This window comes from Erithacus rubecula (assembly GCF_903797595.1).
Source record: "Erithacus rubecula genome assembly, chromosome: 6".
In the NCBI taxonomy this organism is placed as follows: Eukaryota; Metazoa; Chordata; class Aves; order Passeriformes; family Muscicapidae; genus Erithacus; species Erithacus rubecula.
Genome location: NC_136688.1, coordinates 14,108,133 through 14,252,311, shown reverse-complemented (window position 1 = coordinate 14,252,311; position 144,179 = coordinate 14,108,133). Strand labels below are relative to the sequence as shown.

The 144,179-nt window shown below is 37.4% G+C and overlaps 2 protein-coding genes across 4 annotated transcripts; one reads left to right on the top strand and one right to left on the bottom strand.

The window, feature by feature from the left end:
- Positions 1-35,295: 35,295 nt before the first annotated feature.
- On the top strand, positions 35,296-43,640 carry SVIP (small VCP interacting protein). The gene is made up of 4 exons (XM_079310108.1): positions 35,296-35,456; positions 36,366-36,416; positions 38,612-38,725; positions 39,540-43,640. The coding sequence occupies exons 1-4, from the start codon at positions 35,394-35,396 to the stop codon at positions 39,552-39,554; spliced, it is 243 nt and encodes an 80-aa protein (XP_079166234.1). The 5' UTR covers positions 35,296-35,393; the 3' UTR covers positions 39,555-43,640.
- A 711-nt stretch (positions 43,641-44,351) lies between these two features.
- On the bottom strand, positions 44,352-132,264 carry GAS2 (growth arrest specific 2). 3 transcript variants are annotated; one of them, XM_079310099.1, is made up of 8 exons: positions 132,072-132,264; positions 122,601-122,762; positions 114,527-114,651; positions 94,276-94,417; positions 85,977-86,040; positions 81,327-81,471; positions 78,101-78,208; positions 44,352-45,699 (listed from the first exon to the last, which is right to left on the bottom strand). In XM_079310099.1, exons 2-8 carry the CDS (start codon positions 122,740-122,742, stop codon positions 45,481-45,483), a joined length of 945 nt encoding a protein of 314 aa, XP_079166225.1. In that variant the 5' UTR covers positions 122,743-122,762; positions 132,072-132,264; the 3' UTR covers positions 44,352-45,480. The 3 variants fall into 3 exon arrangements, with proteins under 3 accessions (XP_079166225.1, XP_079166227.1, XP_079166226.1); XM_079310101.1 differs by having other exon boundaries at positions 132,022-132,134; XM_079310100.1 differs by lacking the exon at positions 132,072-132,264 and adding an exon at positions 131,627-131,823.
- Between the last annotated feature and the right edge of the window lie 11,915 nt (positions 132,265-144,179).

Here is a 144,179-nt window from a genome sequence, read left to right as displayed (position 1 = left end):
ACCTTCTTCAGATGGACTCTTAACACATTTCCTCCTTTTTCTAAAAAACTAAAATACCCTCAGAACCCAGACTTCCTGCTACAAGCACAACCAGCCATCAGAGATATTAGTGAGCTTTGTCTAAGCTGTATAGTCCAGATGCATGCTAGCAAAGTATGTCAAACTAAATTTACTTAGAGCACAGTAAATTTTATACCTCAACCTTCCAAAGTCATTATGCTTTACCAGAAAAACAACACCATTGCAGAAAATGTGCCACAAAAGCTGTCTCAGGGCTTAGATGGGAAGAGTTCTCAGTTTATTTAAGGAAGGTACAGTCAGCAATTCATGTACACCTGCCACATGATTTGATAGAAGCTGTGGAACAACACCATTAAGACTTCCCAAGATCCAAGCAGAAATATGGCAGTGTGCTATGTATCTATTTACCACAGTTTGCTTTTTCACAGATTATCTTAAAAAATTCACTAGACACAGAAATTGATTAAATGTGTAGTTTTGTACAATGAAATATTTTGATATGCTGCGGAAGAGATGGAGAAAGTTTTTACTAATGCATTTTTTTACATTTGACTTAATAAAGTTTTGTATATCTGATACAGCTTATTTCATTCACATGCATCATCTTGAAGAGAATGCCAATACTGATGCACTACAAAGCGTATGGAAGCTGCATAAGTTTTGTATACATCAGTGTCACGGTCCGCCCAACCTGATCGGGAGTCGTGACTGGTTCTTTTATGGATCTCAGAGCGCAAAAGACACAGCAGGGGACAAAACCAGTTTACTTTTGCAGAAATGAACTTTATTTAGTGCCAACCAAAATGCAATAGTGGGACAGAGAGAGAGAGAGAGAGAGAGAGAGAAAGGGGGGTTGGGATTATAGCTACCAAGACGGGCAGACGAATCCTCGTGGAGCCAGCCAATAGATGTCTGTTGCCGTCTGGGGAGATCTCAGGGGGTCTCCTCTGAGAAAGTCACTTTTATAGTCCTTTCCCAAAGCGAGTGGCTTCTGGCCAAAAGGTGGGAAGATTTATAGACTATTGTATGTGGAGATCGTTACCCTGAGGAACAGGTGGAAACAGGACGCTTCAAGGCACACCAAACCATCTTTGTTGTTATGAACAAACGCAGGGCAGCCCATACTGGACCAGTCCATTGTTCTTCCATCTGTGGGAGCTTTGTTGTAAACGCCCCGTGACCAGTTGTCATGAGAAGTCAGTCCTGGTAGGCATCACCTGCGGAACAGTCACTTGGCGTTCCTCCCATCCCTGGCCAGCGCAGGCCTCAGGCAAGGATCGTTGGGCAGAAACAGACGAGAGGCTCGGACAGACTCTCACAATCAGTAAGGATGCACTTGCAAGAGTGCAAATGAAAATGAGTCCCACTTAGCTCTTCTATCAGGGTTACAAAGCAGCATGTCAGTCAGTCTTAGGTTTTTGGACAGCTTTGAAACCCCAAGAATATGCTTATTCATACAGGGTGTTTTACACATTTATCTAAAAGACAGTTTTTCTTCACTTGGATTCCTAAAATTCTAGTAACAAAATATATGCACCTTCATTGATTTAGACAAATGATACTAAATTTCCCAGAGTATCCATTACAGCTGCATCTTCAAACTCAAATATTTTATTTTCATAAATAACCAATTTCAACATCATTGATAATGCTGTTCCTCCAATTCACCACTTGGTGAATCCTGGTGCTATTGTACAAAACCACGAACAAACAAAACAAACCCACAGTACAAGAAAGATGACATTGTGTTAAATTAAAAATAGTAATGCTGTTTAGCAAAATCAAGCAAAAAAATACAGGTCTGATGAATTACAAAAAGGCACTGGGGCTGAGAACATATCCCACTCTCTTTTCCAGAAATGACAGGCTGGTTCTAATCCCATACTGTTAGAGGCAATGGTAAGGGTTCCCAGCCTCACCTCTGTTGTAGTTGTGCACCCAACACATGTCAGGAGATATCTGGTATTTACAGAGAACTGCCTTAAGTGTCTTACAAATTAGAAAGTTTAAAAGTGCACAGAAGACCAAGGTATATTTTATCCTCATCCATTTACAGAAATATATATACATCACTCTAACTTGCTCTGAGCCTAAGCCTTTCCTCTACAAATGGCCATTAATTGTATTGCAGGGTTTTTCATAAAACAAGATCTGAAAATATTCATATCCCATTCAGATGTGATCAGTTGAACCACCATTTTAGGGAACAGTAACCCTTACTGGTTCATATACTGCTTCCTTAATCATAGATAACAAGCACAGCAAGAAGATGCTTTCATCTAAGAACAGGTTTCTTGTCATTGTCGAGATGGACACAACTGGCACCATCACCAGTCCCTCATTATCTTAAAAACTTATCATGCCTTCTCTCAATGGATTTCTCTCAGGCAGCTCCACAGAGCACTGACTCCTTTCCTCCCTCTCTCTGCAAGTTTCCCTCTGCATGACTGCCTAACCTTGTCTGTCCCTTACCTCTCACAGCACAGCCAGCAGACCTGCCTCAAACTACAGCAGACTCCAACCCCAGCTAACTGATGACCAGCTAACCCACATTTTTATAACACCCATCCTCATTGCACAGGCAAGGCTGTCTCCACTCCTCAATAATCAGTACAGCTCTAATTCATTGAGAAAAATTGCCTTCTGCACTATCCTTGGAAACCATCCTCCCACAGTTTCTAAACATCATTGCAGACATCTCAAAGCAGTTCATGCTGTTGTCATGGGGTTTACATTCCAGACATACTGCTCAGTCTCTTTAAAAAAAAAAAAAAAAATTAAAGCATTTGCCTGTCAATACAGCCTTTTGGTTTCCCACTTAATTTCTTCCTTTCCCATGAGCCAGCTGCTCACTACTTCTGGTGGAGCAACAGTAGCAAATAGACAGACAGCACTCTACAAACAAAATACTTCACTTCCCAATGTATTTGAAACATATTCTGGTTTTGCATTGAAGTTACCTAGGAAGAGAGCACACACACAGAGGTTTTTCTCTATGAGAACTTCCTCTGTGAGTTGATAGGACTAATTAAAGGCTGATTTAATAGTTGGCAGCCTGAGAAACCAATTGGAGAAGCTACTTTGCTCCGTGAATCACACTGGTAACAGTAAGAAAACGTCAGAAAAGTTCTCTTTGATTTCCAGCTGTTATGGGTTATGTTTTGACTAGCTCCTCTCCCTACCCCCCACCATGGAGCTGCCGGCCCCTCCCCCGGGCTGTTTTATCTAGCCGGGTGTTTTTCGGCTTTTGGGGCTTTTTTGCTGCTGCTTTTCGCTGCTCGCTGGCTGCTGCTTTGGCTGCTGCTTCTGCTGCCCCCCTGCCCCCCTCCCCTCAGCTGCTCAGCTGCTTTTCCCCCGGCTGCCTAAACTGCCCCTCTCCCTTCCCCCCCCCCCCCCCAACCCTAAGATTTGCACCGGCTCCAGAGGAAACGGATCTGAACTTCGGACACCACCTCTGGAAGTCTGCCAAAGAAGCTCTGCTGCCCTTCCCGGCGAAGATCTGCCGAGTTCATCTCAATCTGGGTCTGTGCTGGGAAGTGTTTCTTTTGTATTTTGTTAATAAAAAGTTTTTTCCACTTTCCCCTGAAGAAAATTCTTTCCGAGCTTGGTGAAGGAAGGAATTGTAAGGGGGGGAGGGGGCCCTTTGGAGGTCTTTTTCCTAAAATTTGCCCTAAACTTGGACAAATTATTTTGGAGATAAAACAGCCCGGGGGAGGGGCCAACAGCTCCATGGTGGGGGGTAGGGAGAGGAACTAGTCAAAACATAACCCATAACACCAGCTTTTGACTGGGTGGGGGTGGGCTCGGGGAGCCTGCCTTGTTTTTGCTCCTAAACCTATCTCACAACAAAAATTAAGCATATTAAAATTAGCAAACCTAAACTAAATCAAAATAATACAGTAGTGGTTCAGGGCACAGATGACTTGGGTTGCAGCTGTTCTTTTCTGATTTGAATAATGTATATGAATAAACTCCTTGATTGTCATTCCAAAGACTAAAACCTGATGTTACCTGTTCCTCTGAAGAACAAGGTCAGACCAGAAAGTGGTAAGCTTGCAGTAATAGCTGTAGAAAGCCATTCTCACTGAAAGCCACACTGCTGCATAAATGAAATATTTGAGAAGTGTGAATTAAAAAAAAAAAAACCCAATAAAAACCCCCACTTTTTAATATGTATTAAAAATCACAACTTACAATGCAGCCAAAAAAATAATGTGTGTACCATGCAGGGAAAGTATTTGAAATGAAGTGAGCTGAACCTTAACAATTCCTATAGTGCAACACTGTTTCAAAAGGATAGGCAAGATGCAGATTTTAATATTAATAAAACTTTCTTCTGTAACTTTTGCTTATAATTCCCTGGTGAGATAATTTTTACAGAAAGCCTTTTTTGCTAGGAAAAATTGTCTGCATTTCCATAAGTGCATAACAGCCTAGTAATGAAATAGTAAGCAAATAGATGTAACATCAAGAAATCCCAGGATATTATTTATAAAACAGACTATTGTCTGGAAATACTATAATTGCAAAGTTGTGCAACTATAACTACAGCACCTGGAGTTACACTGTTCAGGCATACCTTCACAATCATCAATTTAATATTTAGCCAACCCAAATCCAGCCACATTTTTCCTCATATAGACTGTCTTCTTATAGAAGTAAATATTTTCTGAACATGTCTTCACAGGGTTTTCTTAATTTATCTCTTTCAAGCACAGGCTGTGTTAAAAATACAGGATATTAGATATCCTGAATCCCAATATAACACATGATTCTGACAAGGACAGTAGAATAGAGCAGCATTTTACTATGATAAGGACAGTAGAACAGAACAGTACAGCCTTGGAGAAATAGATAAAGGATGTAACTCCGGCAAACAGAAGCCATGCAAAACACAAGCAAGATGCCAGCTCAGCTCTGACAAGGCTGACAAAGCAGAAGTTATGCAAAACAACAATATTGTGCTTATGCAAAGCAGGGGGTGAGGGACAGACACCTGAAAAGGACATTGAAGACAGACCCCAAAGAGCCCTACGACTTCTAACAAGGGGTGCAACAATGTAAAATAAACTAACATTATCAAGGAAGGATCCCCTGAAAGATCAGCATGCTGCAATAAAAAACACCTGCTTTCTAATACTCAAAATTGTGTTAGAGAGCTTCTATCTGGCCAATTTTGGTATCAATTTGTAGAAATTCACAAAATAAATATTTTTGCAGCATGCTATAATTTCTCATGTATTTAAATAATAATATTAATATTTTTAAGTGCCTTAGATCTTGATTTAAAAGTTAAGAGAATTGGAGAGCTCATGATTCTAGAAGTCTCCATATAAGCTGTTGCTTCTACTTAAAACCTGCCAGTATTTTCTTGGATGTTCCTCTAATAAGAAAATCAGTTGTGGTATTAAGTTTAGAGATTAGTAGGTTTAGGAGCCCACACAATAACACAGACCTTCAGACAGGATTCATTTCAGTATTTTCATTTGATAAAAATTCCTGAGAAAGAAAAGTTTATTAAGAACAGATTTAACTGATATTATTAATTCGTAGAGTTTATTTCACTGTCTTGTCCCATCACCTGTCTGCTTTCCTGTTCTATAGAAAAAAACTGTAATTGCAATTGAATGCACCAACATTTCCAGCCAGCCAATATAAGATAATTCAAATAAAACAGGAATGGTGTCATGTATCTGCAGGTGAGGTTTGGTTAAGCACATGGACTCTTTCAAATGTGATCAGTAAAAAGAGAAAGGAGATGATGCTGGAAAACTCTGTGCTCTTTCTGAGCTGAGCCAAAGAGAGAAATGTGGCACAATCTGTTTGAAAATCTCTATGTGACTCCAGTATCTCTGGGTCAGGATCTGTTTTTGTAGAGGAAAGCAGATTTTGAAAAACTCTCTTTGTGGTTGTAATAATGAATCAATTAATCAAACTGGTGAACAAGAAAAATTGGATGCAACTTTCCCCAGTTCCCTGGAAACCACTGAAGTGAGTTATTACACAATTGAAAACTCTGAACTAAAGAGCTCACATAGGCCAAAAAACTGTCTAATGTAACCTTGAGGTATCCCCTTCTGTAATCTGCAGTTTTACAATATACAAACACAGAGGGAGCCTTTAAACACCAAATGTGACTTGGCCCACTATTAGCTGCAACTGAATTTCTCAGTTGGATAATAAACAATTTGGTGATTACCATTTCTTTTACATGTAGAGGCCATTTGAAACTCCAGAAGAACAAAAAGATGTTTCCAAAAAATACTGGGGCAAAGTAAAAGATTTTTGTATTCTGCAAAAATACAGCACATCAAATACAGGGAAACCTGCAGACCCTGAAAGGGTCATGAATACTTTCACAAGCCTGCAGAAAACAGAAGAGTTACTTGCTGTGATTTGTTGCTGATGGAATCTAGCCTATGTTATTATTTACTTTCAAATTCTCTTGACTTCCAAGGAAGTGCTGTAGCATTTAATTATATATTAATTTGCATGGCTAAGTAGCCCTTAATTTTTCTTTTTTTTTTTTTTAAGACCTAAACAGTAAAACTTGTACTTTAGGTCAGTTTCAAGAAAATATTGGTCAGTTTCTATTATTCCAAGAATAATTAAAGATCCTTGATCACCTCCAACTATGGAGAATTGTGTGGTTAACAAAAATTTTGCAGAGTTGATAATACGCCTATTTTATAATACTTTTCAAAACACATGAAATGTTTTCAGAGAAAGCTTCTCAGCTATCCTGGTTAGCTGAATTCACATAACCCAAGTAGCATTCTCCTGTAGGAAAAGAAATGTGGCTCACATCAACACAACTGAAATGTCTGAATTTTTACATAATGCATGTTTTTATAGAAGCATGCATATGTGTTTATTGTAAAAATATGACACCTAAGGCTTTAAAATCATTACTTTACATGATATTAGTATGATATCACACCAGAGACAGAAAGACAACCTAGGAGCCAGTAGCACAAGACAACATACAAAACATAAGGATGTCATGAATTTGAACGAACTTAAAGTAATGTGTTTGCCACTGTCTCACAGTTATACTACCAAGCTCCAGCATAATCTATTTTCTTGGCTTGGTGAGGGAAATAAGAGCACAGGAATGCATGTCTCTGGTCTGATTCTCTGCTGCATAAAAGCTCTCTGCAAACCAGCTTGAAGAAGTGAGTTTAGCTGGTAACATGCATCAGGAGACACAAGCTGCCACGTTTTATAGAAGGCTTACACACACAAATTTAAGTCATGTAGATTAGCTGTGGCAGTATCTGGGTTTAAGTCTTGTATTGTCCAGAAGCTTGAATGTTCTCTAGTGCCTGTCTTGTCCAGTTGCATCATTAGATATCATGACACCCCACATTGTCCCTGAAAAAACCTCTTAAAATGAGTTATTTAAGTATTAGGCAAAAGAATATCATAAAAAAAAATAAAATCTAAATGAATACACTTGTGTCTGATATCTTATTTAGAGGGCAAAGAAAATAACACTACTCAAAATCCCCCCACTTGGCTTCTGCTGTCTTACAGTGACCTTGGAAAACGTAGGGGGAACAGAGTACATCATACTGTTTTCTGAAGGGAAGGTTACAAACATGAGCTGTTGTGGGATAAAGCAGAGAAAATATCAGACAGCTGGCACTCTAAATTCCCAAACAGCAATCTACTAATAGAGCAAGGTTATATTTCTCTTCTCTACAGCTCATGAGTACCACATGTAATGCATTAATTATTTTTTTTTTCATAATATGCAAACAACTCATCATGCCCAACCAGTCTAGTCTAAACTTAACTAGGAAAAAAAAAAAATATAATGAATTCCACTTTTTAAAAAAATATTTTCAAGCCTTTTCTTGCATACATAAACAGCATCTGTCTATCTGCTTGATAGCTGTTATCATAAAAAGACCATTCAGCTCAGAGCACCTATCCCAAAAGGAAATGTGCAAGCATTTAAAGAAGATCTGTGTTTAGTATGAATATTTCCAATAATTCCTTGGCTTGATATGTCAAATGAGTGCTAGTAGATGTGTTCCATCCTCCAAATTTACAGCTACAAAAACAGAATTGGCCCTTACCCCACATAAGAAAACAAAAAACTATTACTTCTCTGACCTTTGGTAGTGATGCTGTTACAAAACAAATACTGAATTATAGCATCTTGAATATCATTCACAACAAGAGTAATGGGTTTTGCCAAGAGAATGAGTATTACACATTAGTGTGAGGCACTAACATTAAGGAAGTGGAAGGAAATCTAAGGGGAATTCCTGCTCAGCAAAGTTCTGGTTTATCCTTTCTGGATCAAGTTTGACCCTGTGCTTCTGACTTCGTGAAGGTTTTGCTCAAACTGTATATGAAAAACAAGAATATTTCTCCACTGTTTGTACACACTGGACTCATCTCTGTGTTGTAATTATACAGCCTTTCTGAAGCTACAAAATCACAGATCAGTAAGTCCTCCATGATCATCAAATCCAAGCTTCAGCCAAATACTACCATACCCACTAAAGCATATCACAAAGTGCCATATCTTGCCATAACTTGGGGTTTTTTTAACAATTCTAGGGATGGTTCAAGCCTCCAGCAGTCCAAGACTCCACCACTTCCCCAGGGGACTTGTTTCAATGCTTAAACAATGCTTCAAGTGAAGACATTTTTCCTAAGTCCTTATTCATGCACAACATCTGCTTTTAGTCTTCCCTCCAGAGTGACTCTAGGCCGTACAAACTTGTTACATCCCTCCCCAGTCAATTAATAACTAAGTTCAGGCTGACTTCCATCCCGAGTCTGAGGCTGCAATAAAATCTTTCCTCCCAGGGCTAAGAAATTTGCCAATAGATTCAAACCAAATTTAACTACAGCTTCTAAAGAAGCACATAGTTACTTTGGTATACACCACCCCTGCTCCCCACATTAGACCCCAGTTTGTTGGGCACTACAGAACTCAAGCCAGTCTTGACACTGCTGTCTCATTTTCCCCCTCCCTTTAGAGCAGGCAGAGATAGGAACTTTCTTAGCAGAGAAATGAGATTCAAATACCCAAACTGGGTCCACACAAATGTTCCTCCTCAGCTACTACTCAATTACAGAGTCAGTTAAAAATCCATAGGACCTAAATTTTCTATATTTAGAGTCTTCATGCAGGTAAAATTCTGCTTGAAGTATTTCCAAGAGCTACACAGGTTATGACAGTGTCCAACAGGGAGTGTCTGGGTTTCTAAACTCAGCTCTGGCCAGACCAGGCTCTTTGGAATGCACTTCTTTTTCAGTACTCATATTTGCAACATGCTTGCAGATCTGAAAGTATATCTGGTGGAAGAGAGCCAGAGAAAGAGAAGGCAGCGGGGCTGCTGTGTCTTATCTTCTTGTTCCTCTTATTGCAAGCATTAAACCAGTGACAGAATGTATGGCAGAGGAGCTCAGTTCCATCCTTCCTCTCATTGAAGCTGCCACCTACCAGGGGAAATGTTTAAACCTCCAGATACAGGACAGTCTGAGGTCAAAAAGGCAGTGGTTTAAATCTTTTTTACCAAAGCTAAACCATTTCATAGGGATGAATTAAATATTTATTGAGTCAAGAAAAGGATAAATAGAATTCATAGACCACTGTTCTGGGTATCAGATTCTTTGCCAGAGGAACAGCTTTCTATCCTACTGTACTGACTACTTAATTCAAAGGAAGTGTTGAACAGCATAGACAAGGGGATGGATGCCTCCTTATCTCCCAGCTACCCACACAGCCCCTGGGCTTAGAGTCTTCCTAGCTCTATTTGCTACAGCAATCAATATTTAACCCTTCTTCACACAGGCAATCAGGTTAAGGACACTGAAGCTCTTTCTATGAGGCTTTATGGATTCTTCAGTGTATAATATCTGTACATCCAAAAAAGCCAAAAAATGTCAGAGCCAAAGTGAGGCAAGTAAAAAATCCCAGACAAACTGAATGAAAAATTGACATATCTGGCCACAGTGGAAATTAGTAGAGAAGTATCTAGTTATTTGTGTTATCCCAAATTTTAAAAAGTCCTAGGCAAATCTGAAAAGTGATTGGTTATTATCAAATTATTTATAAGCAATGGATGACACAGGCCCTGACATAATTTTTATGAAGTGACATAGAGAAGTACCAGTTTCCTACAAATATCAAGTTAGCTGTGACAAGCATCCATATGATCAATTAGATAAACCTTCTTGCAGTAATAATGAACCATAAGCCATACAGTCACAGCAGGAACAGTCACATTTAAATTCACTAGGCTAATAAAGAAAAAAAAAAAGACAAATTTTTGTTTATGCTATAGCCAAAAGCCACTGTCAATATTTTCCTATCTGAATGCAAAAAAAAGTCTGCTATAATCAACATACACTGGCTTTGTCTGGTCATCCAAGTTACTTCTGGTTAGGTATTGAAATTTGGTAGGTTTGATCCCCAAGGACTTGTTCAGAAAATTGTATTTTGGGAATGATCTCCAGTGATGCATAAAATGAAAATTAAGTTCCACAAGATATGTTTTGCCAGTGGGCAGATTGCTGAAGAAATAGTGGAGTTCCATTAGTTCCTCCTATTCGTATTTGCAACCTGTTTACAAATACTGAGCCAAAAGATAGAAGGTTTTCAATAAATATTGACTTCTTTTTTACTACAAACCCCAGTAGTTTGTTATCCAAACTTATAGTATCTAAATTCTCTAGAAATATATATTTTGGATAGAGAGCACCAGAATTTCTGCCAAACTATCAGCTTTACATGCAGACCAGAAAATGCTCCAGTGTGCTAGAACTCAAATTTTTTCAAGTCAGTTCACAAATTTCCAATAAATATCATTTTCATGCCCCCTTTCTTGAAACTTAGGCAACTAGGACCAAACAATGTACATTCAATAAACTTTAATTAATATGCCTTTTTTCTTGCACTCTATTCCCTGGGTATCAGAAATTCAGCCATGGTGACTAAGGACTCAAATCCATCACAGTGCTCTCGTCCTTGCTGTCATGTGGAACAGATTGCAGTAGATGTGAGGAATAGTGAGGAAAGCAATTTGGAGAGATGCAGGGAAAGGACAGCTCCTCCCACAGGGTTTTCAAGAACAACTTTGACGGTCAACCAGACTATCTGGCCACTCAATTTAAGCATGTGGTAGTTGGCAAGTTATTCACAACAGCATGTCAGAAGAGCTACAATAAGCAGGTTGATACAATTCAGTCATTTTTGGACTGATAGACATTAAAAAAAAATTCAGGCTCTGAGTGATGTCAAGCTGGTAGATGAGAAGGTTGCAATGACCTGGAAATGCGAAATGACACTGCATTCCAGAAAGTCAACTGCATCCTAGACTGCAGATCCAGGGAGATAATCACCTCACTCTGTTCCTCTCTGTGAGACCCCACTTGGAATACTGCATCCAGCCTGGCTCCACAACTTTAGAAGGACACAGACCTCTCGGGAGCGAGTCCAGAGAAGACCACACAGATGCACAGAGGGCTGGAGCACCTCTGCTATGGAGACAAGCTGAGAGAGTTGGGGTTGTTTAGCCTGAAGAAGAGAAGGCTTTGGGATGACTTAATTTCAGCTTTCTTGTACCTAAAGTGAGCATACAAGACAGAGGGGCAGAGAGACATTTTACAAGTATGAGAGTACAAGGGAGAATGGCTTCAAAGCCAAGGAGGGTAGATTTAGATTGCATATTAGGAAGAAATTCTTTACTCAGAGGGTAATGACATACCAGAGCAGGTTGCCCAGACAAATTGTGGGTGCCTCAATCCCTGCAAGTGTTCAAGGCCAGGTTAGATGGGGTTTTGAGCAACCTGATATCTGATATAGTGAAAGGTGCTCCTGCCCACAGCAGACAGCTTGATTTTTTAAGTTCTTGCAATCCATGCCATTCTGTGATTCTGTGATTTAGAGAGAGATTGGATCCTCAGCTCCTACAAAGCTTTGTGGTTGAATTTATCTCAATGATGAGTAAGTGTGAAGGTCTAGCCAAGGATCTAATCTACTACACCAGGCTCATGGCCACTGAACAGTCCAGAAAAGCTTTGAGTGAACACAAAAAGCATTGCCCAGTAATAAAAATAAAATTCATTACTGCCCTTGGAACCTGTTGGTTTAATATGAATTTTGCTTTGACATTATTATAAAATCCCAAAATTGAGAGGACAACGGTGAAATGAATCACTAGTACATAAAAACAACTGAAATAGTGACTTTCATAATATTCCCCACATGCTTCACTTAAAGATTGCCTTTAAGGATTAAATGGCCAACATCTGGTGTTCAGAGGTACATAAGGCCTCCTAGAGCAGAGCACAGAAGAAGAGGAATTCAAAAATCATATCATTGAGAGAAGTGGCAGACAAAGCAATGCTTTAAATCTGTAGAAAGTATTGTTAGTTAGATTTACTATTTGCTCTTCACCCTACAGTTTACCTGTATTTATTTTGCTTGGGTTTTTTAAAGCATCTTCCTGTTTTCAGATATATATTTTTACATACATTATTTTTAATATGCATACACACGTGTGTGTGTCTACATGCATGTAGACTGAGCAAAAACGCAAGCAGGAACTACTTCATTAAGTTATTATGCACCACAGTGAGCAGGGTAATACTGTTTAGTCAGGAGTATAGTATGTTGTCCACTCAAATAGATAGAGAAATAGAAAATACATATAGTTATTTTTACCAATCCAGTCACTACAAGCAAAAAAAAAAAAAAAAATGATAGATTAGATAGAGTTGACAGATTCTTTAATCAGCTTGAATTCAAAAACCCACCTGAACCACAAGTGATGTGGGGCAGGGTAGAAAGTGGACTTGACAGAAAAGATCATGCAGGCCCTGAGCACCAGATAAATTGAGATATTAGTTCATTGCCGTGAATTCCTGTTAGACCAAAGGCTTTAGTGTTTCACACAGGTGCTCCTGCATTGAATCCACTAATGTGTATTTGTAAAACTTTGTCTTCCAGGAATGCAGATAGTTTTGATATAAAACAACAGTCACATTATGGAAAGGATAACAGCTTCCCCAATAATTACATCCATTGTTTGACGACCACATTACAATGGAGAGGGGCTGGGGGGAAAACAACAAAAAGGTCCAATTCTGAGACAAACTTGCCAGACTTCAGCTTCCAGCTGCTGGATTCCACTAGTCTGGTGAACAGTGTTTGGCTGTTCGGTTTTTATTCTTTTTCCTCATGTTTTATTTCTGTCTATTGTTGTCACATTTCACTTCTTTCCTTTCTGTTTTGATCTTAAAATGTCTGATCCTTCTCCCACTACAATTAATTTTCATCTGCCTCCAAAAGCATCAGACCTTTCTTTTTTCCCTTTTTAGAGCATCAGTTATATCACAACATTAAAAGAAGTTACTGAAAATTCAGCACCATATACCACTATCATCATTCTTTCTTGTGCTGTGAAAAGACAAATCACTTTCTTGCTCATATTTTGTACTCACTCACCCATCTGCAGAGCATCTCACCTTGTTCTGTTACAGTGCATCATCTGCTTCTCACATAATGTTACCCCCAGGTCCTTTTAGTTGCTGCCTTCCACTAATCTCTCATTTGAAGTAAGTTCACACTCCTTATTTCTATAAGGCTCACTTTACAGTCAGTGTATTTAAAGTTCATTTCTGTTTCATTGAATGTCTATTTATTATTCTTTCAGCTGCTGATTTATCTAAATGTTTTCTCCACATTGATTTTATGGTTACTGTTGCAAAAATGTTATAGCTGAGTCGTGATAAACTTAACAGGGTGATTCCTTATAATCAATCCTGAGTGCCGGGGACTGCTAACATCCATTGTAGCACTGCTGGGAAAGGCCATTCCATCATGCCCACGTACTTACTTGGGTGGAAGTTTGGAAGGGAGGAGCAAACTTTGACTTGATCTTTGTTGTAAGATAAAGTAATGGCAAGAGAGCTCTCTACTGCACAGTCAACAAAGGTACATAAAAAATAAAGAGAGATTAGACTACCAAAAGTCTTTGGAGCACTGGCAAAGGGTCCATGGAACCTCAACTGCTGCACTGACACTAGCTTTACACAATTAGTAACAACAATCATTTGAATTACCTTTGTTTCCCAAATAACTGCCTAAGATTTCAGGCTAGATGGACACATTTTGTGATGAGATGAAGCCATGAAACGATTCAAGGGGAATGTAAAGATTAGTTTATGCTAATCCTCACTCCAGCTTGCTGGAGAGGGAATGGGTGATATCCCAGACTCAAAATGCAGTAAGCCATCAGACAAGCCAAGAACTATTCTATTTGCCATGTCCCTTTGGTAGAGATGAAGAGTGTTGCTTCACAATAGTTATATTTCAGTTTACAGCTCATAGTCACACAGGTATTTTAAATTTCATTGGGCTACAGAAAACACTATGTGAATATACTGTTTGCTTATCAAGGACTTTGGTCAAACAAGCAGGACCTACACTGTGCTTGAACATAAGTTTGATGAACTGGCTTTTCTCATTTGTATTGTGCTCTTAGTGCAAATAGCAGATAGAGGAGGATTCTTAAAGACGCTCATTAAAAGCCCTGAATTTCTCTGGGTCAGCTGCATGGCTGATATCACTGCCATGCATTATTTACCTGACCCCCTACTAAACAGCTAAGACTTTCAAAGGCACTAAGAATGTACTAAAAAATGGAAAAGCATGTAGAAAGAAAACATATGGACAGTGATAATTTATAAACAAACATTGAATAAAACAACTGTTACTTCCAAGGTGGGAACATTTTCCTCATTGTAAGACAGGAAAGTGGAATGCCATTATGAATTTAGAGATTAAATGCTTCTCATACTCACCAGAGAAACTGATTATCTTGACACATGTTGATACTAAGTTTTTATATTTTACAATCAAAAGTTCAAATAATCAAATTACCAATACTTTACTAAAACTATGGGTTAATGATGGTAGTATTTAGAAAAGATGAGTTTAAGAAGACTTCTAGCGTTCTGATGCACACCAACTCTTCTTTGTGATTTAAGGAACTTGACATGTAAAGATAGAACATCCAAGAATATATTTTCTTCAATATTAAAGGAAATCTCCTGTACCAGAATAATGGAAGAAATAGAATCATTTCATCATCTGCTGAATATGAATTTGTAGTGATTCTTGTCTCAGTGCATAAAACCCTATCAAGCTTTCTCCAGAAGTGAAAGATGAAAGATGTAACAAATGCCTACTCACCAGTGAGGTTAAACTATACTGAAAATGGGATCATGAACCACAGTGCCAAGTTTACCCTCCTTCAAAATTCATTTGAAAAACAATTTTATTTTTTCCCTGCTGTTAACGTACAAAGAAGTACTTCTTTCATAACACACTCCCTCTCATTCCTTCTTAAAACACATATCACTTTTCCCCCCTTTCTTTAGTGAAAAATGCTGTTGTCTGACAATCTCTGAAAACATCTTATATATAATGGAATTCTCTAAATCCAGTTTTGATACTTTGCAATCACAGTAGTTAACACTGGCAAGACTTGTTCATGACACCCCTGCTATTGTCCTTGATCTTGTTGCAGGCTTATGACATATTTACATTTGCCAGATATTTAGCAGGATTCCTTAGACGTGCTCGAAGTTCCTTTTCTATGAAGCAAAGAACATGCCATGACAGATAGCATGAGACACAGCATCAGTCTAGCCACAGATATACAAGACTCACTGAATTTTACCTCAATTTCTTCAAATTGAGCTAATTTCTTCAGGGGTCTATTACAATAATTTCAGCTGTATTATTTCCAGAACCCCAAGTTTTTATATTCATTATTATCTATGTCCACATACTGCATCATCATAAATGCATTTTTACTGTAAAATGCTCTCAAGGACTACATGCTTCCTTCACAACTCCAATGATCATGAATCCAAACACAGATGAAACTCAAAAATCAAGTTCTGCCTTAAAAAAATACCAAAACACCACAAAGAACATGCCCTTAATTAGATCAGTTTTTATTTAAAGTGAGCTCTGAAAATCTGTAGCATTTGGCTATTAGTTTTAGAAAAAAAGTCTGTTGAAAGATTTCCCCTTTCCTGCTTCCAAGCAGACCAGAAAAACACACAATCTGCTTTGTAGTATTTTAGTGCTTCTAGACTCTGATGCATGAAAGTACATTAACATATTGAGGCATGGTACAACTGGTCCTCAAAAAGCATACTTGAACAAATTTACACATTTGTTTAATAAAAGAAAGAATGTAAAAAGAAAGAAAAAAAAATCACCACCAACGGATGGCTTAAAAACGAAACCCCTGATCTTACAAAGTTGCAAGCAGTACCATTTGCAGCCTCAACTATTATGATTGCCCCAAGCTCTTGAAAGCTTTGAATAATTTCAAAGTTTAATGAACTGTTCATTCACCAGCAGAGTTAAAATATTTTCTGGCAGAATTTCTCCTCCTAATGGAAACACTAGACCTAGTCTGTTAAAGGAAGCAAGAACATAGAAAGTGAACTAAACAATATTATGGCTGAGGTAGGAAATCTCCAAAATGATGCTATTTTGACAGCTTTGAAAATGCAATGAACCAGCCAGGGGCTGCATGATTAAATTATGTCTTGCCAAAACTATCACTACTGCAGCAGTAGAAGGCCCTGGGTATATGGTCTCTTAACAAAATTACCAGAACACCTATAACAGTTAATTTGCTTATAGAAGAAGTAGTGGCAGCTGGCCAAAGACAAGGCAGCAGATAACAGCACTTGCAAACCTTCAACTTGCAACTGATTTCATCTCATGACAGCTTAAAATGCCTGAGCTGTGCAGGTCCCACAGCCAAGGCCAAGAATCACAAGGTAAACGTTCTGTGTCATCACCATAAGCCTGGACTAACAGTTCACACACAAAAGATGTTAAAACTGAGCAACCTGATCTAGTGGAAAAGTGCCCCTGGGTGCAGCAGGAGGAGAAAAGTAGAACAGCTTTAGGTCCCTTCCAACCTAAACAATTCTATGACTGTGTTAGATACATGCATCTGAATAACGTCAGACATGTAACGACCACACTTCACTTTTTCCTCTCAAAATAAAATTCCTGCCTTTTTGATTACCAAGTCCAAATCCTCCATCAAAACTTTAAAACTGGATGCATATGTTCCTCCAGAACTAATGCAGTGTCAGGTATAAGAGGGTCCTTCCCACCACAGTTCCTTATCTTTTTCCAGAGAATCACAGAATATCCTGCGTTGGAAGGAACCTGCAAACATGATCTAAGTCCATATCCTGGTCTACAACCCTAGGAATCACATCATGGATGACCACCAGCATGGGATTCACAGAAGAAAGAAAAGATGCAGGCTCACAGGTCTGACATTCTCCCTAATTTTCTGGAAGTGGCAGAATAAGCCTGAGGTGCAAGCTCAGCAGTCTCCAACATTAATGCACATTCATAGACAGCACTTTGGGAAATGCCTCATTGCAGCCTTTATTTAATGAAGGCAGTTTTTGTGGCACAGAGCTGGCTGGTTTCAGAGAATGCTATAGGTATATGTCTGCACTTTGACTGACTGTGTCAGAAAGGCTAACACAGTTTTGAAACTTGCCAATATTTCACAGCCTCTGGAACAGGCAAGCTGTCATATTTCCTTTGGGAGGAAGAAAGGAGGGGATGTACATCCACTGAATAAAAATTGACACAGAGCTGGATCCAGACTCAAATGAGCCAGTCTTTCATGGAATGAGTGCTATAGGTTTTGCCTTACTGATTTTAGCTGAAAAACAGTTCAAGGATTTGACATTCACATTTAAGCATAAGGCTATTTTATAGGACTTATATGTCTAAAAGCAGAAAAAGACTGAAAATCTGAATGAGCACAAGGTGCATAGAGAAAAGCTTGAACATGCAAAAATTAATTCTGCAGGCACACAATACCCAGACCAGCAATGATTGCAAAATTGTATTGTTCAATACAACAGCAACATAATTCAAAAAAACAACTTGCAATGGAGCAAAATACCACAGAGCTTTGTAGTTATTCTTTCTCTGACTTTTGAAAGCAAAACAACAATCAGCAGTTGTCGAGCTGAAGTTTATCAGCATGAGACAGCACCCTGACATAGCTATTTCAGGTGTTATTCAGGTCAACTGAACAACAGCCAAACAAACAACATTGGATTCACAGGAAAAGGTGGGATATATCTACACCATACATAGGCAAAGAAAAGTAATTTCAGCATGTGTTTTAGTGCAGTGTTTGGAAAAGCAAGTCTTCACATTCATTCTAAGACTCACTTTTCTTGTCCAGGAATTGTGGGGTTTGTAGGGATATTCTTGAAGTATGAAAAATAATTCCACAAAGATAACCAAGAAACGAGCTGCTGAGAAGTAACCACATCAAGGTTTACCACAGTCTCTCAAAAACCATATGCTAACTCACACCTCCAGCACTCTTAATTAAACCACATCACCACCAACCTTTTAAACTACACCTCATCAAAGGAGGGCACAAAGTTACATAAGAAAGAGACTATTCCAAAGGTGTCTACTATACAGAGAAGAGAAACAATGTGTTTTTCCTCTTCATATAAAAATAAAGGTTATGATGGAGGGTTGAATAATAGCAAGAAGAGTTACAGAAGAAACTGATTAATCAGGAGAGATGTGCTGCTGGGGCTGTAAATTAAGAAAATCTGCATGGGGCAAAAAAATTTGCTGTAGTGGAATATCACTCACATACCTATATAGCTAATGCCATCAGTCAGCCATGTGTGAGAAGTGACGGCTAATGTGCACCATCCAAAGAACTCCCAAAGATGCCTAGAAGAAAAGAGACTTTTTACGTATTCTTGCCTTTTGCTGGGGGAGAGCAATAGAGGAACACAGTAGAAGGCCAAAATACTCAGTCTGAAATGCTAAGTGCTAAGCAAATGCCTTGCCTCTGGAGTCACAGATGATTTCCATTAAACTGAATAATTCAGCTGTGAAGCAGTGTAGCCTACTTGGTTGACTGCCCCCATGGAGATTCAAGTATGAAATTATAGATACTCTGAAAAGAATGAATCCTTGGCTCAAAGAAGCCTGAAGTACTTAGAATTTTTCAAATTCCTGGTACAATGATACGTGTCTGTAGGTTTGTTCAGCCAGTGTTACAGCTGTAACCTTTAGTATACAGCTCCTGAGCCTTCTTTCAAAACACTGGGGACTTGCATAAAACATTAAGTCCTCTCCTCCTTACAATGGCAGAATTGCCAAGATAATCACAGGACAAGAAAGCAAAGGGCAGTCCAGAAGCAAGACTGTTTGCAGCCCCAGGATTTGAAAGGATGCAGGCATTAAAGTAAAGTAATGGAGGTATTAAGCATTCCTTTTGTTGGATACAGGCCTAAGAAAGAGAAAGGAGATACATATAATCCATTTGTTCTAAATCAATGCATAATATCAAGAGGATTCACATTTGAGTACAATATTTAAATTATCAGGAAGCATATTTTCTTGACAGATATCTTATTGTAAGCCCAGATCTGATTCAACGTGCAGTCACTGGGGCTATTCATATGCTAAAACACTATGATGTGTTGGAAGATTCATTGGAAATAGTATCTGAAATAAGAAATAAAATAGACATTTTTGAGTCAGAAAGACTGCATTACACTCTCAGGAATTACTGGGACTGAAAAGGAAGGGCTGTTACAGGTGGGAAGGCTCCATGGCCTCCAGCTTACACCAAGCCGCTGCAGCTTTTCTGGACAAAAGAAACAACACTCTTTTAATGATAAAAGCATAATAATGGAGGATATGCCTCAGTACAAGAAGTATGCTTATGCTGACTAGAAATCTTAAAATTACTTTTATGTTTTAGAGCCTTATTACATCTGGATGAGGGGATTGTGTACTTTGGAAAACCCGCACCAGAAATGAGGGCCTTGGACACTCATGGGCCTCTTGCCATCACTAGCTCAGCCAGCAACCCATGCACTGCAAGTCCTTTTCAGTGAAAAATTAGTATAGCATCCAGACTGATAAATACTTATAATTGCAAACAATAAACTTATGAGAAACAAATTAATATTAGATTAGCTGCAAGGTTAGTGCAAATCCCTGATGAACACAAAACAACCCCACTAAAATCAACCCCACAGAGCAGGTTACAGAAAACAAGTGTACAAACACTCACACAGTTCACACTGTAAACAGTCACACTGCTCAAAACAAGATATTTAAGATATTTTAGGAAAGATTAATGCACATCTGGCTTGAAAAATGAACTCAAAAATGCAATTCACATATGAGTACAAAATATTTTGCATCCAAAATACTCCAAACCAACAGAAATTAGGCTGAGAAAAAAAACAGTAGCAAAATTAACCTGAACATTCCTAACTTCAATTTATTTATTATTTTACCTTGTAATAATTTTATGGGATTCTTTGTATTTTACATTTACCAGTTAGAATTAAATAGCATACTGATCACTTCTCAGGTTTTCTGGACAAGTATACTCCAATGTTTAAGGACAAGAGGATGCCCTTTTTTCTTAACTTGATCTTCAAAAGCATTTGCTCAGTATTTGCTATGTCAGGGCATCTAAGGTACAAAAGATGATTACATCCTAAAACAAGACACAGTTCAGTCAAAAAAAAAGAAAAAAATAATCTCTAAATTGAAAGAGTTTTCTCTGTCACAGAGGTCACTCACAGCGGTGCAAAGCAACTAGAAGATGTTGCATTTATGGAAGATTACTGTGTTTAATATAGACAAGAATTTCCCCAGATGCCTCCCTGTTGAACACATGGTGATGAAGATGGAAATGGGTAGTGACTTGTAGAAAGCAATAGAGTCATATGCCATGATATTGCCAGGGCACACAGAGGCCCAGGGAAGTGTTCTGCCACAGGCATTTGAGCCCACGATAAAATTCAAGTCAGCCCTCTCATTCCCTCACCATCCATCACACTGTTTAACAATAAAGCACGTCTGTCTAGCTGTAATAAATTATTGTATAATTTTCCCTACCATACTAGACACAGGTGAACTCCCTGAAAAATTATTGTACAACAGCACTGACTGCTTGCTTCCATGGACTAAACTCTGATGATGTACTCATAGACAGAACACAGAATGAACTAGATTGGAAAAGACCTTTCAGATCAGTAAGTCCAACCTATGACCTAACACCACCTCATCAACTAAACCATGGCACTGACTGTGATGCCCAGACTCTTTAAAAAAATGTCCAAGGATGGTGATTCCACCAATCCCCTGGGCAGTTTATTCCAGTGCCCAAACACTCTTCAAGAGAATAATTTTTTCCTGATGTCTAACCTAAATTTCCCCATAGGCATCTGTGTCCTCTGTTTTTGTCAGTTGCTTTGGGTGAAGAGACCAATCCCCATGTGACTACACCTCCTTTCAGGGAGTTGTATTGAGTTATAAGGTCTCCCCTTAGCCTTCTTTGCTCCAAGGTAAATGACTCCAGTTCCCTCAGCCTTTCTTCATAGGGCTTGTGTTCCAGACCCTTCACCAGCCTTGCTGCCCTTCTCTGGACATCCTTATCTCAACAGAAAAATCCCCTGTATCCAATAGATAACCCAAATTCAGTCTAAGAGCACGTGCTAAACTTGGCTCCTAGTCTTCCCATTCTCATGAATACTGAGTTCACCTTGCTAATAAGGTCCAAGGTGCTCCTGGAGTCCTGTAGCTTTATTATGCAAGGAACAAATGAAAGGGAGTAATATTAGATATTGATCCAGGACTATGGCTATAAATAGGTGTCTGGCACAAACTCCAGCTGGAGCTCTGCTCTCCCAAGCATGCCCTCAGCACAAGCTTCCTTCACAAGGCTGTTCTGACCAATGACAATCTGACCTTCCCTCCTCAGTCCAAGAATGACACTGCCTAGGGCTCAAAATTATTTCATTTACTCTGGAACAGTCCCAGAGATATTCCAGGGAACAGTGCGTCCTTACTTGGAGACTATTCTTATCTGTTGGATCTTAGCTTTTCTGGAAGGAAAGAGCAGCTTGGCAGAATCCAGGACAGCTATCCTACTAGTCTGACACAATTATGTTGCAGATGCTGAACACATGCTGATTATTCAACCCTTACTGCTTCTGACTGTTTAATAACAGACAACTTTCACAAAATCATTGTTATTGCCAGTTTAACATCTCAGACTTGATGACAAAAAAGAACTGTAAGGAATTTTTTTTTTTACTCATAGAATAAAAATTATTAAATGGAGGCCCATGGCTACAGGCTGTCATGCAAGCTGAAGTCATTCCATACTCATTATGGCATATGAACATTGTATTCTAGTGTAATCAGTCTTTTTACTGTATAGACCTGCAATTATAAAGTGATTTTGATATCAGAAACGGCATTGCAGTACGTCACTTCAAAATACCTCCCTGAAAACAGGATGCTAAGACTTTGGTTTAGCAGAGGGACAGTAAGTTAGGCATCAAAGCAGACTTTGGCAAGAAGAAAGCCGGTCTCTTATCTGGCAAGATACTTGGCTAACAAAATAAGGATTAAACGTATGCTGAATTCTGCTCTGGAACATGTTCCTAGACATTTTGAATGATGTCTTTTGTCCTAAAGGAAAGTAAGGGGGAGAAAGAGGTAAAGGTAGGATGGATTGTTAAATAGCAAGCATCATGTGTCCCTTCACTAAGCACAGGCCTGTGTCAGATGGTGCAGGGCATAGGTGCCATTCAGCTTCCTCTTTCTAACATTTAAAACACTTTCAACCTCTCAAGACAATTTTCTGCCAACAAGTCTATGATGGGAATGTAAGAGAGGCAGCACTGACATTCAGCATCTGCTCTCAGAATCAATGTTTCTCCTGTGACCCAAAGTCATAATATAAAATAATGCTTTGCTTTCCACCATTCAGCTGAGTTACTGCAAAACAGAAACAACACTCTCCTCTTTCTTGTTATGCACACCAGACATCACATTTTATAATCCCCAGAAGTTATGTATTTTCTCCTGAAAAGGCCAAAAGGACAGCTAATCCTAAAACTGTAAGTACATATGTAATAATCAAAAATATTTTAAGGCAGCTCAGCCAAGCACAAATGGCTGTGATGCCAACAGTAAATCTATTTCTATAAGTTGACTGTGCCTGATAGACCAAGATATAGTCATAGATAGAAAAGGAGTCATAGTTCCTCTCCCAGGAATAAAAATATTAATTTGATATATTTATATTTATGAATATTTGATTTAAATAAATGTATGCATTTCATGTAATCCAACAAAAACCTCAAAATACTTTTTTGTTATGTGTTTAGACACCTGTCAAAGTGTGTGAGAGACTGCCAGGTTACATTTCACCCATCTTTTATATTTAAGCACTTAAATGACTACACCTGCAGCTGGTAGCTTTTCACCTAGCCAAGCATGGTTCAAAGTCAAAGTGTAGCTCCAGATCATGGTCAGTCAAAGCCATGAACATTTTAAACATACAAAAAATAAGAGTAATTTCTTCCCTTCCTATCTCTGTTATGGTTCTACTAAAACAAATGAAACATTTTTCACCTCATTTTAAAATTCGAATCTGCAGAACTGACTCACCTGAAAGACAATGTCACAACTTTTATTATAATAGAACATCTTATGATGGAAACCCTGTTGAAAGGTTATAATAAAATATCACAAAGGTTTAGTCACCCTAAAGAATCTTTTTGTATTGAATTAAAAATCCTGTATCTACAATACCATTCTGGGGAAGAATTCAAAGACCTCCTTTTAAAAATAGATTATTCCTTTAAAATATGCACTTTTCTAAAATAATTTATGTTGAAAATCTTATTGGTCTCTTTCCTGTTAAATGCCACAGGATTCTTCATAATGGAATTAATTACAGAAGAAAAAATACCATTTAGTTTATTCAAGCCCATGCAATAATAAAACCATTTTCTGACCTAGATTAAAAAAGGACAGGACTAGCCTAAAACAAAAACACAACTCCACTGACTTTTTTTCACTCCTTTGTAAATTACACCACTTGTTTAAATAGATTAACATCAGACATAAAATTCAACTCAGACTCACAACTTCTCATTCACACAAGCAACAGTGTCCAATATTTCAAAAGAGTACTCAAGTGAAATACTGAGTATAAAATAAGAGTATTAAAAAACAATGAGCATTTACAAGTAAATGAAAATGCAGCACTGCTTCTGCTACGATTCATATAAAGTCTCCAAAACAATGGTTTCTATATTGAAAAGAATTTAAACTATGCAGTAATCCTAAAAATCAGTATTTAATCAAGAACGAGGAGAGGTAAAATTAATTTGCTCTCAAAACAAGCTCTGCAAATCTATTAATAGTTCCTTAATCCAGAGATTAACAAATTTGATAAATGAGGTTTGTGTTGTAGTTACATCTTCAATGAAAAGAAGAATAAGAGGAGCTCTAAAAAAAGTAAACCCCCAAATATCTTACATGAATTATCATGTAAATCTGCCAGATGCACAGCCATAACAAATTAGTTATACTTCATTCTGGAAAAATCTCAAACCAATTAGTTATAATTGTTCTGAAGAACAGTATGACCCATTGCTATTCCAATGAAAATTTCCAACATATAATATATAATATATAATATATAATATATATTAAACATATTTATTATGTTATCATCTGAACTATAATATATATTTCATAAATATTGAATACATATATATATATATGTCTTTTTCACACAGCCTCATTTGAAAATCATTAATAAGCAAGTCCTATGGAAGGTGTTGAAGTCAGTGAGTTAAGAGTCTCTTTGAATTCTTCAAAGAAAAATCACAGTGTGGAAATTGAATTAAAAATTCTGGATGGATTAAAGCACATTAAGCCACTCACACATAAAATAAAAGTTTAACATACTAGTGTTTTCAGTGAAGGTTCCAGGAACATAGTTTTAGACATAATAGAGCTATAGTAAGAATATTGCTTACATTTTTCAAATAAAACAAGATAAACCATATGCATGGTTTATACATAACCTGGTGTGTTTAGAAACTAAAATTCTAATAATTTAAGGAGTACTGGTCCAAGTTTCTGTCTTAGCTTGTTGACAAAATTCTATATAAGAACATGCTTTGGGGAGAGCTGGTACTTTTTGCCACTGCTTTTTACCATTGCTTTCTTTTTGCTTTTGCTTTGCTTGGCTCACCACCATCATCAACACCCGAAAAGAAAACAGGAGCTGCCCAGCAATATCAGTCCCACTGGGACCTCCAGGAGCAACTTCTGCTTCCATCTGGGACTTTATACCAAAACTTAGTCTGGACTTAATGTCTGTGACTGTGCCTTTTAAGATGGATGTGCTTCTGCAATAAACAACTTTTAACAGCTATCAGCTGCTTTGCTCATTTGAGAAGATAACCCGATGAAGTTGGTGCCCCAGGGCACTGGAGGTGTAACCCCACAGAAGGGATACACATCATATCAACAGACATACTGAGACCTGGGGGAGATCTTAGTGTGTGCAGAAATTTTTAGCTTTTTTTAAGGAGTCAGCATGAGGCAATTATGCTTGCCACTTATCCTTCTACTTTTTACACCTACATAGCTTTTTTCTGAACAGCAGTCATGAAATCTCCCAAGTGCTCTCAATGCTGGCCAGGAGCTGCCAAGGGCTGGCTGGCATCTTAATCCCTGCACAAGTCCAGTGTTTCTCTGAAAAAGCTCATTGTCTGCTGAGTTGTTTTAATGAACAAGAATACATTTGATTCACTGTGAATGGGTATCAGAGGACAATAAAAGCCTGGCAACATGAAATCTTCTCATTGCCATTCTCTTCTAGTATGGGATTAAAACGTTAACATTCTCAGACACTGATGTGCCCTGAAAAATATGATAACAATTTTTAGAAATGCCAGTGAAGAAACATAATTTACTGCAACAAGATTTATTGGCAACACAATACATCAGCAAAATTTTGGAAGTTAACCACATCTTCACTTATTTCTGGATTTTCACTATGGTTAATGGGATGAAACTTACATGGCCTGTGTGATGATTTCTGTTGAATTATTCCTAGAGCCTTCACTAAATATAGTCAGTCACAAGGAAAGCAGAAGTTTTATATAACTTTATTAATTTTTTCTCCAAATTATGCTACTTAAAATCGAAAAATAAAGATATTATATAATTCACTTACTGCTAACCAGCATACCAGAATTGTATTTGTTCTAACAGTGGGTCAAATGTTCTTATTTTTCCATATAACTGGAAATGTAATTGTTATAACTTCCTTTAACTTCATTATCATGTTATTTAATTGATTTTTACCTTCAATTTTCCAATTTCTATTCTCTATTGATTTGACTATGATGTGGCATTTCACTGTAAATGAAATCCTAAGATCATTACTCATGTATTTATCACTAGACATAGTCCATGTGTCTAGGCAAAGTGTGGGTATGTTCTTGTTTCAAGGACACAATTGAGGGAAAGAATTATTGGTATGTTCACAGAATCACAAATTACCACATATTTCTTATACATGTCAGAACATGTACTCATGGTGGCAGACTAAATTATATATCACTAAATGTTTTATCCTTAAGATCTAGTCTGATACTCTACACAAAAAAAAAAAAAAAAAAAGGAAAGAGAAAAGTGGTAGATTTTAGTCAAGTAAGCTGTCAGACATTCCAGCATGTGTTGACTGCAGACATCAATCTGTGATGCTTTCTTTTGGTAGAGAAAGTGTGTATCACTTTTGTCTTTAAGGTCAAGGCTTAACTTTTAAGTCACATTTCCAGGATGAAAGAAAAAGAAATGCAGGTCTGTGTCCTTCCCTTTTTGGGTTTCCCCCCATCCCTGCAACACTGATTTGAAAAATGTGAGTGAATCCAAGTGTTCCCAGATAAGAAAATGAATGAGTTTTTTATAAAAAACTCAGCAATGCAAACAGACACAAACAGTACATTTATATATGAAAATACAAGAGCCTTGTAGACGACTCTGGAAGATGTCCCTGCTCTCACAGCCCACTTTTTCTATGCCACTCTGTTTGGCAAGGGCCAAAGCATTTCTCAAGTCTAAGATGCAATTCTTCAGAGTGACTCATATTAGTGAGTTGTCAACCAATAGAAAAAGAACCTGAGAGTGTTAGAGCAGCAGCAGCATGCCAATTTTGAGCAGGACAAAATTTCAGAAAGAATTTATTTATTATTTAATAGGGTGCTTTATAGCTGCACTAGTCTCTTGGAATCCAGATTTCGTAGCATGGAACAGACTGCAAACACGTGTCAAACTGGTGAAGGCTATTTGACATGCAGAAGAAAGATGTGCAAGAGCTCAATTCCCTTCCACATCCAAGATATGAAAGTGGTGCCCCAGGCAAGGCTAGAGAATATCAGGTGCCTGCAGAAATCAAGCAGAATCCTCAAAGGCCAAGAATCTCTCCCATTCTCATCCAGTTGTGAGAAAAATTCTACTTGTTTTAGTATTCATTTTATAGCAAATATCTCCAAGTCTACCTCTGCCAACATGCTTGAGGGAGGAAGGAGTCTAGTGCACAGAGTGATTTTTCAGACTGTGTAGCAGCACAAAGGCAAGCAGAGTGCAAACTGACCTTGAAAAGCAGTGAAATCTTCCTCTAGGTTTTAACTGCACTTGTACTCAAACAGAAGGTATTTCATGAAGCAAATTTATGCTTAGATATGGTAACTGTAAACAGATGTTCTTTTTGCAGTCCCTGTTACTTTCTAACAAATATTCTGGAATGACAAAAGCATCTTACAAACATGCTCAGCACAGTACCTATAAACATCCTTTGATTTAGTTAGAGGAAGGATCTTCATGAGAATTCAGTTTATCATTATATGCTTTTACAGATTTTATTCAAGGACATGATGCTACTAAGTTTTACACTGAATTTTCCCAGACATTTCACTGCTTCATACATGTGCTCTTTAGCACATAAGGAAAAGGTATAGACAAAAGGCTTGTATTTGGGATGCATATTTGTAGTCACCAACTAGCAACATTCTTAACCTTGTAAAGCTTTCTTGTTTCTGTGGAGCAGTTGTGCCAATGCATGAAGAAAGATGTGAAACGAATAAAAAGGGATTCATGGCTGATGAAGGAAAACTATGAAGATTAGCTGAAAGCTTGTGAAGCAAGTTAATAGCTTTTTAAAAGCTCAGTTTTCATAGGTCTCAACAAAAATTGTACTCTCAGAGACCTTATAGAGCTTGGATTGACATTTGACATTCACAGTAACCTCTATGCCAAAATGTAAAAAGAAATTAGAAGAAATTCATTAAGTGAACAGTGAATATCTGCACGTGTGACCTAGAATTAAGAGCTACATCATATTTTCTCACCTCTGGTTGCAAAGTTTGAGTAATAAATAATTTTTTAAAAAAATCTTTTAAACAAAATCTCAAAAACTTCCAAAGATATTGAGAATTAGTGCATTAAATCTGCCATTAATTATTAATTATTATTAATTTTTTATTATTATTATTATTATTAATCTAACTGCTCCTTACAGACCCCATGTCCCTCCATACATTTTGGGTTGAATCTCATCTAAGTAGAAGGAAAAATTAAAGTTCATTATTGTATCACTGCTTATATTCTACTATGGATATATATAGTAGCTTCTGTCTAAAGTTAGGGATTTAAGAGATAGTTTTACAAAATGTCCAAAACCAGCTACTACCTGGAAATCTTTGTCAAATGTTTCCAGACAGGTACAAATTTAAGGTTCTTGTCAAAAAGGAACTCTTGAAAGTTCCTCTAGCACAACACAAAATACTAAGTCACTAAATTGTGCTCATCCTCTGCAAACATCTCTTTCCTCTTGGCCCACTATCTATTCATTATAATATTAAAGACCCTAACATGGAAGCAGTAAGAAAAGATCCTTATTTTTTTTCTATCATGAATGCCTTTGGAAGTACTATAAGGTACTGAGCATGAAAATTACATTTTAACACTCCATGATCTTCATGGCGGGAATCAAGGTCTTCCTATATAAATAAAATATTATGAATAAAAATAATCATTCATATTGTTTGTTGATTCCTTACAGTCATACAAAGGGCCTGAGACTCCAGTAATCATGCTTTGGATGAAAGACTTTACACAAATGGCAGCTCTTGATCCCTCCAAGAACAAAAGAGCCAGAACAAAGTAGCTGAAGCTCTAAAATGAGTACCATAGCCAACTTCTGCTGGAACCCAGAAATCTGGGAATTTTGAGCTTTCTGTGCTTTCTGACACTGACCTCCAGGAGAGCACTGCATTTAAAGAGAGGCCTTGGAGAAGGCTTCCAAATTTGGGTGATGGAGTTAGAGTCATGGGTGTGTAGTTGGAATAAAAGAGTGTGATTTCACATAGTGAAGGGTTTTGAAATTGAAGGTTTTAGAATGTAGGAATAGACAAGATGGAGGATTTTGTGTGTTGTCTTTTTCTATCTTCTTCCTTTTTCTTCATTATTTCAGGTAGTGGTTTCTGGTTGGATAGTTGCTGCTGCATGGTAGGTCACAGGAGTATGGTTATTGGGTCAAAAGCATAAATAATATAGGTGCTAGTACTTTACTGGACTGTTTCACTCTAAAAGACTTTGTAACTAACTGGATTTGCCTCCATTTTGCTCACTTTTAGCTGGTAGCTAGAAGTGTAGCAGAACTCTGTACTTTAGATAAGATTTAATAAACCAAGCCTAAACACCAGAAAACTCCTTCATATTTTTAATCCTGACTGAGTGAAAGAAGAAAATGAAGACAAGCTGCTAATTAAGTGATGCAGTTACAACATTTACAAACTTCAATCTATTCAGCATACCTGAAGTGCACCAGAATTTGTTGGCTCAATTATGCATATTTTATAGAGTACTGTCATGGTTTGACACTGGTCCCACCAGAGTCACTCACTCATCCTCTCCTGCAACAGCTGGGCAGCAGATAGTGGGGAAAAAGATTATCTCATGAGTGAGAAAATGACTGGGAGACGTATTTCAAGGGCAAAACAGGCTCAATTTAAAGTTCTGAAGTTAATTTGTTATTAAAATAATCAGAGGAGGATAATGAAAAGTAAAATAAGACCTTAAAACACCTTCTCCCCCCCCAGCCCCTCCCTCCTTCCCACTGACAGGTGCAGGGAGACAGGGTGTAGGAGTTTTGGCAGTTCATCACTAAGGTTTTCTTCCACTGCTCTGAGAGAGGAGTCCTTTCCCTGTGAGGTCCTTCCCACTTCACACAGTTCTCCATGAACTTCTCCTGTGTGGCTCCTCTCTCATGAGCAGCCCTACTGCACCTGCTGCAATGTCAATTCTATCCATGGGCGCACAGTCCTCCCAAAACTGCTGTAATGTGGGTTTCCTTTTCTGTGGGGTGCAATCTCCAAGGACAGGATGCTCCAACCTGGAAGCAGGGCCCCCTCTCTCCACCAGGTCTCCCACTGGATCACAGTTCCTCCAGGCATCCACCTGCTGCAGCATGGGCACCTCTCCCATGGGCTGTGGGTGGATCTCTGCATCCCCCATGGATCCCCACAGGCTGTGGGTGGATCTCTGCATCCCCCATGGATCCCCATGGGCTGCAGGGGCACAGCTGCTTCACCATGATCATCACCATGGCTGCAGAGGAATCTCCACTCTGACACCTGGAACATCTCCTACCCCTCCTCTCCACTGACCTTGGTGTTGCCATATTGTTTTCTCACACATTCTCACCTCCTCCTCTTCCTCCTCCTCTTCTCTAACTAGAAGAAAAATGGTGTGACTTTGTTTTGATTTTCTTCTTAAGTATGTCATCACAGAAGTGTTACCAGCCTCTCTCATTGTCCCAGCCTTGGCCAGCAGCATGTCCATCCTCAGAGCAATCAGGGAGTGGCTCTGCTGGACATGGTGGGAGCTTCCACAGTTCCTCACAGGAGCCACCTTTGTGGCCCTGCTGCTACCAACAAACCAGGCAATGCAAAACCAATACAAATACCTAAATGGTTCTTAAGAGGCCAGGACAGAGGTGGAAATGCTCCCTTCCAGCCTGACCTGGTCTGTAACAAACAGGACTCTGGAATTATACTCACCTATATCACAAGTGGCATTTACACAGACACAAGAACTCTTACAGACAGGAATTGACTGTCCCCTTTAATTTACCACTCTGCAAGGATGGCAGCATGTAACCATACAGCCAGAGAAGGAACAGAAAAGTGGGACTGACTGAGTGGAACTGCTGTGGAGGGTGTCAGTCCTGGAGCCTTGCTAATCCAAGCAGACAGACACCAGCCACACATCACTATCCATCAGGGCTGCACTTGTCCATGGAGTCAGTGAAAGCATTTATGAGCTTCAGTTTCTTCCTACTGACACTTAAACTGGTGGCAAATGACTATGTATATAAGTATCCACAGATGCAGTTACTTTCCCAGCAGATGGCCTGGCACTAAGCTATTCCTTTGCTTTTCCTGCTAAGTAGTCTATGTCTTTATTGCTTTAAGAACTGCCTATAGTTAAAGCAAGAACTTCTAATTCCAAAACCACAGTTATAATTGAGTCATGGACATTCTTACAGACACTTGTTTTCTCTTGAATAAAGATTCCTAAAGTTTAAAATTCAAATAGCCACAAGGTATGATAAGTAACTGAACAGTCTCAAGTCAAAATCCAACTATAATTTAATCACAAATGAGTTTTACTTTTTAGATAATGAAATAGGCATGATAACTTTATAAACTATCAGCTAGAAATGGTTTCTCTCTCCAGATTTACATGCACTAGAAATAATACAACTGCCTGTAATATCAAACCAAAACAGTAAACTGAAGGTGTGGTTATAGATTTGGGAAATACAGGATAATTTCGTGTCAATAGTACCACCTGCTGGATACCAAGAAGATAAGAGGTAGAGACAAATCAACTTTTATAAAAGTCAGACTATGGCACAACTCAATACTAGTCTTGCACAAATGTCAGCATAACTAAACTGTTACAAATGAATCAGTAACAATTCACCCTGTCTATTACTATTGAGCCACTATGGGATCCCAAAAAGCTATTAAAGGGCCTCAATCCAAGTGAATGCATTGAAAAGCTTCAGCAAGAAAATTATCAGCCTTGAAACCCCTCAACATCTAGGCCCTCTGACACAGAAAATGGTTACCAATTTTGTCAATTGTTACCAATTTTTCTTTTATTGTTTCTCAATAAACAACTTTGACTACATTATTGCACTGGTTTTGCACAGCCTGTTCTTTGGTAGCAGCAGGGCCACAGAGGTGGCTTCTGTGAGGAGCTGCTGGAAGCTTCCACCATGTCCAGCAGAGCCAGTCCCTGATGGCTCTGAGGATGGACATGCTGCTGGTCAAGGCTGGGACAATGAGAGAGGTTAGTAACACCTCTGTGATGACATCTCTGTGGGGATCCATGGGGGATGCAGAGATCCACCCACAGCCCATGGGATCCACGGGAGATGCAGAGATCCACCCACAGTCCATGGGATCCACGGGGGATGCAGAGATCCACCTGCAGCTTGTGAGGGAGGTCCCACACTAGAGTGGGTGGATCCCTGGAGGATGATGTGATCCAGTGGGAAATTTGGTGTGTCAAGGTCTGGCCTGCCCCGACCCTGGGATGGTGTTGGCAAGGTGGTAAGTAATAAATGGATGGGAATGACAAAAGGGCTAGAAACTGAGCTTTCATATGAGCAGAAATAAAAAGGGCACACAAGATAAAACATAAACCAAACTGCCTGCTCACAGCTACCTCTAAGAAATAAAGTCCTTGCTCCCTAGAAGTCCAATCTTCACAGGTATGTAGCTCCTTTAGAAAACCGAAAAACTGGGGTTGAGCACACACTTCTTTAGGCTATGATGGAATGTTCTAGAAAGCCTCCAGCCAATCACAGAGCATAGTGTAGTCTCAATTTGCACAGCCACACCCAGTCCCAGTTGCCATAATCCTTTTTTTCTCCCTTACTTCTTGCCATAGTTACTGGGTGTTATCTGTCTTGGCTTCTCAATGCCTAGGGTCCAATGCTATTACCTGCTGCTTCCCAACTTGTGTTTTCCAGAATAGATTGCCACACTGGTGGAGAGAAAAATATTTATTTCTAGACTGAAGCAGCTTCTCCTTGGAGATTGCAACCCACAGAAAAGGAAACCCACATTACAGCAGTTTTGGGAGGGCTGTGTGCCCATGAATTGACATCGCAGCAGGTGCAGTAGGGCTGCTCATGAGAGAGGAGCCACACAGGAGAAGTTCATGGAGAACTGTGTGAAGTGGGAGGGACTTCACAGGGAAAGGACTCCTCTCTCAGAGCAGTGGAAGAAAACCTTAGTGATGAACTGCCAAAACTCCTACATCCTACCTCCCTGCACCTGTCAGTGGGAAAGAGGGAGGGGCTGGGGGGGAGAAGGTGTTTTAAGGGCTTATTTCACTTCTTAATATCCTCTTCTGATTATTTTAATAACAAATTAACTTCAGAACTTTAAATTGAGCCTGTTTTGCCCTTGAAATATTTCTCCCAGTCGTTATCTGACTCTTTAACCCTTTATTTTCCTCTCTCTGCTGCCCAGCTGTAGCAGGGGAGGGTGAGCACATGACTCTGGTGGGTGCCTGGTGTTGGGCCAGTTTCATATCACAACAGTTATGTAAGCACATTAAAAGAACAACTCATCTTTTCTGTAATGTATTTTATACCAGGTCATACTTTCTTCAGAAAGCTGTGCTTTTTTCTCCATGAAGAGTTCTGTCCAAACACACTTCAATCTTCCTCTAAATCCTAACAGATTTGCAGCAAAATCTATTTTAGTTACCTTCAGGGATTATCATCTGATAGATCCACACCTGACTGCAAGCAATGGAGAACCCTTTAATTCTAATCTAAAGCCTGACATATACTGAACAATTAATCCATAAAATAATAGCACCTTGATACTAAAAAAAAAAAAAAAAAAAAAAAAAAAAAAAAAAAAAAAAAAAAAAAAAAAATTTACAAAAATGCTTTCACTGCAAAGCAGAAAATTAATTCCTAACACACTGCACCATGCAGCAACAAAGTTGCTCCCAGAACAACACAGCTCTCCTGCACATAGTCTCAGATTCTTCAGTAAGGGCAGCAGGAAAGTCTCTTTTCTCCACCTTCCAATGCACCTCATCAGTCTCTGATTATAACAGTAAGATTTTTGATGGCCAGTTCAGAAAGCCCAGGACAATGCTGAGGCTTGTGTTAAGTTCAGCAACTCATCACTCCCTCTGACGACCTAACAGGCTTGAGAAGTGGGTCTGCATGAGCTCCATAAAGTTCAAGGCCAGATGCAAGGTGCTGCATATGGGTCAGGGCAATCCCAAGCACAAATACAAGCTGGGGAAAAAATGGATTGAGAGGAGTCCTCAGGAGAAGGCCACGGGTGTGAGAAGCTCAACACAACCCAGCTTGTTCAACCTAGAGAAGACCCCAGAGAGACCTTAAAGCCCTTTTCAGTACATACACACAAGAGAACAAGATAGTCAAGAATGTGCAATTTTAAGACGGGCTTAGAAGAGGGATGTGTTTAAAAGGAAAGAGGGTAGATTTAGATTAGGTGTTAAGAGGAACTTCTTCACTGTGACAGTAGTGGGGCAGTGGCAGAGGCTGCCCAGAGAAGCTGTGGGTGCCTCAGCCCAGGCTGGATGGGTCTTGGAGCAACCTGGTCTAGTGGAAAGTGTCCCTGATCATGGTAAAGGGTTTGGAACTAGGTGGTCATTAAGATCCCTTCCAACCCAACCCCTCTCTGATTCTACCCCAGTCACATTACAAATGCAGGGATCAAACACAAAAAACTTAAATTGTTGTTTCACAATAATGTATGACATCACAAGAACATGAAATAACTGTAAGGACAAGAATAAGGATGCAAAAAAGATATATCTTGCTCAGAATTACCGAGGAAGACAAGAAGTGAGGCAGATGTTGCATGATCGTTTATGAAAAATACATTTTATACTCCTCACACAATCCTTGAGGATTGATGTATGCACCAACACTCAAATTCAGAAAATGTTATAAATAACTGGAAGACTGCTTTATTTTCTTTTAATAAAAAATGGAAGAAACAGCAGAAGAGCCAGAAAGAGATACCTTTAAGCATCCGAACCGAGCTAGATCTGCACCGGCCTCGCCGGGCGGGGCACGGGACCGGGAATGTTGGCAGCCGGCGGAGCGTAGCGGGCCCCGAGCCCGGCATCGGCCGGGAAATCGATCGCCCTGTTCTCCCCCTGCCGTCACAGAGCGCCTTCCATTTAACTCGCTGCCGCAGACCTCGCTCCAGCTTCGGCCGCGGCCGGCCCGCCCCAGGCCAGGGCGGGCACTGCCGGCGCTCGGCGGGGCCGGGGCGGGGTCGCCGCCGCTTCCTCCGCGGCGCTTTGGGCGGTCGGGCTCGCCATGGGGCAGTGTTTGCCGTGCATGGGGGGCGCTGTCAAGGACGTGGTGGAGACGCCCGACCCGGTGAGTGTCGGTCCCGGGGGTGGGCCCCCCTCCATTTCCCCGTTGTTTATCGGTGACGCCTGGCGTCGCTGCGGAGAGGGTGAGCGCAGGGGGCGGGCAGGGCGCAACATGGAGGCCAGGCCCCGGGGCTGGTACCATGACCCGGGAGGCTGTGGCTGTACCGGGGAAAGAAGCCAGACCTGCGGCCCCCAGCCCGGGTGGGGAGAAATGTTGGGCCGAGGCCACCGGGCTGCCCGCAGCTTGGGCCTGGCCCAGAGCCTCCTGCTTCTCTGCCCCGCGGGCCACGCGTGGGCGCTTCTGTGGTGTATGGAGACCGGGAGTGGCGTATGGAGACCGGGAGTGGCGTGTGAGACGTGTTAGTGCGTAATTGTGGCCAATACTTTTACATTACCCCCATTTCTACAAGAAATAAGAAAAGCTGGGCTTTTTTCTCCAGTGCATAGTGATGCTCGCTTCTAACACCCTCCGCTGCATGACATTTTTGCTGGGTGAGTAAGAGCCCGTCTCTGCTTTGTACCCCTCATGTGAGGATTTTAAAAGGAAAAAGGAAAGGAGCCCGCTTTGCCTGGGAGAGCAAGCATCCCCCTTTCCAGGTTCTGAAAGGACGTTTCGTACACTGTGTGTCATTTAACCCCAGTCTGGATATTTTCGAGTGAAGGTGCAGAACAGCTGAGTAGCGATTTCTCGTGGGATTCGACTGTATATATGCCAGCAGCTGCTCTTCTGGCATATTAGTCACTAAAAACGCTTTTTGCCGGCTGCCAATGCAGGGGAAGATGATACTAATTGACTTGAAATTGACATTTTGTGGGAGTTAGTATCACAGATTTGAGTTGTACTTAAAAATTAAAACTTTAAAAAGAATGCAAAGACTATATTGAATTTCACTGTCTCTAACATTATATCTAGGAAATAAAAAGAAGACAACTAGCAGAAGCCGCTGAAAAGAGGCAGATGGAGGTAATGCCTTATAAAATGTCATTTACTGAAATTATTTTTAGATAACTGGTTTATGGGGAGAATGGCTGTGACTTTTCTGGTAACACTGGATACCATGTTTGGATTGTGGGAATTGTTGTTAAGTACTTTCCTAATATTATTAATGTTGCACATTTATACATTTTTATATGTATATTAAGAATTTCACAGCTAGGTAGGCACTCCAGGGCCATTACCAAGTAACTAAGATTGTTTGGATGGGAGATATTTTACAGTAGTTTATAAAACAATCTAAGAACTGGAAGAACAAGTTCAACATTATTTTTTCCTTGTTCTAAGACTTGAAAACAAGAGATGGAGAAGTATTCAAACCAGAGTAGTCAAACAATTGTTGCAGTGGCAATTTCAAGTGGCACTGCACTTTTCTTAAAAATGCAGATTGTATGCACTTGCAGGTTCTGTTTCTCAACAAGACAGCAGTTTGAACATGTTCATCAGCTCAGATTCCAGCAGAGATGTACTATTATATTAGTCTTTTGTCTTTTTAAGGTTGCCAAGCTTTAACTGCTTCAATATCTTTAAAGTTGGAAGAGGTAGGATACAAATGTTGTAGCAGAACAGCCAGCCTGTTTGGGTTTTTTTGCTGACATACCTCTAAAAAAGGCTTACAGTATGTACTCTTTATTTACTGTAGATTTTGAATGGTGTGTCTTAGTGACCACAGCTAAACTGTGAAGAGAAAGGATTGTTATTTGTGTGAATGTTTGTGACATTACATATTGAATTAGGAATTGACTGTTAAGCATGGGGACCATGTTAACCTGGTTTGAAGGGAGTTTGGTAAATAATTGGAGCAACAGCTGAGTGATGCGTTGGACTCCTTAAAACCTTTGATTTTGTGTCATTCTATGTACTAAAAGCAGTCCACATGTTATTTTCAATCACAAATGTGTCTCATTCACAAGGAGATTTTAAGCATAACTGTAGGAAATAGTAACTGGCTAAAAAGCTTTCCTGAGAGGAAGAAATGAAGCAATTAGGATGTCCTTGAAGCTTTGTGGGACCCATTATAGAGACAAAGAAAAAAAAATGGAAGTATCACACTCCGTTACTTTCTGTATTCTTGGAAGACAAAGAGATGAAGCATCTACCAGGATTTTTCTTTGAGGTCATTTTAACCTCTGAATGTTGGGTAATGGAGATGTCTTGCAAGCAGCCATATTTAGTTTTGTCCTTGTGAGGGGACAAGAGAGTAGATGAGATGTCCTTCCTTTTCTGCTTAGTGTTTTCCTGTACATGCCTGTTAGCTGCTCATTGTCCCTCCTGACGTCATATGAGCTGTTCTTCCTTTTGGAGTGCTGCAGACAGTTTGGGTACCTGACTCATTTGGAAGACCAGTTTCCTAGGAGGCAGAGAACATGCCTCCTAGTCAAAGTATGTTGGTATTTGGTGATAGGATTTGTCTTAAAACCCACTGAGAATTGAGCTTATTGTCAGGACCTTGAAATTCAGGTGAGAACATTGCTGTTTTGCCTTGGTAGATTTTAGCATCTTTTGTATAACTTCTGCTCTGTTATTATAAGCCTAAACTTAGATAAGAATCGGTTTTTAATTTTTTTTTTTTTCTTTTTCATGGTGTTAATTGTTTGTAAATCTGATACTCCTGCCATCTAGTCTAGATCATCATTAAACAGTTCCCTCATGGATGTGAAGCAGGCAGTTCATGACAGATGTTTCATTTGGTACTCCTGCTACCCATGCACCCTGTAACATTTTGAAGGGTATACTATCATGCAGGTATTTCTCACAGATCACAGTTTAAAAGTTGAACTTCTTCACAGCCTGGGCTAGCACTCCTAACACAGCTCTTTTTCTCCCCTGTTGCTGAGAGTAGAAGTAGACCCTGACACTGAAAAAACTACAGACTAAAAATTTGTGGACTTTTGGGGAGGGAACTGGTTCTGCATCTGAGGATTAACTTCACCTGGATGTAGTAACAAAGTGAAACAAAAACACTCACTTACCTATGGGACTAAGACTTCACAGAATGAGGAAACATCCTGAAAAGGTTACTTTGATATAACCATAGCATTTCTAAGTGCTTCAGTCTTTTAGTGCAAACCACAGTTCATAAAATAGGGTTGCTGACACTTGCAGTTTGGTTTCTCTCCAGAAAAATAGCTAACTTGGATTTACTCAAATGTGTTTTCTCCCAGGCTTCCTCTCGAGGTATTAAGAATGTTTACTCTGTAGAGCAGAAGAAAAAGAAGCAGGAAGAAATAGAAAGAAGAATGGCAGCTTCACGTCCTGGAGAAGAAGGAGGATTGAGAGTAAGTTTAAAAAGAAAGAATATGATTCAACTGTCCATATATTCACTGTGAAAATTCTGTTTTGTCATGTAGAAGGTTGAGTAACTTGAGGAAAAGCCAAGAGGAAGGGAAATGGAATAGAAATGGGAAGCATGTGTCATTACCATGTAGTGTTCTTAATGAGAATTCATCACTAGGACAGAAAGACAGCAGGGATGGCGGAGAGCTGTTTTTTTTCCCCTGCTCTTCTTGCCACTTTTATACATCTATGATGCATCAGTTTTATAGGTCTCTGAGCACTAGGGACCTCATCACTGTTATCCTGTACTCAGCATCCCTTTTCTTTGCCAGCTGAGATTGTATCTCTTCCTTCAGAGCTTATAGAAAACATTTGAACTAAGTAGGGTGATGGGTTTGGGTTTATGTTTGTGTCTCTAATTACAAATGAAACATACTGTGTTAGCATAAATATGGATGAAGTTTACTACTATTGCTATTCTAATGTGAATTTTGCCACAAAGGCCAGGCAGAGAGTTAATGAAGAATTACAGTCTCTCCAAAACAATAGAGTATCTGATCATTGAAACTCAGACTTCATAAACCTTCAGCTTTTGCCCTCATTACTGTATAAGACTCAGGAGGCAGGAGTTTGTGTAAGTTGCCACTGATACACTGCATGTCTATCACTTGCTGGGATAAAAGGTGAATTTAGAATTGAAAGGTGAATGGAGAATTTATTATAGTTTGACAACCTTATGGTGTTTTTGTTGGTTTGGGATTTTTCCTTTCTTTTCCTTATCTTCATACAAACCTGTGGTGTGTTTTGTTTCTTTAGTGGCAGGTTGGATAACACATGACTTCTGAAGAGAAGATGATTGATGTTTACTGCCAATAACTTCTCAGTTTCTGCAGCCAAGTGGCACTTACTCATTATGCGGCTTTTGCTGTTTACATCTGAACACTCAGCAGTACTTTGCCATTGTGGGACAATGGACATGGAAACACTCACAAAGAAACTTAAGAACTAATTCTGAACACTATGGGGTTTTTTTTGCCAATTTTGTTTGTTTTCCATGTTTTATTACTTCCCTGTCAAGATTTCCTGTCAGCTGGAAGTGGCCTCCTTCTGTGTAGTCAGTCAATATGTGTATAGTGTCTGGTTCATTGATTTGAGTCTGTCTGTGTAGGACTGGCCTGAGCAAGCTCAGGTGCCCATGTGTTGGTTTTGATGCTTATTTCAAGCTCTACAATTAAACTTTTCTCCAAGTCCTCATGTAGAAAGTTTTTCATATATACATATATATATGTATTTGAATATGCAGATGAGAGCATTTCTTTTCTGTTTCTTAATGATTCTTGGACTGCTTAGGAACTTAGTGCCTTTTTCAAAAAAAGAAAAGTAGAGTCATGGTGGGTCTTTACAAATGGAATAATTTTGTGACTAGTTATAAGAAAAAATAGAAACCTTTATAAATCCTGTGTTCTTAAATCAAGAATGCTGTTTTATTATGTATGTAATAATTGTTCTCATTTTCTCATTGAATTTCTTTTGAGTCTGTAAGTATAATGAGACTGAAAGTTAAAACATGAAATTAAAAATCCCGTTATTAGTTGTTTTCATTTATTACCACAAGAGGGCAATGCTCCCCTTCTCAGGATTTTGAAAAACAAACAGGAAATTGTTACTACACCATCTCTTTGCCAATTAATTTCCAAAAGTTTCTGTGTTATCTATTTAGGTGCAAATGCATTTTCTTTTCCCAGAGAGCATTATGCACATTATGCATGGGCTCAGTACTGCAATTGCCTCATTTCTGACTTAGTCAAGACTCTAGAGGCTTTTTTTTTCACCCCTTGAACTATGTATTTTGTCTTGCATGTCTCAGTACTGCCCAGTGTTTTCCTGGGAGTGCAGTCTTGACACAGTTTCCTGGCTTAGCCTTCAGAATTGAGTTGAGAAGAGAGAACTTTCAATATTAACATAATGTTTGGACTGAAATAAGCTGTGTGCTTGGCTGAAGACTGCCTTCAGTTTCCTCTGATTGCTGGCAGTTGCTCTCTTCAGTGTATTAACTGCTCAGAATAATTTTTTTAAAGTCTACTGAAATGCATTGAGTTATAAAAAAGTATCTCAGACATTAATTTGAAATGAGAATTTCAATCTAACATCACAGTAGGTGTCTTACAAAACACTTAAGCAGCACTTAGACTTAATAGGTCACTTGGGCTATTTAAAGCTTTAAACATTTTTCTCTTTATTCTCTGTCATACTGCACCCCCAAAACTTCAGGGGGAGCAAATAACCATGTCTCTTCTCATCCAAGTCTCTGCTTACATTAGTGCTAGGAACACTTTCATTTAAAGCCATTAAAAGAACATAGAGAAACCAATCACACTCTTTTGTCTCCATCCTTTATGTAAAAGCCAGAGCTGCCTGTGCTTCTTAAGAGACCTAGTTTTGAATGTTGGATTTATTCTACAGCTAAGGAACCACATCAGGATGTGGGAGTGTGTAGTTCTAGATGATGAATCACCTACAAAGCTGCTTTAAAATATGTTCCTATACCATACAGGTCCATTTGTCTAAATGGCCAGGCTCAACTGTCTGGGAATTATTTGAGTAAATAAAAACACTGTTGGTTTAAGTTTTGTTTCAGTTGAGAGTGAAAGCAGAAACTACTGAAGATTAGTAGTGTACAACTGATAGCTATCTGACATGTACCATTAAACAGCAAGGCTGAGAGCCATGTAAATTAGAGCTGCTCTCTTCTTACAGGTGTCATCCCTGTCTTTTTTACTGCTTAGTGCAGCACTAAGTTAACATGAACTGCAACAGGACTTTTGTCCTTATTTCCCCCAATCCTAAATTTGCTTCACCTCAGAGGCTGTTAAAATGCACATTTTCATGTAGATATCTAGACAGTTGATATTTTGTTTATATCAGTGCAACTCTTTTTTTTTTTTTTTTTTTTTTTTCTGAAAGCATAGTCTTGCACTTCAAGAACTGGCAGGCCAAAGCCCAGTTTTGGTAAACTGGACTGAAAAGCTGACTCTCTGTGACTGTGATAGCATCACCTGTTGCAGTAACAAAGTGAAAACATTTGCCATGGTTCGTTTCAATATGGTTAAAAACCATAGACTCTGCTAGAGACAGAGTGTAGCAGATATCCTGAAATTTGTGATTCATAGAAGCGCCTCTCGACAAGGATGGGCAGCATCACAGTGGGCCCTGAGCAACACAGATTATTTCAGCATGTGGATTTGGCACAGTGACAAGACTAAATACTTGAGACACAGCTCATCAGGCACAAGCACTACCTGCAGTTTTTCCAGAGTCTGGGAAATCCTGTCCAGCCTCATCAACATTTGTGTAGTTCCACTACACAAATGTCAACATGCCACAAGCTAAGAAAGGAGGCAAAGAAGCAGCACTGCATCTTCTTGTCAGGTACTCTGAGGCTGCTGCCAGTAAGACAGTACAATGTGTAGCCCAAATAGAACCAAACCCTCAGCATCTCTAGGAGATGCTTCTGTAACTCTGTGGCCTGGCAAACAGCTCATCTTCCAGATCTGAAGGGAACATGTGTAATGAATCTAGGATTGAATCCAGTAACAAGAAACTTGCTGTACCTTCCCACACATATTGCCTTCTTATTTCACTCATCCCCACCAAAAGTCCTTTAACTAGCTGCCATCGATTTTCGATAAAACAAGGTGGTACAGCAAGGGAAGGAGCAAGTATCCCTGTAATAAAGATGTGAAAAAACCCTATCCTCTATCAGTGATAAAAATAATCCTGCTTGGAAAAACATGTCCAGGTAGTGTATTAATAACATGGTGACAGAATGCACTTCCTATAATGAGCAATAACAGATATCACAGTTACATTTCCAAACTAATTTTGAACGGCTTCCAGCACGAGATGTATTTGACATTATACAGTAATAATGTTTTTTGTAAATAATTTTACAGAATTTATCCATTTTGAGATTAAACACAGTTTATTCACAGGCAGCTCCCATGGGGTTTGTTTTACGGGGCCTTTGAGAAAAGGCCTTGTTGCAGCTCCTATCACTTAAATGTTTTAGCACTTCAGCCTCCTCAACATTCACATTCAGCCAATTTACACAGCAAAATAGCTAAAATCACTGCATCATGGAAAATGACCTAGATCTGTTCTGCCCTATCACTCCAACAAGGGCTGTATGCCTCTGAGCAAGATTCTGCTGCTCAGCATTAGCTTTATAATTTAGCCATAGATTCCTAACAAATTTTCAGTTCCTACATTGCTACAAGACCTAATACGCTATGAAAATGCTATTTATCATGGCACTTACCTCCAACCCCTTCTTCCAGACTAACCGGTTTACTGCACTTTTTGGTTTACTTTATTCATGCTTTCATTTCCTCTTCTGTTATTCACAGTCACACCAATGCAGTCAAAAGCAGTAAGTCCCACCTGCATGTTTTTACATCAGATAGTACTGGCAATACTTTAAAATAAAATCCTATAGTCTCCCATTCTAGAACTGGCAAAGTTGAAGTTTTAAATCAGGAAGTGATACAATGTAATTTTTTAAAAGACTCTGAAACAAAAAAAGACTATTTTGATAGGTAAGCTCCAAGCACACAAAGGGGTTCATACTTAGTTTAAAATCTTGATTTGGATTTACTGTGACTGTTGAAGTTCACTATGAAAATAAACTTATGAATACCTTTTTTATAATTATCTGGTCTGATTTATTTATATGTAAACACCTTCAAATATCTAACAAAACAACCTAATAATAACAACACAAACTTAATTTGGATGGTGGAAATAAAGGTTGAACTTGAAGATCTTGGAAGCCTTTTCAACTTCAATGATTCTGTGAAATCCAACTAATTATGTATAAAGAGCTAGACACTATTTCTAAATAAACATCTCACATTTTCAGGAGTGCCTTTTTTTTCCTTCTCATTTGAAAACAGATCTCTCTGTGCTTATATTAAGATCATGACTTTTTTTTCATCTGTGCTGCACTTTTTATAAAATAATGTTGTGGTCTGTTTTCTGCTCCCTTATGGAGGACATATTACAACTTCTATGACAACTGAGATTTCCTAGGGCTTTTCAAAAGATTTATTGCTTGAATATGTGTTTAATCTCCCTAGAAAGTGTTTCAGGAAGAGAATAAAAGGCTGCAACTTTGGACTTATGTCCTGCTACTTTGTCTGCTGCACCAAGCAATTGTGAATTGCTTGTATTCAGCAGGTAGTTTTAGACGGTGAGGTAGACTTTCTCCACAGAAATGAGATACAATGTGCTGATTTTAATAAGGCATGGAACATGAAAGACTGTCTTAATCCTTTCTAGCCCACAGACATTTTGCTGGTAATTTTAAAGACCGCAGGAGCAGATCATAAGACCATTTAAAATAATTTAACATCAGAAAATAGAGAAAAATATGAGTCAGTACTAAAAATATTTCAAGGATGTTTTTGAATTTTTTCCCTGCAAAGAAAAATTAATTTTCAATAAAATTTGGGTATTTGTGTGTTATTTGTTTGCCCCTTTCTTTGTGCACCTCCTTATTAGGGCAGCATCCAGTCAGTAGCAGCAAAGTGGAGATTAGAGATTACAAATAATAGGAGTTTCAAAATCTAGGAGTATTTAAAAAATTTTATTTCAGTTTTAAATTTATACACTCAGTGAAACAATCCTATAAAAAGATTTTTCTAGGATGTTGCAAGGCACATAAATTACCAAATATAAACAGAAAAGTAGCCAAAATAATGAACTAAGCCCACCGACACCTTTAGCTATATTAGAGATGTGTGAATGATTTCTGAGAATGTAAATCACTCTATTTACAGGGTAATGAATACTTCACATTTAACATGATCAACAACATTAAAAAGAAGGGGAAGGAAAAGCTCATATCCAAGAGCAGTGCCATGATTTGTGACTCCAGAGGGACTTGCATCTTCTGCAGCTCCTCCTGGAATCTGAGGGCTGTGCACGTGTTCCTGCTCCCCTTATGGGCTGCAGAACATCACCCCACTGCTATGACCAACTAGCTCCACTGTCTGGCAGAGAAAGGGGCAATCTTTCCACTTCCCCATGCTTCTATATTGGACAACTTCATGAAAAACAGAAAGGGTCTACACACAGATTGAACACTCAGCATTGTGTTCAGCTTTAAATAGTAAAACAGTGTAAAGGGATTTCTTGGGCTTTTTTTTCCTTTAAGAAATGGCTTTGAGAAGTTGTTAGGCATGCAATTAGCCATTATATTCTAATAATTAAGAAAAGATTGCAAAACATACAAATAGTAAATTTTTATTTCATTTCAAGAGACATTTCCAAATAATCTCCCCAAATACCCATTTTCCACCTGCATATATATATTTCAACTAGCCTAACAGTCAGGAATTCAAAGTAATAAGATTTTCGTACAAATATATTTCATTGTTTATTTTCTTCCATTAACAGGATGCACTCCTTTATGTAGTTCTAAGTATACATTCACATATTAAAGAGTAATAATTTGGCTAAAAATATATGTCTGTTTATTATCTGATTGTAGTAATTAGCCTATCAAGGGTAATTTGCTATAAAAGATACAGTACTAGAAATAAATAGTTCTAAATTCAATGATCTTGAAAATGGGGTGTCATTTCCAGTTGATGTTAAGTTTTCCAAAGTCCTTTTAAAGCATTAACTAAATTCACTACACTTGGGAGAATAATTTGGACCTACATACATGAAGTCCCACTTATATGAGCAGCTTATTTCACTTAATCTCTTTCTTGGTTTTGTAATGGGCAGAAACAACCAGATAATTATCTGGATTCATGTCCCTGAGGTTTGGAGTCTTGCTCTGGATTGGAGAAGTTTTCCCATCTACTCGGGAGATCTGAAGCATTCGGCAGGGATCATGCTTCAGTAAATAACCTGCAAAAGTCTCCCAGCCTCCTCCAACACGAACCATCACATGTTTGTTGTGCAGCATCTGAAATTACACAGGTGGGAAAAAACACAGTCTTGAGAGGCAACCATTCACAAAGAAATCACTTTTTTTTTTTTTTGTAAAAAACTGCTTGTTTAATTGAAAGTCAAAAACATATGATGGCAGTCCACTTTACAATAAAATGAAAAGAAATAGTAGGGTGTTTTTATTTGCATTTTAAAAGTTAATTTAAAAAACAGTAAGAAAATGAGCTGGTGTTTTAAACTGAAGATTTCATATTTTGTTTAAATACATGCTATGCATTTTTCTAGTCCTACAGCATGGGGTCTCTCTGTTCATCATGTGTTTAGTAGAAACATGCCAGGGAACATGAATACATTTAGATTATTTCTTTTAAAATATATTAGTTTAGTAAAGACATCAGTTTATATTGTCTTGAAACTGGCTTTTCTTTATAGGAATACTGAAGGGCAAACAACCAAAACAATTTAATTTTTGCTGAAAATACATTCTATTAAAATAATTTAATGTTGCAATTAAAATAATCCAATGAGATACATTAGAAGTAATTTATCTGAAACTGTCTTGAAATACCTGAATTTTCTGCCTAAATTCAAATAAATTTTTTCTCCAAGTGCCAGTGGACCTTGCCTACCCTTGAGTTCAGTTGGTAATTTTACCCATTTCTCCCCTTTGCTTCTCCATGCAGAACAGTCAAATAAATACCCGGGAGGTATCATAAAGCAGTACACTCTGTATTTTATTGGTTTCTTTTATAACCAACATTATAAATACCACATTGAAAAATGCCTTGATCAGGGTATCTCATGAAATGCTTAACAACATTTAACTGTAGTACCAGAAATTAAAAATTGGTCCTGTAAAAGGCATCTACAAGAGATTCAACACAGTCTAGGGTTTTAAATTTGGATGTATGGCTGTGATGCCCATATGGACATGTCCAAAACCCCCCTGAGAGCTAACAGTATTTGCAGTAGAGACTTACACAGCACATAAACCTTTTGTAACACAGCATAGCCAACAGAACAGAAAACATCCTCAATCAAACAAAATCACACATAATAGAAGGCAAAAAACTAACTTAAAAAAAAACCCTTAACCAAAAAAAACCCCACCTCAGCCTATTGTTTGAATTCTGTGACATAAGGAGACAGATTCATCTGGAGTGAAGAAAGCATGGCCAGCTGTACAACTTACTAAAGTTTGAAAAGGAGGTTACATTTATAATGAATGGAACTCATCATTAGAATAAGCAGCTGCAGATGAAATCTCATTTGACTGTTTTCATTTAAAACATTTTTACACATGGAAATTCCTGCTTCTGCACCTTGGTTTTTATATGAAACACAATGGGAAAAAAATTATGGATACTGAGAAATAAAGTTACTTCTGATCCATCACAAGCAGATGCTCAAGCACTCACATTTTAATGAGTATCTCCTGACTACTGAGTCTGCACTGTTGCTCTGGGTTGTACGAATGTTAGCTGCTAGAGTAGCTGTACACAAATGAGGTTTTTCTCTAGATTTATGGGAGTCAAAATGGAATCAGACTTTTTCTCTCAAGGTCTGTATTTTAGTTTCAAGACTGATTTGAGCTGACAAGGGTATGAGATTTTGAATCATGCCTTTAGTCTGGACAATATATCATGAAAGAAGCAAATGGTTTCTATATAGTTTGAAAATTGAAGTTCAAATGGTGATAGAGCCGTAAGACAGTCTAGAGAATTTTATTTAGCAACTTTCTTCTCTTTGAGTGCCTTAAAAAGCATATGAGAACTGCCCCAAAACCTTTCCACTTTAAAACAACTTAAACCCAACTGGTGTAATACAACATGAGGTGGGGAGGAGTTGACTATGCCTGAAATTTCAGCTTCATTATATTATCACAGGAGTATTCACATTCTAAGAGCAGTTAGTACCTGGATTTTTGATGAAGATGGACATTTAACAAAAAATAGATTTTGTTCAATTTCCCTTACTGACTACTGTGCAAACACACACACTATTTCCTGATGCTTAGGTTAAATGCATATCTTTTGTCCTTCCCTTCCTTGATCTTAATCTTTTGTATTATTATACTGTTTCAAAATTTATTGAGGGCTTTCTTTCTACAGAGTTTTCCTACATCCTAAATGTAGTAAGTGTTTATGCTGGGCTGTGCCACAAATGCACCATTTAACCCCTACAGTCATATTTTGATGTTAGTAACATCAGCATGAATCCAAAGTAATTCTGCTAGTTTCAGAATTGCTTCTGCTTCCCAGAAGTACGGAGGACTTCTTAGCATGGAAAAAAAAAAACAAACCCAAAGCAACAACTTGGTCTACTTTCTAACTGAAAAAGCAGTTTTCTCCCCAAAATATTTCAGCTGAAGATGAAACTTTTGGGATTCCATAATCCATCCAATTCACCTTTTCAACTGCATGAGATCTCTGAGAAGAAAAAAGTTGGATTCTACAATAATAAAGTTTATTTATATAAATTTAAATATATTCATGGCATATATGTATTTTCACACTGCTATCCAGCCAACTAAAACTAAGAAAATCCTTTCTGAAAATAAAATCCAACATATGTTTATGATTGCCATAAATTCCATTATTTCAGTTATGTCTGAAGCAGGGCTGTCATTAAAGCTCTTTTCTCTTGAATCTGTCTTTAAGATCAATCTAGAGTGAACCAAACATATAACAAACCAGAGGATCAGAAAATTGCATTACAGAGGAAGAAATGATAGATTATTTTGGTAGGCATCAAGGCTGTATCCAGAGATAACAAGGGAAACAGCTGATAAAAGTTAGATGACATTAAGCTGTCATTGCATAGGACTTTGGCATCACAGTAAAACACAGTCTAGGCAGTTATGGTTTTCAATACTGTAAGTTTGGTGAGTTTGATGCCTAATAAAGAGATATTAGGCTGTATGAAAAGACAATAAGTTCATCTACACAAGCAGTGTTTTACTGACTTGGAAAAAAAATCTATTCTGTTTTATAGGGACTAAAAACCTGGCCTAATATAGTTACACTTCAGATTATAACGTTCTTACATAATATTTCAGGATGTGAGAGGAAAAAGGAGGAGGAATTACACACTGTGGATCTGATCCAAGTACTACAAAAGCAAACACAAAAACTCTGCCTACTCAAAAGGAACTTGGGCTGGGTTCTGGAAGCTAAATGCACAACCTAAGGCAAATAGAGTTAGTTGGTATGACTTTAGACCAACTTCAGAAACAGTGCAGGCTACATTCTGAGAGAATCCAGACTGTGAAATCCAAAGGTGTTTGGCAAAATAATGCAGAGTCACACTACTGTCTGTGCAAAACAAATTTCACACTCACAAAAGTGAAACATTAATGAGAAAATATCAAATTTTACTGAATATAAGCAACTTAGACTTATTGTTATTGGTAGATGTAGCTTGTTGCTTATATCTTAGGACTTAAGGATACTTCTTTGACAACAACCTCATGAAATGGGCTTCTAGATCAATACATTTCACACTGTCTCCAGAAACACCAGAGGCCAACATTAAGGAAATACCATTGTTTTGAAGACTTATGTGCATTTCTGTATCAGACTGCTGCCACCACTGAGAGGTAAGCACATCCACCCACCCAAATACAAGGCACCCTCAGATATGGTACCTCTACGTGATGATTCTGCTGCAATCTCCACTGATGCTATTTAGGAATCATTTTGCTCCAGCTTGTCCATACCACTTTAGATGATCTACCCTTCTGTCTATGAAAAAAAAAAAATTACTTTCTCAAATCTCAGCATTCACTAACCATCCTTAGTGAAAAAAAAATTGAGAGTAGGATACAAATCTCAGACCAGGAATCAGACTCAGATCTAGGCCTTTAACCTGCTCCAGTAAGTCTCAGGGCCTGTATCTAGAATATTTTATTGTCAAATAATGACAAATTATTCTGCAGGGCACAGCTCATGTGCACATTTCATGGAGTAGGACATGTCTTCCATATAAAAGACTGTAGTCTTTCTCTTCCCAGTTGTGACCAGAAGAACTGATATTTGGGGCTGGCAAAAGGTGAAGTCTTGGAATTTGATTCCATATCTATATGGAAGATAAAAAAAGTATTCTCTTCAGACTTGAGACACTATTGCTTCAGGAAACAGGGACAGCAAAATTAGTCCACAATATCTCCAGAGATTCCAATGCTTGGCAGTTACCCAGGTCTGCTTGAAGGTGGCCACTGAAAATCCTCACATTTATCACAATGTGAAATGATATCCAGTTTGGTGAAGCCCTGAGAAAGATCCTGGAAGACTGGCAGTGTGCAGAAAAGTCTGTCCAGCTGTTTGCCTTCCCAGAGGCTCTAATGACAGGAGTTCAACATCCCTGACCAAAACATGCCAAAGTTCATGCTAATAGTCCATGCTAACAGTCCATTCAAAATAGGGGCAGGCCAAGAAGGGGACACCACTACAGCAGGCGGCAGAAGGCATTTATACAAAACAGGAAGTTTTCTAAATTAATTCAAACAGGGATGTGAATTTTCAGAAAGTTATAGGTAACTGTTGCTACATGAAGTTTTTCTACTTCCCTGAAAACTCAGTGATCTGAAAACACCAGACTGTGTAATAGGCTCCTGATTGTTTGCTTGCATGCCAAATTTACAGATGTTAAAAACATCTTGTTAGCAAAGATTATACAACTTCATCTCTAGAATTCCTCATAAAATTTATAGCAAAATTCTGAAGTATGATCGAATTTAATCATCAGCCAGATTGTATTCAGACACAGTACTATTTAAAAAAGTTTACAGACACTGTAGCATAAATGTTACAAAAGGCAGTACTGCTCTTACACACAGAGAACTCACCTACACACAAGAGGAATCATGGGAGTAATTCCCAACAGAATATGGAAGAATCAGCTTTGAGTGGGAAAGCTAGAATGCTTCTTTCCAACTACACTCTTTCTTGGCTTTCATTCCCCTTTTGTAATTGAATTTGTGTCTTCTTAGTTTTTGTCTAATAATACAATGAAGCTTATTTTAGACTTTTAAGGAGTCACTTATGTGCCTTGAGTGCACGTCGAAGGGATCCAAATTAAACCTCACCTCTACAAATCTGAAAAAGTGCAAATTATGTAGCCAGTTTCAGGTACTAATTATTCATCCACACTGAAGAGATCCATTTGATGTCTATTAATGTATATTTTGGCAGATAACAATTTATTAGTCCTATCCAACTGAAATTATTTTAAAAACAAGTAAGTAAAAATAATCTTTCTCCACTTGAAAACCAGGAAATAGGCACTCCTCATTTTCCCTTGTCATCCCTTATAAAGTCCCATTTTGCCTAGCTCCTCTTTTTATATAGGATTATAAAAAAAATGTTTTGGGTTATGTGTACTAATTTTAAAAGTTTCAAATGATGCAATTTCTGTCATTACAGATTTGTTTAAGGACCAACTCCGACTTTCTGTGTTGTCATTCTGAAACCCCAATAAAGTAGCCTGCACTTCCTCTCTCTTCAGACACCATTATAATGACATGGAAAATAGACAGGTCTCTGGATTAACATTTCCTTCTCATTTTTGGGGAGGTATATGTTGTAAATCACACTAAACGAATCTCACTTAGTTGGAAAAAATGTCATAAAAAAGCTTGGTCTGAAAAAAAGATGTCAAAAGCATATGTTAATCACTTGTCACAATATTTCTAGCTATGCTACAGTTCAATTTTACAATTAATATGCTTTCTGAAGAAAGAATTTTATTTTAATGTTACATCTTGGGCTGTATCAAACACATCAACAGATATCCACTTAATTTATTGCAACAACCTCTGTTTCAGATCAAAAGAACAAGCAGACTTTGTGTATGAAAATACAAATGGCATCTAAATAATCATTCAGATATGTAAATACCCAAAGGGCTATTTAAGCATTGAAGGTATGAAACAGAAAATAGCAGGTGTAATTATCTCCTTATTTTCAAATTTTGAATGTCACTTTACTCTGCAAACAAAATTCAAAGAGGATTGTAGAGATCTCTCTGCAGACAGGACATTGAGGAGGTGAGCCATAGTAAAGATGGCGGTTTTGAGCATACCCTTATCCTTTTGAAGTTAAAAGTAAGTGAGTAAAAAGTAAGGTTTTCTGCAAAACTGCACTGAGTATTAAATGCCATGTAACCCTCCTACACAAAATTTACTACAATAGTAAGAGTACCAAATATAAAAGAAGAAATGGCAGCAGAACAGTATATTACATGTAGTGGAATCTTTAAGACAAACACTGTCTTCTACTTAATTTATGGCAATATCCCTTATCTTTCCAATGACATCATCACCCAGCAAAGAAAAATTTATGGTTAAATTACATATTTTTGTATCATTTTCCATATTCAACTCCAAACTGCTTCAGATACCAGCAGCAGACACACACAGACACTGCTTTTTTTTCAGCAGTAAGAATGAGATAGTATTTTTATTGTGATCTATCATAGATGACCCTGTGCCTTCATAGAAGACTTACTCTTGAAAAAAAGCCATCTCTCTTCATTTAGGACATAATGGGAGACTCATAAAATTTAGTGAGCAACAGACATCTCTAATAGTCACTATTCTAGGACACAAATTTTTAATTATAAGTGTGTTTTCATTAAATTTTCTTCCCTACTCATATTTTTGTCATTTTTCTATTACACAGTTGAGTCTTCAGGATTTGTAAAGTAATAGCAGCTTATAGTATAATTATAAAATAGAATATTAAGTACTATAACTTGTTACTGTAATATTGTATTATACTATTAAATAGATATTACCTACTGTTTCACACTTTAATCTTTGAAATTAAGTAGAGATGGAAATGTTTAAACACATAAAGTGAAGATCTACTCCTTCCTGGAAGTTTACTCAGTAACAGATACATTTTTTACCTAATGAAACCAGTTACACATTTTCAAGAAGTGAGTGATGTAGTTTCTCTGAAGTCAATGGGAAGTCCAATTCCTCAAAATGTATTTTGGGTATGTTTTTCAGAAATCTGGACCAGATCCTTTTGCTAAAATAGTATTTTTTTTCATTTATGAAAAGGCCCCTAAGATAAAGGTTTAAAACCCTCTTACCACTGTATCCTTTGTTAATTAAATCCCCTCCTTTCAAAGCAGATTTCTCGCTCTCCTTTTCATCTCACAGATATTTCTATGAAAAGATGTATAACAATATCACCTGTTTTATTTCCCTAAAACACAGAGCAGAAAGCTCTTGCCATTTACAATAGGAAGTGAATTGCTTCCACCCAACTTTACTTAATTGATTAGTCATTTTGCTTGTGTGTTGATTTCTCCTTTTTCTAAACTGGTATTACTGGCAATTTAGCAACTGCCTCCATTTTCAAAACCACTCCTTTCTGTGAAAAACTTAAACAAACAAGGGTAAGTAAAGCTGAGTTAAAATGAGACTGCCTTTATCTCTTGGGATTCAATTTCTTTTCAAGCCTTTTACCATTTGTAAGTGACTTTGGGTCTCCTTTGAGATTTCTACCTCACAACTTTCCAATTTATTTTTGCAATAATTACTCAAGTTGTTAAACTATCTTATCAGTAAAAAGTCTTGTTCTTTACAGTGCTTATGGAATGCTACCATAGGATGTCAAATTTTCAGTGCAGCTGGTAACACAACTAACTGGGAGTAGAAAACGTATGTGCTGAAGACAGGCACCAAAGTAAGTGGCTAGTGATTCCACTGAGATCAGACTACTATAACTAAAAAACAAACACTTCAAATATTACTGTATCTTGTTGGTATAACCTATACTATGTTAAAACACTGCAAAAGTAATTTATAATTCATACATGATTGCAAATTACTCCTAGCAGGAAGGCAAGTGCAACTTGTAGAACCTTTATTTTTAAAATTTAAAAATTGGGAACAGTGCTCCCAAGGATCTCAACTCTGTGCCTTTCACCCTTACACAGAGCTAAATCCCTCTCCACTCTTACAGTCTGTGCAGAAAGCAAATCTCCACCAAACCTCACAGCAATATGAAATGAAAACAAAATTTGACTTAGATTTAGTTACAGATCAGGAAATTAGCATGTAATCAGGTTAGAAGCCCAATACAATAGGGAAAAAAGTTTGTAAATTGTTCCTGGAGAGCTCCCCTAGAAAAGGTATACAGATGTGGAAAAGTTGAGATGGCTTTCTACTTACATTTGGGTTTAAAAAAGCCTAAAAGAAGCTAGGAAACTCATATTTGACCATGAAAACACAGAGTGTCTAAAAATGAATAGGATGCTGTATTATTAAAGCCCTATATGGTCTAGAAGAAGAAAGCACTTTCAGAAGCCTCCATTTATAGCAGAGAGCAGGTAAATGGCATGTTGGCAGTGGTATCAGGAACAACATATCAGAAAAATCTTTCATTTGATTTATCAGCAGAACATCATACTAGGAGAGCACCACAGCCTCCCAGACGGGGCAACAGCAATTGCTGAAAACAGTACTCTGATAAATCTAACAGTACTCTGATAAATCTAACAGTAAATCTAATAACATACAGGGATATCACTGAAGATCAGCCAATTGTGCATTGTAAGAAGTACAGCAATGGCAGGGTGCTGACACAATAAGTAAGCAGAAAACAGGATGTGGGGATGAATAAAATGGTAAGAAGCAGATGGCCTAGAAGCACCCACTGGAATGTTAGAGACAGCAGTGCTTGAGAGCCAAGGTGTCCTGGAGTGATCCATTACGTTCTTGTATTCCAGATCTATCTGGGCCAAAAAATTTGTTACTGTTTCTTTCAGACCCTGCATCCAGGACCCTTGTGCATGTGGGGTTGTGACTGAGGGTGTTTTGAAAATCCCCTCGCCCAGATGGTTTGCTGCTTTTCACCATGTGATGTTTGCTCGTGGGCTGCTTGGTCTTTGCTCAGGGAAAGGTTTTTTTTTGCTACCCACTCCAGGAGAGAGGATGGGAGAAGAGCACTGATGCTGCTACTGAAAACCTGAACTGAAATGGAATAATGAAGGATAGAGAGGGAAATCTCAGGGTAGCTCACAGTAATTACAACTTAAAACACTGAAAGGACAAACTGGAAGTGGGGCTGTCAATGCTGCTCCATAAATTATGGGATCCAGCACAGCAGTGATTTTTAGCTGATATATACTCTGCTGATAATAACAATTGTTCCATAGTTTCAATGATAAAAATTGCACATGATACCCGATCTCAGGACCTGGGATATTTACAAAAACACATATGGAAAGCAGTGCCGGGGAAACTGAGAATTTTATAGGAATGGGAAAGGACAAAGAAAGATCCACTTGCGTGAATTGAAAGATCTCATGAAACCTGAGACACTGAAGAACAGTAATTTGATTAGTGTAGAAGTCCCAGTTTGAGGGTGAGCATTTCTGCAGTCATTATGTGTATTAAAGATACTTAGGGTCTATGAAATAACATCTTGCTTTCTGTAAAAGAAGTAATCAAGTGAGGAAATAAAAGCTTTTCCTTTTTCACATTGCAAAATCCAAAATCTTTTGTCTATTTGTGCATGGCAAGAGATGAAGTCAATATACATGGTGTAAAACACCAATGCACAGGAGTTCAGCTATTTGTATATCTGAAGCAGCCAGGAATTGGTTTAGAGGATTAAACCACAGCCAGGTAAATCCAGTATGGCACAGACAGCTTTTGACCTCTGAAATTAACAGTTGTGTTAAACATTTCTACAAAGGGAAGGCATTGGGATTGACTGTAGTAAAAATACTACACTTAATTAAACTGCCTATTTCTGTTTTCAGACAATAGCAGACTCATTGAGATAATTATTCCAAGTATTCCTGCCTAACCAACTGAAATCAAGATGCATGTTTGTACTGATAAAAGTAACATGACAGTTTGGACATTTGAAATTCTTCTTGATTTAATTTTCCCTCAAACCTTATATTTAGTTTCTGTCTCATGCCATTTCACAGAATTTGGAAATAGCCTATGTTTCATGTCCAACACTAGATCTTGCTTTACTGTTCATATACATCCTGCATAGGTGAGCACTTTGTGAGCAAGAAATAACACAGATGCAGAAGTAAACACAATTCCTGATCATTAAGACCAAGTGAATTTCTGACAAGTGAAGGCATTTATGTCTCGGACAAAGATAAATAGTGCCAAGGAAAAATATTTTGACATGGAGTCATGCTCAGAATGATATTTGTAGGTAAAGGGACTGTGCATTTCCAGGCACTTTGGCTGATGTCTGGTGCACCTAGTTGAGGTTTGAAGACAATTAAGGTGACACTTTCTTGTTTCTCACTCTCTAGAAAATATGTCTGGGTCAGCCACAAGGAGGACCTGGTCCCTGTCAACTGAAATGTGTGACACTGAGCAGAAATCGAGTTGCTCCTAGCTACACTGCTTCATAAGAAATATTTTATGCAACACTCCACAGAAGCGATGATATGGCAAACAGATGAAATACATAAAAAGAAATCAGAGTTTATGAGAGTAAGTGAAAGCGTCAACTTGCAAATGGTATGCCTGGATGGAGTTATGGAAAACCATATGTACTAAAATCAAATAATGGGGGTAGGGGAAAACTGTTTAAGAAAAAAAATCAAAAACATTAGCATGGGCCTGTTAAAATAAATTCATGAGAGATGTCTTAAAAAGAGGAAAAAAATACTCTTATCTTTAAATAAAAACTCAAACAAACAACTAATTTCCTTAATTTCCAATGACTAATTTTTTTATTAGCATTTGGAGCCCTGAAAGTTTATCTTAAAAAACTCCAAACAGCTAGAGACAATTCTCTCTCACGTTCTAATGTCAACTAGGCTTTTACCCCTGAATAAATGCCTCTAAAATAGTGTATTAGAGCAGTGAGATACTATTCAAATAATTTAGAAGCAGAATTTAACAAGAAATAAAAATGTGAGTTCCATTTATAAACTGTGCACAAATTTAAAACAAAAACCCCACTAAATACAAAAAGGAATTAATTTTACCCAGACTATTCTCCTAAGTTACATTACTTTAAGGATATTGAGTCACTCAGAGTGTACTCATGCAGAATGATCATCTATTTAGATTTTGCCACTGAATTTTCAGCATGCAAATGTGTGTGGGTTGCATGTGAACATGGTCGTGTTATAGGATTGCAGAAGGACATGAAAATATTCCTATGGATCCTGAAGTGCCATCTGTTTTCTAGCTATTTTATGAAGACTCATTCCATCTCTTCTGATTTCCAGCCTCAAAACAGCCAAATAAAAGAAAGTACTTCCTGTAACTAAACAAAAAACTGCAGATCTTAATCTACAGAATTCTTCTCACTGCCTGCCTCTGGAAGCAAGGTGCACGTGGTAAGTGACAGATGTTTTAAGTCCAGCACAGACTGATTTCAGTTATCACATACATCCAAACTATGTGTTTCCTTGTCTGGAATTTTTAAAAAAATTTTATAATTTTTTTTTTACCTTCCAAATTGCTTCAAACAGCTACTTGCAAGTGTATGCAATATCAATGCAGAAGCTGGAGTTAAAAACTTACTTGTTTTTTTATTGTTCATCCCCATCCTCTGGGACACCAGTAAAGCAAACCCTACAATACCTTCCCCATAGCTGTGATCTTTGTAATATTTGTCACAAAAGTGACTGTTGGCCATTTTCCCCAGATCACCATCTTTTGCCTCCTGTTGAAATAAAGAACCTGCCAGTCCTTCAATGGTAAAAGTTATGACCCATAAGCTTTAAAATTATGTTTAAGGTATTCTGATTTACCCAACATTTCAAGTTAGTTGAAGATAGTATGGTAATATCCTCAAATTGACCATTAGCATTTCAGTTTAACATGTGAAGTCCAAAACAACCCCAAAATAAATAAATAAATGGATGTCTAGAGTCATTGCAATTCAATTCAGTAGCTTAGTATAGCCTATTAAAAAACCCAAACAAACAACAATAAAAAATTCAACCCCAATCTAAGCCAATCAGCCAAAAAAAACCCCAAAACCCCACAGAGTCAAAACCATCAAACACATCAGGTCAGGACTGCAGTTATAAGGAAAATCACAAGGAGGCAGGCAAACACCACAATCAATTAAAAGCATGAGAAACAGGGATAAGTGTATTCTAGAGAAATGAAGATCTCAAAAAGGATAGGCAGGACTTCTTGTCCTAATTTTCTTGTGCAATAAAAAATAAATAGAAATTAAAAATTTCCAAATACCTTAAAAAGGAACTGAATGCCATGTATTTTATGTTTGCAGATTTATCTTTGGGAAGAACAGAAAGTATATGACACTGCAGAGGTCTTCTGCACTACTTGTCAGTGCCACGAATACTTTGACTTTGGATGGTTTTCTAACTTCTGTGAATTTATTCAGGATTAGCAGCTGCCTCATTTGGTTTGACACTATCAGGTAAGCAAAAGGAAATTCAATAGTTTTAAAGCAAGGGTCCCAACAAAAGAATACCAGAAATATTTGCATTTTTCTGGACATTCTCAGAATAGTTTTTACACTTTCTGATGCAGAAACTGCCTACATATTTTTGGATGAAAAGTTCAATAATGCCTTTATTATTCAGGCTTTTTACTTCCTCATGGCATTACTTTCAGGAATGGCAAGTGTTGAGGTGTCTGATCCAACCCAGAAGAGAAAACAATTGTAATGACTGTAATACTATTGTACTTCTTTAAATTTTTGAGAGATGTAGGTTTAATTATAAGCTCTAAAGACATATTTTTCACAAGTCCTTCAGCAAGTAAATATAGTGTAATTCTGTACTTCAAGTCTCTAGACTTGGCATAACAAGACTTCTTCCATTTTATCTGTGTACAGACTTGCTGGCTAGTCAAAGGTAGGAACTGTGAATATATGTGGATAAAACATCAACATTAAAAAGTACAGTTCCCAATAACTGAGATAAAACCAGTCAGAGGGTAGCTATGGTTGAAATTAGGAGTTTTTAAGATTTAACATACGTGTAACATAACTCCTCACTGAATGCTTGCAGATGAAATTGGTCTCTGCTCTAAATTATTGAGCTGTCAATAGGTTCCTGAAGATGAAGAACTTATAGTGCACAATTTCAATGTGCACTAGTCACCTTACTGTTACTTCAGCTTATTAAAATAAACATATTAAAATAAAGAAACAAATATTAAACAACACCACCATAATAATGCATGGCAATGATGGTAGTTAGGAAATTTAATTACAGTAAGACATGTAAAACTGGAGGCGTTTCTGCCATGACTACACTGGCCTGTGGAGATCATGTACTAAAATCCAGAAATTATCCAAGAGAAGCAGTAATATGCCTACAATCAGTCTATCCCTGTGTTCAAATATGAATGTTCTCTTAAAAAGCTTTTTAAAGCAATACAATATACTAGCCAGACATAAAGCCATTTGTCCTTGGTTGCTTAGCAATCCTAGAATAGAGATGTAAATAAATTCATCCAGCCTTTATTTCTGACTAATTCAAAATTACATTCTATTGTCTAGTTATCGTAACTATATTTAACAATATGGTCCTTTAGAAGGAAACTATTATTTACACTATCCTCTACAAAAAGACTCATTAAAATGTGGCTATATTGAGGATATTGCTTACAAGAATCTCTTCTAATAACATCAGCAATTAATAAATAAAATTGAGATAAATTTATTGTTTTTAAGGATGGGTTATACTTCAGTGATTAAATCTATCTACTTTTCTTCCATCTTTCCTCTGCAGGATGTTTATTTCCTATACTTTCCATAACCTAACCCACAATCTTCATGGAATTCTGCTCCCTGCATCACAGGTGAGAGAAAATTAAAACCTCCTAAAGAACAGAAGCACAAAGGAATGAGCAGGGAAACAGAGAGGAGTGCAGCTTCATTCAACTAGATGTCCTTTTCTTGTTTTGAAAAATGCCCTCCTAGATTTATCACCCTGTATGTTCATAAGCCTGTAGGTGGACATGGTAAGATTAAAAACATGAGCTGACCAACCCTTAAGATTAAAGGTAATAATGTGTATATGTCTGTATCTGCTCCATTATTTGTTGTATATCTCATGAACAGACAGAATTAACAATTGATACTTAACATTACAGTAATTTTACTGAATATCAGTACATTATACACTAATTCTGGCAGTTATTTTTTTACTAATTCCAGGTTTATCTTGCCAATGGCAGGAGGTTGGAACTAGATTATCTTTAAGGTCCCTTCCAACCAAAGCCAACCTATTATTCCATATGGCTTTTTTAACTTGTAGAGCAGTTATCTTTGAAAAATGCATCACTCATATATTTTATTCCACTCTTTTTCACACTATCTGCTCAGAACAGTCCTGCTAGCAAGTCTCTGCTATCATTGTACTTTGGCCTCACTCTAATGTCAATTCACAAAAACCAATTTGATCCTTATGTCTTTTAACAATACTGTGTTCTCACTGTGGCAAATTTCCAGCTCGATTTGCCTTTACGTATAGGGTACATTATAAATGGAAGCAATCTTTATAGTGTCATGTAAATTGAAGGAAATACCTAAGAAAGCCAAGGTCTCAAGAAGTGAGGACACTGCCAACCAACTCTATCCTGCAGTATCACTGCTTCCATGGACCTATTACTGGAAAAGGAGCAGGTATAGCTTTCATGGGAAAATTATTTCAGAGAAGAGTATTTTGTTTACTAGCACCTTTAACAGAGATAAAGGGCTTTTAATAAAAATATCAGTGAGCTGTCAATATTCAGATGATAATCCTTCAAGCAATACCAATTATATTAACGAGAATTGTCAGAACTGTAAGGTACTTCAGTATACTTATGCAAAGCACAGATAATCCGTGATTCTGGTTGGTGCCAACAGAGTGCCTGACTCCTTCTGTTTTATGACTCCTAGTTATGCTAGAAACCTTAGTCCATGTGCTTTTAGATAAAATCTAATAGACAAAGAATAAAAAAAAATCTCAAGATATATTTTCCAGTCTTATATATGAACAGTTAAAGGCAACACCAAAATGGTGAAAACAGTCACACAGTAGGAGACAAAAATCTGGAAACTGTCTCCTACCTCCATTCCCTGGTTTTTAAACCAACAAAGCTACATGCATAAGCAAGAAAATCACATTTGGAAAGTATCTAGAGGCAGATTGTTTTATTAGATCTTGCTTGAATTTAGACTAGACGTTATTCTTTTAAATGAACAGACATGAAATGGATTTATTGAACTCCATGGGTTTCATTAAAATGCCTTCTAATTTACACTGGAGTAATGAGGGTAGAAAAAGGGTGGCATAATTTCAATAATGTTTATCCTTAGCCTTAATTTCCTTTAAATAGTACAAAGAATTCTCTCAAAGTTTTCAAAATTATGTCAGTCTGAGTCTATGGGGCATGATGTCACAAAGTTGGAATGAAATTATATCACTGCAAATCTATGAAACCAGCATTGTCAGTAATGAACCAAAGCTATGCTAATGTGTTAAAAAATTGTGAAAATTATCTGAATGGAATGAAAAACTTTAAATAAAATTAAGATAGTGCAGATAATCAACTATTTATCCAAGACTGCAGTCATTGGTTTTGACTATAGATCCAAAAACATGTATAGATTTGGCTGCAGAGTCAAATCTAGTTCAATGCCATCTGTAGTATTTTACATACTTCAAATCTACCATATCTCAAGTGACTTGACTAACATGGAAGTCTTGGGCCAAATTTGACCAGAGTATAAGTAATACTGTGAATTACATACCAAGTGTATCAACAGGAGAAGAGTACAAATGGCTGGAAAATTTAAACTAGCATGCTAAGTGAAAAAATACACTCTTGCTGTGAAAAGCAGGATCCAGAACTGGTCACTCTCCCAGCTTCTAAATATAGCCATTCAAACATAAGTCAGCGGTGAATTAGTTGCACTTAAGAGGATAGCATGAGCAGAAGTTAACATATCACAACATGGTTGCATGATATTTCACTGACACCAAATTTTCTTGCTACACCTTTTTCTTTTCTTTCTGGGCCCAGATTAGCACTTGCCATCATCTTGAAGCAAATTTCTAATATACTTGAACTTAAAATGGGTTTGCTCTGTAATTGCACTGCCATAGAGAAATTAAGGATCTGCATTTCAGTTTAAAAAATGTATAAATTTTACACAATGAAGTTAACTATTTAATTTCATACACATCACTACTTCACCACAGTCATTACATCCATTTTTTGAACCTCCTTACCAGCATTATGTGTTTATCCTTACACTATTACTCCATTAAATATTGAATATACTAAACATACACATTAGAAGTATTTTATTTCTCAGCCACATTAATAAATCTTACTAAATGCCCTAAACAGTACACATATAAATCACTTCTGAACTTTTTTTTTATTCAGGCTTTTCTTCTAAATGGCCTAGCACAAAATAAATTTCAGCTTAAATCAGTTTCATCTAGTTTGATGTGTTAATGATGAATTATTAACAGCTTTGATCCAAGACAAGATATTTTATATGGACACGAAACTGCCAGAATTTACCAATTTGGTAAATGTGAGCAATAAAAGACAAAATACTGATCTTGTTCTCCACAGCCCTACTTTGACAGCACATCTGATTCTAACTTTGTTCATAATCCTCACTTTTCCATGAGACAGATCCAGGAAAAAATCATGGAAATACTATCACTTTTGTTCTGTGGAATTCCAAGTTTATCTTTGGAATGCTTTCCGGGAGTTTACTGTACTTTCATGACACTTCTGAGTGGCTCAGCAAGTGCCAAGCCCTGAAACCCATTTAAAGTGCAGTGAATGCTACCCAAAAAATTGCATTTCCTTGGCAAGAAATTTTAAAGATAAAAAGTGGATGGGGTTAAAAGGAGAAGCAATCAGACTTAAAGAATGCACAGATTTTTCATGTTGTTCTATTTTTCTGTGGGGTATTTAATAATTTTATGACTCTGGTAACTCTCTTGACACAGAAATGAATTGTTTAAGTTAGTATTAGTAATTCAGTTTAGTTTTGATAGCTGCTAGCTGTAACCTGACAGCACTTCAATTCAGTCACATGGAAATTTCCTGTTGTATATATTCTAGTATGCTGGATCTCTTTGCACTCATCAGTTTTATATCTTTTTGCAAATACCAGGAGAAAGATCGTTCTAGGTTCTGGCAAAGATCTTGGAAAGGGAGAATGTGCTAGTTGCCAAAAAGACACTGATTACTCTAACAGAGTAGCCCAGAGTTTCTATCCCTTCCCTTTTGATACATAAACTTGTTTCTGATTTAGAACTGATTCCTGGCAGAGGTGTTTTCCTCAATGCTCATTTGTGTATAGCTAGGCTCTATATTGACTCTCTTGTCTTAGAGAACACAAATCACTTTTCAGTTACTCAGAAGCATGAAAAAACTTTTAAGCTTTAGTCCTGTATTTCAGGACAGGAAGGCAGAGCAAGCACACATAATCAGAAAAGCAGCACTTTATGGCATGTATGCTTTTAAATCATGATTGCAATAGCAAGAATTATGTAAAACTCATTTAAAAAAGTGTAACAAAAGGAAGAGCTATGTTTAGACAAATCTAGTATGTAAGCATCAAGTATGCAAATATCCTTGCATACTTCAATACTTCATCCTTAGATTTCACTTCCTTCAGAGATGTACTTCTTACTTATTGCCAGCATAATAGATTTTCCTTTGATAATATTCCAATGGAGTGATAGACAATTTATAGAATAGTTCTAAGATTACTTCACACTATGAAAACATTATTTTGAGGTGGTTTGGGGAGTTTAGAGTTTGGAGGTTTTTTTGGGGTGTGTTTGTTTGGCTCGGGCTTTTAGGTTTGTTTTTTTTTTGTCGGGTTTGGTTTTTGGTGATTTTGGGGTTTATTTTTCTGTTAAGGTGATCAGGTGATGCTTCAGTCAAGCCTGAAGAAGCAATGGAAACATTCTTGATTGAAATGCCTTCTCAAATATTTTCTCTCATTCATTGCTGCTACATCTGATCTATGGGGTAGACAGTGCTTCCTATGTTCTACACCTGTATGGTGTGCTCTGGCCATATCTTCATCCAAGGGAAGGCAAAGCTTTTCTTTAACCTTACCTCTACTCCTATTTTCAGGTTATCACAGAAGAGGCACCACAACAATTCCAGCTGCATACTCCATCTGAACATTTAAGAAACCCTGTGTGCTCAAAATTGTATCTACTTCATATTCCAAACATAGGAACTACTAGGAACAAGGAACCACTGTTGCAGTTTCTAAAAATTTCAGTTGACTGTTTACAGGTCTGTTAAATGTTTCAATCTTTATTCTATTTTAATTGAGGAACCTGTTTCCCAGCTGGCACTGAGGGAAGTAATTTCTACAGAATCTTTGTGCACTGATCTTTGTCTTCACATTGTCTCTCCCTATATGCAGTTTAATGCTTTTGATTACAGTGCATATGTTCTGCAAAACAGTTTGACTAGATTAAAAATTAGCATGCAGACATAAATATTTCAAACTCATGGCCAAAGCAGAGAAGGTAAAATCAACATTTCCTTCTTGCATTCACCATACTTGAAGGGTATAGTTCTCTCTTTTAATTCACCTGAATGTCTAAAAATTACCCAGTTAACATATTAACTCTCCTTGATGTATTTTGAGTTGACATCACCTAAATTTTTAGCCAAAGGACTATGGTTTTACAGACAGTAGTGTGGCACATGCGCATTTGTACACACCCATGTGTAACTGTGTACACACATACATTCACATAAAATACATGAAATACCCTGTGCCCACGTAAGATGGTGTATAAAGCAGACAAGAGTGCCTAAATGCAGACATATGTGTTAAATTGGTATATCATAACTTCATAACACTTTTTCCACTTCTGTATTATGAATAAAGGAAAATGAATGTATGTTCAAGACAAAGCTCCTTCAGACTGGAGAGTCTATTAAGTTAATGTTAGCTTTTGTTCCAAAAAGACCCTGCTTTTTAAACAGTTTTTGTTATTATGTTAATCTTGAAAGTCACAACTAATTGTTAGGGCAAGACTTTTAGTTCTAATTGCATCATGGATAGCCCCAAGCAGTAGCTCTAAACAAGAGATAAAGCTACAGAGATCTTTCCCTTTGACAAGGCTTGCTAATGCTAAGCACCAGTGCTGAGAAATTCTTTCCACATAACTTTCTTCTCAAAGTATCTCCTAAGCAGTTATCACGAATTTCGATCAGTTAAAGAAACATGAATGCGAAGATCATACTGTAAAATGTAATTATGTCTATTTTCACATCAACATAATTTTTCATCATCAAGATACTCTTAGTTTTTTAATTGGTCTCTACTTCAGTATTAGCAAAAAGGGGATATTACGTAAAAATTCCTGAAGTATTAAATGTCAATAGGTTTACATTCACTAGAATCTGCAAAAAATTACTTAATGGCTTGAAGCCAAATACATCCAGAGTCTTGGCTTTAAAAAATACTAATGGATGGACCTTTTAGATATACATATATACACATTGCCAGACCTGAATCAAACACTTGATCTCCATATTTCCTACAGCAAAATTGCATGCCACAGACATCATGGTATGCAGCATAAAGCTTTGAGGTTTAAGGCATCTCCTCTGGCTCAAACCTCAGGCCAGTTTTTGGACTAAATGGGAACAACAGTAGAGGACAGACAGAGTTAGAGAAGCACCATTACAAGCCTAGTCAGTATGTTACAGACATACTGGTTTTCACCAGTCTGAAAGAAGGGATGTGGATGCCTTGCACATTTTATAAAAAAAAAGCTTTTGTCCTACTATTCCATGTACACTGAGATACTCCTGAAGCACTGGTTGCTTACTTGTCCTCATTAGCTTTTTTGTACTGATGGCATTTCCTGAAGCACTGAGAACCAGCTTTACTTCTCAGAGATTTAATTTTTTTGGTGCTGTTTGCAAGGGACTCGATTGGTCAAGACAAATTAGCTACATTATACCTGAATCTGTAATAAAATAATACACAATTATCAATATATGCAGACCAGGGTCTCATGGGCTCCTTCAGAATCTGGGTTTATGTCCAGAATTGCCTTAAGTTCATAGCATCTTTTGCAAACATTGTATTAAATTCAAACAAAAACAAAACAGAAAATAAACAAACAAATAAATAAATAACTCACATCATTCTAGCAAAGACTAAAGAGAAGGAGGGAGACTTGGGAAAAATATATACTTTAAGCATTAAATTTCCCTGATATCATTCTTTGGCTTGCCAATATTTTGAGAAACAGGTGGAGAGGAGAGAGTGAAACAGAAACAGAGTTCTCTGTATCCTTATGAAATGCTAAATTTTCCTTCTTTCTCTTGCCTGTTAGTAAATCATGAGGAAATTGTTAGGTAAAACAAATTTGCACCACTGAAATTTCTGAAAACCTGAAGTTTTTGCAGCCTACCATTTTACTTGATTTATGTGAGTTGGGTTTGAAGGCTCTGCACAGAATTCTGAATACTACTGTGGTTCTACACCTTATACACAACAGAAATACATTTAGAAGAAAATTTTAAATGATAATCAAAAAGTATCTAAAATATATTTTAAATACAGGAATTTTGACTGGGAAACATTTCTGGTTAGGAATTTTTAAACCCTATCATTCAATTTATCATTCAAAACAATATTCAAGTAGTGTCTTCAACTACAGTGTCTGAAAATAAGTGAGCTATATTAGTTTAACTGGGCTAGCTAATAGGTTAACTAATGGAAACCTGTTTCTGATATGGAAAGCAAAACCTGAGCTGCAAAAAGAATAACTGCTTCAAAAAAAAACTTTTTAACTGTTCCCTTGATGAAAACCAGGAGATATTTTAGAACCTGAAGCAATCCAGTTTAGTTGAGCTCAAATATCTTCTAGGGAAAGTAAAATGATAAAACAAAATGGTATCGAATGGTTAGATATCTGTTTCAGTTTTAAAAAAATCTAACAGAAACTCATTTTGTGACTTAGCTGGGTCATCTTTAAGTGATCTATTGATGTGCCCCATGTAAAATCATGCCAGTACAACAGGGTCAGGAAGCCACCAGGAAGTCAAAAGGCCCTGGGTACACCTGTCTTTGAATCTCACTTCCACACCAGAACCATTTGCACCAGCACATGTCCATTGTTATTCTAATGGAAAGATTCAAAATTGTGTCTGGGTTCCAGATCAAAATTCAGAGTGTAGAGATCAAGTATTCCTTGAGATCTTAATTCAAAAAGAAAAGTAAAAATTCAAAATTCAGAAAAAGGAAGGGTTTAAGATGGGGGGTTGCAGGGGCAGAACACAGAGACCAAAGGCAGTCTAACACATGAAAAACTTTGACACAGAGGCAGAAACCCACTTCCTTCATATTTAAAAAGTCTTTCAGATTATTGAAATGAATCAGGAAATTATCATGGTTATGAGTTAGCCAAATTGTTATAAACATGTCTCCTTATGAATAAATAATTACTCTTAAATACAATAAAGTTCATGATAAGCTAACGTGGTAGTATGTTAAAGATTATATGAGACCAGCAAGAGTGTCAAAGGCAGTAAACACAGCAGAGGAAACGGCAATTTTCTTATTGTGTTGTGACAAGACAGGACAAGGGGTAATGTTTCTAAACTGATGGGAGAGTTGATTTAGATTAGCTATAAGGAAGAAGTGTTTTACAGTGAGGGTGTTGAGGCCATGGCACAGGTTTCCTAGAGAGGTTGTGGATATCCCATCCCTGGAAACACTCCAGGCCAGACTGGAAGGATGAGCAACCTGGTCTAGTTGAAGATAAAGCTGCTCATAGGAGGGGGTTGGACTGGATGACCTCTAAGGTTGCCTTCCAAACCAAACCACTCTACGATGCTATGTATGATAAACCTTAATACATACTTAAAAATTACTTAATGTCTTTTCAGTATTACTTACAAAAGCTATCACAACCTATTAAATAACATAAATGGCATGTTTTGGGTAACAGTCCTGGCTCCCTTCTGAATTTTAAAAGCTTCAGACAGAGTTGCATCTAGTTGGTTAGAGAAGAGGTGTATTCTTAGGACTGCAAAACCTAAAATATCTAGTAAAATATCTAATAAATTCCATAGCATATATTAATCTAAATAGAGTGTTTACAACAACTAAAGCACTTCAGCATCTGTTGCCATGATTGAAATACCATCTTAATAAAATTAAGACAATTTTAGTGTCCTGGGATGTGGAATTTGGGGGCTAAGCTTGAGTTGTATTTTAAACCCTAAGGTAAATCCATTTCTGATGAATTGAAAGCAAGGCATGATAGCACACCACAAAGCAATCAGTATCAAGTGATGCTGATTTACGACTTGATGAGCAATCTATAGCTGATCTTCACTTTAGTAGTTGCTGGTTTTTGGTAAATACACTTAAGATAACAAATGACTCTGGGATCTCCCAAGTTTAATCTCCTAACTTAATCTTTGGCAAAGAAAATGTTTTCTGCATTTAAAACTTCCTTATAGGAACATATTCTTATTTTGTTCTGAGTTTCAAGAATCAGTGACAACAAAAAGAGTAAAAGAAATGCTCCTAAACTTCCATTAACACATGCAAAACAATGTTTAAGTGTCAGGGCAGTTTTACATCTGTTAGATTTCAATGATATTTGTAAAACGAACTGTTAAAAAAATAGTATTAAAAGTCATAAAAATTTGGGGATTTGCCATTTTAAAAAATCAAAATAGAGGGGAAAGTTTGTTTTCATGTACAGCTAACCCTCAATGAAATAATTAATTACTAGAAGACAACCACAAAAAAAAACATTTCTGGAATTATGTTAAACTACATTGTTTTCAGAGGGGATAAATAGTTGCAACTGCATATTCAATTTTAACTTCAAATTCCATGTTAGGATGGAAGTTTTATCCCTTGGCTTATGTGGGCTACCACAGACTTCAGGGTATTTTTAACTGTTTGAACCCATCTCTAAGTTGGTACTTTATAGCATTCATGTGATAATTAATAAACTTTTAATCAAGGCAAAAATGCAGTAATTACAATTTTCTTAACTGTTCTTAGCTTTTTTTTTCTGTTGCTAAAGGAGAGAAACTACACAGCAAACTTCAGTGAAAATTCATTATTTGATGCACAAAGCGTGCAAGTGGTCTTGGACTCAAACTTCTAATACCAAGAAGAAAATAAACAAAACCAAAGAAAATAAAGTCAGGATCAAATGGTGACCTTTGTTGGGCATTTGTGGTATCTGCTGATGGATTTGCCAGGGAAGCACAATTCTGGTGCCATGTGAACTGACACAGTCGCTCGATCTGATTATTTCCATTTGTGATTGCAGGTGTTTTGGTTTAATAATTTAAATTTTTTTGGCGAATGTAGTAATCTATGTGGTGGGTTTAGTGTTGACTAAATTGTTAGTGCACTTACTAGAATTATTTACTTATTTTTTATTGTGAGATAGGATTAGGAGGAAGGCAAAGTAGGCTTAAATTTTACTGGGTATAAAGAAAAACTTTATTAATATAACTAAAAGAATAATAATAACCATAATACAACTTTTAGAATACTTTTCTTCCCCCTCTACACTCTTTTTTCTTTTGTTGAAAATGTATAGGAATAATTTAGTAGTTTAATACTTCTAGAATAGTTTTTCTTCAGTTCACCTAGTGAGAGGAGATTCTTTTGTCACGTTATGGAGACTTCTTTGCAAGAAAACAGATTTTTTGTGGCTTTGTGTTACAGCAAATCAGCTGTTTGGGAGAATGGAAATTTGATTATTGTGTAAAAGTCTGTCTCTTTGATTTACAGCTTTTCTCACAATTGTTTTTGAGGGCTAATTTTTTAGTTAATTGGGAACACTTTTAAGGATGAGTTGTTTAGAAGCAAAGGTTTTCATCTTTTAGTTTTGAGATAATCTTCATTTTTGGGAACAGAGATTTTCTTCTTTCTTGGGGGAAAAGGGTCTTCATTACTCTTTTTTTTTTTTTGTCTGTTCAAACTTTTTATGTGATCATTGCTACTTCAACATCTGCTTCTTTAGCATGGATGCTTTTGCTTATGTCTACAATGTAAACAATACTTCATCCCCTTCTGCTTTTTTATGATATATAGGGGTATTTAATATATCATAGTCTATTACTATGGCTTACAAGAGAATTTCAGCTTAAACCTAAGGCATCTCTTAACTTCTCTTCCCATTTGGGACTTCACTTTTTAAAAATTGACTTTGATGTCTTCATGTTGTTTTTCCCTTCATCTTTTTCTCTCACTTGAGACAGAATTGTGTAGTGAAAAAGTTGATATTTTGCTTGAGGTTTGCAGATAGTCATATTGCTATAAATGTGATTCGTGCTAATTAAACTGTATCTCTGTTAGCAAAATTGCTGCTTTATATCAATAGAAAAATTGTATTCAATTGTTATAAAGCAAAAAGGATAAAGGAAATGGTTAAACAAAGCAAATGGAATCATCCTCCAGATGTTCAATGGGAGTAAAGGATATTAAGGATGTAGGTCTGATAATAGCACTAGAAATAAAACTTTTGACCTTGAATTGGGCCAAATTGGGATGATTCCAGGCATTGGACACTTGGACGAGACTTGTTACAGGAACATAGCTTAATTATATAACCCTAAGCTTAGTGCACCTGCTACCTGCAGGTTCAAACAGCAAACACTGAGGAAGACCTAGAGCCTTCATCAGAAACAAGACCCTGAAAGGAGAAGAGACCCCCAACCACTGGTGCAGCATGGGCAACACAACACAGTGGTGTAGATTTTAGGAACAGAAACAAGGAGGAGCTTTCTAGAACATTCTGTATTAGTAAACAGTATATAAGTGAGATTTTAGATTGGCTGATTTGGTACAGTGTGGGAGGAGGGGCCCCACCTCTACCCCCAGCTGGGGAATCCCCTGGTCAGTTTTGCTTATGCTTTATTTGAACCAAGCCTCAATTGTGCTAAATTATTCACTGCCAAATTTTGTATCTACTAAAATTTATGTATTTAATATTTTATTGTATTCATTTATATACAATTGCTGCTATTATTAATATATTGCTGCTAAATTTAATTCTGTTGTTTGATTAATTGGAAAAATCTAACAAATCCATTTATAACAATATTATCCCTGCTGGGTGGCAGCTGGAGTTGTTCATGGTGGGGAGTTTGTTGATGGTTGCATTGAGGGGGTGTGTTAGAATTTTTAAAGGGCTTTGCCAGAACAGAGGTGGCTGCTCTGTTTGCACAGTTGTATGTTGGCTTTGCTGTGTCCAGTCCCACGGGGCTGATGCCTCCCCTCTGTCTGCCTGGCAGCTGCAGGTCACAGCAGAGGATGCCTGGGCAGGGTTTAATGCTGGCAGAATGTCAAAAGCACTGGGCTGGCCCAGCCTCCCTCCCTGCCCAGCCACCAGGCAGCAGGAGGGGGTGCTTCTCTCTTCAAAGACTGGAAAACAAGAGAGGGTTTTTTTGGGCTTGTTCATTCTCAACATGTGTGCTCATAGAAGCATGTTCAGCTTTTTTAGTGGTTTAACAGGTTGTCTGTTTTCAAAACGAAATATTGGTTGGTTTTTGCCTGACATGGAGGAAGCTCTTAGCAGTTCTCAGAAAAATCATTTTTGTGGGTGGCTGTTTTCTTTTTCACTAAATGTTAGATGTGCAAAACTAGCACAAGGAGGTGACCAGCTGAAGAAGCAGAAACAGTAACTAATACACACTAGTCTAGGATCTTACAGGTACCTGAGCAGAACTACTAAAACCTGTATTTTATTCTGTTCATGTATTTTTAAATCCTATATACCATTCTTATTAAGTCATGGCCAGCCCAGTTCTATGCAGAAACATCATTCCTGAGTCAAGATATAAAGCCCAACTGGAACTTCTCATGTAGGCTAAGATTTGTCTAAGGGTATTACACTAAATCTAAGGAGTATGGCAATAGATAATCAATGCACTTTCATGCCTAAATCCTAAAGGTCCAATTACAATACCTTATAAACAGTGCAGAAGTTTTGGTTAACTGAGGACACCACATCAGCCACATTTATTCTTTTTTCCAGATGGCAGCATGAGTCATGTTTGCAGTATAAAACTGTACTGTACACAAGGTATATCATTAAGCACTTTTGTATATTAAAAGAAAGCATTTTTGTATATCAAAAGGTGGGTTTTTTCCTTTTAAATTAGCATTGTGTAGTAATTATCTAAACCTAAAGAGAAGAATATTAACTTAAACTCATCCGAGAAATATTTTAGCATTATTCTATAAAAGACATGTACTTACCTTGACTCTGTTAAATATAATTCCTATTAGTGTCATACCTAGTCAACTCACCAAAGAAAAAGTTTAAAGAAGAAATGTAAGGCTCAGGGCTATCCTTTAAGAGCAACACTACAAACAGCAGCATCTCCATTTCTAAAGCATCAGGTTTACTAAACTGCAAGCTGCTGTCTCATCATTAATGTAGAATATATTATTGTCTAGTAAATAGCAAATGGATTATTACAAAATGATTCATGTTTTTAACAGAAGCACAAAAAAATAATGGAGAGAAAGGAAATACTTTCCCCCATTAATATTTTCAGTATAAACTTATGGAACCGAATCCTTAGTTCTCAACAATACACTATAAAGGCCTTTTTGTTTTGAAAATTTTTGGCTGTAGATTAATGGTGGACTTGATTAGCAGTCTATATGTGCTCTTATTTGCCCTAGTTTATTCCTACCAGAGAGGAAAGTCAGGCACCTGGGGAATGTCTTGCTTTGCCATCTTTAACCCTTGCTAAGGAAATCAGCTGAATTTTAGGGTCTGGTTTTAGACATAAAGCTTCAGAACACTCTACCCTGGCCTCCTCCTGAGGAGAATTCTCTTTCTACTGATGTCAGGTAATATAATATTGTTATAATTTCAGTTCTAGAAGCCTAAATTATAAATACTATGGCAGAAAGTTAGCATAGCTGTGTCAGTCACTTCAAGAACTAGAACATTACAGTTCTTGAAGATACACTACATCCTAAAAAAGCACAATATGATTTGCTAAAAATTTTTCTCATCTCCAAGTGGAGTTCTCATTGTGCATTAATGTATAGAGGAACACACTGGGAATTAAAGAAGGCACATTATTTGATTGTCCACAGAAGGAGGTCAACTGAGACAAACAAATCTAAGCTAGTGAGAAAAACTGCAGAACTACTGCACAGTTCCACTGAATCTGAATATTGCATCAAAGATACATTCTGTAAAAAAAAAAACCAAACAAACCAACACACCAAATCTAATAAGAACTTCATTGGGTGAAAGTAAAAAGGCATAATGCCAACAGTTTTCCATTAAATTAGGAGCTAATAATTTGACTTCTTTAGTAAAGAAGTTTCTGATTAATCCTCTCAAAATTCTAGACACTAAATCAACACTAATTGCTGCACAAATGCAGTACGTTGGTGAAAAAAGGTAGAAATTTAAATCAAGAGGGGTAGAAATTTTTTTTAAATTTCTTATGCTTTATGGGCTTGGATAACCCTCAGTGAAAGTCAGTCAATTATTTAACTGTAAATGTCAGTTCAAAGGACCAGATAGTGGAGCTGTAGTTTCTTTTTTATTGAGTGCAAAAACAAGGTACAAAATGAAGAGAGAGATGTCCATGGGCTTCTGGCCCCATGGAGACATCTAGGCCTAAGGAAGAAAAGCTGAAGAAAGGAGGGGAAAAATAAAAAATAAAGGGAGAGGCAGGAGGCAAAGGGTAACTAAAAGAACAAGTAAGCTGCAACCTGAGCTGAAGCAGGGCAGGGTTCTGCCTAATGTCAACAGGTTAGTGATGGAGTATAGAACAAAACAGATTTCCTAGCAGTTTCATAGGCAGCACTCAGCTCCAGCCATCCCACTGACACATCCAGTATCACTGTTTGTCCAAGAGTTTTTGAGTCTTTTGGATTTTACTGGTCATTTAAGTACCTTTTTTTTTCTAAACAATATATGAAACCTGAGAAGGCTGAGAACAATTCCATTTTCAGTAGCACAAGTAAGACTGAAATGTCATTTACTCTGTGACTGTAAAGCTGTTGGAGAGGAATTGGCACAGAGGAACTGGTCCAGCTGAAAGGTCTCCAAAATCACCTTGTATCTGGGCATAAACTAGGGCTGGACTTCAGATGTGCCTTTCCCTTTTGCAGTTTCAAGCTGAGAATTACAGCAGTTGTCTACAAACACAGGACTGAGATTAGTAAAGCCCAAAGAGACCAATGACCATTGCTGCCCTGAGGCCCAAGATGTGTTTTCAGAATTCACTCACAAGATCCCAGGCATTGCACTGCATCTCCTTTGGAGTTAGGTTAATTAAAACTCCTGATCTGCCCATGATTTTGACATTTTTAACACTCTGAAAGTTATTTCTTATCAATAAAGTTTAGGAAAGGATTTTCACTTTTGCAGATTTTAAGTGAAAACACCTGGGAAAAGCAGAACAACTGTGAAAATCTTTGGAATAAGGAAGACAAAAAAGATATGAAAATTATGCTGAAGGAAAAACAAAAGACAGATAAACACTATGAGAAAGCTGTGAGTAGAACTCATGCATTTGAATTGAAAAGGCAGAACAAAGCATTTGAGTCTTGAGATCTGTATAATCAATCTGTTTTCCATTTCTCCATATTTCTAGTTTGTATAGGGTATATGATACATCATCACTGCCTGGGTGGTTTGGAGTAAAATGTGCTGCTATATTTATACAAAAATAAATTTTTATCACCGGGAAGAGGCAGTAGTGCATACTGGACTGTCTGTAGAGCAATTTATTTATTTATTTATTTATTTATTTATTTATTTATTTATTTATATTTATATGTAAGCATACATATTATGCATATATTGTGTTAGTGAATCTGAAAATAAAGTTTCTACACAGGTGCTGTAGCAGGCAAATAACACCTTTCCTTTCCTGGGATTTAGAAGAAAAAAGTATTAAATAAACATTTTATTGTTACTATACCAAAATAATGTTACATTTTATTAATTATTAAGAATACAAGGTCAATCATTTAAGAGCAATGATATACTTATCCACTGGTCTGCAAGATAGAGAACACTGATATTTCACAGGAAAAATCAGAAGCTTTAAACCCAGAACCCATTATGTCATCTAATGTGATTCCAGTTGCATAAAGATAATTTCCCAACAATTTGAATGTCATCATGGGTATGGACCAAAACTACAGATCTTTCTGAGAGAAGCTGGTTAGATTGTGGGAAATGCTCATGCTAATGCATATACAATACAACATGAGGTAATTTGAAAACAGAATTCTTGGCACTGAAACTGTTAGCAAAATACTTTTTGTAAAGGTGTGACTGACATTTCTTACTATAAAAATCTCTCTTAATAACTATTTTTCTACCTTTTGCAAGAAGCAAGCACTTCAAATTCTGTGACTCTCTTGTCCAATTTATGAACCAAACATTTGTACAACTTTCCATGATTTGTTATTCTTTATTTTTTAAAAACAGGCTTATTCATTCACTTCCATTCTGAAAGATTAAGGCATAATGGTAGCATGGTAGGAGTGAAAATTAAATGATTAATTGTATGTTGCACACATATAGCAATCCCACTAATTGTAAAACAATGTTTCAGTTTTAAATAAGCTAGTCATTTATTTCAACTTATTAATATAATCCATTACTATAAACCATGTATCCATCTTTTCTGTGCAAGTGGAATTTAGAATCATTGCTATTTGGAAGGAAGGAAAAGGAATCTACCATCAGATACATTGTTATTGAAAATAATTTTTTAGTATCTAAGCTATCACAGCATTATGCTAATTATATCCATTTTATGCATTATAGAATCACTTCATGCATAAAAAACTGCTTTTGGCACCTGCAATTTTATCAGATTTAAGTATCTTAATGTTTTCATGAAGTTTCATAATTTCCCTTAATTCACAGATTTAAAACTCCCACTAAGAATTTAGATATTTTCCCATGTAAAAAAAAAACCCTCTAATTTTAATGGGATCATTACCCCATGTGTGCTTTCTGCTACACATTCCAAAGGGTTTTCTTTCCTTAGAATTACTTTAAATTGACACATGTAATTTGTTTCTTTGATTTTTTTGCATGAAATCTATGCTCTGCCATGTTTTATTTTGCTTTGCTGTTCCTTGTTATTTCATATATGGATATAAATTAATAAAAAGAGGAACTTGGGAACACTTTCTCTTCTGGTTTGTACATTGGTTTGGATTTTTTTCCTAACAGAACTTGTGGAATTAGAAAAAAAAATTTCAAATATTATATTATTAAATAATGTCGGAAAAAATAATCTTAACCATCAATTGATTGGAGTTGACTCCTACCACATGGTATACTTATAGCATCACTGAAATGACAGAGGTTTTAAATTCTGTAGAGATTGCTGGGAAAAGCTAATAGGCTGATCAGCAGTGGATATACTAAGCCATCTTAAAAGAATGAAACTGTTGATCTCAATTCAGCTGGAACACATTGGGTTATAAACAAATGGCATGTATTTGGCTGTGTCATGCTGTGTAAAGAGCATACAGCATAGAGGAACTACCCCAGTGGCATCAAATAGGGTCCCAAATACCAATAAAATTAATAATTAGCTACACATCTTAAGTGTGCTTTTTCACAAGTATCCAAAGGATTCCAAAGGAAGGCTAACAAATCTAGTTATGTACAGAAGAACATGTAGAGTGAAAAGTAAAAACTTACTGTGATCCAGTGAAGTGTTCCAAAGGGAAGTTCAAAACAAGCAAAACCAAAAGACAACTGACTTTTAAAACCTAGGAACATGAACTTGTTCCCAGTGAAATGCATTACAAGCTTCCATTGATATATTTGTAGGAATAATCTTTAATATTGCTGTTTAATACCTAATCTATATTACTGTTATTTTTTTGCACAATTCAACTTGGAATGCAGTAGTGTGATATGAAAAGGGTGATTTTTGTTTGCAAACTTGGAATGAAATCTGGCTTAGACTAGATTGCATCATAAAGAAGTCAGGAAAAGGGAATTTGATACTCACCATTCTGGCAGAACTCAAGTTTCTCAAAAATAAAAGATTAAAAATTCTTCTATACTGTTTTTAAAATGAAAATCAAAAGGAAGAAACTGTAAATATTAAACTGTGCCAGATTACTGAGGTAGTCTTTGGTTAATAATGACTACCTTCTTCAAAGTGGTTTGAAACTAGTAATGAAGATATTACCTAAATATACTGCAGAATTAAAATAAAAAAAGTATCACTAGCTAAAAATCAGAAAAGCTATTAATCCTTTATAATAGGATGTTAAATCTCGAACTACCTGTGAGATTTAACAAATCCCTTATTTCTTCTTCTTTTTGACCTATTACTGAATTAATTAGAAGTTCTCAATACTTACTCAGCACAGTACTTACATATGTTCCAAATTTCACACTCCTGAGAAAACCCAAACCCTTATCTGGCTTCATTGACTCCACTTTAAGTTATGTTAAGCAGAAGTTTATGACTGCATAACCACTCTGGTATTTTGTTGAACAAGGAACTTGACTTCTGCAGATAAGAAGGAATCCCTCTGACTTCTGTTTACAAGTTTTATCAATTTTTTTTTTCAGTTTTATCAGGTCACAGTTACGTGCCTTTAGCAAAATAGGGATAACAGTCATTTGAGAGCAAGACCTATCATTTTGTTAGTCTTGGCTCAAGAACAGCGCACGTGGAGAAGATGGAAAGAAGCATAGTATGAATCAAATTTTTAACATGCAACTATAGAATAACAAGATTAGCATATTTTCAATTATAATTACCACAGATATATATAGAGGGACCAGAAGAATTAGGCTTTGAAAGTATAAATGTGCTAAATTCAGCCCTACAATAATGCTAGCAAATATTGATACTGATTAACTTTGTGCCATGGGAGTTAATACTCTACATACAAAGTCTGAAATACAACTCTGGGTTTGGAAATATCTGTTAATGAAATGAAGTACTACGGATTTTAATAGTTTGCTCATGCTGCATTAGCAATATACCCTAGTCATGACTTGGCAATTCAATGATCATGAAGCCTTTGATCTGTTTCCTGGCCTGTTAAACAGTATCAGTCAAAAGACAGTGAGAGAAAGGTTGTTTTAATCTAGTGGATATTCTTTCAAGCTAAACTGAGAGGTCACCAGGTCCATTTCTGAAGACTTTTCTCTTGGTTGCAACCAATTAAAGAGAGAATAAATTCAATGTCCTAAAGTCAGAAGGATATTTATCACATATTAATAATTCCTTGGGTCAGTTAACACACTGTGGGTTATTTATTCTCCAACTGTGTAATAAAAATGAGTCAGCGCTGGTTAAACAGAAAATATTTTTTCCTGTTAATCAGTGATACAATGTTCAAAGTGGAAGGTAGCAGTAAAGTAAAAACAAAGTAAAATTTAAAAAGTGAAGATAAAATCTTTACCCTAATAAAAAGGATCTTCTCTCCAACTCTGTATCTTCCCTGTGAAAGACGCTCCACGCAGAACTTATTAGGGCATTTACAAGGTGGATCTTCAGAAATGTGTTTAACCTATAAAATAAAAAGTTATTGATAGGAACTGTTTAAAATAGCATGTCATAATGTATCATTTAATATAAATCTTAATTGGTGATATATTTCTTAGTTTTTCTTAACTCCAGAAAGTACCCTGTGGTGCTTCCAATTGCAATGATTTAGTAGCTGAGTTAAAAATGTCACATAGTTGAGCATCAAATTTGCACTCTATCTGAAGTCAAGCAGTTTGTTACATGGAGTTTAGCACCAAACTTTTATAATTGTACTCTCAGTATTTTATGACGAAATCAGCTCAAAGTGCTAATACAGCTAACAGGCAAAACAAAGACGTCATAAGATGCATCCTGCCCTCTAAATAAATATAAATATGGAGGTGTCTTTCTTACCAGTAAGAGACCCTGCCTCTTTAAAATTGTGCACTAACACCTTAGGAAAAAAACATGCAGAAAATACTGTGACATGATTAAAAATTCATGTCATGTCACTCTCCAGTAGTTTCAACTTCCCTTTCATGATGTTCTTGTTAGGGCTAGTTCAAGCAAAGTTAATTTAAAGGGACCTGAAGTACACTATCATTGCCAAACCTAGCTACATAGCCCCAAAAATAAGGGCTGAGAAAGAACAGATGAAAAAACACTTTCCTGCTTGTTATTAGCTGCATCAGCTTGACTTTAGCCTCTTTGGTCTGGCATGTGCTACCAAAGACAGTGATGTTTAGTAAAAGTATACTTTTTTATTTCAACAATGGCAAACTAGCAAAGGCATCAATATCAAAAGAGCAGATCTGACTGTGAAACTCTTACTTGACATTCACATTGCACTTCTATATAGGAGCAGCAAGACTAAGTGCAGCATTTTCACACACTGTGGTTTTCTTGGACGAAGTATGTACCTAGTATGTCAACATCAAACAATGCAAAATGCCAGAGGAACTTGCAGATGTTTGTCCACTTCAAACAATATTGCAAAGACATTTTTATATCCAGTTTGTAAATCAAGGCCTGTAAAAATGGTCTGAGGCCCAGGAAAGGATATTTTCAGAATAGCTAACAAATTAAAGTCTTAAATTGTTTCAAAAAAATTAAAAAAGCCTGGCCAAAGCTGTAGCATTCTAACAAAGTGTTTTGTTTATCATGAATAGATAAAGCTTCTGAAGTACAAATGTTTCTCAGATCTGCTTTACGGATTAAGTTACAGTATGTTAATAAACAAAAAAGAATGTATAAGGTTTTGAAACTAGCCCTGTTGAGTGATTTAAATGCTTTCCAATTATTTCTGAAATGGTTCAATGCCTTTATCTGAAAAACTTTATTACCTTATGGAGGGTTTTTTTCTTAAGACTTTTTTTTAATCAGGGCATAATATTTTTATGAAAAAAATAATTAAAATAACACTTAACAGAGGAACTCTAAATGTACTTTAAACACAAAAAGTGTTTCTCAGGTATCAGATGAGTTGTCCTCACTTTGAATGAATTACATTTGGAATTTTAAGATCTGTTACTCAAGTAATTTTTATCAACATGGATGAGAGCCTCCATTTCTGGTGAATAAACTATTTAGATTGTCAATGTACAGCAGGAATAATTTACATAAAATTGGTGGTTGATGACTTCAATCCAAGTGCAGGTGCTGGGGATGAAAAAAAATGTATTCCTGTATTTCTTGGAATGTGGTACCAAGACTGGAATTGTGCTTAGGGAGCTTTTTGGCAGTGGCCCTCTGAATACTGCTCAATAATCAGGGATTCCTGACATAATATCCTATGGCATTTATCACTGTGATAGCTGAAAATGAGCAGTAGGAACTTAATGCTTTGTCTACCAGAGTTCATATAAGGAACCAAAAACCTAAAGTAGCTGGGCCTAGACAAGTTCAAGGTGGTTTTGAAGCGTGTAAGCAAAACAGAACCATCTTCAGCTTGTGGGGAATGAAGGCCAACAGATCTATTCTGGTGTAAAACAGAGAATAATCAGATCTTCACTGCTGATCCTGCTATTGAGGGTTCCATTGCCTTACTGTCCCAAAGGACATAGAAGTATTGAGTGGAATTTGGAAATCAAATAAGGAAGCAGAGGGAGGAATTATATTATATTTTATTTTGTGTCTGGACTATATGAGCAACTGGTGCTATTTTATGGTGTGAGTGTCTGGGGCAGTGCAGGTCAGGAATCTAGTTGGATGAATTCCATTCTGTTTCTATCCGTACTGCTTTCTAAATTAAAGGAGGTGGTTAGAGAAAACCTACATACTCTGCTCAATTTCTATGTGCAGTTTACCAGCCTCCTTCTACACGTAACTGTTCTTTCGCAATTCTGTTGAAACACGAGTGCTTTTGCAAAGTTAAGGCAGAAATGCAAACCAGAAAATTTTAAATGTAATTATATGCATCAAATAAAAGGGCTTTAATAAAAGGAACGAACATTACATTCCATCTGCTCTTTGTAACAGGAAAGTGGCACATGGATTTTCAAGAAGGGCTTTGTAACTCCCAGGTGGCACATCTACCTTGCAATGTAGTAGTTACTATGGTAACTGGTTCTTTTTACAGGCCAGATTTGTACTTTTCCAGTTTAACCTCTTCATGGTCTCAAAATGTGTCCTTTTCATCTGATTTCAGCTATTTCAAATGAACAACTGTAGGTTTGCACCAGAAACACGAATACTCAATATGCTGCAACAAGTTTAATAAAATTCAAAGCAAGATTCTAACAATGAGGAAAACAATGGTTTTTTTACTATGTGAGAATCATGCAGAACAGCTTAAAAATTAGGCTGAAATATCTCAGAATGTTTGTTAACATTCAGTACAAGTCAGTCTGAGCCAAACCTTGTCCTGACTCAGTCCTTCCTCAGACAAAGCACCAAGTGGGAGTCGGTGAATAAGGAGTAAAAGAATAATAGGAAGGGAATGTGGCCCTAAGCACAAAGCTAGGCTAAGCTGCAGAGCTCCTACACAGTGTGACTTTTTTTTTTCCAAGCTTCAGACATAAATAATTGTGGTCAAAAAACAAATTACTCTATAAGTTAACAGATGTTAAAAATAGTGAGATGTTAAACTCAGCTTGTGTGTTGTGCAAGTAAATGCATATCAGAACCAATAAGATAGGAAGATGCTTCTTTCCACAACTTACAGCATCATCCAACAATTTTCCTGTGCTCTTTTTCCCAGGAGACTTGGTGGGTGATGGTGAAGGAGATGGAAGGGGAGCTGAAAGTGTTTCCTCTTGTTCAATCTCTTTTTCCAGTTTTATTAATCCAGGAGGTTCCACACCAAACCTTTTGGAAACATACAAATAATAAATTATTAGTCCATATAAAGTATTATGTATTTTAAAATAAAACATTGGAAAAAATTTCTACTTTGTGTGCAATAACAGAATGATGCACACAGTAATAAGCATGTATAAAATGCATCAACCATTACTGCCATAATTTCAAATTAATGGAAAAAAATAATTTAGATGCAGTCTCTCAGTCAATCAAATTTACAGGAAGTACAGGTACTTTTTCAGCTTCTCTGTGTGATACCACAGATGTTGGTGAATAATTTATGAACAGCACTAGACCAAAAATTGCAATAACATGCAGGACAGAGTCAAGCACTTTTTAAAATTTTTGTTGTTGTTGTTCCAAACAGCATTTTTTCAAATTACTTGACAACTTATACTTTGTGTTAGAATTTTTCAAAGAAATCCAAATTAAAAGTGATTAAGGGTTTTCCTGGTCTCAGCTATTGTACTGAATTTATAGATAAGTAAACTGAGACATGGCCACTATTCTTCATAACTGGTTACTGATTTTACTAATTGATTTCTGACAGCCAGTCATGAGATCTCAGTTTACAATGGCAACACACTTGTAGCTCCAGCTAGAACAAAATACATGCAGCTTCAGTATCGATAAACTCAAAACAGTACTTGAAGAGAAAGGTCCTTTTGAAAGATCTCTTAAAAGCTTTATGCAAGTGATTGAGTCAGTATCTCACAGCAAGCAGCAGAGCATGGACAGAAGTCAGAAGTCTAAAAGGGCATCCCATTTTCCTAACTACTGATAATCCTCTTCTGGTTTTTTTGTTATTTTGTTTTTGTTTTTTTTTAATCTGCCAACACTGAAGAAACCCCAGAAAAACACCCAGAGTTGCTTTTTCAGAGAATGACTTCACCTTGGAGAAGTTATCATGCCAGGTAGACTTCTCATAACAAACTACTTGCACAAATGAAATAATATTTTCTTCTGTTGCAGAAAAGTCCATAATTCAGATGCAGAACTAAATACTGATTTACCTAGATAAAGGTCTGGACACTAAAATATTGAGCAGTGGCAAATATATGTAATGAAAATGTAAGATAAATACCTTAATGATCTTAGAAGTGTACAAAGAAAAAATATAAGTGCATATACTAGCTTTTGCATTTTTCTTGTAATATTTAATTTAGTCATACTACTGCCTTGTAAATTAATAGAAAGTAAACTAAGAACCAAATCTGTGCTTGTATTGGCTTCTAACTGGCGCAGCCTGCCTAATGGAAAGTCAGCCAACATTGAAGCAAGCACTTATATACAATCTATTTACTTCCTGTCTGTCTGCAGATGCTGACAGGCTGCAAATAATTTAACTCCCACTGGGCTCTAAGCCTATTCCTGCATACAGCCTTACTCATCAAATAAAACTCTTCCACTGTAAGAAATCTTGCTTATTTGCTTCTATGACTTTTCATAGTTTCTACATTATGTGTTTTGTGACAGATTTTTAAAGTTTCCTGTATTTCCAGTATTCTAAATTCCTTTGATGAAGAGTTGAAAAACAAAATCAACAAACACACACACACACACACACACACACACACACACACACACACACACACTTTTTTTTCCCACATGCAGTATGAACCTGAAGCAAAGCTGCTGGAAAGCTGAAATTGTAAAAACCACATCTTTTCTGAGAGGGGTAGAGGTGCAAATTCTGGGAAGGTATGCTGAGCATTTCCTTTTCTGCTCCTGTTTAGCCTGGCTTCTCACAACTACCCGTGAGGCAGCATTGGACTGTAACATGATCTCTGTTAGACTTCTTAGAGCACCACTTTCCATTTTTATCAAGGTAAAATTGAATACAATAGTAGAAAGACCTTGAAATTGCTCAACAGTAAGTCCAAAAGACTAGTGAGGGTTGTTTAACCCCACAGAGTTTAACAGTAACCCAAGAACTTCATTCTTCATGCAGGAAAAATAATTTAGCTGTTTTCCATTGTAAAATCTCTGACCTTCAAATACTTAGGGAGCATGTTGGACCTATGCAACCCACTGCATTGTCAGTGGTCAATTCCACCCTGTAGGAGATTTCTCTCATAAATCTCACTGCATTGATATAACATCTGCCAGTGACAGAAGATCTCATTTTAACTACTGAAGCTTTGCAGACAATCTCAGAACTTTGTTTTCATAAAGAAATTAAATTCAAGGCAATTTATCATTATCATTATTAAATTATCATTTATTACTGTATTTTTATTAATATCTTTGAACTGGCACTCTTTGAGCCAAGTGGTTACACCAGTTTCCCACTCACTGTGCATCCATGCAAGTCCATCCATGAAGACCTGTCCCTAATCTGTCCCTAATTTATCTAAGAGGACATTATGAAATAACATGATAAAAGTATTACTAAAGCAAAGGTAAATTATCACCTGTCTCCCCTATCTGTTGAATACAAGTTCAAGTTCAGCAGAACAGAGCTCAGTTTAATGCCTCCTCAAACAATCCTCATTCTTCCTCATTTTTGCCTCAATCACAAGTCTATTTGCATTAAATAAAAAAACTTAGGTTTTAGTTACAGGAGTTACAGACCCTGAAGACTAGCAGTAATCTAGCTGGGCAGAGTGTGCCAAAAGCTGAGTCCTTGAAGGACCCGAGTCCTTCATGCCACTTTGAACATTTCTTTCTGCTCCTAAATTTCCTCAGTGTCTCCTACTTTTTTTGTTCTTTAAAAAAGGACTGAGGCACTTTTTCAAAGATCTCTGCAGCTCCTGTTCTGGAAAGCAGATCCCTAAGACTGCCAACAGACCCAGTTTCTTTACAAAGCACACATCTGACTTCTCTCTTGTTTAAAGCAGCACAGCAATGTCACTTCAACGTGCTCTTTCCTATACTTAATGAAGGCCAGTATCAATTCTCCTTTCCCATACAGTTCTAGTTTTCCCAGCTCAGGCAAAATGGTCATCATATATTTGGCTTTCAATTGGATTAACCTGACATCCCACTTCAGTTTTTGTGTAACTTGGAAGCACACAAGATTATAAATGGGGGTTTGTTTATATTTGAAGAGATACTAGAGCAGGAAAAAGTTGACAGACATGTTATCTGACTCCTAAGCTATAAATAAAATTAAAATAAAGGAACATAAAAAAGAGAAACACAATAAATAAAATAATAATGAATGATATATGGCAATATTTATGTATTACAAATAAAAAATAAAATACAAATATTTTAAGGGTAAAGGGATGGATATGCATAATAAATGAAAACATGACTTATTTACTTGTTCAGTACTTCTTTTCATGTCTGGAACAGAAAGCATCTGAGACATGGAAGATTAAGACAAATATAAAGGATAAGAGTCTATTTTCACCCTCTTGTAAATCTATTGAGACATCAAATCTCACTGCAAAATGACTCAGCCAACTTTAGCAGAATCCAACAGTCCCTAACCACAAACATGAATGATCTGAGGGAGTTGGATACTATAAAGCAACCAACTGGGGCAGATACCCTGAGAGTTATGCCCCAGGCATAGGGTCTTTGGGTACTGGTAGGTCTATCTCCAAGCTGTATTGAAAGCAGGGTTTGTTTGCTCAGGTAAATTAGGATTCATTAAAATTTATTTCATCATGCACCTGCAGATCAAAATGCTTTCTTCTTTGTGGGAAACTAAAACAATCTGCCATTTGAGCCCAAGAAATCACTATTTTTTGATCATGACTGTTCCTATGCAAGCTTCCATTGACAATAATGGCTTTTCTGAAACTTGTTTTCCATATAAGTTCATTCACAAAATACAAATATACATGATGCAATTTTAATACAGCCAATACTAGTTCTTAAACTAGCAATAAATAGGTGTCTCCTTCACTTTCATTGCTACTACAGGAATTCTGAAATTAATGAAACTATGTGAACAGCAAGGTTCTCCAATTTGACACACACAGATGAACATAACTGCAGTTTGCATGCAAGACTGGGCAGCAGTGCTGCTGCTCATGTATTTTTTAGTAAGTGTTATGCACTAGGCTGGTTAAATCTGCATCTGCAAAAAGGGGGGAAAAATCACATTCTAGTCACTGTAATTTTGCTTGTTCAGCAAAAGTCTTTGTCTTGGTGTCAAAGACAACATGACAATGTACTGGAAGTCCAGCACAGCTAGAATCATCTTGGTCAGATTTAGGTCATGTGAAGATCAACTTATTACCAGGAAACTTAATTAAATTGCAGTTGTTATAGAGAGATCTGACTTCAGAAGGAGAAATGGCACAAAGCTTTATAGGAAAAAAAAATCTCAAACCCTTCCTCTGCTAATACAAGGATAGCCAAAAGCATTTTATTGAGGTACAGAAATTTTGCAATATTTGTTAACACCTGCCCTCAAGAATGACATCAAGACAAACATTCTATTTGAACCTAATGAGCAGAAAAGTTAGCTTGAGATGTGCTGATTTAATATGTCTGTCAAGAGCCCCTGCTGTCAATAGCAAATATTTAATTGGTCATCAAATATTTTCACCTACCTTGCTGCAATTCTTCCAAGTTCCAGCAAACAAAGGCACACTTCTCTTGGCTGCTTATGGAGGACTAGAAAAGCAAAATGAAGATGGAAAATATTGATAAATAAAAGCTATTTTAAAGATCTTAGTAATGGAATGGAACCTAATCATCAACATCTGTAATTCTTGACTCCAGTAATAGTTTGTTTTCTTTTGCTTACAGTAGAGTTTTACTGGAATAAAAAGGATGGGACTGATGACTGGTTCTCAGAATTCAGACAGTTCAGAAGTTCCATTTAGTTATCTAAATCACTGAATAATTATCTGGGATAATTGGTAATCTGCAAGCAGTTAATAACTATTGAAAAATAATCAAGAGATCTGGCACAACATTTTAATTAGTAGAAAGTAAAAAATAACATTAGAGTGATCCTTTTCTTTCTTAAAACTAAGAGAATTAATATCCTAATTTCTGAGGCCTTCCATCAGAGGACTGTACATGATCACAGTACTGTAACAAACCATGCAAAACTCTTTGCTCAGGGGAGTACCCTGGATGCTCTCACCTGAACCTGACTGTTTATTATTGAACTTGGTGTTTCATGTGCTTATCCCATCCTCAACAGAGCAAAACTGTGACTATCAGTCCAAATGAGACACTGAAATTGCAACAATTAAGTCTCACTTCACACTCTGTTCTTATCCATTCTCTGTATTTTCTTAAGTGGTATCTTCATACTTTGCGGCATTTCTATAAATGATAATAAGCAACATGGCTACATACCTCTTTTCCATTGCAACCAAACTGATTTAAAATAAACCTGCCATATATATATATATATATATATATGTGTGTGTGTGTGTGTGTGTGTGTGTGTGTGTGTGTGCGTGTGTGTATAAACACTAATCATTCAGTGTGGTTCTACTCTCATCCCTACTCAAAGGAATCTATTAGTAAGAACCTCAGTTACCCTTGCTTACAGGGGCAAGTTATAACAATTATGAAATACCACCAACACCATTATGAAATACTTCATATTATGAAATAAACTAACACATTCTTCCCCCCACAATTCAGAATAGGTAATGTTCTGTAAAGAAGTCCAGCAAAGCATATAAAGAAAATCCAAAATCAATAAATGAAGAAAGGTCTGTGGCCGTTTGCATAATTAACTTCCCAAAACCTTCAAGAGAAGAAAAACATAAGGAAAAATAATTAGGAGTACACTGTATTCTATACTTCAGAAATATCTACTAGAGCAAAGCCCTCGTGGGTAAAAATCAGGTTTTAAAAATTTCCACCACAGTAAAAATTTGCACCTTGCACTTCAGATTGAATTGAGACCAAAAAGTAATTGTGTGATTATTTGTATAATTCAGAAAAAAAATGAACAGCATCAAAATAAATCTGTTTTTAATGAGTTAAGGTCAAGACATCAGCTATAAAAACTTTCTGTAATCTAAAGACTCACCTAACTCAAATGCATGAAGAAAAAATACCATTCCTGAAAAAGATATTTTAATGTCCAGTTAAAGTCTGAAAGCAATTACTTTGCTCTATGCATGTATGACACCCAAAAGAGGAAGCCACAGACTTGAACATCTCTAGGTAACTAAGGCCCTGAGGCAGACCTCCAGCTTCTGTGACTTCAACTTGCATTTCCCCTGACATGAATAAGTGTAAGTGGTGTGAGCTGAATGCTCATCCCAATATCTTTGCCTAGTGCCTGTGTGGGCCTTTGAGAGATATGAATCTGTCCTCTAATCTGATCCAAATATACTTCCAGAAGTGAAACTGCAGAGCATGAAAACTAAACAGGCGCTGCACTAGGAAAAATATATTTATTCTTCAGCCATCTGTTACTGAGAATATAACTGAAGACATTCGTCCTTCCTACAAACAGTAATTACATTAAATATTTATCTTTACTAGTAATCAGTATTTTTAAAGTGTTACATTCATGACCCTGAAAGTGTATTCTGCTATTCTGGTTTTAAGCTTATGACAGCCCCAAAATGAAACTTGATTTAAAGAAGTAAGGCATCCCCCAATATATAAATGGAATAAATTTGGTTTAGAATAGTCAAAAAGAGTCAATTGCAATTCATAAATGTGCACATATGGATGACTTTGGAATGGAGGAAAAAGAGAGGTTCAGCCACTACTATTTGCAAAAAGATCCATAAACATAGCTAGGAGAAAATTTTATTAAAAAAGTAAAAAAATTATCTACCCAAACAGATTTCACAGACTTTTAGCAAGCCTGACTCAACATAATATATTTCATGCATTTCACACTGAACAATGTGGCACAGTGAAATCATTGTTAGATGATGAAGATGTGTGCAGGCAATATCCACCACAAAAACAAACACCAGGTCATCTCATAAGACAGTGCTTCTAACAAGAAAATATTAGCATTCCTGAGGACTATACAGCACATGTATTTGGGGACTTCCAAGACCAATAAATGTTATTTTCTGCAGATCTCCTTCTTAAAATTAATGGAAATATCCATCTTTTCAAAGAATCTTACTGATGGCATTTGATTGACAAGAATGCAATAGAAGGATAAAGAAATAGTACAAATAAATCTGGGTTATTTTAGGTGTCCTGCCTTTTTGCTTTTCATCTCATCTCTTTAAATGCTTCTTATTTGCTTTCCTCATTGCCTCTCATTGCCTTCATCTTTGCATGCTACCCCCCAGCCCCTCCTTGTTAACAATAATTTCTTTTCAGTTCCTGGTAGTTTTTATCCTTGCTGCTCTCTGGCAATAACATTTCCTCACACTGCTCCCATCTTGTTGCTGTCCCATTCTCTTTCTACAGGTATTCCTCTTTTGTTCACTCAGCCTTTGTGCTTCTTCCATGTACTTCCATTTCTTTCCTACATGCTGTTCACCACACTTTTCCTGCACCAGTCCCTTCCCCAAGCTCCTCAACAGTGCCTGGATGCTACCAGGAGAAGCAGAGGAGGAAGAGCCTCTGCTTTCAGCACTTTTAGAACCTGACTGTGAGGAGACAGAACCCACAATGCACATGGAGTCCATGTGTTTATTGAACACATTTAAACTGAAAGTTCACAATAACATTCAGGTTTTTTGTTTTGTTTGTGATTTTGTGGGGTTTTTTTTTAATTAGCAGAATATCCAATCACAATACAGAAATAAACTTTTCTCAACTTCCTGACAAGTTTCAAATCTTGGCTCCTAACACTTTAATAAGCCATTTTTAAAGAAGTCAGTCTTCCTTCTAACATACACCTTTTTTTTTTAGAAAAAGATTAAGATATCAGGCATAGCTGAACCATAAAAAGTAAAAATTATTTATGTTTCTAAATCATTCCTTAACCAATTATAAGCAAAGAGTTTTACCAAGTGATATAGTATTTATTATCACAGGCTTCCAATTGCCATCAGAACTCACACTACTTTAGGGAAAGTTTTCCAAAAGGTTGGTCCTGTGATCTTTCCTATTGTCTCTTACTTTTTCCTTTAATTTTTATTCTGATCCTACAGAACGCTTTTTGTTCTTAAAAAAAATTGCCTTGTCAACACACTGTTAACTTCTCCCAAACTTACCCTTGCTTCTGCATCAGAGTTATGCCACGACACAATTGTGCTTCCCCCACACTCCCTGCACCATTTCAGCTCAATCACTGATGGAAGACCCAAAACAATTAAGGTGTCCAGCATACTAGACCTAAGGATAGTAAAGAATTCATCTAGAAGGAATATAAAGATCATCTAAACAGTAACAATTTACTGAAATTCATTAGTTTAATATGAAAATCTAGTGGTAACAGCACAAAGTTCAGGATGCTTCTATAGTCCTCAAAATGAGGTATATTCAGTAATGTTATGAGTAGTTTAGTAAAGAGTTGTGAAAGATGGGATAAAATCTTATTCTGATGCAACTTCATGTAAATTTTAACACAGTGTTACAATATGTAGATGTGTCAGTATAAAAGAACAGAAAAAACTTGCATCTTAAAATCAGATAAACTACAGTAATAATTAAAAAATATTTTTCTCCATGTCTAAAATATTTTTAAGCAAGCAACATTTGAGTATTTTTTTAAGATAAGCTTTAGACCAACAGTGTTAGAAGAGAAATCAGAAGTGTTTGCGTTTCAGTTTACTATTCCCACTAAAATACTAAATGCTTTTATTTAGGAAACCTGTCCATGGAACTCTAATCAATCAGTTGCATCAAAAGAAGTCCATGTCACATATTGTGTGCACAGGTGCATAGAATATACAAGCACAAAACATTAACCATCAGCAGCATCCAACAACTCCCAAAACTAACAACATATCAGCATGCTGGCACACTCAGTGGCAAACCCTTTTCTTGCTGGGCAGATTTTACCATGGAAGAGATGCAGAATATTCATTGGTTCCAAATCCTATAATCATCCAACAACACTCCATTACCACGAAGAGTTCAGAACTTAGGCTCACTTAACTATGTTCACTTAACTTATGTTCACTTAACTAAAGCAATCACAGAAAATCTTACCATTCTTATTTGTCCAAGAGCTGTCTTTGAGTATTATCTCAAAATAAAAAATTATCTCAAATATCTCCACCTCGAATGCTTCCATATATAAAATTACCATAACTGTGGGGATCTGTTGCCCTTAAATCTATGCAGGGAAATTTACAAAGTATACTTAGGGGAACAGAGGAGTTAAAGGCAGCATTAATATCCTTACATGCAAGGAGTTAACACATAATGTTCAGAGTCCTACATAGTCTGATACATCTAAGATGACCATTCAATGACACTGTACCTCAAGATTTGCATAGATGATCAAAATTTGGATTGTGGATCATAATTTTTAGTAGTAACAAAACTAATTCTTTCTCCTTTAAATACGCTAACTTTAAAAATAAAAAAATACGACCAGCATGCTAGATTTGGCAACAATTGCAGGGAGCACACATGGTGTCCCTCTATTTTGCAGTGTTCAAGATTATCCCTACGTACTGTGTTGCTATAATTGTAACAGATGGTCGTGTATGAGCTGCAGCTTATTCATGAGATACCCCAGCCTCCTTTTCTTTGCAAAGGCAATAACTCGGAGACTTTCTTGCCATGTCTCTGCACTTAGAGATAAACTGCTACCAATCAGCTCTGGCTGTGTTAAAAACCTTAACAGGAAACTGTGTTTCCAATTTGTTTGCATTTTAACCTATGTTAAAGCATGATAACATCCAGCAAGACAAATTACATCATATTATAGACTACTAACAAAATAAGAGTACAATTCTTCAAACTTTCGAGCTCTCTAATTATCTCCTCCAATTATAAAGTAACTAATGATTAGACAGCATAATCATATCTACTAGTATATCAAGTACCTCTAGTTTTCATTCTATTTACTTTTCCTTCTATTTATTTTGAAGACTTCGATCTTGTTTCCTTGTTTAGCTCAGCTAAACAATAGCCCAAATCCAACAAAGCAATTGAAACTGTGCTTAACTTTAACTAATTACATACATTGCTAAATTGTCCACAAATGAAGGACAAGACCAAAATTATATGAACAGCTCTGTCCACCTGTTTGTCTAGACCAACCCTGAAGTGTTAACCCTTTGCAGACAGAAGCCTCTAAGAACACTCAACATTCCCATTAACATCACTTACCTGCATGCTCATTAGGCATGGGCTGCCCCATCTGCTCTAGTCTCTGGGACAGCTCCAATTCCAGTGAGGAATGCCTTTGTATCACTTCAGTCTCAGTCCTAGAGAGTTCTGAGCACTGGATGCATTTGTGTGCAATTACACTTGCATTATTTCAAAGACTTTCTCAGAACTCATAACAATGAGATAGTTTTTTCAAGTAATGAGAAATAATAGCCATTAATAATCTCTTAGCTAGCAAAGATTTCATTTTGCTGATCTCTAATATATTTGGTACTTTATTTTTTTTTTTATAATCAGTACTGCCATAAATCCATTGTTCGAGTATTTCAATGCACTAAATTTTTAAAATCACTCTTATAATTTTAGAATACATATTTGCCAAAAAAAGAATGTTTTATATGATACAGTAGCATGATGAAAATATCACTATGTGCCTTTAATTAAATAACATGGTATTTGCTATAAAGCAACATACCATAAAGCAGGTAGAATAAGAGTAAAAAAATTAGGATAAAAATCCACTCCATTTAGAACACTGATACAATAAGGTTCTCCAACACAGACAGAAAAAAGCTGCTTTATCACTAACAATTTACACACCAATTTACTGATTTTATTAGCCCTGGGAAAAACCAGAAGAAAATATGGAAAACTGTTACCTCTGCAACCATAATTTCAGCACAAATAATCATTAAAAATGCAGAATTCAATGAGACAGTGCAAATACAGATGTCATTCACACACATCTCTCATTACTTTGAAAAGAACCTTTGATATTACTTACCTTTGTTGAATTTTTGCTTCCTATGCATTGGTGAAGTGATTTGTGGGAGAGAGAGGAACATAAAAGCTTTAGATTGGCAACTGTTAAGATTGATCATTATTTTTAATGCATCAGGAAAATCTCAAAAGAAAGTAAAACTTTGAGCTCACGTTTGAACTGAGCGAGAATTATATCTACTGGCTTTATCCATTTTTCTTAATGGCATGATTACCACACCCTCAATTTCATAAAAATGGGTCAAAATACTATCAAGTCCTAATCCCATTTCAAACACCATAAATCTTTTGTACTAGTACCTTACACAATAAGGGAAGAAAAAAAACAGGACCTAGTTTTTAATCCATGAAGAAAATCAGTCACTAATCAAACAAAATAGAGCACAGGTTTGTGCAGTCAGTCATATTTCACTTCAGTTTTCTGAGAGGGGGAAGTCCCCTGGAACACGAACTCTGTGTTTTACTATGGCAGGCAAGGCACTGTGTATGTGTGAAAATTAACTGATCAGCAAATGTCAGTATTCCAGTTATGTCAATTCCATCTCCAAACAAGATCTGGTTTCTTAAAAATGCACAGTAAATTTGTGGAGCAATGGCAAATGGCTGGGCTTACCACAGCAATACAAACTTCAAATACCTTGAGGCATTTTGTTAACCAGAGGTTCTTCTGCCTATCTCAGGCACGGGAGGTATGTATCTTCTGGTGTTTACAAGCTTCTTGGTCCTAGATAAATGTCCACCTTCTTCACCATCTCAAATAATTGAAACTACAATTATTGTTCATTGTTCACGTGTTTTAACATATCAAATAAGAATTTAATCTTAAAGATTTAATTAACATAATCGAGTCAATACATATATTCATCTTACTAGTTGCCACCTTTGAGATAATAATCTGCCCTCTGCTAAGCATTTCCTCCCAGATATATAAAATAATGCAATTAAAAATCCTCAGAATAAAAGAACAGACAAATGAAAAACCAAAACTATCAGAAATATTTGTGCTATACTACAGAAGTATAACAAGACTGTAAAAGAATGGGAATAGATCAGTCACGACTCGTAAGAGCTTCAACAGGGCAAAGGCTTTCTGAGCAACAGAACAAAGAAGCTTCTTCATTCAGCACAGTGTGTTCATTTGTCTTCCACAGAAACTGATCTGTCATCATGGCTGCTTTACACTTTTATCTGACTTCATATAACAAACACTAGACTCGTAATTTCATGAGATTTGGCCGAAAAACTCTGACGTTGAGATTCAAAAGTTTTCCTTTGAAGAGACAAGAGTTAAAACAATGAAGAATATGCAGTATTAAAACAGTGATTTCCTAAGCAGTACAATTCTTTCCATGAAACACCCTGAAGCAGTAGTATGGGATAAGTTTTGTCCAGAACCACACAAGGGAACCAGCTGGAAAAATGGTCAGCATAGGAAATAGAAAAGTTTTGGATCTTTTTGCCTCCTGTGCAATTCATTACATCTTTACAAATAGCCAAATGTCTGCAGACAGAACAGGGCATGCACTTGTATCGTACTCCCCCAAACAGAAAACTTATAAACTTATAAAAAACTATCTTATGCAGTGAACTAAGGAACAGCATTCCATTCTCAGAAAAGTATGTGTAGGGTGAAAAATCATTTGTGTGCAAGAAAACATAGCAAGATTTTCCTCTCATTTAAGTTCCTCTTAAAATTGACTTAAATGAATATTAAGTGATGTGTACCTTATTTGTTCAGTCTACAGACAAATGGCAGAATTAACACAGTCAAACACAGGTCAGATCTAGAGCCAGGACCTATTAAAAGCCTTTCTGTCTTTCAAGGCTAAACACAAAGGAAAAGTTATTTTAAATTACCAACTACTACATAAAGAATAAAGAAATACATACCCAAACCTTCTGATTCAAACAGGCAGGTATCATCCACACCTACATCTCTGCACCAGGATAAGAAATTTGCTGTGTTGTCCCGTGCAAAAAAAGATCCTGAAGGAGCATTGGCTTTGCATGGAATTTTCCTAACTGGTAAGGTCTGAAAAACAGGAATTCTTTATATAACTAAATGTACATGTTAGCACAATACGTAAGTATTACAAAATCACTGTGCAAGTTTTGCATAGATGGGTAACTTCCACCAATTTATTTCCTTGGCCACTAATGAATTCCAAGCAAAGAAGCATGAGAAGTAAATTTCACAGCGTGAAGTTCCCAACCAAAAAGTTTTTCCAAAATTCCACTCAATGAAGTTGAGAGCTGAACCAACATTAACTACTTAGGATTATTAATAACTACAGGCTTTGGATTTAGTGTTTGGTCCAGTTCACTGAACTAAAAAAAAAAAAAACCAAAAAAACTATAAAGACAGACTTTAAACTAGGAACTGAACTTTCTCACAATTAAGGGTGAATTACTTTCACTTCTATGTTAGGAGGTAATCATATTGCAAAGGAATAGGTCTTGAGGCCCAAAGAATACAAACACTTCAGCAAGCTCACTGTCTTCTGTTTAACAACACACAGAAGTCTCAGTGCAAACACAGGAGTGTAAATTCTGAAGTTACAAAGCCAAGGTCTATAGAGACAGGCTCTCACTGTACCAAAGTAGCTCCATTTACATGATTTCAATATCAGACTGGATGCTACTAATACAACATCATTATTTGTACCAAACAGAGCAATTACCACAGCAATCCTGCTGCCCGCATTGGTACATTTACTGAGACACATAAAAAACAAATCCTTAGCATTTAATTCTCACTTAAGGTTTCTTTTCCTCAAATAAAAAATAGCTGTAATACATGGCCAAGTGAAGACAGAAAATGCAACATTGTTGCTATGTAACTTTATGAATCTCTAAATTATGGAGGAATTCAGACCTTACGTTGATTGAAAGCACTGTTTTTCCAATGCTGATTTATGAAAATGTTTACTTCTATTCTGAAGTCAGTAGTTACTCAATCAAAAGTGAGACAAGAGGTAAAAAACTGAAAATACTCATTCTCATTCCTACCTTAATATTTCTGGAAATGGGGAAAAAAGACACAGAAGTAGGCTTCCCCTTAACAGCTTCTAGCAACATAATAATACCAGTGTTGAACAGCTTAGAAGGAGCAATGTAATGGCAGAATATGTCTACATGCACAGAGCTACTCACTGCTGTCTACCGAATAAGCCAAATAAACTAAAAATAGAACAACTGCAGGCATAAACACCATAGTACTTATCAATGTGACAGTGGGGACTAATGGATTGTCTTAGATATATAAGTATGTCTCACAGATTTATGCATTTAAATCTATTCCTCAAATCTCCATCTAGCTTTCATTCCCCCATGATTCTTATCCAATTACACAATTTTCTTGTTTTGGAAAAATTAACTTACGGTTCAAACTATTTTGCAAGGAGATGTTAATACTTTTCTGTAATTTATGTAAAACACTGATCAATTTGCATGGTATTTTAAACAAAAATCCAGGTAAACCTTATGTCACAGATACCATACCACTTCCTGGACCATCCTGGAACAAGGAGGGGAAAGCAAGAAGAAGGCAGGGAAGTAGAAACAGCTATTCTCTAATCCAGAATAAATAAAAACACTATAAAACATGAGTTCTTTCAAGGGGCTCTAGAAATGGAACAATATTACATATCAGAACACAATGAAGTTTTAAAACATTATTTCTGCCCCCTTTCTATTCTTCTGGACGGAAAAAAAAAGAAAAAAGTGGAAAAAATGCTCAGTTCCTCACAGGTCAGTGATTTATTTTTTCTTAAAAAAAAAAAAAAAAAAAAAAAGAGTTCGTAAAAAGCTGTCAGCACTAGACAGTTTTTAGGCTGGCACTCTTTTCACATCACACTAATTAATTTCTTCAAAGAAACAATGAGCATTTCTTCTGAGGCAAATACTTATCCTGTAAAGACTGTTTCTCCCACTGAATTTTCTCTCATTGTCTTAGTCTTTAGGAAGAAGTAAGGCAGCATTTGTCTGTCTCTGTTTCTCCCTATACCCTTTCCCAGGAGATTTTAGCTAGATAAACTAGAGATTTTAACCAGACAAATCTAATAGTCTTAAAAGTACTCACTTCTTTTAAAAGGAGTCACACAAGCCTCTGGCAGCCTGTTGGAAGAAAGTCAGCTAATTCAGGCTGCAGAGGAAACCTGTTGAAACAGAACTTCTGTTTCATGATTTTTCATTAAAATCTTACACAAAACATTGCAGAAACTAAAGAAGTCCCTTCTTCAAATTATTTCTAAGAGAAGGTTCAACTCAATCTCACCTCTTTCAGTGAAAAAGAGAAACAAGCAATGTGGGCAAAGATATTGGACTGGAACACAGAAAAATGGGAAATAGGCAGAGAGCAGCAAGACCTGGGCTGCTCTATGAGGGAAAACAATCCAGGACCAAAGGCTGACCCTGGCCCAGGCAGTGGTGCAGCCCCAGAGCTCCAAATAAAGCACACAAGCTTTAGACAATTGCTATGTGAGAGGGGGAAGAGCCACGTCATGTCCAGTGCCCAGGGAAGGAAAGTCAGAAACAGCAGAAGACAAGGCTGGAAAGGGCTGGAAACAGACACTAACTGAGGCCCTGGCCATGAAAACCAGCAAGCAGGCAGCCAGGCTGGAGATGGTCTGCTCATAACACAGCTCTGGCAAGAAAAAGGGCTGAGGTAAAAGGGAGGTTTTGGGCATGGACAGAGAGTGCAGGTCAGGGTCCTGGGGAGGCTGGTCACAATTACTAAGGTATTTTGATTCCCTCAAGTCTTGACAACTAATCTGTGGTTTTTAGCATTTCAGTGAAACCAGAAACACCTCTGCTTGGACCAGGTTATCTGAAGTGATACATGGATGTTGAATCAACTGAGTTAGTAGTCAACATAAGAGGACCAAATAAACTCTATCTGACATTACAATACTCTTTGTAATTTTTTATTTATTATGTCAAATTAAAAGCACAAATTCTGGATGATCTGTTATGGATGAACAGCACTGTGACAGGAACAAGGTGCCAAGAAGCCAGCTCCATTTTTCCTGGCATTTGCAGACTTGTGCATAAAAACTTCAGAGAGAATGGAAAGGAGATAAGGGTACAGCTACTTTATGTGTAAGAGCAGATCTGCAGTGTCAAATCATGTTATCTCTCAGTTCCCTCTTCAGTTCCCATTTCTGGATTTTGCCACAGTGTCCATGTGTTACTTTGCTCTCAGGCTTGCCTTTGCAGAAAACTAGTGCATCTCCTCCAAGAAAAAAAACCCCGTTTCTGATGCCAGGAACAGCTCAGGAGGGCTGGTGACATCATACTGGGTTTGTTTGTTTCCACATAACTCTCCAGCTCTAGACAATTCTGTACCTTTAAACTGCTTTGTGCTGACACAATCATAATAAATAGCCTATGTTATTTCAAGTCTTGCTAAGGATGTTGAACACTTTCTGGAAGTCTGTAATAAACCACTTGGATTACCTTAGAACTACTGAACAACAAAATAACCTAAACAACAAAAAAACCAACAAACAAAAAACCAAACCAAACCACACAAAAAAAAATTTCTTGTGGGCATGACTGGTGGCTGCCATCTGGCAATCAGTGGAGATTTGGGCTCAGTGTGGGCACAACCCATCTGCTCTCCTTGGCCCTGAGCCCAGAAAGCCTCCAGCACTGGTCCTGGAGACCAAGACCTGTTGTGTGGCACAGAGCCTTCAGCAGTACAAAAGCAGACAGAAGTGAGGAGATAGCCAAGGGAACCTGCACAGCCTCTCTTTTAGGGAGCCATTGGGAAGGCACTGCAATACCTGGCAGGAATGCAGAAAATCTCTAGTGACCCTTGGGTACTAGGCCCCCAGCACTAACAACACATTAATAAATCTGGTTCTAAATATTTTGTATCTTTCAATTTATGTGTATTGTAGTGACTGAATGCAGAATTTCTTCATGAGGCACAATTCAGAACAGATGGTTTATGAGTCAGTAATCACCTGAAATTTCATACACATGACCATCCATACATTACAATTCTATGTCTTGACAACTAAGACTTTTAAACACATCATTTAACCTAGCTTCACTATGAAGCTTAGACATTCATGGAACTTGCAACATTCCTTCACAATTATAAGGATTACAGTGTCTTTTGAAAACACATTTTCGGTAGTAAGTGCTGCACAGCAAATAGTAAGAGTCTAGGTACAGAACATCATGCTTAAGTAGGCAAAATTGTGATAATAACAGATGTCCTAAACAGCTCAGAAGTGACCAACAACCACATGTAAAAACAAGACATTGTTGCAAACAACAACTACACAATTTAACGACCAAAAAGACCACAAAAGCTTCAAGTCATTTTCTGGAGCAAATACTACACAGACAAATATCCCTGACATCACATGATCTCACTAAAATATACTGAAATTTTGTCCCATTTCCCACAATATTAGGCTCTTGCTGAAGAAAAAAGCAAAACACCCCACCCTCTTTTCTATTCAGTAATAGCCCTGCCAGGTTTATCACACAAATCATAGGGAAATATTCATATTTTCTAATCACCTACTAAATTTCCCTACCACCTCTTAAACAGAAGTCTATTTTTTTAATATTTCCAAAACTGTCACTTTACTGCTCAAACCATAACACATGAAAGCTTTTATTTAAGAAAGGTTTCATGCACAAATATTTTTTACTGAGTTGAATAAATTGCCTGATTATTTCAAAAGTGCTTTCTAACAGATCATTCTGAAATAATTAGGTTTCCACATGGCAAAACTGACTTTTGTTGACATAGTATAGTATAACCACAGTTGCTTTGAAGCAGCAGTGGCTGCAATTACTCCTATTAAGTATCAGGAAAACAATTCCCCAGTCACACTCCTTTTACAATCTTGTCTTGTTGACATGTATGCATGTGGTTTAATACAGGATGTGAAAGTGAGAGTGAAACATATGATGCAATCCTGGAAAAATGCTGTCAGGTTCACTTCTAAATCCAAAAGGGACTCTCTTACATCGGTGCTCTGAAATCACATGGGAAAATGTATTTTTTGTACTGCTTTTCCAAAATGAGTTCATGAGCACATGCAAAAAACCTCACTTATTTATGGCAGACTTAGACTTGAGTCGTATTTTGAAGATTGCTCATCATATTTCCTTCTTTGAAAAGAAGATTTCAGGACATTTTGAACTGTCACTTTTATTTTTATTCAAAAATAAAAAGGTGAGCAATTTGTCTGCTATGATGGAGGGTTACAGTTAGCTAGGTACTGTTAGGAAAAATTTGCTTTTATCTCCTTATGACCTACATTAACCAAAATGGGGGGTGCATGGGGGAAATTATGCTATGCAGCAACTAACTGCAGTGGTGACTTTCTAGGCCATTTAGTGTTATGTGAGCATAAATTCATATTGAAATGTGATCATATCAGCTATATAAAACATGTATCTATTTCAAAAATTTCTATAATTTGCTTTTTAACTTAGCTCTGTGGCCAGTACCAATCCTTTTCCTCTTCCAATTCTTTCCTCATTTTGCTCAAGTGTTCTTAAACAACTGGACTAATAGTCAAAAAAATGTGCTAAATGCATACATAGAATTTAAAATTAAGCATTTCCCACTGGAGAAAAAAAAAAAATCTAAGAAAATAAATATAAATTCTCAGCCTTCCTAAAGCTGCAAATAGAAGTTAAACCCCAAGAAAAATTTAGAATACAAAAACTCAACAAGGAAGTTTTGAAGGCTTAGGAGACTCCAAAAAAAAAGTCAAACTTTTCCACAGACATAGAGCTAAGAACAACTTCCAAATTAATGAACAGTAACACTGAACTTACAACAAAGAAAGCACCCCATAGAATTCACTTAATGAGTAGCAAAACATTGCCCTTCAGTGAAATACAGTCGTTACATTGTCATACCATGTCATTTTAATTGATTAGGAGATTGGATTTCAAGTTTACAAATCATGTGTTGACCAGATTTTTACCCTATATAATAACTGCAGAAATCATCAAAAGCCAAAAATCACTCATTATTAACTTCCTAGATTCTAAGAAAGCATTTGTCAATACTTTGGTATCCCTAACAGATTTACAATATGCCAATAAAATAATTAACATCATAAAGCCTTTATAGAAATATACAGACTAAAACACTGAAATAAATGTGGGACTAAATAAATGCTTAAACCATATTATTAAGTGTCAAAGTAGAACACATTCTCCCATGCGGAATTTCCTGTAGCTTCTTAAAAGTAAGCATATATAAAAAATAAATTTAATTTAACAATATAATTTTAAAAGTTAAGCATTTTTTCATCTCTTTTTTCTCCTATGTCTTCTGTCCAAGACACGGCTCACTCATCACACAGCAAGATTGACATTCTAAAAAAGACAGTGTTACTAGTAATAAAAAACTAGTTTCACAGAAACAATGCAGCTTTTGCTTCCAGTAGTGTGGCAGAAAGCCAAGCAATACAAGAGACTATTCAATCCACTGTGCCACTGTGACACCCAGAAGTAAATAATGTTGGAAAGCAGCAAGGCAAAAGCTTCATTCACCAGCTTAAGCACATGTCATTATTTCACTAATAAGTAATTTAAATGTAGTCCAAGGACACGTGCATTTCAACACAGGGAGGCAAAATCCCAATGTCTGTCACAGCTAGAAGTTCATCCCTCAGAGGCCAAATGTTGGGAAACACACAGAGATCTACAACCAGGAATCCTGCACTAGAGAGCACAATTCATCAGAGCAGAGAGCTGACCTAAACAGATGTCAGATGCTGTTCCTTCCCATTCAATTTCTATAATTGAGGGTGGGATTAGGTCACTATAATACAGAGACTTGGGAAGGTCTATAAATTGGCTTTTAAAACTTCTACACATCTATGCCTGTAAAATATCCATGACTCCAAGTTCACTTTTATCAACATTCTTTCAAAATCCTGAAGAAATAACTTGCAAACTCCAGGCACGTATGCACCAAATATTAAAAGCTATTAATCCTACCCTCTGAAAATGCTAGCAGGCCAAATGGAAATACCAATCGTGGTTTGGTTTTTTATTATGCAATAATAGCATTAAATAGAGTGACTACAATTAGAGTGCATTCAAGAGAGACACTTCAATTAATTTTTTTAAAGTGTATTAAGATTTTATAAACAGAGACAATAAGAGAGAGACATTAGTGTAAGTGAAGGCAAAGACCTCCCTACAGTACCTATGGAAACAAGGATTCACAGAATCACAGAAAAACTAGGTTGGAAGAGACCTCCAAGATCACCAAATCCAACCCACACCCTAACACCTCAATTAGACCATGGCACCGAGTGCCACATCCTGTCTTATTTTAAAACACATCCACGGATGGTGACCCCACCACCTCCCCAAGCAAAGCATTCCAGTACTTTATTATTCTTTCTGTAAAAAAATTCTTCCTGACATCCAATCTTTATCTGCCCTGGCACAGCTTGAGACTGTGTCCTCTCATTCTGTCAACTGCTGCCTGGTAAAGAGACCAACCCCCACCTGACTACAAAACCTTTCAGGGAGGGTGATAAGGTCACCCCTGAGTCTCCTTTTCTCCAGGCTAACAACCCAGCTCCCTCAGCTCCAGCTGTTTCACCAGCCTTGTTGCTCTGCTCTGGATGCACTCAAGTGATTCAATGTCCTTCCTGAACTGAGGGGCCCAGAATGGACACAGCACTCCAGGTGTGGCCTCACCAGTGCTGAGTACAGGGGAACAACGACCTCCTGTCCTGCTGGCCACACTATTCCTGGTACAGGCCAGGATGCCATTGGCCTTCTTGGCCACCAGGGCACACTGCTGGCTCATGTTCAGTCAGCTGTTGACCAGCACCCCCAGGTCCCTTTTCCACCTGGACACTGTCCAGCCACACTGTCCCCAGCCTATAACATTCCAGAGGGTTATTGTGGCCAAAATGCAGGACTCAGAACATGGACGTATTAAAGTCATCCTACTGGATTCCACCCATCCATCCAACCATTCCAGGTCTCTCTGCAGAGCCCTCCTACCTTCCAGCAGATCAACACATGCTCCCCCTTAGCATCGTCCACAAATTTACTCATGAAGGACTCAATGCCCTCCTCCATGTCATCAGTAAGAATACTGAACAGGACTGGCCCCAGCACAGAGCCCTGAGGGACACCACTGGTGACTGGCCACCAGCTGGGTGCACTGTTCACCACCACTCTCTGGGCCTGCCCATACAGCCAGTTCTTAACCCAGCAGAAAGTGCTCCTGTCCAAGCCATGAGCTGCCAACTTTTCCAGGAGTTTGCTGTGGGAGACAGTGTCAAAGGCCTTGCTGAAATCCAAATAAACAACACCCACAGCCTTTCCCACATCCATCAGGTGGGTCACCTGGTTATAAAAGGAGATTGGGTTGGTCAAATATGACTTACCCTTCCTAAACCCACGCTGGCTGGGTCTGATACTCTGGCCATCCTCTAAGTGCTGTGCAATGGCACTCAGTTTAAACTGTTCCATAACCTTACTTGGCACTACCTTCAGTAGTTCATTCACTTTCAATAAATGGTCGGTATTTTTTCCTTAGATCATTGGGTTTCAGAATTAACATTTAGATGGGGAATTTTTAAACTTGCATTTTATAATAGGCTTCTTCAATAATGTTTGATTTTAACAGAATGGGGTATTTATCACAGTTGTTCTCTCAGAGGGCAATTACACCTTATCCTCAGTAGATGATCCTGAGTTCTTCCCCAACACAACCTCAGAACTCAGAGTTGAACTAGCAAAGAGTAGAAGAAGACAAAAGAATCCTAGTTTCTTAATTTCCCTCATTTTCATTATAATTAAACGAGAAAAAAATTGGGAGGTTATTAACAATAACAACTGCTATTAACAGGAGAATTGCATTTGTTTGTGCTATTGCCACCTAGTACGGCTTGTGAATAAACATGCCAATAAGCAGCAATTATTCCATGAGAAAATATTTCCATGAGATATTGGTGAAATCTGTCTGGATTTTCATGGGATATATTTTGAAAAGCATCTTATTAATCCCATGATTATATTTTATCAAACATCATGTTCTTAAAGGGGGCATGATTCTCTCAAAATAAAGTATAAAAACCACTAAATTTTAGCAAAAGCAACTAATTTTAGTAACAGCAATTTCAAAATCTCTTTACCCCTTAATTATTCCAGAAAAACTGAAGTTAAGGACAATGCTTAAAAAAATTCTAACTAAACATTTGAAGTTCATCAAAACATGTTACACATTGGCTCTTGTGAGTTACACAGGCTCTGTTGGTTGGTTGGTTTTGGGGTTTTTGTTACTAATGTCTGTACATGACTGAAAACTGTAGTAAGTACAAATGTGTGTAATCAAGTAGAACCCTCAAAAAAGGATGCACCTGTACAGACCCATTCCATGTGTGAATGGTATCAGGGGGCATTGTAAAAGAAGCTTGCCAGTAGTGTGAACAAGTAAATGATCTCCTTTCACTGGTGGCCGAGCTTAGGGAGGAAGCTGGAAGACTAAGGAGTATTAGGGAAAGTGAAAGGGAAATAGACTGGTGGAGCTCCACCCTCCCATCCTTGAGGGAGGCCCACCGGGGGTCAGAAGATTCCCAAACCTCCCATTGTCAGGCAATAGGAGGACACTTGGTCAATGAAGGGGAGTGGAAGTGGGTCCCTGTTTGGGGAGGCCATAGTAAAAATTCCTCCTGACCCCCATCCCCTAGCCAGGTGCCACTTCAGAATAGGTAGAAGACCCTCGATTTAGAGAGTCAGCCAGATGATTTAGAAGAAAATGATCTTACCAGTGAACCTCCCAATTATGTTTCACCTGTGAGACAGATTACCACCCCTAACATCAAAAAGAAAAGAAGGGTAGTCTTGGTGGGTGGTTGCACTTGAGGGGAACAGAGGGCCCCATATGTCAACAGGACCCCTTCCACAGGGAGGTGTCCTGCCTCCCTGGGGCCCAGATAAGGGACATCACTAAAAGACTTCCTGGGCTGATTTAGCCCTGTGATTATTACCTGGCTGTGATGAGATTAGAAAGAGGAGTGTTAGGGCAATTAAAAGGGGCTTTAGGGTACTGGGTTAAATGGTTAATATGGCAGGGCACAGGTAGTCTTTTCCTCAGTCCCTTTGGTGACTGAGAAAAACAGTGAAAGGAATGGGAGCGCTCACATTATTAACAAGTGGCTCAAGGGTTGGTGTCATTGGCAGAATTTCGGTATCTTTGAAAATGGAGAAACTTCTGTGGCACCTGGCCTGCTGGAACTGCATGGGCTCCATCTTTCTGTTGAGGGCAGAAGAATATTAGATTATGAACTGGCAAACTTACTGAGAGGTCTTTAAACTAGGCTTGAAGGGGGAAGGGGATGCAACTGGGCTCTCTGAAAGCAGGCCCAAGGGTAGTAAACCTGAGTTAGTGGTGAAATCAGTAGCCCAGCTGAGGTGCATATATACTAATGCATGCAGCACAGGTAACAAGAGGAGCAGGAAGCCATGGTGCAACATCAAAGCTATGATGTGATGCCATCACAGAAACCTGGTGGGATGATCACATAGCTGGAGCACTGCACTGGATGGCTACAAGCTCTTCAGAAGAGACAGGAAAGGGAGAAGTGGTGGAGGAGAGGCACTTTACATTAGGGAGGCTTTTGATGCCCTGGGCATTGAAACTAATTATGATGGAGTTGAATGCCTATGGGTAAGAATTAAGGGGAAGGCCAACAAGGATGACATCCTACTGAGAGTCTTTTATCATCCACCCAATCAGGAAGAAGAGGTGGACAACTTATTCTTTAAGCAGCTTGAGAATGTTTCAGGATCACCAGCCCTTGTTCTTGTAGGTGACTTTAACCTGCCAGACTTAATGGCAGTACTTAATTCAAGTACTTAACTACTGGGAACTTAATACAGCAGAAAAAAGGCAGTCCAGGAAGTTTTTGGAGTATGTGGAGGGTCACATTTTGTCTCAGCTGGTGAGTGAGCACTCTAGGGGAGAGACTATGTTAGACCACTTGCACATATATAGAGATGGGCTGGTGGGAGATGTGGTGGTTGGAGACCACTTGATCGTTTCAGTGATCACAAAACCATAGAATTCTCGATATTTGGTGACATCAGGAGGAACATCAATAAGACTTTCACAATGGATTTCCAGAGGGCAGGCTTTGGCCTATTTAAGAGACTTATTCAAAGAGTTTCTTGGGAAGCAGCCCTTAAAAACAAAGGAGTCCAGGAAAGGTGGGTATGCTTCAAAACAGAGATCTTGAGGCAAGCATCCAGCCTGGATGGGCAAGGAGGTTTTGAAGGAACTTGGGAATAAAAAGTGGATGTATCATCTTTGGAATGAGGGTCGGGTCTCTCAGGAAGTATTTAAGGGGGCTGCTAGGGCATGTAGGAAAAAAATTAGAGTGGCCAAAGCTTAGTTCAAATTAATTTGGCAACTTTTGTGAAGGATAATAAAAAATGTTTCTACAAATATATTCATGGTAAAAGGAAGGGTAAGACCAGTCTTTGTGCTCTATTGGATGAGGGAGGGAACTTAGTAATTGCAGATGAGGAGAAAGCAGAAATGCTTAACATCTTCTTTGCCTCAGTCTTTTGTGGGAAGACAGTTTGTCCTCAGGACAGCTGTCCTCCTGGGATGGTAGATAGTGTCAGGGAGCAGAATGGTCCCCTTATTATTCAGGAGGAGGCAGTCAGAGAACTGCTGAGCCACTTGGATGTTCATAAATCTATGGGCCCAGATGGGATCCATCCCAGGGTGATGAGGGAGCTGACAGGTGAGCTTGCAAAGCCTGTCTCCATCATTTACCAGCAGTCCTGGCTCACTGGTGAGTTCCAGATGACTGGAAGCTGGCCCAATCACAAAAAAATAGGAAGGAGAATCCTGGTACTTATAGGCCAGTTAGCTTGACCTCAGTATCAGCTACAGTTTAAACTGAGTGCCATTGCACAGCACTTAGAGGATGGCCAGGGTATCAGACCCAGCCAGCGTGGGTTTAGGAAGGGTAAGTCATATTTGACCAACCCAATCTCCTTTTATGACCAGGTGACCTGCCTGGTGGATGTGGGAAAGGCTGTGGGTGTTGTTTATTTGGATTTCAGCAAGGCCTTTGACACTGTCTCCCACAGCAAACTCCTGGAAAAGTTGGCAGCTCATGGCTTGGACAGGAGCACTTTCTGCTGGGTTAAGAACTGGCTGTATGGGCAGGCCCAGAGAGTGGTGGTGAACAGTGCACCCAGCTGGTGGCCAGTCACCAGTGGTGTCCCTCAGGGCTCTGTGCTGGGGCCAGTCCTGTTCAGTATTCTTACTGATGACATGGAGGAGGGCATTGAGTCCTTCATGAGTAAATTTGTGGACGATGCTAAGGGGGAGCATGTGTTGATCTGCTGGAAGGTAGGAGGGCTCTGCAGAGAGACCTGGAATGGTTGGATGGATGGGTGGAATCCAGTAGGATGACTTTAATACGTCCATGTTCTGAGTCCTGCATTTTGGCCACAATAACCCTCTGGAATGTTATAGGCTGGGGACAGTGTGGCTGGACAGTGTCCAGGTGGAAAAGGGACCTGGGGGTGCTGGTCAGCAGCTGACTGAACATGAGCCAGCAGTGTGCCCTGGTGGCCAAGAAGGCCAATGGCATCCTGGCCTGTACCAGGAATAGTGTGGCCAGCAGGAGCAGGGAGGTCGTTGTTCCCCTGTACTCAGCACTGGTGAGGCCACACCTGGAGTGCTGTGTCCATTCTGGGCCCCTCAGTTCAGGAAGGACATTGAATCACTTGAGTGCATCCAGAGCAGAGCAACAAGGCTGGTGAGGGGCTTGGAACAGAAACCCTGTGAGGAACAGCTGAGGGAGCTGGGGTTGTTTAGCCTGGAGAAAAGGAGACTCAGGGGTGACCTTATCACCCTCCCTGAAAGGTTTTTGTAGTCAGGTGGGGGTTGGTCTCTTTTACCAGGCAGCAGCTGACAGAATGAGAGGACACAGTCTCAAGCTGTGCCAGGGCAGATAAAGATTGGATGTCAGGAAGAATTTTTTTACAGAAAGAATAATAAAGTACTGGAATGCTTTGCTTGGGGAGGTGGTGGGGTCACCATCCGTGGATGTGTTTTAAAATAAGACAGGATGTGGCACTCGGTGCCATGGTCTAATTAAGGTGTGGGTTGGATTTGGTGATCTTGGAGGTCTCTTCCAACCTAGTTATACTGTGATACAGGTCCTAATATTTCATATAGAAAAAGGTTTCCATAATTTCACTGACACTGTGGTCAAATAACATATTACTTTCATCTGTGAAATTATATTGAATAGGCTTTTACTATCAGTCTAAAGAACAAATGGAAGAAGCTATTAAAAAAGCTATTAAAAAAAATAATGTTGGACCTACAGCTGTATTACTATTATACCTCCTCTTCCTCTTTCACATGGTTTTCTTCCAATGATCAATCTTATATTTTGTGACCTTCTGAAGTGCAAGACAAGGTGACAGTTTCCCAGCCCTTTCTGTAAGATTAGCTCCAAAAAGTGCTTTACCTCCCATGAGACAAGTGTCAAAGAAGGCTGTGAAGTAACTAGACAGTCTAAACAAGTACAGAACTTTTTGAGATGCTTTATCTGTTTGCTTTTTGAATTTCCAGATGTTTAACAAAGAAAACTTTTATGCAGATGCTGAAAACATTCAGGAAGAATTTAGCATGTACCTTACTGCATCTAAATCTAATGCTCCAAAGTCATGGATATTAAGTTTTCATTAAAAAATTGCATCTTTGTCTTTATGATAAAGAATCTGAATTTCTGTACATTTTCCAATTAGAAACCACAAGGAAATTTCTAGAACCCAGGGAATTATAAACAGGTGCAGAACTTAAAAGCTTTCATGATTTGAAAAACATGGTGGAGTGTTTGTCTATACAACCAAATTTCTAAATCATCTATAAATCAGCCTCAAGTTAAGAGCAAAGCTCTACAGCATACTTGAAGCATTTGGGACTGATTTACATAAGCACAAATTGGAATATTTATTTAAATAAACAAACATAATTATAGCTATAAATTTATGTCTATGCCTCAAAAGGACTTTTGTTTTCTTCTGCATTGCTATCATCACTTACATTCACCAGTCGCTCTGTTTCAGAAATTTTGGCTTATATTTAAATTCAAGACTCACTTTTGGTAATTGCATCAAATTCTGTAGTTCTTCTTTATTCATTACTCCCATAGAACTACTACCATTAACTCAGACCTAAGAATTTCACAGTAAACTGAAGACAGTTGGTCTAAATTACGTTGTTTTCTCAAGTTATGAGGTAATTTCCATGCAAGTCTGTTACATTTCTGTTCCAGACTATTCCTAGTAGTCTAAATAAAAAGCCAAATAGAAAGATTTGCAACAAAGATGTCTACAGTTTGTTTCAAGTACTTAACAAAATAAGTAATAGGAATGTTACAATGCATTTCACATAAGATGTAAAATCCAGCAAATCTAAAAATGGCTGTTTATAAATTTGTCAGAAAACATGCCATCTCTATTTTTAATGCATGGATTGAAGTAATGGCAAAAATATTATGAAAACATCCAGGTTTAATATAAATTTTATGAAGTGCTCTAAGTATTAGCAATCCATATGAAGTGAATGTTACTTAAAAATCTATGGAAGAAAACTTTGTGTTTTCTTCATAAATTATATTATTAGAAATCAAAATTTGATCCTCAAAACCTGATTTGCAGTCTGAATTGTGCTTTCCAATGCTGGAGCTTCCAAGTAGTTAAATATTTGAATATGCCCTGACAATTAGCTTGCGATACAAAATCTGTTTTTTTCTGCAACAGGAGCAGAGAGAGCTGGAGAATCCCTGCCTCAGGTTCACTGAAAAGAGCAAGGCCAGTTCACATATATTGTGCTTCAGCCAAACAAGGGAACAAACCTTGCCTTCCCAAGGGTAAGAACTATCAATGAGAAGAAAAATCCAGGACACATGATGTCTTGGTGCTCCCTCCAGGATTGTACAGCTCTGCTTCCAACACAGTGTATAGCTTGAAATGCATTTAACACCTTTGTAAGCACTTCTTCAATGCACTCACCCAGAACATGCCAAGCAGACAAATACATAATATTCTGGAATTGCTCAGAAATCTGCTTTCATAGTGTTGTGGGCAACAGCACCCTATCCTACCATGCAATCCTCCTGCAAGCATAAACTTTAGTTGTAGGAGTATTTGTTGAGGCATAGAAGGTTTTTGCATGTGACCTGTTGCAGACAAATCCTATAGTATTTGCAAGAAACCTGGCAGCAACCCAAGCAAAGAGAAAGTTATTGACATGTCTGAGAAACAGAGTTCTCTAACAAGCAGCTTTACAGTCCTGTGGAAATTATTCCTTCTAAATGAATTAGCACTTGTGAATTGTTTTGCAAGATCATTATTGTCCTCTCACATCCACATCAGTCTGCCACTAGAAAGAGTAATACGCAAAAAGGCAATGCTGTAGTTTTTTTAATCCTTCCAAGTAACTGAGGGCCATATCTAAAATGTATATGATTAGAAATTTGCTCCATGAGCTTTTATTGCAAAATAAAAGTACAGAAAGTACAAATGTGTAGAAAAGCAAATTGCTGCTCCAGACCACAAAGGATCTATTCATAACCTAACAATTTATGCAGCCCTATTAATGAAATTCTCAACTGGAGAGTTAGATTTATAACTTACAGAGGGCACCTCAATATGGCTTTGATGCAGCTGATGTCTCTTTACACTGGGCAGACAGGTTCAAGGCACCAAGTTTACAGAATACCATACATTCACTCCAGCTACAGGACACAGAAAATCTTGAGAAACTGAAGCCTACAGCATAATTAAAACCATCACGTTGATTAAATCAGACTTTCAGCTTGGTCATCTGGAGTCTATGAGCAAGATCCAGATTCCAGATCTAATTCTGAATATTTGGTACTGATTCTTTTAATTGTAACTCTTAAAATGCATAACATGACTCTCAAAGATAATTCACCTTCAATCTGCTTCACCAAGACATTGTTTTAAGTGGAGTGTTTGTAAATGTATCAGCAGCTTCAAGCATGGTGGGCAGCTGTGCCCTGCTTACAAAAATGGTAACAACAATTAACACAATTTATTCATGTTTATTTAAAAATCTTTATTAATGGTCTTACTGAACTAAGCCAAACCAAATCAAATATGGGCTCTGTGTATATTGCACATGTCCTGATGCTCTGGATTTGTTTGTACAGCTGTACAATTCTCCAATCTGCCAGGAAAGGTAAAATACTGACAGGAAACTGTGGGGAAGAAATGCAGATCAGGAGAAAATTACAAAATGGCATCATGCAATATTAATTACTTTTATGGAATAACTGCTGCTATAATAAGAAGTCTGTAGTTTCAAGACAGTACTCCACTGGCAGCATCACAGTTAGTTTCAACAATTCACTACCATACAAATCTTGAACATTCATTAAGATTTATAAAATGACAAGGAGATGACTGGTATCAATGTACATTAGAAGATTTAAGACCCTAAAAATCTCCAGAAAGAGGAAAACATTACTTCTTAGAAAATGTTTTATATAGTCACACTGCCCTCCCTGTTTAAAAATTCCATTTCCATCTAAAACTTAAAAATCTTGTCTGTTTGTAACAAAGGATCAGATACAACATCAATACTTTCAGAACAAGCAGGTTTTGAAGCATGGTCTGGCTGCTTAACAGTGAAGAACATTGTCTTCTGGGACTTGCAAAAGAATCCTAGAACCTAACATCTTCTCAAAGGAACAATTTTAAAATGCTTCCTATTCAGAAACTGAAGTGCTTTTAATATCTTATTACTGAATGATTAACCAAAGTAGCTAGAGTCATGGGAGACACAGAGTACCTATTATGATATCCAAAGGTGCTTACTATGGCATTAAGCTCACAATAGCAACATGCAGAGACAGCATAAAGGGCACCAGAAGCTGTCAAACTCCTGTACTCTAGCTCCCACATCATTCTCCTGAAAAACAAATACCAAAGTGGAGTGTGACCCAGGTAGCATTTTCAGATGCAGGGATTCAGTCCTAAAAAAGCTTTATACAGAAACAAAAATTACAAATATAATCTAAACTAATTTCTTTGAAGTTTGACTCTAGTAATAGATTTCCCTTTGTCCACTGGCACAACCAGCAGGTTATTCATCCCCAAGAAACAGTAACACACAGAACCTATGAGTGATTCTTATGCTTTCTCAAGTTCTAATAACTTTCAGCTATAATAACTTCCTCATCTCTGAGGAAGGATGTATTCAGCCTTCCAAGAGATCTCTGTTCCAATACCATATTCAGTATTTACTTGAAGCCAGGTTAATTTGAACACTTCTTGACAAAGATTTTTCAGCTTGTATGTAAACAAGGACTCCCTTTGGCTGGTTTGGCTTCCACCAGCTTCATTCAATATCCCATGGTATTTGTATAGAAACTGACCATTTTTCACACCATGCCTGATTTTGCAAGTTCCATCATATGTGCCTCTTTCCACACTCAAGCATCCTAACCTATGCAGTCACTCATAAAAAGCAACTTCATTATCTCCTTCATGCATAAAGAGTTACGCCTTTTTTTGCCTGCCTCTGACTCTCCAGGAAAGAAAACTACTTTTGCATCACACACCATTTAATCTCCTTTACAGACTATTAAATCTCTATCCCCAAGTCACATTACCAGTAGTTTCCTATGTATTTCGAAAATTTCCCCAGTATCCCCAAGTGTTTCCACATGACACAAAAAGAAGTGTTGATATCAACATGATGATCTTCCTTCCAGATTTGGAAAACAATAGTTTGGGAACGTTTTGGACCTCTGTTTTCCCAATTTACTCCACACTCAAAATAGCTGATGCTGACCTAGGGGATTCCTGAAATCTGAAGGAAGTTCAATGCTCACTAATAAGACAGGGAATGATACAGTTTTAGTTTACAAATTACAAAACTGACATTGACTTGAAACATACTGCACAAGCATCAGAAGCAATAGGATTTAACCTCTGCTATTTTGTAGAGTATTGCAATGTGAATTTAGGGAATTATGGTAAAAATCTGATGAATCAGTGAATGCAATATTAGCTTTTAATGCCTTCTTAAATCTACTGCTATAGTTGCTAAACTGGCCAGACAGCCCCGAAGAGCTGCATAAGGACTTCATCAGAGCAGGATCATCTTCCTTTAAGACAAAACTATACCCATGAATCCACAGGAACAAGTTCACATACAAGGAGAAACTTTGCTTATGAAAACAGACCAGATCTTCAAGCTTGTGGAAGGCCTCAGTCAGATTACACACACTCCCTCCATTAACCATATCTTTATCCTGCCTTCCTCACTCAGATGCAAGCTGGCATAGCAAGCAAGGTGATCCTTCTGGCTCATTTTATATCAGCTGCATCTACCTAAAACAATTAGAAGTTACATATATGGATAGAAAAGTTTTGTTATCTGTTTTGATAGAGGCTGAACTCAATAGAAATCAGTGGCTTCACCCAGCTGCCAATGAAGTCATCAGGGCACCTCAGTGAAAGAACATGTTTCTGTTTTCCTGTGCAGAGCAAAGGCCAAATGGCTTCAAAATTTCACATATATTATTAATAAAATACATTAAAATTTTTTCAGGGGAGGATGGTGGAATTCGTTCTATGCTAAATTTTATACAGCATTATCTCCTCATAAATGTTTTTGGTATCCCAAAGTCAGATTTTTCACCATGAAGACTAGTCCTATTGCCTAAGAGTGCTATACAAGGAGTTAAAATCTGAAAGGATTAATGAACTGCTCCCTAATAGTATACAGTGATACAAATCTATTCTGCCACTTCTTTGAATTCTTACTGTACTAAGTATGAAATAACATACATTGAGAAAGTAACAGTGAAGTAGATTTTTTCCCTTTAAATGTATTGTCAGTTGTACCAGCCTGACAAATAAAGACCAACAAATGTAAATAATGACCACATATGGGACTGCAAATGTCTAATTTGCTTAGAACACAAAAAACAGTACAAGTAACCCTTCCTTCTGCCTACTTAGTTCCTAGGCTCAGACAAAAAGACTGCCCTATCTGTTTTTTCACTTGAAAACTACCATGACACTAAGGTGAAGACAAGTCAGACCATATTATAAAGAGGAATTCCAAAGTCACCCAATACTTCTACTAACAAAGACCTGATTATAATTTGAACTAGGAAATGTGAGAATTTATTCTACAACAACGATTATGAACTTGGAACCAAGAAAAAGAACTTACACAGGTACAACTGACAGGAGACTGTCACTTCTCAGACCAGCTGATAAAATTTATACCATGCCCTAATTTCTGCTACAGACAAGTTATGAAACACCAAGAAGAGAAAATGCATTATGTGATTTCTGTTCTTGGCCTCTTTTCTTACCCACTCTTCATTTGCCTGTTTTAGCTTTCAAGGAAGGTGTATCTGAATGCAACCAGAATAATAAGAACAGTTTCACATTGAATGTGTAAATGTGTCAACCATCTAATTCTACTTTTCTAAGAAATAAACTTCCTGCACTCCTGAATGTTTCCCAGTAAGATTGTCCCATGAGAATAGTTTAAATTGAAGCAAGGTTGTGTTCAAACAAGTGTATCCAAAACTCCTAAGTATCTCCTAAGTTTCACATTTTCCATGTCATTCCTACAACTCTTTATTGAAACCCCTTCCAGTACAGCAATAGGATCTTTAAACTCAAGGCACCAAAACCAACTATAGAGTTTTATTATTGATCTCCTTAGAGCTGTTTTTGGAGGAAAAGACACCTCCACACAGACACTCAATACTCCCCTTGAAAATAAATACAAGGATCATATTTTCACTATTACCTACCACATCACACTGCTAGATACTGTTTATTCTTATTCTCCACATATTACAAGTACTTTTTTGAGTAACTGCTTTGCATAGATACTTCAATAAATGCCAATTAAGCATTATTTCCCCCAATTTCATATTGTAATTTTTCTTGAAAGAACAATTACCTCCCCACCCTGACCACCCCTCCACATATAAAAATCTCTTAACTGTCCAAAAAAAAAATCTCAGTACCAAAATGGTCAGATACATCAGATACCATATGAAATGTTAGAGTGTTGACAAACACTTACTTTGCCAGGCTTGTTTGCATCAAAGCTGTTTTCCTTAAATTTCTCCTGCAGGGTCTCAGCTAACCGGCAAAGCAAGGCACCATTATCCAATTTCTCCATAAAGGTATCTGCTGTTATTTCTCTACCTGAACAGCAAAAAGAAATTTAACAGGGCAGAAAGCATGCAATGATATAGACTGCATTTGTGTAAAAAGAGATATCAAAAGAAATCCAGACAATATTTTGAAATAAGCTTTAATTCAAAAACTTGCATTACTTTGAATATTTTGTGAATAACCTTAATACTACTTTACTGGTAGACATACAAAAAATTATGAAAAAAACTCCATACTTTCTTTGGGAAGGTATGTGATATTTGAAAAATAGTTCTAGCATATCCAACTCCACATATTTCATTGTACTTATGAAGATCTGATGCTTCAACACAATGTTTTAAACAAGAGAGTACTGCAGGCAAATGGTTTACATCAGTGTGTATGTGTAGTTATAGCATGAATTGCTAAGAGTTTGTTTTGTAACAGACATAGAAAACCATGTCAAAAAGGAAAGGGTGGTGTGTTTTCAGAAGACAAATCCTGATCCTGCAAGAAGTAGACAAGACAGTGACTGCAATGCTCCTATGAAAGCTCTTTTTCAGAAGTAAAGTTAGGTACATAACAAAGTGAAATTTCATGCTATATATCTACTTGCCACACAGATTAATATTTTCACTAAAAGAACAAAGCTCAAATACTCTGCTTTCAAAATACATCAATTTTTATATCACACTATATGACACAGCACTTCAGCTGCATCCTAGAGCAGGCCAGACAACCTTACATAACAGTGTAATTACATCCCTTGGAAGAGACTGCATGCTGACCCCAGATGAGAAGGGAGTTATTTACCATCCTAGACTAAACTTCCAGGATTTTAACATAATTTTAAGTAAAAATATTCCAATTTCTTATTGGATGTTTCTCATTTTCACATTTCGACTGAAAAATTTGCCTTTACTTTGGAAACTATGTTGACAAGCAGCTGTATTTTTCAGCACTTTTAACTTCCACTCATATCAAGAGAACATCAAGGAATAATTCTTATTCTTCCAATTAAGACAGGATTTTTTTCCCCCAGTATTTACATATGCCATTTAGGACATAAAGCTATTAACTCATTTTTCATAGGTTGTTACACAGCATGTATTAGCAACAATAGTCTAATGTGCAAAACAAAAAAGAAGAAGAAGAAAAAAAATTTTTTAAAAGTGAGTCTGCTTCCTCATCCCATCCAGGTCCACTCCCGCTTCCATGAGATGTCTTGAAACTGAAAATATTAATCTGTTTAGAAGAGTTTCACTGCAATTTTTTGTCAAACCAGATAAGAAAAAAAAAAATATTTCCTGTATCTTTTTGCTAAGAAGGGGAAAATAACATTTAAAAGTAACAAAAATTAAGTATATAAATTAGTTCTGAACTTCTTGCTGACGCATTGTGACCTGATACTCCATGTCACAAAACTGAAGATAGCAGCATTATAAAGCAGTATGACCTTAAAAATGTTATAGGAAAGCTGATTTCTCTAGGCCCTTGTCTAAAAACTTTGAGACACTTTAGCATCTTTTGGGCAAAACCCAAAATGTGTGTCTTTTCAGTTTGGTAAGTTAAGATAAAAAAGATAGATTGTTGCAGTAAACCATCTTCACATAGAGCAGACTTCTATTTTTCATTGAAGCTAAACTTGCTTTTTCTAACACACATTTACTTCAGAAATATCTTTCAACATGAAGATTTTAATTTTTTATTTCCACTTAATTCTATTTGCTATGTAGCCGACTTTATAGCTCCTGTATACATAAATGACTTCTCCAGGCTAAAGAGCAGTGGCAGCACTGCAGACATGTAGAATTAGCTTATGCCTAACTGATAATATTTTTGCCATATCTCCAGATAAAATGAAGCCATGACTGAAACTATAATAGCCCAGACATTAAAAAACCTGAACAGCTCAGCATCTCAAAAGACTTTGCCAAGATTCTAGCCTACATATTCTTCCATTTGCTCCATCAGCATTTTTATAAAATGCTCTAAAGCCACTAGAAATCTAAATTTTAAAAATAACTATGCTACAGGAAATACAGGAGTATTACTTTTTATAATATACACCTCCTTTTCTAAAAAAAAAATTATTTCAAGTATCTTTAACAGACTAAAATATTTTAATTTGCAACACATAATTTTTCACAAAGGCAAACAAAACACCCCCCACATATATTCTATGTATCTCTTCTGCCCTATGATTTATAGATGCATAATTTCATAATAATATAATGTTATAGAACCCTTAAAACTTATTTAAGGATTTTTTTTTTTTTACAAAGATATAGAAAAATGCTCTTCTTCTGCTATTTAACAATATATTTATATTATTTTAAGTACCGAATTGCATTAGCAGTTTGGTCACTGCATATTTTACACTAAACTGGATCATTTGAGTTCCATTCACCTTTATGAAACCTCAAAGAATGAGTTTTGCATTGAACATCTGTCTCCAATGAAAAGTATATTAGGTGTCAGCTTTCAATTCACTGTATTTTATGGCTTCATAAGGTGGCACTTCTTTGCTAAAACAGACACATTGACATATTTAACAGTAGAAAGGCATTGATTCAAGTAAAGCTAATGTTCATAACCTGTATTTGTATGGAAAAAAAATCAAAATCCATTGAAAATGCACAACTCCCCCTATAATTGCAAGAAAGCAGTTGCAATGTTTTTATAGAATGGCAATAACATTAGGTATAATAAGAAAAACAACACTGAAAGTATGAGAAGAAAACCCAGAAATACGAAAGCTTTCAGGAACCTCTCAAGTATTGCCTAACTTCTCTTTTACCACAATCACCAGATTCCCCTTTAAAAGTCAAACAGTTGCACCTGAACACCTACCACTTGCAAACTGTGCACAACTGTCTGTAAGGTCACCCAGTTCCAGGGGACCTCATAAAACCAGGCTAGAGGTCCACGAAAAAATAATAGGAGAGAGTTCATGCCTTGCGTGTGTGCCCAAAAGGTTGAATACACAGCTTTCCTTACAGGTCTCAGAAAACCAGAGCCCTCAGAAGAAGAGAGGGACTGAAAGACCCAAGTACCCAAATCTAGTTGACTCCTCTATTACACTTGATGTAATAACTACAGTGCAGGACTGACTACAACTTGTTTATGGAGTTATCTTAATTGTACATTTTGTGTAGTAACACAAAACTAGTAGTTTACAAATAGAAATATTTCACTCAAGTGAATCTCTGAAACATCTACAATACTGAGGCACTACTGAAACAATGGCTACTGACCTCTCAATTCACATGGCATGTAAACCAAAGAAAACAAAATTTGATAAAAAAAATAAAGAAAACTAAGGTCAATGACTATACATATACAAAATTGGTTCTTTTCTGGCAAGGTTACTCTGTTCCCTACAATAGCTGACAGTAGGAGAAATAATTTTAAAACCATTGAAACATTATTACTTACTTGAAAAGGGACATATAAAAAATTCCAAAAGACATGCTGATGATAAAACTATAAAGCAGCTCAACTAAGTAAGAAACTGTATCAGTGCCAGCAGAATTACTGGAGGTATCAGTACTGTGGAATACCTTGATACTCATTTGATACTCATACATTTAAAATTATTTCCCACTGGCTCAATCTAAACAAACTGATGTTGAAAATACATATTGTGTTACAGAATGCTTAAGTAACAAGGTGAGCAAGAACACTAAGCTGACACAGATTTAACTCAGAATCAAAGAAAAACAGTTTTCTTGCAGAAGACTTACCATTCTCCAACCTCAAGCTTTACACCTTCTCCAACAAATTTTTAACATCTAGCTTTGTCTTCAACATGATGCCTCTCCTAACATCCTCACCTCTGTTCCTTTTCTCCAAGCCTCCTTCACTTTTGCACCCAAGCAACTTTTACATTATCAATATTATACAGCATCAAACAATATTCAGTGTTTGCATGTCCAATTCCTCAGCATCTTGCATTCCCTGGCCCCTCAGCTATAAGATTCTGTCCTATTAAGAAGAGGCCTCAGGACTGGAACCTTGGAGCCCAGCTTATGCCAGAGATGTAGTCAGTCCCACATGCTAAATGAAGCTGGATGGGATAAAAAGACAATATAGCCCCCTGAAGCTTGTAAATAAACTCTGGGAATGGGGAAAAAGATTAGAGGTCCACAAAACTGCCAAAGATGAAACAGGGAAACCATCTCTCTGTGCCTGTCCTAAACAACAGCCTGGTGAGGAGGCCCACTCCTCTTGATGTCAGCTATTTCACTTTTGCAGACATACACAAAGAAACAAGACAATACTAGAGACTAAAGCAGACAAGCAAACCCTTCAAATTGCCATTTTGCCTCTGCTAGAAGAGTTCTGTGGCCCAGGTGTGCTGACTCCCATAAGCAGCTTACTCAGGGTGAAATAGAACTTCGCAGTATCCACAAGAACATTCTACAAAGTTAAGCATATACAAAATTTGGAGTTTATCAGCAATGAAAGCATTCCCAAATGTTTCATCAGCTGCATACCTAATAGAAACAAGGCTAAGAGATCATTATGACTAGCAAGTCAGGTTAACACATCTCATGACTGCCCCTCTTGACTGAGACACCAAAACTCATCAGAGAGAAGAAGGACAGGAGACACAACATTTATGGCTACAATCTTCCTTTCCAGCAGACAAACCACAACACTGGCATGTCCCATTTTGAAAATGCTCTAATGTACAATATTGTATGAGTTAATCCTATCTGACACATGGATTTCATCTGCAATGTCCTTTTTCCACCCCCCAGAGTACAGACAGCTAAAATCTATTCAGCAATGGAGCTGTAATGACAAACTGTCCTCTCAGAATCTCTGAGCTTCTCTGACACAGTTTCAGAAGTAATTAGCAATGTGCACACAAAAGTACTATCAATTACTAAACAAAAACCCCCACAACAATGTCCATGCTAAATTAAATATCCAAAGTCTCAGGATTAAAAATTCTTTCAATATTATTTTCCAGCTGCACCATGTATCTCACTTTTCCAATTTATCAACTGGGTAAGGTCAAATTCTAGCTATGCCTACTTTCTGTTTGATATTCCATATATCATATTCATTGATATTATAAAGTGCAATATCCCAATAATGTTTTCTAGTTTGATTTGAACCCACATCAGACTATGCTGCTGCAAAACCATCACCATTTACATGTCCAGTAACATTTGTCTCAGTTTGAAAGACAGGTGCCTGCTAGGGAAGGCAGGAACCTCCCTTGGATTGGAGAATGGAAACCCCTTCCTCCAAATCAGTATAATTTTAAAATTAAGGGGCTCTCAGGGAAAGATATGAGGACAGGAATACCAGTTCTTTACTAGTATGTATAACAAGGCAAACAAAAGCAATAACAACTATGGAATCTGCAAAAAACAGACCAGGGAGCCCGTGACAGCCGAGACAGGGAAGGATGGAGGAGAGGCAGTGGGTCCCAGTGCCCCTGCAGGACTCTGAGAGCACTAAGCTGGAACAGCAGGAATGACCAAAAGGTCCTGGGCTGGTGGAGGAGATGTATCAGAGAATTCAGTAATTGGGCTCCGAGCCAGCCCCGCTGCCCCAGCCCCTCCAGCACTGCTCAGGGTTTCTCTGTGCTGCAGCCCTGTACCACCTGCCCTGCTGGGACTCTCTTTGTCTCTCTAAAAAAATGTCCTAAAACACCATCACTTGGTCAAACTGCTTCAAAGAGTTTCAGCCATATACTTGCCTAAAATACTACTTTCTTTTAAAAATCTGTATTTCTTTGAAAATATTATGTGTCCTTGTTGAGTGCTAGTACAGATGAATGACAAAAATATAAGTGATACAAAACATGAACCAAAATGGCAAAAGTTTAATGAAATGCATAATTTCCTTTATAAATTGAGAAATTTTACTGCATGAAAACTGCCATAAGGCCACTTACAGTGAAGCCACACAAGATACAGACAGAGCAAGCTAAGATGTGGATACACACAGTATTATCTGCTCCATGTTACTTACTCATCCATGCATATAAAGATCGACTATATATCACACATCCCTTCTCTATTTAAAGTTTATCCAAATTGTGCAGTAATTAAACAAAATCTGAATTCTGAGTTAACATACACTTACGAATAATAATTATTTGAATTCACTTTATTTTGAATGTGAATTTTAACTTAATTGAATTGTTAATTTTACTAACAATGTCTACACAGGAATTCAAAGCAGTCTGGCAAATCACTATAATTTCAATTCAACAAGCTCTGAGAAATGGAAAGCCTGGTGCAAGAAGGTGTGGGGGAATGCATTAAGCAAATGAACTGCATATGCTGCTTAATTAAAAGAAGGTTGTGCCCATTTAGATCTGCAGTGCAGAACTTGGTGTCCATACGAAAAATCAGATATTTAATTACAGTTGGCATTTCAGAACCTCCTGCTGGTTGCTACTTTCTTGTTCAAAGAGTGACCTCATTCCTAAACTTATCACTGAGACAACACTGTTACAAACTGCAAACAAGCTTCTATTTGTTTTAGAGTGGATCACTAAAACTTCATTGTTTAAAACGTTTAAACAATATATTGAATCCTTAATGGAATGTGCGGCTTCCAATTCAAAAAACAGTCACTTGGATTACTACCTTGTGGCAATTGGAAAGAAAAGTTCTGAATTTTGTTCTGGTTTTGCATAGACGATTTAATATTCAAAATAAATTAATTCAAACAGAAGTACCACACAAATATGTAATTTAAAACACCTGCCACTTTTGCAGCTGTGGATTCATAACTGAAAAATGGGTATTGTCTACCTGCAAAATATTGTGTTCTATTGACATGGTGTTTATTGACCCCCTCTGTCATAACATAAGTGATATTTCCTTCTCTTTCTCTTAAAAAAAGATTAAATAAAGCAATATAGAATGATGGAAGACACTGGATATACTCTGTTACTGTATGGTACCACTGAGATGGTTTAACTACAGCATTTACCATGACAAGACACTGCCCATGCCTCACCAGAACAGATTTTCAGAATTTTTTTTTTTTAATTAAATAAATCCCCCAAAACCATATACACCAAATTTAAAACTTCTCATCCAAATTTTCCTCCAAAATCCCATCAAATAAAGTTTTGTGTAACATTAGCTTCTGAATATTTTTCTTCTCTTTATTTAATGAGAGGAATTACTGGCATGCCTCCCTTAGGATGAGGTATTGTGTAAGCATCTATTTCTTTGGTAGTATCCTCTGTATTTACAGAGATCACACAAAAGCCATTTTCCCCTGAGTGTTCATAGCAAACAATATATTATTTCCCAGCTCAAAGTTTCTAAATTCCACCTTCTTGAATAATTCGTACATCTCAAGGTATTGGCTCTCTCCTTGCTGCCAGGGACAATCTCACTTGCTCTTTTTCATGTGTACCTGATCTTTTATTTCTTTAATTTTGGCTTGCATCCCCTTCTGACAGCAACAAGCTTTGTCTTCACACAGCTGATGTACAGCTGCAACCAGTAAATCCCCAGGTCCCAGCTATGCTAGGTCAAACCCCTCTATGCACAGCTACTACAAGTCCTAGCATGCAGTGCCTTGGGCAGCAATTATTAGACTGCTTGGTCAGAGAAGGACTATCTAATGGCTCCTTCTGTTCAAGAAAGTCAGTACACCATATTCTGTAGGATACTATCAATAAAAATGGAAGACATAAGTGGAGGCAGCAATTAGCACCATCAAGTTAATGGTATAAGTACAGAAAATACATGCAAAAACAAAATAATTAAAAGGAAATATGAAAGAAAACTAAACATGGAATGCGTAACGTTCAGTTATGCTATTCACAGAAACACACTGGAAGCAAATTACTCATTAGCTTTTCTAACACTAATATTTGCTAATATTTGTGCTATATGGTGGTAGCAATCACAACTTCAATTTTGAAGAGCAAAGAAATCTGAAATCCCAGCTAACAGTATAAGGAGTTCTCATACTGCCCAGTATCTGCCTTCCATCTCATTGTACCTTACCTAGTAGGTTTGTGAGCCACAGGGCCAAATCCTCCTTCATGGGCAGCAGGTTGGCCTCATGTCTACTTGCAAGCCACTGACTGTACTGATGCATATCAGAGAGGCCAGGCCCACGTGCCTTGGGGCTCAAGGCAGTGCACATTGCTTATCTGCTTGTTGTACCTGTGCAATGACATAAAAAGAAAAAAAAAATAAAGTTCTTCATCATGCCAAATAGAGTCTCACATGCTCCATTTTTAGAATCGTAGGAAATAATCCTGTCCAGGATATAATCCCCATCTCTGGAAGTGTCCAAGGCCAGGTTGGACAGCTCTTTGAGCAACCTGGTCTAGTGGAAGGTGTCTCTGCCATGGTAGGGGAAGGGGTTGGAATGAGGTGTCTTTAAGGTCTCTCCCATTCTGTGATTCAAAAATGACAACAGTAATTATGAGTCCGAGAAATCAGATATAAGACAAACAGATGTGGACCTAACACACAGTTGCAAACACCAAAGACTAAAACTTTGTTAATTTTTTTTTTTTTTTTGCAAGTGATTAAATCATACAGATAAATGTTAACTTCATCTGTATTCACCAGGCTACACGTTGCCAATGCAACAAAACACACTGCAAGGAATTAGTAAAATAAAATGAAAATAAACACTTAATACAAAGCTAACAATTCACTATGGTGTCTGACCCAATACCCATTCAGATGAACTGGAGAGCTTCAGAGATTTTTGGATCATGTCCAGGAAAAACACAGCAACAAACAAATTACATTCCTACATAAACTTATTAGCAATTAATAAATGGTGCAACCAAATGGAAACAATCCATTCTACAGCTTCAAAATTATTAAAGAAAAAAACTACACCAAAATATATAGACTGAATAGATTTATTTCTTCAGAAAGCAGCAGAACAGCTAGTGTTGGTCACTCAAACTTGTCAATTCCCAAATTCTCCTCTGTTTCAGTAATGACTTACTGAAACTTTAGTTTCAGGTGAGACAACTAACCTTTAACACATGATGTATTAATGTTGTCAATCACAGGAACCACTGTTGTTAGAACCACTGAACCCATATATCTGTATCTGAAGGGCTAGTAGCCTACAACAACCAGCAGACACAAAGTCTTGTTTAGATGACACTAGACAGACATTAAGTGAATGTGAGACCATCAGGAATAGTCCTTTGCCTATTGTCAACTGGCTGATCCACACTAATTGTAGTAAGACATGTCAAGGGGCTTCAATTTATGATAATCTGCAAATTCTTTCTGTCCTTTGCATACCTTTCATATCAGGTAAGAGATACTTGCCACTTAAAAACAGCAGCAGAAAAACAGAACAATTTTTTTTGCTATCCATTATGGCCTGAATAACAAAAATACTGAAAACAATTTCTTTGTCAAAAAAAGAAAATATTTACTAAATATAAAAAAATGCCTTTCCATAAAATTGTACTGTAACTGACTTTTACAAATGTATGTAATGGTACTTGGGATATTTTAATACTTAAATTAAAATACTCCAGCATTTTTACCATACACTGTGTAACTAAACTTCATGTTTGCAAAAAGTTCTGTGTAAGCTCTTGTTGACAGTACCTCACACCTGAGGTTTAGCTTGCCCTTGAGTTAGGCACATCTTTCACTACAAATAGACTTCTTACTGAAATTAGATAAATTTTCAGTTGGGGAGAAGCAAAAATATGCATAAAGATGTATTCTCTTACACAAACACATTTCTGCATTATGAGTAGATTTCATTATGAGTAGATTTTTCTAAAAAAACAAACAAACAAACAAACATTACGTATCAAAGTTTCTTTGAAAGCAGAAAAGTTTAAAGCAGACTAAAGTACATAACTTATGGACAGCTCTGTTGTGAAACTGACTTTGTAAAAATGTCAGCTTGGATTTATGGCTTCCTGGTTAATTAAATTCAAATCATACCTGCAAGGCTGCAAGGGAGAGGAGGGAGAGGACTTGGATTGTGAGCTCTGCAAAAATCAATCTGGAATGTCACTCTCAAAATAGATTGATTCAGACTAGAAGCTACCAATAGCTAAGGAATTTCAATGACAGTATATTTAAAGTGTATTTAAAGGACACTCAGAACCACATGAATTAGCCTTTCAAATCACTGCTTCATTTTGGATGGAAACAGAGGCAAGACAGGTAACTAAAACCATTTGTCTTCAAAGATTATGGGAAAGATCAAGTATCTATCACATACTTGCTTTCCAGAAAGAGCAAATAATTTTGACCACTTTCTGGAGTCTAATCTCCACTGATACAGTGAGGAGAGTCAGAACTGAAATTAGTTTTGTTCTCTTGAATTGCCTCTGCAATGATAGTGGTAAAATTCAGTTTAAAAAAAAAAAAAAAAAAAAAAAAAAAAAAAAAAAAAAAAAAAAGAGATCTTATTCCTGAGTGCATGTATCTAAAATTTTAGGAATATCCTGCAATTTATTTCTCTTTACTTACAAATTGGAAAAATACAACAGGAAAGCAGAACTACTTTACTAAAGGAACCAGTTAGACCCTGCACTTCTTCACTGGGAGTAATTTCACAGTTCATACATGCTTTGTGGAGGGAGTTAGACTGGATGACACTTGGAGGTCCCTTCCAACCAAATTTATTGCTATTTGATATTTCATGGGCACACAGAGCGATATTAATCATGAAACCCTACACAGGGTCCGCCAGGCTAGAAGGGTAAAAACTGGCACATACACTGAGCTGGGTTGTGTCAAGAAGAAAACAACAGGCTATAGCCTTTTCTTTCACCCTACTTCATCACTTCCAAGACCATGTATAAGAATTTCCCTATGGGAACCTGGGGCTAACTAATCACCAACATTATGATATGCCTGACAGTCAGCCAGATACAATACAGGCTGCTGACACTGGTGGGGCTGAAGTAATTCTGTGGTCTCAAAGCTACATTTTAGACAAGACAAAACAGAAGGAAGGCTTCTTTAACAGCTACATGGAAGCAGTCTTGGTTTCCACATCAATCTGTGGAAGAAGCACTGCAGAGAAGAGAACTGGGGGAGTAGGGATGTTATTTCAGTTTGCCCCTAAAATACAGCATTGTCTTTAAATACATTTCCTACTGACCTAACTCAGCAATCAGGCGGCTGTGTAAAGTCCCAAGAAACTTTTGGGAATCATTCAAGGAAGAAAAGTGGGAAAACAAAGATTTTGGAAGATGCAAGGGTGCTTCAGTTTCTTAGTAACTGTGGTAGTAAGAAGAAGAAAGAGAGACAAGAAGGGTATTCTGAGTTTAAGGTAGTTTTCATAAGACACATTCTCAGAATGAGAAACTAGAAAGATAACAAAAGCCAGACAAACAGGTGACAAAAGTCTCTAGAAGATGAAAATTATTCATGCATTTCTATACTTGGACTAGGTCTGCTTGAAATAGTAGCTCTGAATTAAAATAATGCCTGTACTAATTTGTGAAGTGGGCATGCAAAGTGAGGACTGGGGAATAATAAAGTTAATACTGCTGAAGAGCCTGAAGAATCACAGCTAAATTACATACAAGTCAACCTTACCTCTGTGTAAGTTTTCTTTGATTTCATTTTCAAAAAACCCTCAAATTTTTCCCTTCCCTACTACTTTTCTGGAAAACTGCCCTAAATTTCAGTAAAATCCTCAAAATTCCTACCTTGGACATTAAAACTGCGCTTTTAAGGAGCAGAGTATCTCCTGTCACAGACTCTACAAGGGATACTGGAGATCAGTTATCAAACTGCAAGCATCAGAAACTTTCAAGCTCTGAATTATTCTTTATGCAAATACTGACTGCTGCTGAACCTGTTAAATTCAACTTAAGCCTTCACAATACTTCAGTACCAAAGCACCCAAATTTCAATAAAAAGTTCATCCACTTCACCAATTGTACTAGCACATACATATTGGAACTTCATCACAGAGTAGCTGGCATCCATGAAGAAGGCAAAATGAGATAGTTATGTGAAGGTGACAGCAACTGAGAACTGAGCTCCTTCAAGATTTGTTTGAAGATTCTTCGGTGGTGAAGGCCAGGCCCTTGTTTCATCACTCAGATACCTTCAAATCTTTTGCATAAAATGTCTTAATATATTATTTTTTAGTGAACTGAAGAAAAGTTTGTTGACAATTTATCAGTGAGGAACGTGGTCAGAGGAATTGACTAACTTGCATCAGAGGTAGACAGCAGCTTTCAAGGATACATCACCACAGCTGAGGCAAGCCTCTGACTCCAACAACTATTCATCCTTTCCTTTTGGCAGACAAAGTATGAACAAAGTAGCCAAAAAATACTGAGTTTCCTAATCTCACTACTTTCTAACAGTAACATCAAGTCATCATATAAACAGCCGTTTAAAACTAGCCAACACAAACATGTCAAATATTTTACAGAATGTTACACTTCTCTATAAACTGTTGAGGCTGACGTGATATGCAGAAGCATTTTCAAAACTTACCGCTAAATGCTTTAAAGGAACTGCTTCCCCTACTATTCAGAATGTAGACAAGGAACAGTCTTTGACTACGTTTCATCCTGTTTTGTTACAGTTCATATGAATGTGGTACAATACTTTTTTCGACCTCTCTAAATAAGAGGATGGCATCTCAAATTCTTAGCCTTATTGTCTAGAAGAAGAATTCAGTGTGGGATGGTTTACAGTACACCCAGAAATGTGTATCAGATTCAACACACTAAAAGGTCCTATTTCTCTCTGCTTGCTCCTACTGAACAGTGAAGTTCTTATTTTGCTCTACAGTAGTGCATTCAGTTATCTCTGTATTGCAGTTCACTGCTTGTATTTGGCCAGCAGTGTAATCTTACACTATCTGATGTTTGTTATCAGATCATCAGGTGAAAGCAATGAGAATCAAACAAGTGATTATCTGTGTTTCTACTGGCTTTTGTTGGGGTTAATGGGTAGGAAAAAATGAATCATGATACACTAGTCAAAACACACAGGGGGCAAAGACTATTTAATCTAGAAAGTAAAACTGGATGCACAGTGAAGCATGCACATTTGCAGATCCCCAGATTCAATTCCCTTTCCTATTCCAACCACGCTCCTTACCTGTAAAATTGTGATAGTTTTCTTCAATGAAGTATAAAAAGGGAGGAAAAGATATTCTGTTTAGGAAAAATGTATATAATAAAAGCTTGCATGTATGCATAGATATACATACAAAGAAAATACATGTGCTCCACCCTGCTACCTAATCATATTTACTCCAAATCACCAATTCAGTTCCAGCATACAAAATATACTGAGCAGCTGTTGGCCATGCAGTGCCCTTTACACCATATGAGTTTCACTGTCACTTCAACCTGGTTCCCAATTACACCATGCATTAATTCTCAAACAAAAAGGGTCTTGAACCATTCTTTCAGCTTACTCCTACAGAGAGTCTTTCCAGGTCAGGAATAAAGAAGTCTTGCTGAGTCACTTGCTCTTTATGACTTGACTTAAGAATTAGCACAGAAGTCAAGTATCCAGTGAAACAAGCATTTTTCTTTGTATTCAGCTAGAAAAAAATAAAAATAGGTTAAAAGTGTCTATGGAGGGAAAGAATCATAAAGCAAATGCAGAACTCCCTACAGTGATGAGTCAAATCACCTCTGACACAAAGGTCCTACATGATGTGCCCTTTGCACCTCAACAGTTTGGCACTGTGCAGATACCAAGTTTGGCCACTGAGGCACCACTGCCTAGCATGCAAGTGCATGGCTCTGTGCAGGTGGCAGCCAAGCCAGAGTCAGCCAGAACTGAAGATCTGCACATATGCCAGTTCAGTGGCCTAGCTGCTCTACACAGCTGGAACAACTGGAACAGAAGATGGCATAACTCTGCCTCAGACCCTGGGTTCAAAGACTCTTTCATACATCTCCACAGGACTAAATATGCAGACTTTAAGCCTCTACAATGAGATCTGTTATAATATAACTGAGGAAGCATATTAGCCACCAATTTTAGAAGAAACTAAACCTCATAACAAAACTGTGCAACTGCTTTACTGTCTGTGATAGAGAAAACAGACAGCAATTTAGACAAGATCAGCAAGTTTTTCTCTGAAAGAACTGGAACTTGAACACTAGACTGTACATTGGCTTTGACAGAGGGGTATCAGCTACAAATGCAGACAATCTCCTGCTGTCTTAGAGAGAAGGTAATGCTATTGGAAAGCAGCCAGCCTGGAAGGAGAGGAGACAGAGGATCAAAAGTCAGAACAGAGCTCATGAATGTATCTGGCAAGGGTCTCTGCTGGATCTCCCTGCTAGTTCTAATCACCTCAAGCAGATGGAAAAGAACAGAACTTTTGAAACTACTAGAGTTTAAGTGGACTGTGTGAAGCATTCACTAACTGTAAAAGCAAGTTGAGTACAAAAACGGCGTTAAGAGTCAATGTTCATAAACAGATTAAGTTGCAGAATAAGATGCATAATTCTGCAAGTAGAAATGAAGCTGCCCACAATTTGGGACCCATATTACAATCACCACCTTGACATCATCAAGTACCAGTTTTATAGACATGACACAACCAAGGATAAATACATTAGCATTTTAAAACTTCAGTTTTCCTGTCTCAGTGTTGACATATTTTTCAGATTCAGAGAGAATACCACCAGTTCACAGACTAAAGGCTGCTCTTGCTTTTCCACCCCCACACCCATATATATACATATGTGAATACACACATATATGCAGAAAGAAGGAAAAAAATATATATGAATGCCTTCCTTTGAGAGCCACAAAAATAATGAAAAACTTCTGAATTTTTAAAGTGAGGAAACTGTTCCCTATGGTGAGATCTGCTAGACAGTGGAATGACTTTCCCAAATGAAACTGTGAAAGCTCACTTTCTTGAAATCCTAAAAATGGACTAAAAGAACCAGTAAGGAAAAAAACCAGACTTGTCACTCACTGTTACATGTTACTTAGTCAATCTTTACTACCTTCAATTTCCAGTTTACTACAGAAGAGTAATCACTCTCATTTTGTCCATTTACATAGGTAAAAACAAACACAATAATTTTTAAAGTCATTCTGCTACTACCTTGCATATTTCCTCTTGAAGAACTACTTGCAGAGCTTTCTGTTCTGTAAGAAGCAGGTCATTCTTGTCTGCATTATCACACACGTACCTTACATGTAATCTTAACTTCGCTCACTACTATAAACAAGCAGATAAAACATAAGCTGACAAATGCAGCAAGCATATCTTTATAAGAAAATTTAATTTTTCTAGGTATTTTATTATCCTTTTAAACTATACCACAAACAATTTAGCCCAAAGTTTCTGGAGTTTTCCCAGATTAACTTGGAGCATACTGTACATTAGGAGCAGGGGGAGGGGCACTGAAGGGGAACCACCATCTGAAACTCATTAATCAATTAGAATTTTTCATGGCTTACATCAAAATGGGATCTACACTGATAGAGTAAGTTTTAATCATAAGAAGCCTTTGTCCTTTATGTTATGAATATACATTACAAATGTGTGCAGTACTTTGAGTGGAGGATGGAGAACCTGGCACAACAGCTTATCAATACTTTATACCTGTAAGGCCCTTGTTTGAGGCCAGAGCAGAACAAAGTTAACTGCACTTAAAAATCTGTTCTAATCATTGGAAACCTAGATATTTTCAGGACTATGCCTAGTAGAAACAATTTTATTGCCTTCATAATGTCTCCCTTACCAAAAGAAAAGCAGAAAGTCTTTCTCACACAGACAAAACCAAAACTTTCAGAATATTCACTATCTACTAGCTCATAAAATTACAAATTCTGAAAACTGAGCCTGATTCCTAACACTGTCCAAAACCTTTGAAATTGACTCCTCTTTGTCTGGTTCTTACTATATATTTTTCTGCTTGTCTATGCAAAATAGCCATTAAAAATTAGTACAAAAGAAGTTTCAACCTTCACCAGTTAGAAAAAGAAATACATATTTAAACTGACATATCACATATCACAAGAAGTAGAAGTATCCCTTGCTGCAAGGACTCTATGCAGACAGTACTATAAGCAGACTTCCAATCATCAGCTTTGCTTTTAATTAAGATGTTAATTTCTAAATTTAGTCCTGAAATCAGTGTTAAGATTAGCTGAGAGGTGTAAAGTGGAGTTGAAGAGGTACTGTGGATAGTAAGTGTCCCAATTTAAATAAGACTGTAGGTAAAATAAATAAAGTGACCAAATAAAGGATAAAGTAAGCAGCAGCTAGAACTTCAGGGTAGTATTGACTCTTCAGCACTTCAACACCTTCATATAGGTTTGACCATGGTTCCAACAAGGGCAGTATAATCCTGATCAGACAGCCTACGGCACCATACAATATGAATTTAGGAATGCCCTATTTAGAAACTTCCCAATAAATCACAATCCACGTCACAATACCCTCATAAAACTGTTACACTTGGCACAGCATCTGCTTCTCAATGAAACAAAAAATACATAATTTAATGTACATGGAAAACCAATAATACTTTGTTCATTTTTCATTGCAAAGTAATGTCAGAAGTATGCTGGAACCGCACTGGGGAGCCTGCCATGCATGCGTCCTGGTGTCCCAGGAGCTCTGCTAGAAGCGTGCAGAGACAGCAGGCTCAGATGACACCACTGCACCAGGATGCACACAGCAATCCTAGATAAGGACAGCAACCTTCACTCCTCACACGTAGAGCGCTAGTCAAGAAACAGACCCTTCTTAAAAGCGAAACTCCGTCCTCGGAGATTTGAATCTGGAGCCTGAAGAGGAAAGCAAGAGCCCTGGCAGGCGGCTTTTGGCACAAGAGGGGTCTCGCCTCTGTCCCGGGGGCGGCGAGCAGGGACCGGCCCGCGCTGCTGCGGAGCGCGGCCTCACATGCGGATGCTGCATTCCCGCGGGCGCCGCGGACACAAATCCGCCCTCCTCCTCCCGCACTACGGGCGCCCCAGGGCTGCCTAGAGAAGCCACAAAGATCAACCAGAGGTTGGGGCCAGGGGTGAGAGCACAGTAAGAGCCACCCCCCGTCCCTTCTTACCCGCCCCGCTTCCAGCCGCCGCGGAGTCCGACGCGTTCGTCCTCCTCGGGGCCCCTCCGTAGTCAGGCTGAACTAATGGCTTTGCCATGAGTGCTGGAAGTGCTGCTCCCAGGTCTGCCCCTCGGGGGCAGGACCAAGCAAACCCGCCGCGGCCCCCGGGCCCTCCGCGCGATTCCCAGAGCAGCCCGCCAGCGGCCGCAGCCTCCCCGCGCTGGGCTCGGGAGAACCACGGGTGGACCTCCGCCGCACGCCCACGCACACCCCCATTCTGCCACCGCCATGCTTTCAAACTCCCACGGCCAGAGAGCGGGAGGGGAAAAAACCCCACACCAAAACCCACAAACCCCACAGACGGCGGCAGCACCCACCCCCGTCGTGCTGAGCCCCCGACGAACTCCCGCAGGCGCCCCAGGACAGGGGTGAGGAAGGAAACAAAAGCACCTACTCCCCACCGAAGAACCGCCGGGCAAAGATCACCTTCCCGCTTCGCTCCGGCCCCTTTCTCTTTAAACTCGAGAGCAGCCGGCGAGACACACAAAACGCCTTCAATTTAAAGGAGCCCGCGTGGCGAGCTCCGCCGCACGGCCGACAGCGAGCCCCGCTGCTGGGCCGGGCAGGGCAGGGCAGGGCTCCCACCTTGGCCGGGGCGGGCAGGAAAGCAGACAGAGCTCCCACCTTGTCTGGGAGGAGGAAGCAGGCAGGGCTCTCACCTTGGCTGGGGCGGGTAGGAAGGTAGACAGGAGAGCTCCCACCTTGGCTGAGGCGGGTAGGGAGGCAGGGCTTCCACCTTGGCTGGGAGGGGGAGGCAGGCAGGGCTCCCACTCTGGCTGGGGCGGGTAGGGAGGCAGGACTCCCACCCTGGCTGGGGCAGACGGGCAGGGTTCCCACCCTGGCTGGGGGAAGCAGGCAGGCAGGGCTCCCACCTTGGCAGGGAGGGGGAAGCAGGCAGGGCTCCCACCTTGGCTGGGAGCAGGCGGGCAGGGCTCCCACCTTGGCTGGGGGCAGCCGGCAGGGCTCCCACCCTGGCCCGGGCAGGGATCCCGGGTCGCACTCGCCGCCCTCTTGGGCGCGGCTGGGCACGCTGGCAGCAGTCGTGTTGCCTCTCCTCATACTTCTGTCCGCTCAGCTCGATGCTCTTTGGGAAACCCGGTTTTGATTTTTGTTTGTTTATTTTGTTTCCGTTTGGTTTTGGTGGGGTTTGGCTTGTTTTTACACTTCCCCTCTTTTCCCCCGTTTTCTTTTCTTTTTTTCCTCTCTGACACCGATTTCCTATACTTCAGCAGTCCGCGTTGACTGAATGGAAGTTTAATACTTAGTTTTTTCAGAGGGACGGCAAACACAGTTCACACTGATTTACCCTTGAAATGCTGAGAGATTATATTACAGCCCTTGGCAGCGAGTTGATTCTTGGTTCCATTTCTCTTTTATTATTGCTCCTCGTTCCAAGACTCATGGTTGTAGAAATGGAAAGAAAAGAATAAAAGAAAATATTACATCCAAGATAAAACTCTTTAGTTTGACTATTATCCCTGGCGTTTTTTTAACACTTAGACACATCTTTTAATTATCACTTTTTTTTTTTTTTTCCTAACCTGGATAAAGTAATATTTTGTCGAACTTTCTTCTCTCCAAAACCATTTCATGCCACCTTGTACATCTTGAATAAAAAAGTATGCATTCATAAACTGATCATTCATATCATACATTTTAAAGAGTGATGGATAGAGGTTTGTTCTTGTTATCTGTGCTTCATTTGCAAAGTTAACTTTTAGCACACTGTTATTTCAGACATTTCATTCTCACCTTATGTCATTTTTTGTCCTACTTCAACATTTTGTTAAAAGTCATGGATAACCTTCTCCAACTGTTGTTTGTTCACTTATTCCTTGCACAGCAAAGCCCCTTTTGTGAATTCAATAGCGGGAAACAGATGTTCAGACTTCTGCTTCTCTTAATGCATGAATGTAGATTGTCTTGTTGAGTTTCTTAATGGTATCATGCTATCACTTTCAATAAGTGTTCCAGATGAACAGTGCATTTATTCTTCTCTTTCAGTATCGTGTCACTTAATTAAATTGTTCTAGCCAAAACACATTATGTATAATTATACTGAAAGAGTTATTTTAACTTGATTGCTGAAACACTCATCAAACTGACCATTATTTTTTTATTTACATTAATTTCTTTGTACACTAATCTGCTGGGAAACCTGATTTGTGTAATTAATGCTGGGCTGTTTCTCAAAAATTGCACTATAAGTAAATTCCTATTCTCTGAGTAGCAGATATTCATTCCAATTAAATGCACTCGTTATTTATTGTATTCCTATACTATTATTATGCTTTTCTGATGGGCTATTAACTGCTGTGCTGTTACTTAAATGAGAGCAATTCATCAGCATGCTGATATAGTTAACTATGAGGAGTTCTAGCCATGTACTGTGTGAGTAACAGCACAGAATTAAATTACTTACTAGTTTTGATCCAGTTAGCAAAATTTTAATGCTTCTGGGCATAACTGTTTTCATTGGCTCTTCCATTTATTTTTTTTCCTCAGAAAAAAAAAAGGAAAAAAAAAGCTTTCAAAAATATATCCTAAAAATGCACTGGGTTGGAACTGATGGTGAGCAGATGAGCTGATTCCTGCATGCATTTGATTATCATATGATATTTTTGCCTGACCTTAAGAAAGATTTTATTTGTTACTTAAGAAGAAGCAGCAATTTAAATCCAATTTATATCAACTCAACATAAAAATCATCTCGGGACAAGAAGATAAATTCATTAAAATGTCCCTTGTAGTTAAAATTCCTGCCAATTTCTAGCAAAGTTGAAAAACATTATCCCAAGCAACAGCTACTAGAAGATTCTCATGGCTCATGTTCTCTAGAAGTCACAAGATTCCTAAGTTTAGGTAGGAGCAGTTCTGTACAAGGAGTTAAGCTGAGACTTTTCCAGATGCCATGTAATAAATCTTTGAGCATTTGCATAGGTACCAGTGGAAAGGACTAGAAAAGCTGTTCTAAGATTTTGAATCTGAAGTTGGTTGTGTGCTCCTTTATGTGGTGAGTTTCTGTTAAAGGATAATCCAGTAACATGAAAGTATTCATATATAAAATTTATCTATGTGTCTTTTTCTATTGATGATTGGTAGCAGACAAGGAATATGTAATATCCAGTACAAGAGTTAAGAAAAACAACAAAAAAATGACAGATCAAATCTTACTCAAGCAAAAGGAATGGAAACACAGTGCTAACTATGCACCTGAAATGTCCATGCTATGAAAGTTTCAGTAGCAACATCACAATTACGAACAAACTAAGATTCACACTTCTTCCACCCTTTAGCATTATAATTCAGCTTTCAGATTTGACATAGTAACTTTGGAGCCCCAATAGAAGCACATTTTCTACATAAGGTTATTTCAATAACAGCCTTGCTTAACTTTGAAGAGGAAATACACATAACTTTCCTAGTGAAATGCTATCATTCTCATTACTCCACCACATAATCAATCTTAGGTCCTCACACTTTCAATTTCCTGTGTCCACATGTTCTGATAATATTTTTGACAGTCTACTTCCAAATCAATGAGAGGATGAATGGGCACATGAATAAACAATTATTTGAAGACAGACATAGGAAAGGAGAGGGAGGACTTAGTGTGACTGGGGAAGATAAAGCATATTTGCAAGTCATATATGCATGTAGAAATCTGAACAATATTAATACCACAACAAAATGGTTCTATACCTTGTCATCTGATAATATTCCTTTCCTATTGTTAAAATTAATTCTCATAATAGATGTATGTATGTGCCTGAGATGCAACAAATTCTATCTAAAGATGTCATAATCTTTCTAAGATTTAGGACAAAAATTCATGATTAAAGATTCTGAAATATTTACTTGGTTGCACATTGTAAACCTTGATGCATAGGTATTTGGAGACTAAATTCTGTAGCACAAGGTCAGCAAGGATGACCACAATGGCCCATCTTATCTGTGTAATTCCTCAGCCCTTTTCTAAAAACTCTTATAAGCACCACCTGATGTCTTATGAGTGCCATTATCAGGATTTTCTTATGAAGGTACTTTGCAGGTCATTTACAAACAGGAGAGAAAAATTACCTAGATCAAAGGTTTCTCAATGCCCAGGAAGCGGCAGCAGCAGTCACTGAATGGGATGAGGAAAAGAGACCAAGAGAAAGACAATATATAGTGGAGGATGAAGTTCTCAGCAGGGAGAGATACAGGTGTCTGTCTTGTCATATGTGCTGATCCCAATTTCTTGATAATTTTCCAAATTTCCCAAACACTTCTTCCACATGTAAGTTTGGAATGCAGAAATAGATTTGCTTTGTTTTCTTTCAGTACATGCCACAGAAGTTAAAACTCAAAAAAATAGAGTCAGCAGTGAGTAAAATTGCTGGTACTTGAATCAGTTTGTTAGAATATGAGCAGCCACAATGAGTGCAGAACATGTTTCATAAATCATCCACTATTGCCCCAATATTATTGTACTTACTTTGCCAAAAGTTCCAATTTTAATAAAGGGGGAGTAGTCAATATCTTTGCAGGCCTGAGATCAATAAATACAACTTTATGGAACTTGCTAAGATATATTGCACTAACTGGTGTCAGATACACCTTATTTTATTTTTATTTCCTAAAACAGTGGGAATATAATGTATAAATCTCAGCTAAAATATGTTCTTTGTGTGGCAATTTTAAGAATAGTGGAAAAAATTAAATGGGTGAAATTTAAAATTGTTTCAGTTATGCATAATTTACTATTCTTATTACCATGAAAGTAAGACAAGCTGAAAGTTAATTCCATCCTCTTATAATTCCGTTTAACACACAGAGTGACTTCACAGTCAACTGAACTTCTATCAAACCTGCAGTGGAACACTCATGTTAAAGCTCCATGAACAAACTTCAATCAACTCCTTTACCATAAAAGTACTTTGTTTTGTCCTTCCATCTTGTAAACTTATTAGGCAAGAACTGCACTTTATATCCATATAATTATATATAACTAAAAATTACAATTTTCATGAAACTTTGGTTTTAATCTTAAATATGAAACTAAGTGCAGTAAGCAAGAGAAGCCAATTTTTCTCATTGCAGTCCAAATACAAGTTATCCATTTCCTCTGCATCCTACTTACTACAACATACTTGCTTCTAATCTTTTGGACTAATCTTCATTAGTGTCACAGAAAACACCTGGATGACATATGACTCAATAGCACATATTTCTATCCTCACAAAGATGGATTGATGTACTGCCCACCAGCACATATAGACTGCTCAGAAGATCCAGGTCTATAGTATGTGCTCATAATTCTGATTGATATAGAAATGGTAGTATTTGACTGGGTGCCATGACTGTTCATCCATGGATACAGAGCACATATGCACAACTGCACAATAATTACCAGGCTAAATGTGTTCTGTTTGGCCAAGCACAATGATCTGTCCCTAAACAAACAGTGCCTTAAACATAAATGAAGCAGACAGTTATTATTAATTTTATCTTAAATAATTCTTCTTAAAACCCCAGTTACTACATTGATAAAGATGATTTAAATCCCTATGTATATTGGATAGGCCTCATAGCACCTTCCTTTCTTGGACTGAAATCAATGATACCTTCACATACAGAACTCAAAACTTTTCCATCTATAGCTCATACTATGCTCTCTTCCTCACAAGACAATGTAGAAATTGAAAGTGATTGAGACATACAGCAATTTAACCTAACTGAGATATCTGACAGAACTGATATTTTAAAAGTGACCCAGGTTTTGTGGTTGGTCTCTACTTGGAATGGACAAAACATTAAAATAGATTGCCATCTGAGGTCACATAGAAACAGCAGATTTTAACTGCTGACAGGACAAGAAGAGCAGTGGGAAAAAGAGGATCTAAACAGCTATCACTGCCACATTGTCTTCTTGTAAGTGTTTTGGAATAATTTTATCAGCTTCTTTTATAGTAGCTGAATCAAAACTAATAAACTAAAATGAAATTAATAAACTAATTTTCATAGGAATTAACAGATGAATGCTGTGCTTGGGAGGCAATTTACAGAGTTCTGACGCACACATTGCAGTTCCTTGAAACTTGCAACATTTCTAGACCAAGAATAGCAAAAGACCAATCAAAAAATTATTTTAAACGGAGAATGTTCTAACAGAGTAATAATGCCTGCCCACCTACTTCCACCATGGCTGGTCAAATTGCTGCTTTCCTTCTTTTCCTTTTTGCTTTGGATGTCTTCCTTCTCTTGGCATAGATCTAGGTTTGCTTTTAATCATTAAGATTAATTGCTTCAATTTTCCTTCCTTTTAACTTATTCCCTTTGTTATTGGGCTTTATGAAAATAGTTTGTTAAGTTTTGTTTTTAGTTAAACATGTCCCAATTCTATCCCTTACAGTGAAACTCCCATTAACAAAATCACATGAGGCTTTTTTTTTTTTTTTTTTTGAGCCTAGTTTGTAAGAACAAAATTATCAGCAGTTATTCCAAATCTGAGAGAACTGCAGGTAACTATAGATGTAGTTTTAAATCTCTTCTTACCAAGAAGTAATATGGACTCAATTCAAAGTCTTCCTAGCTCCATCATAACCTCACTGATATTTTCCCAGACCACTTCTGCCTATACTTTTTGGAGACATAGTATTTTACTAAATGGGGAAACATGTATTTCAGTAGAAGCACTGATCTGATACCTCTAGATGAAAATGATAAGGCTGATCCCAAAGGAATTATGTGGCATACAGAGGTATTTTTTGTGAGACAAATATATCTTTCTTCCCTACTGATTACCTAATGGAAACAGTTCCATCAAACTACACCACCCTAGTCACTGGAACAATTTCTGCAGTTCAGTTTAGGATCCTGTTTCTATATCAAAGCCCCACAAATCAGAAGATACTTTGGCTATCTCACAAGTTCAGTTCTATTTTTCTCCCATTACTACGTCTGTGAAGCAAAAATTCTACCCTATTCAAAGTGATGCACAGCCACAAAACATGTAATTTGTAATAAACCTGCCATTGTAACAAGGAAATTAAAAATTCATTGCCTGACTAGCAATGTAAAGGAAGAGAGACAGGATGATCTCTACAGGTGAAAATTACGTTCACACTTGGGCTTCTGCAAGCCTGAGTTTCTTCTCATGCTGCCTTCACAGTTCTTCCAATCTTTTCCCTGGTGCTTCTGACACAGCTGTGGAGCATTTATCCCTTAACCCTGCACTTTCTCCATCAACAATTCAAATTAAGTTTCCTCAGAATCTATTGTTGAGATGCTACCTCTATTGCTATTTTTTTCCAGGACTTTTTTCCAACTCACTGTTTGAACAGGCAATCTTATACTAGAAGGAATGCTTCAGGTCCAGCATTCCTTTTCATTCTTCTATTACAGTGTCATCATCAAAGCATTCCTAATGGAAAGAACACCATTCCCTCTGCACTGTACTATGTTGCCAAGTGAAACAAGGTGAATGCCAACTCATTTAATATGTTATTCCTGTCTTGTGGGGTTGGGAGATTCAGTTCCTTTTCTGAGCTCTGCAAATATATCTGTTCTATGAGTTTTTCTAAATAACTTTTTATTTTAGTTTTCCCATCTGTAAAATAGACATTCATAAAACATAGTCTCATAAAGTAATCTGATGCCAGCGGACATCAAAAATTATATAAAGATAGCCTTGATTTATTAAGTTGATTTATAGAAGCACCCTGCACTTATTTCCCTTCCCTGTCTTTCCTTCTTCCTTATCCTGCAAGCCACATATCTGGTAAAATGCTAATAGATAAGGGAAGTAAGGTAGTTTGGGAGTAATCCTGGCTCTGGTAACCACTTGCTGTCATACCAAAACAAGAAATCTGTGTGTGATCTCAAAATATTTAAGTTATTAAGGGAAAGTTATTTAATCTTCCAGATGCTTCAGAGTTACAATCCATAACATGATTATTGAGTATATCTCATGAGCATTGTGAGGTAACATTAAACATTTTGATGTCACAGACTGAGGATTCAACAAATTACAAATGCTACTTTTTTAGTGTATTACCTCTTTTACAAGCATTCCTATTGTGAAGAGGTTATTCAATAGCAGAATCATCTCTGTGACTTCATGTAAGGACAGTTTTCATTCCAGAGAAAATTCCCACTTCACAGTGTTACAATATGAAACATGATAAGGGAATAGCTAATTGCTAACAGAAGACTATTGTTTATATTTTCAAGATGTTACTTCAGCACCTGCAATCCACAGATCATCCTTTTCCAGTTTATCCTTTCCTTCATTGGGAATGGCTCTTTATTCTGTTAACCATATCAACATCAAAATAAGGAGTTTGATTTTTTCAACAATATATACATTTAGTTTTCCTCTTGCGAGAGCCTGATGCATCTCTTTTTATGCTACAGCCAAATGCCTTGGGCATGTTTTCCTAATTGAGGTTGTCTGAAGCTGTTCTGCTTTTCTGCTGCCTGTCATAGGCTGAATTACAAGCAATGATGGGACTGGTTACACAGCTTCCCACATTAATGACATACTTTGCTGAAATGCATTGAGAAACTTTTAGTAAGATCAAATTGCAGAACAACTTTAAAATCAAATGCCCCAAGCCAACAATGAGGAGACAAAGATACAGAAAGCTATTTATTTAACCTTGTGAACACTATAGCCATGCTTACAAATAAGATCTGTCATAATTTCATTATTAAAACCTACTCTGTGTGATCTTTAAATTAAGGACATTTCTATTTCTTCATCTGCCACAATTCAATGCAAAGAGCCTACAAAATAATTCAACAAACATAGAAAATACCACTTGCACAAAATACTGTAGGTGTGACAAGTGAGAAGAAATAGGAACCAAGTTGATCAAACAACTAAGATTAAATATTTAGAATGGTTATTTGAATGATATGACAGTATGAGATGCTAGTAATTCCATATGGAATTTGCTACCAAATATGGTACTGTGCATTTGTGGCCCTCAGGCTTCATACAACAACAACAACAAAGGGAAAAACAGTAATCTAAAATCCTGCAGTCTTGATACACATAAGTGCTAGGGTCTAAATCCATCATAAGGACCTCTATTTCCATCCTCATAGCTATGGATGGGAAATTTTCATCTGTAGGAAAAGAAGTATGGTAAACAAAATTATGCAGGGATCTATCATGGCATAACTGGTGATACACATCTGCTGTAATATACATGAAATGTTCCTGGAGAGAGATAAAAATTATAATGTTATTAGGCTAATTGTAATTTTGTCACTCTGATAATAAAAACTAGATTGTTGACCTAATAATGAATAGGTAGCCTAAATAGAATATATAATGATATTTTATATCCTGTGAATAATCTAAGTTCACTATCTGCTTCTCCATGAGATCCTATAGAAGCAAATCAGAAGAAATGCTGTGAGACTGGAATGTCATTAGTTAATGACTCAAAAAAACAGCCATTTGCAAAAGCAACAGGTGTTTTGCAGAGGATGCACAAAGTAACTCCCCAGGTGCAGAGAAGGTGCACAGACTGGGAGCTACAAGCTGGGTTTTGTGCCAAATTAGAGAAGAGGCCAATAAGAAGCAGATCCTTCAAGGTGGGATAGTGCTTTTCATCATGCCAATCTCCCTTACATAATTTGCTCAGGTGTGAAAACTTCCCTCTGGAAGAAGTACCACTACAATCACATGTAGACATGAATATATTTATCCCTCTGATGGGCCATAATTGGCTCAACTACACTGAAGTGAGAGGCAGCTGTCACAAAATAAAAAAAACCAAAAAAACAAAAACAAAAAAAAAAACAAAAAACAAACAAACAAACAAACAAAAAACCACAAAAAAAATAAACTAACAAAAAAAAAACAAAAACCAAAGCATCCTGTGATCCACAGGGTTACAGCATACAGGGTAAAAGTCCCACCTGGATCTGTGGATCTCAGCCTGTGTTAACCAATTGAACTTTGTGTTTCATGGGCTTTCCCCGCTCCAGATATATAAAGACTGTGACCATCACTTTGACCAAGGGACAATGAAATTGCAACAATCAAGACTACTTGCCTGATCCATGGGTGGTGACTATGTATCTATCTTCTATATAGGTATATGAACATTGATTTTTCAGGGTCATTTTACTGTAATCCATCCCAAGGGATCTATTAACAAGAATCTGGGCTACCCTTGTCTTCTGGAGTAGGTCATAACAAATTCAGAAAAAATCAAAAATGTGAGTGAAGCCAAGAGGTTACACTTACATGAAAGTACAAAGAATTGCACTCTTTAGCAAGTACAAAGAATGCAAGGCCCACAACATGTAAATTTTTGAGAGTCTGGAATAGCTTTCCTTGAAAAGATATTTTAAAAATTAAATAAAAGTCTACAGAGTGTCCCAGTTTTCCGAAGGGCAATATAAACTTTCCCCTGGAATATGGTACAATTCCAGTGATTTTTCTGAACATGGTAGACCAGTTATAAGTGACTGGGTGTTAAGAACTGGGATGCTGAATCACTTCAGAGACAAGTTTAGTCGGAAATCCATGATCCAAATGGATCAAATTTGTGTTTATGTACATTAATATAATAACTGAGACACGCTTGGAACAGGACTGAAATTACTAGTTACAATTTATTAATGTAAACCACATGTAAAATAAAAATTTAAAAATTAAGTAAGATCCATATTGTTATTTTGCACCACTATCTTTGTCAGTACTTCCCAAGCACTAATTAATTCAAGTTACCTGAGACATTGATGCATTGGCTAATAATAGCAAGTCAGGAAAAAGGCATCTATTCACAGGAACAATTACCTAGAAACAATAATTTTTTGTGTAACTTGAGCCTTACATGCATGCTATGAAGCCTAAGTATACATATTGCAAGGTTTTCAGATGGGAGTTATTTCAAAAATTCTATAAGTAAAGACTTGGAAACAGGGAAGAAAAAAATGCTATCAGAAATCCAGAAAAAATATATTGTAAGTGAAAGGAGAAACAAACATTTTCTGTCCTGAATATCAGCCCATTCTAAGCCTATTCTCTGAGGAACTGCTGCATCCTAGCAGGTAGTCTCTACTTTTCCATTTTGACGTGGTTCTTTGCACAGGAGCAAGAGAAATGGTAGTTTTGAACATGTATCTCTATTTTGTCAAGTGGACAGGGATTGACATGACCCTTTCATCTTTCCCAAGTCCTTTGAATGGAATAGATAAACCATACTGATTTTATGTAAACTAACATGCAAATTTTGATTTAGCTGAAGTAATTTAATTTCATAATTTCATTTAGTAGAAAATTCTAACTCATCATTCATAGAGAAATCACTGTTTTGATAGCAAAGACCACTAAAGAAAATAGAACCAAAGTGCATTCTGAGATTAAAAAATTACTCAGGTTAGTCCCATGGAAATGCTCTGTACTATTTCCTTGAATAAATAATTTCTGTACTATAGCATTTATCCACTGCTGTATTCAGGTGAGTTACACCCAGATTACAAACTGTTGATTTTCCCATATAATTTCTGACTGCTGCCAGATGTATAATATTCTTTCACTACATGAATGAGGATCCCTAATTTGGACACAACCATCTCTCTTAGTAGAAAAGTTTTCAAGAGCTCTCAAGACCCTTAGGCATCTGGTTCCCATTGACTCGCTATTGTGGCAAGGTGCCTAACTCCCTTAGGTAGTTTAGAACAGTCAATCATCAGCAAGTTTTGTCTGGAAGACTTGATCCATATTGTCCATTTTCTAAGAATTATTAGATCCAACTCTTTCTACAAAAAGCAAGGGAACCAATTCCAGCCCCCAAGGGTTGTAAGTTGTCAGTTAACAGAACTTCACACTCTTTCAAATGCTGATGAGCATCAGCATTTCATAGAGAGAAAACCAGATACAATATTTTTTCATTGTTTCATGTCATTTTCTCAACACAGAATATAAAACTCAAATGCATTTCTGAGAGAGTGATTATTCCTTGATGAAGTTAACAATATATTTGTCTCAAAATACAAAAAAACTATTATAATACCATGAAATATGAGGATACTTTCAACAGCAGTTTCTACTAAGAGTAGTGGTTTTGCTCTTTTTGTTAGAACATATTGAATTAATATGAATTTTATTATCTCCAGGGTTAATACTAGACTACTGCTACTTTTTTTTTTATTTTAAAAAACCCCAAATCCCCAAAAAACAAATTTCCCCCCCCGCCCAGAAAAAAAAAAAAACAAACAAAAAAACCCCACTAAAACCCTATACTAAATCAGACTTTTATTTTAGATATTAGTTCTAGGAATACATCTTCACCCATCACCATCACCCCATCCACAGGTACAAACTGCACAAGAATTTTCTTTTGCTGGCTTATAGTGTTATCCAAATATCCTTTGTACCAGAAACTCATCTCTGCTGCCTTTTATTTTTAGCCCATTGTTATTCTTTTCTGCAAGTACAAGGCAACACTGTTAATTGGGAAAGCTAATAGCCACATTTCAGGACCAGCTGTGAGCT

Bases quoted from the DNA above. Each gene is read 5' to 3' on its own strand.
- GAS2 (XM_079310099.1), bottom strand. From the start codon at position 122,742: ATGTGCACTGCCTTGAGCCCCAAGGCACGTGGGCCTGGCCTCTCTGAT. The intron at 81,472-85,976 runs GTAGGTGAAAAT...TGTTTCCAAAAG, and splicing joins CTTGGAAGAATTGCAGCAAG to GTTTGGTGTGGAACCTCCTG. The intron at 78,209-81,326 runs GTAAGTTGTGGA...TTTATTTTATAG, and splicing joins GAAAATTGTTGGATGATGCT to GTTAAACACATTTCTGAAGA.
- SVIP (XM_079310108.1), top strand. From the start codon at position 35,394: ATGGGGCAGTGTTTGCCGTGCATGGGGGGCGCTGTCAAGGACGTGGTG. The intron at 35,457-36,365 runs GTGAGTGTCGGT...CATTATATCTAG, and splicing joins TGGTGGAGACGCCCGACCCG to GAAATAAAAAGAAGACAACT. The intron at 36,417-38,611 runs GTAATGCCTTAT...GTTTTCTCCCAG, and splicing joins CTGAAAAGAGGCAGATGGAG to GCTTCCTCTCGAGGTATTAA.